This window comes from Cantharellus anzutake (assembly GCF_015039405.1).
Source record: "Cantharellus anzutake strain C23 chromosome Unknown EI90scaffold_88, whole genome shotgun sequence".
NCBI classification, from domain to species: domain Eukaryota; kingdom Fungi; phylum Basidiomycota; class Agaricomycetes; order Cantharellales; family Hydnaceae; genus Cantharellus; species Cantharellus anzutake.
In genome coordinates, this window is record NW_024067038.1 from 183492 (window position 1) to 319752 (window position 136261).

At 50.4% G+C, this 136261-nt stretch overlaps 17 protein-coding genes and 3 non-coding genes across 20 annotated transcripts; 12 read left to right on the top strand and 8 right to left on the bottom strand.

Moving 5' to 3' along the window:
• Positions 1–28917: 28917 nt before the first annotated feature.
• Positions 28918–28991, bottom strand: EI90DRAFT_t242. Its single transcript has one exon. It is a non-coding gene; the product is annotated as a tRNA-Ala (tRNA).
• Positions 28992–29550: 559 nt separating this feature from the next.
• Positions 29551–29624, top strand: EI90DRAFT_t240. The gene has a single exon. It is a non-coding gene; the product is annotated as a tRNA-Val (tRNA).
• Positions 29625–48240: 18616 nt separating this feature from the next.
• Positions 48241–48313, top strand: EI90DRAFT_t241. Its single transcript has one exon. It is a non-coding gene; the product is annotated as a tRNA-Thr (tRNA).
• Positions 48314–50212: 1899 nt separating this feature from the next.
• On the bottom strand, positions 50213–54810 carry EI90DRAFT_3081841 (uncharacterized protein). The gene is made up of 14 exons (XM_039061966.1): positions 54539–54810; positions 53797–54450; positions 53513–53738; positions 52994–53461; positions 52747–52944; positions 52422–52687; positions 51610–52366; positions 51306–51500; positions 51152–51232; positions 50873–51091; positions 50787–50848; positions 50528–50740; positions 50295–50476; positions 50213–50237 (listed from the first exon to the last, which is right to left on the bottom strand). The coding sequence occupies exons 1-12, from the start codon at positions 54631–54633 to the stop codon at positions 50668–50670; spliced, it is 3294 nt and encodes a 1097-aa protein (XP_038910124.1). The 5' UTR covers positions 54634–54810; the 3' UTR covers positions 50213–50237; positions 50295–50476; positions 50528–50667.
• Positions 54811–55446: 636 nt separating this feature from the next.
• Positions 55447–56664, top strand: EI90DRAFT_2893211 (uncharacterized protein; the record flags this gene model as incomplete). Its single annotated transcript, XM_039054002.1, has 5 exons — positions 55447–55756; positions 55889–56141; positions 56259–56307; positions 56372–56512; positions 56581–56664. Coding segments are annotated over 5 exons (837 nt in total), but the record flags the coding sequence as incomplete, so codon positions are not given.
• A 506-nt stretch (positions 56665–57170) lies between these two features.
• EI90DRAFT_3081853 (uncharacterized protein) lies at positions 57171–57825 on the bottom strand. The gene is made up of 5 exons (XM_039061967.1): positions 57662–57825; positions 57566–57600; positions 57468–57507; positions 57295–57413; positions 57171–57227 (listed from the first exon to the last, which is right to left on the bottom strand). Exons 1-5 carry the CDS (start codon positions 57816–57818, stop codon positions 57210–57212), a joined length of 369 nt encoding a protein of 122 aa, XP_038910126.1. The 5' UTR covers positions 57819–57825; the 3' UTR covers positions 57171–57209.
• A 1164-nt stretch (positions 57826–58989) lies between these two features.
• EI90DRAFT_3132465 (uncharacterized protein) lies at positions 58990–60543 on the top strand (the record flags this gene model as incomplete). Its single annotated transcript, XM_039064478.1, has 3 exons — positions 58990–59087; positions 59141–59429; positions 59482–60543. The coding sequence occupies 3 exons, from the start codon at positions 58990–58992 to the stop codon at positions 60541–60543; spliced, it is 1449 nt and encodes a 482-aa protein (XP_038910127.1).
• A 1070-nt stretch (positions 60544–61613) lies between these two features.
• EI90DRAFT_2940221 (uracil-DNA glycosylase) lies at positions 61614–63016 on the bottom strand (the record flags this gene model as incomplete). Its single annotated transcript, XM_039055239.1, has 9 exons — positions 61614–61736; positions 61793–61910; positions 61957–62073; positions 62130–62174; positions 62232–62284; positions 62342–62493; positions 62545–62668; positions 62728–62778; positions 62843–63016. The coding sequence occupies 9 exons, from the start codon at positions 63014–63016 to the stop codon at positions 61614–61616; spliced, it is 957 nt and encodes a 318-aa protein (XP_038910128.1).
• A 330-nt stretch (positions 63017–63346) lies between these two features.
• Positions 63347–64250, top strand: EI90DRAFT_3081865 (transcriptional Coactivator p15-domain-containing protein). Its single transcript, XM_039061968.1, has 5 exons — positions 63347–63563; positions 63624–63756; positions 63815–63840; positions 63904–63961; positions 64017–64250. Exons 1-5 carry the CDS (start codon positions 63432–63434, stop codon positions 64082–64084), a joined length of 417 nt encoding a protein of 138 aa, XP_038910129.1. The 5' UTR covers positions 63347–63431; the 3' UTR covers positions 64085–64250.
• On the top strand, positions 64168–67032 carry EI90DRAFT_3081866 (cytochrome-450 hydroxylase). The gene is made up of 15 exons (XM_039061969.1): positions 64168–64675; positions 64751–64829; positions 64882–64999; positions 65059–65076; positions 65130–65149; positions 65201–65278; positions 65329–65434; positions 65492–65558; positions 65606–65684; positions 65739–65871; positions 65923–66430; positions 66486–66573; positions 66626–66657; positions 66713–66787; positions 66837–67032. Exons 1-15 carry the CDS (start codon positions 64518–64520, stop codon positions 66940–66942), a joined length of 1665 nt encoding a protein of 554 aa, XP_038910130.1. The 5' UTR covers positions 64168–64517; the 3' UTR covers positions 66943–67032.
• A 91-nt stretch (positions 67033–67123) lies between these two features.
• EI90DRAFT_2940289 (ABC1 family-domain-containing protein) lies at positions 67124–69473 on the bottom strand (the record flags this gene model as incomplete). The annotated part of the gene is made up of 11 exons (XM_039055241.1): positions 67124–67403; positions 67458–67702; positions 67756–67881; positions 67940–68031; positions 68092–68203; positions 68259–68502; positions 68557–68588; positions 68639–68812; positions 68868–68894; positions 68950–69009; positions 69123–69473. The coding sequence occupies 11 exons, from the start codon at positions 69471–69473 to the stop codon at positions 67124–67126; spliced, it is 1743 nt and encodes a 580-aa protein (XP_038910131.1).
• A 172-nt stretch (positions 69474–69645) lies between these two features.
• Positions 69646–70918, top strand: EI90DRAFT_3282361 (uncharacterized protein; the record flags this gene model as incomplete). Its single annotated transcript, XM_039066897.1, has 9 exons — positions 69646–69761; positions 69843–69961; positions 70021–70091; positions 70146–70326; positions 70388–70418; positions 70473–70540; positions 70599–70649; positions 70711–70774; positions 70828–70918. 9 exons carry the CDS (start codon positions 69646–69648, stop codon positions 70904–70906), a joined length of 780 nt encoding a protein of 259 aa, XP_038910132.1. The 3' UTR covers positions 70907–70918.
• Positions 70919–85909: 14991 nt separating this feature from the next.
• EI90DRAFT_3081879 (uncharacterized protein) lies at positions 85910–86414 on the bottom strand (the record flags this gene model as incomplete). Its single annotated transcript, XM_039061970.1, has 3 exons — positions 85910–86128; positions 86222–86285; positions 86370–86414. Coding segments are annotated over 3 exons (234 nt in total), but the record flags the coding sequence as incomplete, so codon positions are not given.
• A 27912-nt stretch (positions 86415–114326) lies between these two features.
• EI90DRAFT_3158301 (uncharacterized protein) lies at positions 114327–116001 on the top strand. Its single transcript, XM_039066167.1, has 7 exons — positions 114327–114410; positions 114471–114691; positions 114752–114826; positions 114883–115202; positions 115257–115321; positions 115384–115718; positions 115772–116001. Exons 1-7 carry the CDS (start codon positions 114368–114370, stop codon positions 115835–115837), a joined length of 1125 nt encoding a protein of 374 aa, XP_038910134.1. The 5' UTR covers positions 114327–114367; the 3' UTR covers positions 115838–116001.
• On the bottom strand, positions 115774–117341 carry EI90DRAFT_3081889 (Gcp-like domain-containing protein). Its single transcript, XM_039061971.1, has 7 exons — positions 117271–117341; positions 117150–117214; positions 116926–117096; positions 116716–116870; positions 116257–116661; positions 116146–116210; positions 115774–116088 (listed from the first exon to the last, which is right to left on the bottom strand). The coding sequence occupies exons 1-7, from the start codon at positions 117293–117295 to the stop codon at positions 115970–115972; spliced, it is 1005 nt and encodes a 334-aa protein (XP_038910135.1). The 5' UTR covers positions 117296–117341; the 3' UTR covers positions 115774–115969.
• Positions 117342–117765: 424 nt separating this feature from the next.
• Positions 117766–119551, top strand: EI90DRAFT_2940358 (uncharacterized protein; the record flags this gene model as incomplete). Its single annotated transcript, XM_039055244.1, has 12 exons — positions 117766–117932; positions 117993–118006; positions 118058–118092; positions 118150–118262; positions 118315–118381; positions 118440–118527; positions 118560–118696; positions 118748–118909; positions 119011–119084; positions 119142–119247; positions 119296–119363; positions 119416–119551. 12 exons carry the CDS (start codon positions 117766–117768, stop codon positions 119549–119551), a joined length of 1167 nt encoding a protein of 388 aa, XP_038910136.1.
• A 133-nt stretch (positions 119552–119684) lies between these two features.
• On the bottom strand, positions 119685–121358 carry EI90DRAFT_2978501 (HbrB-like-domain-containing protein). The gene is made up of 4 exons (XM_039055936.1): positions 121030–121358; positions 120808–120978; positions 120480–120754; positions 119685–120426 (listed from the first exon to the last, which is right to left on the bottom strand). The coding sequence occupies exons 1-4, from the start codon at positions 121306–121308 to the stop codon at positions 119799–119801; spliced, it is 1353 nt and encodes a 450-aa protein (XP_038910137.1). The 5' UTR covers positions 121309–121358; the 3' UTR covers positions 119685–119798.
• A 3136-nt stretch (positions 121359–124494) lies between these two features.
• EI90DRAFT_3158305 (TPR-like protein) lies at positions 124495–129949 on the top strand. The gene is made up of 16 exons (XM_039066168.1): positions 124495–124755; positions 124810–124867; positions 124924–124974; positions 125030–125115; positions 125165–125240; positions 125290–125574; positions 125628–125871; positions 125925–126109; positions 126160–126317; positions 126377–126786; positions 126848–127233; positions 127288–128214; positions 128265–128471; positions 128522–129153; positions 129203–129389; positions 129441–129949. The coding sequence occupies exons 1-16, from the start codon at positions 124634–124636 to the stop codon at positions 129792–129794; spliced, it is 4368 nt and encodes a 1455-aa protein (XP_038910138.1). The 5' UTR covers positions 124495–124633; the 3' UTR covers positions 129795–129949.
• An 887-nt stretch (positions 129950–130836) lies between these two features.
• Positions 130837–135166, top strand: EI90DRAFT_2633244 (uncharacterized protein). The gene is made up of 9 exons (XM_039053365.1): positions 130837–131677; positions 131737–132633; positions 132691–132758; positions 132812–132950; positions 133010–133995; positions 134046–134333; positions 134391–134537; positions 134588–134713; positions 134764–135166. The coding sequence occupies exons 1-9, from the start codon at positions 131308–131310 to the stop codon at positions 134839–134841; spliced, it is 3099 nt and encodes a 1032-aa protein (XP_038910139.1). The 5' UTR covers positions 130837–131307; the 3' UTR covers positions 134842–135166.
• An 82-nt stretch (positions 135167–135248) lies between these two features.
• On the top strand, positions 135249–136160 carry EI90DRAFT_3147232 (40S ribosomal protein S8; the record flags this gene model as incomplete). The annotated part of the gene is made up of 5 exons (XM_039065510.1): positions 135249–135252; positions 135353–135591; positions 135656–135760; positions 135815–136069; positions 136125–136160. 5 exons carry the CDS (start codon positions 135249–135251, stop codon positions 136158–136160), a joined length of 639 nt encoding a protein of 212 aa, XP_038910140.1.
• Positions 136161–136261: the final 101 nt, after the last annotated feature.

Genomic DNA, 136261 nt, shown 5'->3' on the forward strand with positions numbered 1-136261 from the left:
GCAGGGTTCTTTTGTTCTTGCCGGTTTGGGGGCTTCCGGGTGGGTCTGGTGGAATTCCTCTATGAGGTCTGGGGAGTTCTCCAGGTTTTCTCTGGGGAGCCATTCATTTTCCGAGTTTCGCCAGCCCGAGAATTTGACAAAGTACCAGAGCCGTCCATATCAGTACCTGGAGTCCATGATTTTCTCCACCTCATACTCCTCTTCCCCATTTACGATGTCCGGGCCCGGGGGTGGGTCTGTCTGGCGTTCAGCAATCCTGTCGGGGGCATAGGGACTGGGTGGATTCCCCTCTGCCGGGCTGTGAGCTGTAGCTTTACCGCTGCCGGGGATACTACCTTAACAATCTGGAAGGGGCCAATCCACTTGTGGTCAAGTTTCTTGGTTGGCTGGTCTGTTGTGTAGTTCTGGGTGTTGAGCCAGACCTTGTCCCTGACTTGGTACGCTGGTGCTGCTCTCCGGTTCCTATCGTAATACCATGCCATTTCATCCGCTGCATGCCCCAGTGCTGCTTTTGCCTCCTCCTGCATTTTCATCATCCGAGAGGCAAAGTCATTAGCCCCTTCAACTTCGGATGTGCGGGTCGGCTCAGTTCCCATGTGTGGATGCTGCCCGGAGTCAAGCTCAAAGGGGGTACAATGGGTGGAGGAATGGATGCGGTTGTTGTAGGCGAACTCAGCAAGTGGCAGCCAGTCAGCCCAGTCATCCTGTCTGTGGTTGATGAAGACCCGGAGGTAGGTTTCTATCTCCTGCTTGACTCGCTCGGTCTGGCCATCAGTTTGCGGGTGGTAGGCTGTTGAGGGGGCGAGTTTGATTCCTAGGAGGGCCGCCAGCTCTCTGGAGAAGTGGGAGACAAATGCACTGCCTCGGTCACTGAGCACCTCTTCTGGAAGGCCATGGTGTCTCCAGACGTGCTCGAGGAAGAGCCGGGCTATGCCTGCTGAGTCTGCTGTGGTAACGGTAGGGATTGCGTGGATGCGCTTGGAGAGCCGGTCCACCACCACCAGGATTGCGTTGTACCCCTTGGAGTCTGGGAGCTCGCCAATCGTGTCTACTGAGATCACTTGCCACCTGTGGGATGGGACTTTGTTTGGGATGAGCTTCCCGACCTTTTGGGAGGGGAATGTCTTCACCCGGTTACAGGTGTCGCATCCTGAGACGTACTGGGCTATGTATCGGGGCATCTTGGGCCACCAGTAGTTGCGGGAGACGAGCTCTAGGGTCTTCCAGCGCCCTGGGTGTCCCGTTGTTGCTGAGTCATGGTGGAGTCGAACCAGGTCATAGCGGAGTTTCGGGTCCCTTGGGATGTACACCCGTCCTCGGTAGAGGATCAACTCTCCCTCCTTTCCCCACTCGTCTGAGCGTAGGGTCCCCTTCTCTAGCTCCCTCAGTGCCTTCACCACCCCCTTGTCATGGTCCCTCCCTCTGCGTATTCTGTCAAGGATGTCTGCTTCCTCTCCCTCCACCATAACCCCTTCTGTAGCTCTTACCTCGAACCAGTCCGGGCGCAGGAGGGTCATGTCCATATTGTCCTCCTTTCCCTTCAGGTGGTCCGGGCGGCGGGACAGTGCATCCGGCTTCCCCATGAGCCTTCCCGGTCTATGAACCAACAAGAAGTGGAAGCGGGAGAGGTAGAGGGACCACCGGGCCTGGCATCGGTTCAACCTCTGGGCTGAGCGGAAGTAGGAGAGGTTCCTATGGTCAGTGAATATGTCAAAGGTCTCTGGGGTGCCTTCGAGGAAGTGGTGCCACTCCTCTAGGGCCCGGACTATGGCCAGCATCTCTTTGTCGTAAATCTCATAGTTTCTCTCTGTCAGGGTCGCGTCCGCGGTCGAGGCGGTCCGGGCGTAGCGTCCGGTGCTGAGGACCTCACGGGGGATGGATCGGGCGTGCATACTGGCAGCCCCGATGCGGGACGGCGATCCCTGGCCACTTAGACTGAAGTGGGAATGTTGAGTTATTATTAAAAGGAGAACTATGCTACTTACCTGAAGTGGGAATGTTGAGAAGAAGGTTACTTCTTCGGTTCCCACCCCAGGTGTGTTTATATACATGCGGCTTGGGTCACATGAGGTCCGCCACGTCACCCCGCATACAGCCGCAGTCACCCGGGTGTCCCCGTGGGGGATCCCGAGGGTGTATGCTGCACGCGCGTGCACTAGGTTGCACCCTAGAGCCGTCCGGGGTCGTCCGGGGCTAGGCACGTTGTGTGTGCGTCGCGGGTGGGTCAATAATACATGGATATAAGGGAAAGGTCGTCCGTGTGAAGTAGAAATAGAAATAGAAATAGAAATGGAAATAGAAGGGGAAGTGGGGGAGGGATAGAGGGGGAAGGGGTATGAAGGAGGGGTGCAGGGTGGGAGAAGGGGAACCGGGTGAGGTGGGCCCGGGTGGAGGCAGGTCAGGCGGGTGTGCCCTGACACATCCTCACCTGACTCCGCACAGCCAAGTGGTTCTCAGCCCTCGATCTGAGATGGGGATTCAACAACGTCCGCATCAAAGAAGGGGACGAGTGGAAAGCTGCCTTTGCCACCAACTGAGGGTTGTTCAAGCCGATGGTAATGTTCTTTGGACTGTGCAACTCCCCCGCCACCTTCCAAACGATGATGAATGACATTCTCCGAGACTTCATAGACCGAGGGGTTGTCATCTGCTACATGGATGACATCCTAGTGTTCACGTCTACCCTGGAAGAGCACCGGAGGGTCGTCCGAGAAGTCCTTACCACCCTGAGGAACCGGAGACTGTTCCTCAAACCGGAAAAGTGCAAGTTTGAACAGCAGAAGATCAACTATCTGGGGCTAGTCATCTCGGAGAACCACGTTGCCATGGACCCAGTGAAGGTGCGAGGAGTGACTGATTGGCCAGTGCCCACCAAGGTCAAGGAAGTCCAATCCTTCCTTGGGTTTGTAAACTTCTATCGCCGGTTCATCCGGGACTTCTCTGAGAAAGCCTGACCTCTCCACGCACTCACCAGGAAGTCCAAGCAGTGGACCTGGGGCAGAGAGGAACAAAGGGCGTTTGATGGACTGAAGGAAGCCGTCACCTCAGCGCCAGTCCTCACCTTCCCCTCCGACTTGTCAGGGCACACCCGCCTGACCCGGGTCCACCCGGACCCACCCGGCCACACCACACCCGCTCCCCGCTGTCCAACCCTCTCCCTCCTCCTTCCTCTGTCTCTCCTCCCCTTTTCCTTTTCTCTCTTTCTTCCCCTTTTCTTTATCTCATTCCTCTCATCTTCCTTTTCTTGTTTATTTCCTTCTATCTACACGGACCACCTTCCTCTGTATCAATGTACTATTGACCCGTCCGGCCCACACACCCCGGACGGCTCCCCGCTGTGCCCAACACGTGCGCATGCAGCGGACGCTCTCGGGATCCCCCACGGGGATACCCGGATGCCTGCGGCTGCCTCCGAGGGTGATGTGGCACTCGTCATGTGACTCAAGCCGCATGTACATAAATGTACCTGAAGTGGGAACCGAAGAAGTAACCTTCTTCTCACATTCTCCACTTCAGGTAAGTAGTATAGTTTTCCCTTTTAATAACAATAACACATTCTCCACTTCAGTCTAAGTGGCCAGGGACTGCTGTCCCTCCCCGGACCCGCCAGCACGCGCGCCCGGTTTGCACCCCGTGAGGGCCCTTCTGCCGGGCGATACATCCGGACCCCCTCTACCCCGGACGTGTCCCTGACACGACTCTGGCCGCTTCAGGCTAGAATGTGACGCCTCGAACTTTGCCACAGGAGCAGTACTCTCTCAGCTCCAAGAGGATGGAGAGTTCCACCCAGTGGCCTTCATGTCCAAAGGCTTCTCGGATGCAGAGAGTGTCAGGGCACACCCGCCTGACCTGCCTCCACCCGGGCCCACCTCACCCGGTTCCCCTTCTCCCACCCTGCACCCCTCCTTCATACCCCTTCCCCCTCTATCCCTCCCCCACTTCCCCTTCTATTTCCATTTCTATTTCTATTTCTATTTCTACTTCACATGGACGACCTTTCCCTTATATCCATGTATTATTGACCCGCCCGCGACGCACACACAACGTGCCTAGCCCCGGACGACCCCGGACGGCTCTAGGGTGCAACCTAGTGCATGCGCGTGCAGCATACACCCTCGGGATCCCCCACGGGGACACCCAGGTGACTGCGGCTGTATGCGGGGTGACGTGGCGGACCTCATGTGACCCAAGCCGCATGTATATAAACACACCTGGGGTGGGAACCGAAGAAGTAACCTTCTTCTCAACATTCCCACTTCAGGTAAGTAGCATAGTTCTCCTTTTAATAATAACTCAACATTCCCACTTCAGTCTAAGTGGCCAGGGATCGCCGTCCCGCATCGGGGCTGCCAGTACGCACGCCCGATCCATCCCCCGTGAGGTCCTCAGCACCGGACGCTACGCCCGGACCGCCTCAACCGCGGATGCGACCCTGACAGGATGTCGGAGACGAGGGGGAGAGGGTAGGAGTTCTTGACCGTAATTTCATTCAGTTTCCCGTAGTCCTGGACCAGCCTCAGGGAGCCATCCTTCTTTTTTACAAAGAACACCGGAGCCCCCATGGGGGACTTAGATGGGCGGATCCGTCCGTTGGCCAGATTTTCCCTAAGGAAGTCATCGAGTTCTCTCTGCTCTGTGGGCGACAATGGGAACGTCTTTCCCTGTGGTAGCTTGGCCTCAGGGATAAGGTCAATGGCGTGGTCCCAGGGTTTCCGAAGGGGCAGTTCGTCAAAGGCCTCCTTTGAGAACACATCTTTGAAGTCTCAGTAGTGTTGCAGTACCATTTCTTCGAAGGGTTGTTCCCCTGAGGTGGCATCCTGAGCCTCCTGGGCTAGCCGCTGCGATGGGGTGGTAGTCGCTCTCAGGTCATGCCCCCATCTGGGGGAATTACTGCAGCGTTGTTGTGGGGACAACTCCGTGTACCGCAAAAAGTCGGATTCTGCAGAATTTGGTCACTAACATGCAGTACATATCCGCTGACGCTCCCGATACTCATTCTATCACTATCCAACACTCCATACACTCACTCCATATTTTTCCTTATTTTCCCCATCATTCCCGACAGCCCCAAGCCAAATTCCCACGCCCAACCACGCCGCCAATTTCACCCCCTCTCCACATCTCAAGAACCACTGCACCAAATGGGATGAATAAGGGCTCGTTGGAATGCTGGAGACGAGGAGGTTGCTGACGGGAGGATAGGCGGGCGCTGTGGCGAAGTGTTGCGGAGTTAACCTTCACAATTTCCATTCCGGACCCGTTATCACATATTCCCCATTCATTCATATTTCTTTTATTGTTTCTTTGTTCCCAATTGGACATTCTTTATTTACGGTTGCCTAACGGCCCATTTACATTCCCCCATTCCATTCATTCCATTTCAAACATATATAAACTAGATAACAGCTTGTACATAACAAGTTAGTATTGAATAGACCCGTGAAGGGACAAGCAGAAGTTGCATCCAAGTGGCAAAGACGCCATCCACGACCCTAACCCCCCCTTGAGATTGTTGCTCACATCTAAGACCCCTCTCATCATAATACTCAGCCTTGACGTCCAAGAGAGACGTAGGTGAGTGTTTGTTTGAGGTTTTTGCAGACTCGGTAGCGCCCAGGACCAAAACCCGGCTCCACGAACCACACCCACGCACACTACCACCCTCCCCCTTCTCTCTGTCTCGAGTCTAGGCGATAGACCCGTTACAGCGTACACCCCGTCCCCAGGTTCCAGTGCGAGGTTGGGGTCCTTTGGGGTCACCCGCTGTGGCTTGAGGCCTCAGCAGGCAGGTGGGCATCGGGACATGGTGACTCTCTGCCGGGCCCAGTCCACTTCCGGGTTGTGGTGCAGGAGCCACGAGTGACCAATGATGACTGACTGATGGCCTAGGTTGGTTACTGCGAATCGGGCCCGCTCTGTGTGCCGACCGAAGCTAAGGAGCGCTTCCACCTCTTCCGTGATGGACCCGTTCTCATTCAGGGTGCCGTCCACATTGTGGACTGGGACCGGCTGGGGGAGGGGGATGGTCTCCAGGTTGTGTTTTCGGACAAAGTCACGACTTATGAACATCCCTGTAGCCCCCGAGTCTAGTAGGGCAGAGGTGGTGACTGAGGCCAGGGACGTGGTGGCAGTCAGCTTCACCAGGAGGTTAAGGGATCGGGGGGGGCGCTTGGACAGTACGTAGATCGCAGGTGGGGGGATGGCCACTTCAGCTACTGCGTCCGGGGAGCTGTTCTTTGTGGGGTTAGTGGGTGTGGCTTTTCTTTTCTTAGCAATCACTCGGTGTAGTTTAGGTCACACAGTAGTTCTGGGATTACCATGGTATCTACATGTGGATACAGTGATGCTGGGGGGTGGCCGGGGCACATCCTTCACCGGTCGCCTTCTCAAAAATCCTCAGCTGGTTCCTCCCCCGCTTCCTCCACTTTTGCCTGATCCGGTCCTTGAGGGTGGTCCCTTAGTAGATCTGCAATTGCCCAGAGGTCTTCCAGGGCTAGGCGGGCTCGCTGAGGTCTCGGTCTTGGGCAGTGTCGTGCCACATGCCCTGGTTGGTTGCAGTTGAAGCAGAGACCTGCTCGTCTCTGCTCCTCCTGGGGAGGGCGTGTTGGAGGAACCGTGTGCTATGGGAGTTTTCGTACAGCCACATTCCCACATCCGAGCGAGGAACTCGCCCGGACAGCCACATTCCCGCGGTAGCATGACTACTTGGTCACAACACCTTTTTCTTCTTATTTTGGTCACTTCGGACTTATCCGCGAAGACCACAAACTATATTCAATCTTTTGAATTAGTTTCCTTTTCCCTCAGTTCTCGCGCATATTGCTTGAGACTGAGGTTAGTTACTTTCCTTCATTTCTTATATCTTGTAACTTATTGTATATTACCTTACAGCTATTGGCACTAGGTAATACATTAGTTCTCGCGCATATTGCTTGAGACTGAGCTATTGGCACTAGAGCAAGCGGTTATTCCGTTAGGGCGCATGCGGTCCAGGTCCATAGGCTGGGGGCCTGGCTTTGGGGTCGGGGTCGGGATGGTGGCTGGGGTGGTGGGGCACACGGGTGCTGGAGCAGGTTGGGAGAGGAAGGGGGATGGCTTGGTGGCCAGGAGGCGAGGTTGGGTGGCTTGGAATCACCGCCATTGGTTATCGAGAACTGAGGCCTCACGCTTCCACTCAGCCCAAGTTGTGGGCATGGGCCGGAGGCGGTAGATGCTCTCACGGAGCCGGGGGTGGAGGGCGTGCTCAAAGCGGTCCACCAGGGCAACATCTCCCATCCGCGAGACAGGGCCATACAGCTCAAACTGCTGGATCAGTTTGTCCACTGGTTCGTTCCCCTGTCGGAGCGAGACGAGTTTCTGGCGGGCAGTTGCTTGGCAGTTGGGGTCAGCAAACATAGAGTCCAGCTCCGCAGCGAAGTCATCGAAGGTAGTGGCTGGGGCCCCTGGGGCCAGGAGGGTGTTGATTCGTTGAGTAGCCCATGGCCCTGCCGTGCCTCCTTTCATGTAGGAGAGGACGAATAGGACTTGGCTGCATTCGTCTGGGAACTCCGTGTGCCACATGCTCATGTAGAGCCCGCACTCGGCCTTGAAATGGTCTAGGTCATCTTGGGATCTGGAGAATGGGGTGGGGGCGGCCACTTTAGGCGGTTTTGGGACTGGGGCATGATGGAGGGGTGGAGGGGCTATGGCTGCAGGTTGCCCTTGAGTGGTCAGCTGGGCCTGGAGGTCCCGGAGCTGGCATGTCAGCTCTGCAATCTGTTCCTCTAATGACATCGGGGTGGGGGGTGCAACTAGGTTTAACCCTTCTTCTGCTGTCAGGGCCCAGCCCTCATTCCGTGACGGCCCCAGGGGGGTCCTCCTAGTCACTGGGGTATCTAGTCCCAGTCCAAGATCCTCGAACTCACTGAGGGGGCTAGCCCCGGCCTTCACAGGAAATGAGTTGAGAAGAAGGGTAACCTTCTCAACCTCCTGTGAAGCCGCTACAAATGGGAGTTGGGAACTATACAGTTTTCGGCTCTTTGCCGACTTTCCATAATTGGCACCCCCCCCTGTGGGAAGATTCTGGGCGAGCTGCTCGCCCAGAAAGTTCCCACGGTTGTGGCTGTGATGGTTTCTGGGCGAGTAACTTGCCCAGAACGTTCCCACAGGTCTGCATGCATGCGGGATTGTGGAACAGTGAAGGGAAAAATAGGAGAAAATGGGGGAAGGGTACCTGAGGGTGTGTGGAGTCAGGGGCTGTGCCCTGACAATGAGCAAAGTCCATGCACTTGACCACAACCATGAGAACAAGGTCAAAAGCTGATGGAAGAGGACGATATTGGGGGTCATTAGATCGAGAAAAATGCTCAAATACTCAGTGTTGAATTTCACCCTAATTGGTTCAGTGGTTGTGGAGATATTCTGATTATCAGGCATGATGGGAGTCATGGGACAATATGAACTATGTGGAAGCTCACATGCGAGCTAGTCTCAGTGAAATTCCAGGAGAATATGGGCTAGTTAAATCATACAAATGCTAAAGAAGACATTGGAGGAGTCTTGGAATTGTGGCATATTATTTGGCCCAAGTTTCCCTGTGCACAGATAATCAAGATATATATTCCATTTCTGAGAATTCCTGTTCTCAGTCAAATCTCCACCAGACTTCACAAAATCGGTATTGATAGAAAGCTATGGATGAGGAGAGTCGAGTGGGATAAAGGGACGGAGATTTGATGCGGTGTTTGGAGTGGTATGAGGAAGTTTGTGTTTTTCTTTTCAGTTTCCTTTGTTGTTTGGAATTTTATTCTAAGCCAACAGCAGCTGAACCTTACCGCCGTTGTTGGTGGAGGCTTAGCTCAGCCAAACCCATATATTTCGGACTCTTTTCACAGATTGTATGTTTGCTGTATGGGTATATGTACATAGCGATTGAAACGGACCAGAGATTTTCCCCCTCCCGCTACTTTTGAAGTCCGTGTACTTGGGTGCTGTAAGTGGCCACACAATTGGTAAAGGGCGGTCGTGACCTTTAGGAAAATCCACCATGGAAAGAAGATAAGCAAGAGTTACCAGAGTTATATATATTTCCCCGAAATCCCCCCCCCCTCCCTCCTGTTGATTATATGGACCTGTTCTTACCGCAACACCCCTTTCAGCCCCCTTTCTCTTTCTTCCCTAGCTTTTGGGGAGTGAGTTGGAGTGCTACCTTCCATTTTCTGGAGACTGTAGCCGATTCCCACTTGCAATGCCCACTTCGCACCCTGAGAGGGTCCCTCTGCCAGGCATTACATCCAGACCCCCTCTACCCCGGACGCATCCCTGACAGTCACAACACCTTTTTCTTCTTGCTTATTTTGGTCACTTCAGACTTATCTGCGAAGGCCACAAACTACATTTAATCTTTTGAATTAGTTTCCTTTTTCCTCAGTTCTCACACATATTGCTTGAGACTGAAGTTAGTTACAGTTCTCTCATTTCTATATGTTGTAACTTATTGTATATTACCTTACAGCTATTGGCACTAGGTAATATATTAGTTCTCACACATATTGCTTGAGACTGAGCTATTGGCACTAGCATTAGTGCTTACTCCATTATATTCCCCCTGTCATATCCCGGAATCCCGACCCCGCGCACTCCCACCACACCACACCTTCCTAACAACCTCACCATCCCCTACACCATGCCTCCCCACCCCCCAAGTCACCTTCCCTCCTGACTGTCTGAGCTCCGTTCTGGTTGCGGCACACCGAACCTTGGCTACTCCCATCCTGGAACCTCGATCCCGAGTCGGGACATTCAGAGACCCTGGATTTGCTCCGATATCCCAACGGACCTCCGACATCCCATGACATGCCCTTAAACCATTCCTCCACCCATTTCAGTTATTTGAGTCACCTAACATCCTTCGGATACCCAACTCCGCTTTCGGAGCTACCCACATCCTTCGGTGATCTCCCTCACGTTATCGCTTATTAGTCACCTTCCATTTCTTAGCATGACTACCTTCTTCCTACCATTCAGTCGGCTAACCCCCTTTGCCCATTTTGTCTTCCCCATTCATTTTCCGGCCTCCAACTCCACCCTCCTTGGCCCAACACCTCGGTTCCCCGTTTATGATATCGTTTGGAACCTTTCGGTACCTCTCGGTATCATTCGGCACCTTTCAGTGTTGCCCCATTGTCATTCGGACTTTGACTAAGTCCTTCCCATTCCCCTTTATAAATACCCGTAGATTAGAACCTGTAGTTCCTCAGTTCTAATCTCGACTAAAATGCCACCCAAAGTCCCTCTGAGTGAATCCCGTTCCTGTTCTACAAGATACCTCAGACATAAGAAATACCAGGACTAACTGAGACGTAACGGAGGCACAGCGCTCCATCCGAGTCGCTGAGGCCGCGTCCTTCTTAGAGCCTCTTGTACCACCCAGCAGAACCAGGCTCCCTGAGAAGCTTCGGTTCACTACCGGAGTCCTCGGACCCCCCTCTAGTTGAGCCCCGCCTGCATTCAGACTCACGCATTTACCCCCTTTCGATCATGGGTTTTTGACACCCCCCTCATTTCCCCCCTCATTCTCCCCCATTTCCCCCTCCTCCATATTCTGCAAGCCTGAAAGTGATTAAGTTGCCAGGTTAATCATATATCAGGCTATAAATTTTGATTGTATTCCTATACACTTTGAAGCATTTAAATTGTATTTACTGGATATGTTTGTGCACAAAGCAATGCTCCATGCCCTCCTGGGAGTGCCCTGGAGTACCTGGCCAACTCTGGAGGAAATAAGCTGTTCCTGGACCAGCCAATCTCCTCCTGATTCTCCCAGTGCTCTCCATACTCCGGAGCACTCAGGAGCATAACAATTTTTTGCCAATGCCAGCAAGGATCAATGTATGAAAAATGTTATTTCTCCTACAGCATGTGGGTGATCATCCCACCTACAGCACTGTCGAAAAAAACCACCTCTTCCAAGAGATGGGCTCCTATGTCCAATGATGACAAGATGGAAGGTGAATGGGTTGTTGACCCTGATGCCCCATTTGAAGAATTTGTTGCAAATCATCCACCTGGTTACCACTACTACAAATACTACAACACCAAGCTCACCAAAGTGGGAACCTCTACCCACACCGACATATTGTTGATTGGTGGTCATTCCTACCTGCTTCTACAACATTGACCATGTCAATAGAATCAAATTCCCAGATGTGGCTGCGCTCCTCTGCAACCAAGAACCTAAGTGGTTCAAATTGGTTTGTAACTACATGTTACAAAAATGGGGCCAGAGGCACCGATTTTCATCCATTCTGGCACAGGAATAGGGAAGGGGGTCAGACATAAGGGTTTACAGGTGGTTTCACAGATGTTGTTGAACAGGTAGTGTGGCAGCAGGTTTTTGTCGATGATTGATTGGTTCAAACTAATTATTTTACAAATCATGTGATATAGCTGTGCACAGAGCCCATAAGAGTCTAAAATGGGAAATTCCCATTTCCATAACACTACATACACACCGAAGAAGGTGTGAGATTCTATGCCATGATGTATCATCTTGCTGTCAGGGACAGCTCCGAAAGCAGTGAGGTCCCAGCATGAGGGACTTGATGGGACAGGTGTCAGCTATGCATAGTGGTGGCCCTGTCGCAGGGTGAGCATCCCTGACCACTTAGTCTGAAATGGGAAGTTGAGAAGAAGGCGGCTTCTTCTGTTCTGTCAGGGCCCGGCCTGGAACCCGGAAGTACTCTTATGCTATGTGGGCACTAAGTTGTATGACATTGTAAAAGGTAAGTACAACTTGCCTATGCAGGCACTAAGTTGAGAAGAAGGGTAACCTTCTCAACTCCCCACATGGCACCCATAAAAGGAAAGACTGTACAGTTCCCCAGTTGAGTGGTGTGACTATGGGGAGGGTCTGGGTGGCAGTACTCAGAGGGCGTGGGAACATTCTGGGCGAGTTGCTCACCCAGAATTGTGGCTGTGACCCGTGGGAACGTTCTGGGCAAGCAGCTTGCCCAGAACTGTGGCAGTGTCTGGAGGTCTTCTCACACTTCCGTGCTCACACAAGTGTACAGGTGAAACAACAACTGGTAGAGAAGGAGAGGAGGTGGTGTGGGGTCAGGGCTTGGGTGCTGGGCCCTGACATCACCCCCCCTCTATGCCGCTTCGCCTTGAAGTGGCTGAGGTTCTCGGTTGTGGGGGCCTTCTGGTTTCCCTTTGCCTGGGGGCCCTGGGGTGGGTCCGGTGGAACTCTTCTACGAGGTGTGGGGCATGCTCAAGGTTTTCTCTGGGGAGCCATTGGTTCTCTGAGTTTGGCCATCCCAGGAATTTGATGAAGTACCAGAGCCGTCCATACCTGTGCCAGGAGTTCAGGATCATCATACTCTTCTTGTCCATCTACTATTTCCGGGCCTGGGTGTGGGTCTGTTGGGCGTTCAGGGATCTCGTCTGGGAGGTAGGGACGGATGTTTGTGACTGAGACCACTGGGTGGACTCCTTTCTGCTGGGCTGTGAGTCGTAGCTTCACCACTGCTGGAGATACTATTTTGACAATTGGGAAGGGGCCAACCCACTTGTGGTTGAGCTTCTTGGTTGGTTGGTCCATTGTATAATTTTGGGTGTTGAGCCAGACCTTGTCCCCTGCTGGAGCTGCTCTCCAGTTCCTATCATAGTACCATGCCATCTCATCTGCCGCATGATCTAGTGCCGCTTTTGCTTCCTCCTGCATCCTCATCATCTAAGAGGTGAAGTCGTTGGCCCCTTCAACTTCTGATGTGTGGGTCAGCTCAGTCCCCATGCATGGGTGTTGCCCAGAGTCAAGCTCGAAAGGGGTGTGGCGAGTGGAGGAGTGGATGCAGTTATTGTAAGCGAACTCGGCAAGCGGTAACCAGTCGGCCCAGTCATCCTCCCTGTGGTTGACAAATATGCGGAGATAGGCCTCTATCTCCTGGTTGACTCGTTCTGTCTGGCCATCGGTTTGTGGGTGGTAGGCTGTTGAGGGGGTGAGCTTGATTCCCAGGAGGTCTGCTAACTCCCTGGAGAAGTGGGAAATGAAGGTGCTGCCTCAGCCACTAAGCACCTCTTCTGGGAGACTGTGGTGTCTCCAGATGTGCTCAAGGAAGAGTCAAGCTATGCCTGCCAAGTCTGCTGTGGTGACAGTAGGGATTGTGTGGATGCATTTGGAGAGCCGGTCCACTACCACGAGGATTGCATTGTACCCTTTGGATTCTGGGAGTTTGCCGATGGTGTCTACTGAGATTACTTGCCATCTGCAGGAGGGGATCTTGTTTGGAGTGAGTTTCCTGACCTTTTGAGATGGGAAGGCCTTCACCCGGTTGCAGGTGTCGCATCCGTGGGTGTACTTGGCAATGTAATCTTTCATCTTGGGCCACCAGTAGTTACATGAGATGAGTTCTAGGGTCTTCCATTGCCCTGGGTGGCGTGTTACTACCGAGTCATGGTGGAGTCACACCAGGTCATGGTGGAGCTGGGGGTCTTTGTCAGAGACGGGCCAGACCAGGACCACACTGGAGCCCCTTTGCCAAAAGGCTGATGTTGACTGACCACTCAGTCAACTTGGATCCTGGTATTTATACAGGTGCTAAGATGCCACTTTTGCACTACTGTTAGACACTGATCCGGAGTCGGCACCAAAGGTCGCCAATGCGGGCCACTATTGGCCACGATGGCTGTGATACCTCAGACAAGGCCCGAGGGTAGGGCATTTGGCCTCAGCGACTCTAAAGGAGCGCTGTGCCCCCTAGCTGTCTCTTGGCCCTCATTTCAGACTTACTGGGGTTGCCTTGGTGGGGTCAGGACTTAGGGGTCATGGTCAAATTGGTATTAGAGCTAAGGTACTATAATGTAGTATACAGGATATATATATGAAGGTAGAATGAATAGAAGCGGACCCGGGCCGAAGGGTCCAGAAGCAGATAGGAACAAAGAGCGGGGTTGGCCACACAGCGGCCAGCAATGACTGAGGGTCAAAACAAACAATAACAGATAAATAAATGAAGGAGTGTAGGGCCGCGATAGCAGCGATGGTATTGTAGCAGAGTAGGTGATGTCGTGGAGTCACGCTAGGTCGGTGCCAGAGGCGGACTTGGGGCAGGGAGGTCGGTGTGGCTGTGGGGGAGTTGGCCAAGTGTAGGGGAGCCTAGGGGCAAGTGGGGGAGTGAGCAGGGAGCCCTCAGGGAGGATAGGGCTGAGGTCAGGGCTCACGCTCACACTCACACAGCAGGAATAGGCTCGGGCGGCATCGGGATGGGCAGTGTAATGGGTCTATCACCACTAGACTCGAGACAGAAGAGAGGGAGAGTGGTTGCATGCACAGGTTCGTTAACTGGGAGTAGGGCTCCTAGCGGATCGGATCAGTCCGGATCCGGATCAGAATCCGCGGATTTTTAGAGGTTTGAAACAAAAACCGTATCCGGCGGTTAGAAATCCGCGGATTATAAATAATACGTTCCAAAATTATATTTCATTAGAACACCCCTGATGAGAGCTTTCTAACAATACCAAATATGTCCATATTGGTGGAGAACTGACAGAGATATGGGGAAAATGGCACAAAAGATGGGTGTCAGATGCCAAATTTGGAAATAACGGGCCTGGGTGGTTAGATAGGACTTGAAAAAATTGGGAGAAAATATGGAAACATAGGAGGGGTATCTAGGAAAGTGGGATATATTTAATCCACGGATAATCCGCCTATCTGCGGACTAGAAACCACGGATATTATCCTCTCACAAGCCACAGTAGTAGGAGTTACAGTAAATATGGGGAATTTCACCCTTATTTGCCTCAGATCTCCTGCATATCTGCAAGCAATAAATCATGTGATAAAACTGCGGATAATCCGCAAATCTGCGGATTAAAAACTGCAGATATTTTCCTCTGAAAATCCAAAACCGGATCCGTGAATTTCCGGATGCGGTTGCGGATATCCGCAGATCATCTGATCCGCTAGGAGCCCTAACTGGGAGTGGATTCCGCTACTCCTCACTGTCTAGCTAACTATACAGCTGGTCACAGTATCACGGAAGAGTCCGGTAATGACAAATAAGGAAAGAACAATAAGAAGGGGAAACATCAGGCAGAAATGGAGTCAGAAAAATCAGGAAAAATAAGAAATGTGTAGGAGGGAACATTGGCTAAGGGTGGTAGAATCGTGGGATTTGGCTTGTTTATGGTACACCAGCAAATCCCCGTTACAGCAGCTAACGGGCCAGGATGCATGGTCGTGACAGTAGTGCAAAAGTGGCATCTTAGCACCTGTATAAATACCAGGATCCAAGTTGACTGAGTGGTCAGTCAATGTCAGCCTTTTGGCAAAGGGGCTCCAGTGTGGTCCTGGTCTGGCCCATCTCTGACAGTCTTTTGGGACATAGACCTGGCCCCGGTGGAGGATCAGTTCTCCTCCCCTTTCCCACTCAACTGAGTGCAGGACACCCTTTCCTAACTCCTTCAGTGCTTTTACCACCCCTTCATCCTGATCCCTCCCTCTTCAGATCCTTTCCAAGATGTCTGCTTCTTCACCCTCTACCACAATGCCCTCCATTGCCCTGACTTCAAACCATCCCGGGTGCAAGAGAGTCATGTCCATGTTATCATCTCCTCCTTTTGGGTGATCGGGTTGGCAGGACAGAGCATCTGGCTTCCCCATGAGCTTCCCGGGTTTATGGATCAGGGTGAAGTGGAAGCGGGAGAGGTAGAGGGACCAGCATGCCTGGCATCTGTTCAACCTCTGGGTGGAGCGGAAGTAGGAGAGATTCTTGTGGTCAGTGTGTATGTCAAACTTCTCCGGTGTCCCCTCTAGGAAGTGGCGCCACTCCTCTAGTGCTCTGATTATGGCAAGCATCTCCTTGTCATATATCTCGTAATTCCTTTCTACCTCTGAGAAGCTCCTGGACATGAACGCCACTGGGTGGAACTCTCCATCTTCTTGCAGCTGGGACAGCACTGCTCCCATTGCGAAGTTGGATGCATCACACTCAAGCCGGAATTGGCCTGAGTCTGAGGGGAATGTGAGGATCGGTGCAGAGGTGATGGCCTTTTTCAGGGCATTGAATGCTCCCTGCTCTGGTGGGCCCCAGGTCCATTCCTTAGACTTCCAGGTGAGTGCATGGAGGGGCCAAGCCTTCTAAATCCCGGATGAAGTGGCGGTAGAAGCTGACAAATCCAAGGAAGGACTGGACTTCCTTGACCTTGGTGGGGGTTGGCCAGTCAGTCACCCCTCGGATTTTCACTGGGTCCATCGCAACGTGGTTCTCAGAGATGACAAGGCCTAGGTAATCGATCTTCCTCTGCTCAAACTTGCACTTCTCTGCTTTGAGGAACAGCCTCTGATTCCTCAGTTCAGTCAAGACCTCCCTGACAACCCTCTGGTGCTCCTCCAGGGTGGATGTGAAGACCAGTATGTCATCCATGTAGCATATGATGACACCTCGGTTGATGAAGTCTCAGAGGATGTCATTCATCATAGTTTGGAAGGTGGCAGGGGAGTTGCACAACCTGAAGAACATTACCATTGGTTCAAACAACCCTCTGTTGGTTGCAAAGGCTGCCTTCCATTCATCTCCTTCCTTGATGTGGACATTGTTGAACCCCCACCACAGGTCAAGGGTGGAGAACCACTTGGCACTGCAGAGGTGGGTGAGGATGTCAGAGACAAGGGGGAGGGGGTAGGAGTTCTTAACCATGATCTCGTTGACAGTAGTCTTGGACAAGCCGGAGGGATCCATCCTTCTTTTTTACAAAGAACACTGGGGCTCCCAAGATGGGTGGATCCACCCATTTGCCAGGTTCTCTGAGGAACTCATCGAGCTCTCTCTGTTCAGCTGGGGACAGTGGGAATGTCTTCCCCCATGGTAGTTTGGCATCTGGGGCAAGGTCGATAGCGTGATCCCATGGCTTCTGGGGGGGTAGTTCATTGAAAGCCTCCTTTGAGAAGACTTCCTCAAAGTCTCTGTAGTGTGCTGGTACCATTTCTTCAAAGGACTGGCTTTTTGCACTACCTTCCTGTGCTTCCTGGGCCAGCCGCTGTGATGGGGTTGTGGTTACTCTTAGGTTGTGTCCTGTCAGGGAGGCATCCGGGGTGGAGGGCGCCCGGATGTAACGCCCAGCAGAGGGACCCTCTCGGGGTGCAAAGCGAGCGTGTGTGCTGGCAGGCCTGATGCAGGACAGCAGTCCCTGGCCACTTATACTGAAGTGGAAAAGGTGAATTATTATTGAAAGGGAAAACTATGCTAGCTTACCTGAAGTGGAAAAGGGTTACTTCTTCGGTTCCCACTTCAGGTACATTTATGTACATGTGGCTTGAGTCACATGATGGGTGCCATGTCATCCTCGGAGACAGCCGCAGCCATCTGGGTGTTCCCATGGGGGATCCCGAGGGGATCCAGTGCAGGCACACGTGCTGGGCACAGTGGGGAGCCATCTGGGGTGTCTGGGCCAGGTGGGTCAATAGTACATTGATGCAAGGGAAAGTGGTCCATGTAAATAGGAGGAATAAACAGGAAGAGAATGGTGGGAAGAGTGAAATAAAGAGAAGGGAAGAAAGAGAGAAAGAGAGGGAGAGAGAAAGAGGGGGAAGGAGGAAAGAGAAGGATGGGCAGTGGGGTAGCAGGTGAGGTGTGGCCAGGTGGACCAGGTGGACCTGGGTCAGGCGGGTGTGCCCTGACATGTCCCCACTCTGGTGGGATTATAACTGCGTAGATTCCGTCCCCCAGTTCTAGGGCCAGCTCCAGTTCTCTTTGGGGCAGTGGCATCAGTTTGGGGCTCTGGCAGGCTGGTGGGCAGCGAGCTGGGGGTGCTCTGGTGGGTGCTCTATTATTTTGGCTCGTTCTGCCGGGGTCAGTCCTCTCAGGAGTGCAGTCCTTTACCAGGCCTAGGATCTCCCAGAGGTTCTCTGAGGTTGGGCAGCATGGTGTCAAGTCCATGGGAAGGGGGTCAGGGTTGTGGGTTTCTGGGACCATCTCAGAGGTCTGTGTCATCCGGTAGTGTCTCCACTGGTTGTCTAGGAGGGATGCATCACACTTCCAGTCTGCCCAGGTGGTGGGCATCGGGCGGAGGCCATACAGGCCCTCTCGGAGGTGTGGACTCAGCGCTTGCTGGAAACAGTCAACAAGGGCAACCTCACAGAGCCCAGAGGGCGGTCCGAGCAGTCCAAACAGCTGGATGAGTCGATCTACTGAGTCTCCTCCCTGGGACAGGGAGGCTAGCTTGCATCGGGTGGTGGCTGCTTGGTTTGGGCCTCCAAACATAGCGTCAAGTTCTCCTAGGAACTCGGTAAATGTGAAGATGGGGGCGCCTGGCCCTAGGAGGGAGTTGATTTTCTGGGTGGCCCATTGCCCTGCCATCCCACCTTTCATGTAAGACAGTGCAAAGAGGACCTTGGCCTCCTCATCTCGGAACTCCACATGCTGCATGTGGATATACAGCCTGCACTCAGCCTTGAAGCATTCCAGGTCATCCTGGCCTCCGTCAAAAGGGGTGGGGGTGGCGACTTTAGGGGGTTTTGGGGGTGGGACCCATAGCTGGGGGGTAGCTGGCCCTTGTACAGCCAGTTGGGCCCGGAGCTCCCGGATTCGGCTAGTCAGCTGCTCAATCTGTGGTTGCAGGGACATGGAAGGAATGGCTGGTGGAGGCAGAAGGTTGAACCCTTCTTCTACTGTCAGGGCCCAGCCTGGGACCTGGAAGTACCCTTATGCTATGTGGGCACTAAGTTGAGAAGAAGGGTAACCTTCTCAACTTCCCACATGGCACCCATAAAAGGAAAGACTGTACAGTTCCCCAGTTGAGTGGTGTGACTATGGGGAGGGTCCAGGTGGCAGTACTCAGAGGGCATGGGAACATTCTGGGCGAGTTGCTTGCCTGAATTGTGGCAGTGTCTGGAGGTCTTCTCACACTTCCGTGCTCACACAAGTGTACAGGTGAAACAACAACTGGTAGAGAAGGAGAGGAGGTGGTGTGGGGTCAGGGCTTGGGTGCTGGGCCCTGACATGTTCCCACCCCAGGCACTATTATATACATGCAGTTGGGGTCACATGGGAGGTGCCATGTCATCTCCACACACAGCTGCACCTCCCTGGGTATCTCTGCAGGAGATCCCAGAGGTATGCCACTCTGTAGGTGGGAATGTGTGCAGTGGGTGTGGCAATCAGGGGGGCGGGGTTAGGTGTGTGGTGATACATAGAGAAAGGGAAGTCAACTGTGGAGTGGAAATAGAAAGAAAGAAGAAAAGGGAAAAGGAGAAACAGGGAGTGATAGTGGGGGGAGTGGAGTAGTGTGGTCCAGGGTGGGGTCAGGTGGGGTGTGCCCTGACATCACCCTCCCTTTAAGCCACTTTGCCTCGAAGCGGCTGGATGGTTCTCTTTCTCTCTCCCTGGGGCATGAGGGTGTGTCTGATGGAACTCCTCAACTAGGTCAGAGGCATGGGTTAGGTGGTCGCACGTGAGCCATTGGTTTTCCGAGTGTGGCCAGCCTGTATACTTTACCAGGTACCGGAGTTTTTGGTGTAGCCACTTAGAGTCCAGGATTTTCTCGACTTCGTACTCCTCTTCTCCATCTACGAGGTCTGGGCCTGGGCAGGAGTCGGCAGGGCATTCTGCGATCTCATCAGGGCAGTGTGGTCTGATGTTCGTCACAGATATGACTGGGTGGATCCCTCTTTGTTGGGCAATGAGCTGGAGTTTGATGGTGGTGGGGGAGACAACTTTAATAATCATGAAGGGGATGGTCCATTTATGGTCCAGCTTCTTGGTTGGGCAGTCTGTCGTGTACTTCTGGGTGCTGAGCCAGACCTGGTCGCCTTCTTGGTACATAGGGGCTGCCTTGCAGTTCTGGTTGTAGTAGTGGGCCATCTTGTCCACCGTGTGCTCTAGCGCTGCCTTCACCTTTTCTTGCATCCTCATCATCCTCGATGAGAAGGCATCGGCGGCTTCTATCTCAGATGTGCATGTGGGCTCTGTCCCCATCCTGGGGTGTTGGCCAGTGTCAAGCTCAAAAGGGGTTCGGCAGGTGGAGGAGTGGACATGGTTGTTATACACAAACTCCGCTAGCAGGAGCCAGTCCACCCAGTTGTCTTGGTGGTGGTTGATGAATACCCGGAGGTAAGCCTCTACCTCTTGGTTCACTCTCTCCATCTGCCTGTCTGTCTGGGGGTGGTAGGGTGTCGAAGGGGTGAGCCTGACACCAAGGAGGTCTGTGAGTTCTTTCGAGAATTGCAAGACAAAGGTGCTCCCTCTGTTGCTGAGGATCTCTTCAGGGAGGCCGTGGTGCTTCCAGACGTGTTTGAGGAAAAGCTGCGCAATCCCTGCTGAGTCCACTGTTGTCACCATTGGAATTGCATGGATGCGTTTGGATAGGTGGTCCACTACAACCAGGATGGCATTGTAGCCCTTTGACTCGGGGAGTTCTCCGATCATGTCCACTGAGATCACTTGCCAGTGGCAGGTGGGGATCTTGTTTGGAATGAGCTTCCCCACTTTGCAAGAGGGGAAAGATTTGATGCGGTTGCAGGTGTTGCATCCGCATACATACTACCTGACATACTCTGCCATCTGTGGCCACCAGTAGTTGCAGGAGATGAGTTCTAGGGTCTTCCACCGCCCTGGGTGCCCCATTGCATGCACCTCAGGGTACAGGCGCACTATGTGGGTCTTTCAGGATGTATACTTTTCCTCTGTACAGAACCAGCTCTCCTTGTTTTCTCCCACTTGTCCGACCTCAGCATCCCCTCTCCCAGTTCCCGCATTGCCTTTACCACCTTCTCATCCAGGTCTTTGCCTTGCTGATCCTCTCAAGGATAGTCATCCCTTTGCCTTCCACCAAGACCGCCTCCACCCCACAGGTCTCGAACCAGGTGGGTTGGAGGAGAGTCAGCCTGTTGTTGTTGTCCTTGCTTTTGGGTGGTCAGTGCGGTGTGAGAGTGCATTGGGTTTCCCCATGAGTTTCCCTGGGCAGTGAATGAGGGTGAAGTGAAATTGGGAGAGGAAGAGTGACCACCATGCTTGGCGTCAGTTCAGCCATTGCATGGTGTGGAAATGCCCTAGGTTGCAGTGGTCGGAGTAGACGTCGACACTCTCCTCCACTCCTTGTAGGAAATGCTGCCACTCCTCAAGGGCATGTATAATTGCGAGCATTTCCTTGTCATACACCTCGTAGTTACGCTCTATGTCCATGAAACTCCTGGACATGAAGGCTACAGGGTGGAACTCTCCATCTGTCTGGAGCTGGGATAGGACTGCGCCAGTTGCAAAGTTAGAGGCATTGCACTCAAGTTTGAAATGACCTGTGTCAGCAGGGAAGGCGAGGACCAGGGCAGAGGTGACAGCATCTTTGAGGGCCTGGAAAGCATGGTCTTCATCTGGTCCCCAGGTCCATGCCTTGGTCTTGCAGGTTAGTGCATGGAGGGGGCAGGCTGTCTTGGAAAAGTCTTTGATGAACTGGCGGTAGGAGTTGACAAACTCCAGGAAGGACTGTACTTCTTTGACCTTGGTTGGGGTTGGCCAGTCAAGAACTCTGCAGACTTTCACAGGGTCCATTGTGATGCTTCCCTCAGAGATGATGAGGCTGAGGTACTCGATCCGCTTCTGCTCGAACTTACACTTTTCCGGCTTCAGGAAGAGTCTTCGCTTCCGCAGCATCTCCAGGACCTCTCAGACAACCCTCTGGTGTTCCTCCAGGGTGGCAGTGAAGATCAAGATGTCGTCCATGTAGCAGATAATGACCTCTCAGTTGATGAAGTCTCGGAGAATGTCGTTCATTATTGTTTGGAATGTCACCGGGGAGTTACACAGGCTGAAGAACATACATAATGGTAGGCTCAAATAATGCCCGGTTGGCCAAGAACACCACCTTCCACTCATCACCATCCTTGATACGGACGTTGTTAAATCCCCAGTGCAGGTCTAGCACCGAGAAATACTTAGCATTTCGGAGGCATGCAAGGATGTCCAAAATGAGTGGGAGGGGGTATGAGTTTTTGACCATGATCTTGTTGAGCTTCTGGTAGTCCTGGACTAGGTGCAGTGATCCATCCTTCTTCTTGACAAAGAAGACTGGGGCTCCCATCGGGGATTTGGATGCCTGTATGCACCCATTCTGCAGGTTCTCACACAGGAACTCATCCAGTTCCTTCTGTTCTGGTAGTGACAGGGTGTCAGGGCACAGCCTAACCGGCTACCCTGACTCCCTATGCCGGAAGGGAGTTGCCGTAAGACGATCCGGAGAGATCCGAAGAACGCAGGTAATCTCGCTTAGCTCTCGCTTAGCATCCCGCTTTTATCTTCTGTCCACATGTCGCCCCTTTCCCACACCTCGCTTACGATTATCCGAATGAATAGCTATCTTTTCATGTCATCATTCTATCGGTTATCTCTTATCTCGTTGTAGCCACACTCTAGTGGGTAGCTGTCAGGGGACAACTCCCACGTCCCCATGACCCTCCCCTATGGTCCACAGCCTGTGGTGTAACCAGCCCTGTCCAGGGCACAACTCTACTGTGGGTAAGGAGATGAATAGATAAAGGCAATGTAGAATACACTTGCCTACTGTGGGTAAGGAGATGAGAAGGAAGCTAACTTCTCATCTTCCCACAGTGGCCACAATATCAGCAAAACTTCTGGGGTAGGAACCGGGCCCGGAGCATGCAGCGCGTGGAGTGTGTGGGAGGCGTGGCGGGTGGAAGCGGGTCCGGATGCGGGTCCGGGTCCGGGCTAGTCAGGGTGTGCCCTGACAGTAGCGGTACCCATGTATATAACTCCTATCTCCACTGAGGATGGCACCTCAGCGTTAACAATGACTTGGATTCTCGGGAACACCCTCTTCGTCATGAACTGACATGCAGTCCCTGACACAGGGGGAAGGTCCTCCCTCTCAGGAGTTTGGCATCTGGAACCAGGTCTATTGCATGGTCCCAGGGCTTCCAGGGGGGCAGCTGGTCGAAGGCCTCTTTCGAGAACATGTCCCGGAAGTTCTGGTACTGTTCTGGGACTAGCGCCTCAAATGGCACAGGATCCACTTCTGGTTGGTGGGCTTCCTGGGCCATCTGCTGAGATGGCATCATGGTCGCTCTTAGTTTGTGTCCCCACCCTGGGGAAATGATAGTGGTGTAGATCCCATCACAGGTTCCACCATGGGATCTGGGTTGGCATGTCCTCGTGCCGACTGGCAGGAGGATGGGCAGCAGGACATACTGACCTTTTGTCACATCCAGTTCGCCTCTGGGTTGTGGTGCAGCAACCACAAGTGTCCTATGATGAGGGACTGCCACCCAAGGTGTGCAACGGTGAAGCAGGCCCACTCTGTGTGCCATCCAAATGTCAGGAGGGCCTCTAGTTCCTCAGTTATGGCCCTGTTCTCGTTTGGGGTCCCACCAACATTGCAGACAGGAATGGGTTGGGGGAGTGGGGCCATCTCAAGCTGGTGTTTTCTGACAAACTCAGGGCTTACAAAGTTCCCAGTAGCTCCCGAGTCCAGGAGGGCCAACACAGAGACAGTGGCGAGGGAGGTCAAGGCAGTCAGCTTTACAGCTAGGTTGAGGGATCTGGGGGGTTGCTTGGACAGGACATAGATGGTGGGTGGCAGGACCATTACTTCTGGCACCGTGCTTGGTGTTTCTCTGTACTTACTGATTGAGGACACAATTTTCCTCTTTTTCTTGGCAATGACTTGGTGGAATTTGGACATCAGTGCTGGTGTCAGGGTCCGGCCCTGACAGTCTCCGAAAGTATTTTCCATTTTTCTCCATCATTTCTTCCTCAATTTTGAAAATAATTATATGTCCTGAAAGCACTTTAAAGGCACTATAGTTCCTGATTTTTCCCTAAATTCTTTTTCCACTTTTTAGAGACCAAAATCTTCCTCCCACTGCTCCTGGCACATTGCATACTCCTCACCACTCCCAGCTGCTCCTGAACCCCCTCCCAGGAGAACACTATTGGCTCCAGGAGTGCCCAATCTGCTGTTTTGTCTCCCACATGCTCCAGCCACTCTTGATGCTCCAGAGCATAACGGACTTTTGCTGATGACTGACCTGGGGTTGAGAGCACCTGGGTGTATCACCTGGTCCCTGGCCACTTAGACTGAAGTGGGAAGTGTGAATCATTAGCAGAAAAAGAGATAAGCTACTTGCCTGAAGTGGGAAGTGTGAGAAGAAGGCTACTTCCCAGTTCCCACTTAGGCTATGTTTATATACATGTGGCTAAGGCCATGTGGGAGATGCCACATCATCTACAGACACAGCCACACCCATCCAGGTATCTCCACAAGAGGTTCCAGGAGCGTCTGGTGGTGCACCCAGGTTCGGGCATGTTGCATTGCAGTCAGGTGAATGGTACATTGATATGAGGAAAGTCATCCATGCAATGAAAGAAGAGAAGAAAGAAAGAAAAGGAAGAGAGAAGAGGGAAAGGGAGGAGGGAGAAAGAAGGGCAGGGGAAGTGTAGAGGGTAGGAGTACCAGGTGGAGGATGGTGGGATCAGGTGGGTCCGGACCAGGTGGAGCAGGGTCAGGCAGGTGTGCCCTGACAATATGTCTGAAATCAAGGACCAGCAGGACAAACAGCAATGGCACAGTGCTCTGCATTGCTGAGGCCAAGGTCCCTCCTGGATAAGTCTCTGTTTCCACTCTGGAACTGGCAGAGACCCCTGTCTCTAACAGGCCCAGAGCATGCGGCATTGTAGGAGTGCATAACAGGTGTGCTCAAATTCATGGGACCTTATACAGCAAAAATGTCAAAATTGGGCTCCCACCCTTGTACATTATTATGAAAAAGGAATTGTAGGAGGGGGTAATAAGAAAAAAGAAAGAGGGTTTTCGTACAAACCAAAAGAACCTTTTCGCAAAGGAATTGGTTGAGGTTTGGTGGAGAAATTCAACCCGAGATGTCCTCATGTGTGAAGTCCATGCACTTGACTGCGACCATGGGAACAAGGTCGAAGGTTGATGGAAGAGGACGATCTTGGAGTCATTAAATGCCCCCAAAGACTCAGTGTTGAATTCCACCCTATTCGGTTCAGTGGTTGTGGAGAAATTCTGATTGTTGGGCATGACAGGAGTCATGGGACAATAAGAACAGTTTGGATGCTCACATGCAAGCTAGTCTCAATGAAAATATGGGCTAGTTTCCCCATGCATGGATAATCAAGATATGTATACTGCATCTGAGAATTCCCATTCTCAGTCAAATCTCCACCAAATTTCACAAAATCAGTATCGTTAGAAAGTGTCACGACCCGACATATCCATCACTTCCGTCAACACGTCCTAGTGCCACTTGGCCCGTCCTGCCCGCTATCATCATCATCCGTCCATCCATCTGTCCACCCATCACCCTCATCCACACTTCCTCCCCCACGTGCGTACCTTCCAACCTAGGTTGCCTGAGGACCCCGGCATACTCCATTAGAGGTCTGATCGGAAGACCCCCATTTCGGCCCTCAAATTTTGAGTCCCCCAGCCTCATTTAGGCCCTCAGACAAGTCAGACCTGCAGAAAAACGCCAGTTCAGCCCTCAAACGGATCAGACATTAAATTTTTTTTTTCACTTGGGTGGCATGAAGCGTTACCACAATTGAGCTAGCATTAATGATATTCATGCAAGAATTATTAATCTACCGTAATCCAACACACCCTCCCACAGACCCTCCTGCAGCTTTCGGATCGCAACTTTGATTGTACCAACATTCATCTTGAGTTTCTCATACACAATGTCACAGTGGAAAATATATACCATTTTTCGTCTGGTACAATACGAGCTCAAACACCACCGGAGCAGTGGTAATGTACCAATTTGTAAGTAGTAATGGACCAGAAATGGATACCAGACCAGACATGGTGAATGACATCGATTTTTCTGGTGATGTACGATGTTTTTTGTGGTAAACGGCCATTTTTACCAGATTGGTAATTGGTCATTTATTGATTCATTGTTGGTACTTTACAATCTTTGGCATGGTACAATATGGGTCAGAGAATACTTATTTACGATGTTTTGAACGGTAGGTAATACATGCATATACATGAAGCGTGGTCATCAGAAGTGTGATGCTACAAGTGAATATGTGTAAATGGCAAGGTACAAGCAGTACAGTACCAAGAGAGATCGAATGGGAGCAGCAAAGTCGAAGCACTCTATGCGAAAGAGCATGTAGCAAGTCGGGTAAAGTTGAATGAGTTGGCAATAACAGTGTAAGTAAGAGTGAAATGAGAACGAATGCAAGCAACCAGAGAGAAGTTCTGTAAAAAAGCAACAGTAGTTAGTGTGTGGATTATGACTTTTGGGAGTGGTAAGCGACAGACAACATAGCTAGGTTAAATCTTTGAACCCCTGAGTGTCGGCATTGCTCTGCCTTTCCCCTTTAGGACTTCAGCGATCCACGAGTTTTCGTAGTCAGTCTAGGCTTGGGGTTGGTTAACATACTTGTTTCATTCCATGCCAAGGGTCTCTTCTATGGAGTACTTTTTACAGTTTCCTCGGCCTCGCGGATCAGGGATCTTGATTTTCTGTGCAACAGAGAGATCCGCGGATTGGGTGAGTCCCATGAGTGTATGCTACACTTACCATAGCAACTGGAGGCATAATAAGATGGGGAATGTATCGATAGTCTGATGAGGGACAAAAAGACACGTGAAAAGACATGCAAAAGATGTATGATAGGATGTGTGGTACAGCACGTCAGATGAGGCTAGTGACATTGGAATTCTGATGTTCATAGTTCATTTTCCATAAAAAGTGTGTTGTCTCACCAGTAGAGCAATATCACAAGCTAAGAGGCCTTAATGAAGCGTGTTTTTGTGCAAAGTACACAACAGTGTTTAAAGTGCGGAGGATAGATGGCAAGAGGTTAGGTGCTCAGGAGTTGCCAAATTTAACTTAGGCGCCACAACTATCAACACGTCAGACCAGTGCTGCACTGTCCTAGAATGTCAAAAGCTCTGAAGTATTCTATCTATCACTCATGGACCCCAAACATCCTCCGGAGCCTGTGCAAGAAGGATTATGTCCCTGATGCCTCACTTCGACGTAAAATCTCACTATTGTGTATCTCAAACCGTTTCACGAGATTATTAGATGGCTGCCGGAAGTCATGCCATGATGGGGGAATGTCAGGGGACGACTCCCAGGTCCCCATGACCCTCCCCTATGGTCCACAGCCTCTGGTCTGGCCAGCCCTATCCAGGGCACAATCCTACTGTGGGTAAGGAGATGAGAAGGAAGCTAACTTCTCATCTTCCCACAGTGGCCACAATATCAGCAAAACTTCCAGGGATACCCAGAAGTCACATGAAGGGGTGGAAACCGGGTCCGGAGCATGCGGCGTGCGGAGCGTGCGTGCATGTGGGAAGCGCAGCAGGTGGAAGCGGGTCCGGACGCGGGTCCGGGTCCGGGCTAGTCAGGGTGTGTGCCCTGACAGGGAAGTCACGTATTGCAGGTGGAGGTGATAAAGTGCCTCTTGGGCACAAAGTCGACGGAAGAACTATCTTTTGTTAGGGTGAGTTGTCTGATTGCTCTCTAATCAGACATTTTACTGAGTGCAACTCAGTATGAGGTTACTGTAGATTCAAATCCCCGTGTCCGTCGAAAGACCCGCTTATCAAGCAAATTTGCTACGGCATACTGTATGAGATACTAGTATGCACTCTCCCGACTTCAAATTTCCTGGGCATCGATGTGCCAACGACTCATGTACTCGCTCTTGTTTCTGATTGCGGAGCTTATGACAATGCTGCACTCACTCCAGTATCCTTCACCTCTCTCTCAGAGATGACACAGATTATCGCGTTAGCATTGGTATCATCAGTATGTGGTCGGTTTTGTTATGGAACCACATCGCTGCGATGGGCGATTGTAGACCCTAGTATTGAGCTTGCATGGCCCATTTTTGACGTCGATGATGATTAATTACATTGCATTTTACTGTAATACAGGTGTATGTAACATGAAATCCTACTTATGTATCACATTGCTGAATACCATAAGATATCTGGTAAAATACGGAGTGCAAAACTTAGTAACTCGACTCACCAACCCTCGTCAGGCATGTTGGTACATTACCATTCCTCAATTACCACCCGAAACTTAGTAAATGGTCCTTTACCTTCGAAAACTTGGTAATTTACCAAGGTTTACTTCCCACAGTGATGTGTATTGTCTTGGGAATAATTAACGTGTCAATCCGCAGTGAGTGGAGTATTGATGGAATTGCATTGTGTTTCCACTCAACTTTGCCACATTGATTGAGGGATAGAAGAACATATTCGGGCTTCAAATGAGCAAATGCTGTGGTTGGGGCGCCATTCTGGTTGGGTACAAAGTTGGAAAAGCAACCAACATCCTGTGACGACAAAGAAAATGGCGAAAATAGTCGTATGTGTTGATGAGTGACTGATGATCTCGGAGCTGGACTAGAAGCGTGAAGCTCAGTCTCAGCTAATATGTGTGAAGAACTAAATTGTATTACCTATAAGCGGGAAGCTGAAGGTAATGTACATATTGTAAGTTACAATAGTAAAGGAAATAGTAATAAAGGAATGTAACTAACTAACCTCAGTCTCAGCTAATATGCGTGAAGAACTGAGGGAAAAGAAATGGATTCAAAATGAATGGATATATCCATGGCCTGGCACGGGTTAGTCCAAAATAGGCAAAAGAAGGTGTTGTGACTAAGTAGTCACATGGTGGATTCTGGGCAAGTTGCTCTCCCAGAATATTCTCACACTAACGCAGGAACGTGGCTGTTCAGGTTAACTCCGCTGGAGTACCCTCATAGCACACAGTTCCTCCAACAGTATGCTGAGATAGGATGGGGCCCCAATTGAGGTGACACTTTCAGTATAAATGTAGAAGGCTTCGGCCATTATTTCAATAAATTATCATGACTTGGTTGATTTCTGTTGGAATTTGCATGTGGTCTTTTAGGGAAACCTAAAAGTTGGACATACTGGGAATCGAACTCCAGTCTTCTGGATCGCAAACTCAGCATGCACAGCCATTACACCATATGCCCTGTTAGGCTGAGGTGGTTATTTCAACAATTTCTTATCAGAGAGTCGCACGATGAAGGAAAGCATGGGGAACTAACCTTGTGCAAGGAAAATTGTTTAAAGATGTCGGGAGGATTATTGCTGAGGCAAAGGACAACATTCAGGTTCGGCACACCAAGATGATGTTGGAAATCATTGTGGTTAACAACGATCTATTTACTTTATTAGTTTTTCTGACATGGTGTTGATGGGATCACCACTGATACCCGTTTCTGCCTACTCTTTCTGTTCTATGCATTAACCCTTGCTGATGACCATGTGTCGCGATTGCAAGCGATATTAGTACTCGTTGTATAAATGGCACGGGGCGCTAGGTTTTTTCTTTTCCCTCAGTTCTCAAGTTAGAGACTGAGGTGATATCCCTTTTGTTGTTTTTAACTTTTGTATAACTGACTGTACTCTCCGTGTTATAGTCCGTGCATACAGGTAAAGAGTTACAATGTTATTAGTTCTCAAGTTAGAGACTGAGTCTGTGCATACAGCTCCATTGATTATTGTTGAAATAACCACCTCAGCCTAATAGGGCATATGGTGTAATGGCTGTGCACACTGAGTTCACGATCCAGAGGACTGGAGTTCGATTCCCAGTATGTCCAACTTTTAGGTTTCCCTAAAAGACCACATGCAAATTCCAACAATTATTTCAGATGAGGTACAGGTGGAAGTGCAGAGACAGATGTCAATGAACCTAGTCCATAGATTTTCTTTTGTAGTCCTGATGGCACTAGTGGACCAGGATACATCTTGTGTGCAAAACAAGGTTGAAGCTGGTTGAGGACAGCTGAGTTTTTTTCGACAAGCCTTGTCACCTTCATTGATTTATGCATGGCCATCAAGTTTCGGCAGGTTTCGGCCCTCTACCAGATCAAGGCTTGATCCCAGCCTGCCCAAAAGGCCCTCAACCAGATATAACATTTTTCCGCCCAAAGCCAATTTCGGCCCTCCTCCAGGTCAGACCTCTCATCCTGCAGACCGATTTTCGGCCCTCTCCTGGATCAGAGCTCCCTCGGTGTATGCTGGGGTCCTGTTGCCTGCTTCATTGTTGTCTGCCCGCCAGCCGGACAGCTCGCTAGATGGCCGGATGGCCTTTTCTCTTTTGTCTGCTTGCGGACTATTGTTCCTCCTTTTGTTTCTTGCTTGCCTTTTGTTGACCAAGTTTGCCGATATTAACTATTTGTTTCTTTCTTCATTCATTAATATTGCGCTTGATCCGCCACTCCTTCCGGGCTGGTCCTATTTAGTTACTTGTGTTTATAACGCATGTAGGTTACACTGGATGTACCTCAGTTCATATATCGACTTGGATTCCCCCTCTAGACTCTACTCCTCATTGTAAGGCTTCTGTCTGAAATTGGGACACCAATGTAAGAATGAAGCATAGTGCTCCACCCGAGTCGCTGAAGCTAAAGTCCTGCCCCTCCGACCTTACGAGCCTGGATGACTTTGCACGCCTTGCAGGTCACCCAGATACGTGTCTGACACGTTCCTGACAGTATATACGAACTCAAATCGCTCTTACGTTCTTTCCTTACTCTATCATTGTTTCACTGAACTATGTCTAGAGCTTATCAGACCCGTTCACAGACGCGCACTGAACCTGGTTCTTCTAGGCTTCCAGGTCTCGGTATGCTTGAAGAACTTCTGCGCAGACACGATCTAGACCCTTCTGAACATCCGCCATTCCAAAGCTTTATGGCCAACCGTGACGACCCTACCTCCTCCTCCACTCCTGCACCCTCCTGTCGATTTCATCGTTCCACATTCCAAGACCATGATGAGGCGGCTGCTGTTGAGAGAGATGTCGATCCGGACAGCCAAGCTGATGACTATGACCCCAAAGCTTCTCGTAACCCTACTCCACATCCTGATCCTGCTAAGCCTCTGGACCTGCCAGACGCCCCACCCAACTGTGGTGACAGTGATGGTGGTGGTGGTGATGACAGTGGTGATGATCCGCCTGAGGATCAGCTGCCAGATGACCCGGGTAGCCATGTGTTGGCCCAGTTGACGGACACTATTGCCACCCTGGCCCATTCAACCACTGCCACTCACCAACCCCCAGACCCCAGCTGTAGGATGAAGCTTCGTGAGCCTGACCAATTTGACGGTACTGACCCTCAGAAACTCTGTACCTTCCTTGTTCAGTGCGAACTCAACTTCCAGAACTGCCCCCAAGTGTTTGTCAACAAGCGTACCAAAGTCATCTATGCCACATCATTCCTCAAGGGGATTGCTCTGAGTTGGTTCGAGCCTGAACTTCTTCATGGTAACCCGCATCGCCGTCCACATTGGATGGACAACTATGAACTCTTCATCCAAGAACTCAAAGAGAACTTCGGCCCGCACGACCCCTTTGGTGATGCTGAGCATTGTCTGAGTACTCTGACTATGTCGGATAATCACAGGATCACCAACTACATCATCGAGTTTAATTGCAATGCTTCACAGTTACCCAGATATGGTGAGGTTGCCTTTAGGCCACCATTTCTATAATGGGTTGCCGGATAGGATCAAGGATGAGATCACTCGTTATGGTAAGCCATGCTCATTGCATGACATGCGCTCTCTTGCCCAAGATATCGATGGACGATATTGGGAGCGCAAGGGCGAGTTGTTGCACTGTCCGAGAGATCAAGCTACCTCACCTGACTCCTCCAAGCAGAATGTGAAATCGGGCAAGAACCCGAAGTACTCTAAGTCCTCCAACGCTCCTGACTCCACATCCGACTCCTCCACCTCTGCTGATCACTCTACCAAGGACCCTAAAAAGTCTAAGGGAAAGCAACCCGACTCTGATCTGTCCTCGAAGCTTGACAAGAGTGGCAAGCTCACCAAAGAAGAACGCCAGTGTCACTTCGAGAACAACCTCTGCCTCTTCTGTGGGCACTCTGGGCATGTGGCCAACGAGTGTCCTAAGTCCTCCTCCTGTGTGGCCAAAGCTAGGGCAGCCCAGGCTGAGGATATTGCGGATTCTGTGGTGGATTTGGATGAGGAAAAAAACTAGATAGTGACCCTCCAGGCCCTGTACAACCAGTTGGTCATGCTGACCCTCCTCGTACGTCTAGAGTCCTGTGCTTGAATGCATCTGGACTATCTGCTCCTCATTCTCTTTCTGTTCCGATCTCTTTTTCTCCTTGTTCTGATGATGGTCGATTTCCAACTTCAAGGGAGTGTGCTCCTGGCTCTGCTTTGTCTTCTTCTTCCGGGGGTCTGAACCCCGTAAAAATCTGTCTTTTCCTTCTCTTCCATCTGGAAACTTTTCCGCTCTTATTGACTCAGGATCTTCTGACACCTTTGTAGATACGCCCTTCATCAATAAACATCACATCTCCATGTACCCTGTCGCGCCTCTGCAGCTCCAACTATTTGATGGCTCCATGAACTCCATGATCACCCAAGCCATCAATCTGCCCATCCGATTCGCCACTGGTGAGGTTACTCCGACGACATGTTATGTCACATCGTTGGATGGCTCTTGCGCTATCATCCTAGGACATGACTGGCTCACCCAACACAATCCATTGATTGACTGGGTCTCAAGCAGTATAACTTTCTGGACGTCTGAGCAATCCAGTCCAACCGCCCTGAGCTCTCCTCCCATAGTTGTGGACCCAGTCCCAACGCAAGGGAATCCGACCTCTGACCCACAGTGTGCATCTGTGCATCAGGCAATCACCATCGAGATCGTCAGTCTGGCTGTGTTTGCCCAGACCGCCCGACTCGATGGGTCCATCACTTTCTGCCTGGAAAATCTGTCCACTATAGCAGAGTTGTGCTCGACTTCTATTCCATCTGATCCTGTCGACCTCTCAACTGTTCCTAAGGCTTATCACGAGTTTGTGGATGTCTTCAGTAAGAGTAAAGCCAACACTCTCGTGCCACACCATGAATACAACCTGAAGATCGAGTTGGAGGAAGGCTCCCATCCTCCCCTTGGCACCCTAGATTCCCTGTCCCAGTCTGAGCTTGAGGCTCTCCATACATTCCTTGACAAGCACCTGGCATCCGGTTTCATCTGTCCTTCGTCTTCAACCCATGCCGCACCAGTGCTCTTCGTCCACAAGAAAGATGGTTCTCTACGTCTTTGTGTGGACTTCAGGGGCCTCAACAAGATCACAAAGAAAGATCAGTATCCGCTGCCACGCATCTCTGACCTCCTAGACATTCCTAGCCATGCGAAGATCTACACCAAGCTCGACCTCCACCATGCGTACCATTTGGTACGGATAGCAGCGGGCGATGAGTGGAAGACTTTGTTCTGCACGCGCTATGGATCCTACAAGTGGCTTGTCATGCCATTCGGTTTGACCAACGCACCCGCAGCCTTTCAACGCTTTGTCAATACCATCTTTGCTGACCTTCTCGACACCCGCATGGTAGTCTAATATCCTGGTTTATTCAGAAGATGAGACTCAGCATGAGGATCATGTCCAGGAAGTCCTAAGTAGGCTACACAAGCATGGGTTATTTGCCAATCCGCAGAAGTGTGAATTCTCAACTGACACTACAGAGCATTTGGGCTACATCCTTTCGCTGACTGGTTTGTCCATGTTGCCCGAAAAGATTCAATCCATTCAGGATTGGCCTGAGCCCCGTAAGGTCAAGGACATCCAGTCCTTTTTGGGATTTGCAAACTTCTATCGCCATTTCATCCATGATTATTCCAGTATAGTTCTTCCGCTGACCAGACTCGCCTGTAAAAATGTGGCTTGGTCTTTCTCTGATGAGTGTCGCTCCACCTTCCTTCATCTCAAAGAAGCCTTCACATCCACCCCCATCCTTACTCACTGGGTACCCGATCGTCCGCTAATAGTTGAAACTGATGCATCCGACTATGCAATCTCAGGTATTCTCTCCATCCATTGTGAGGATGACGAGATTCGCCTGGTTGTTTTTCGCTCAAGAACACTGACAGTGCCCGAACTCAATTACGATACCCATGATAAGGAGCTCCTGGCTATCTTTGAAGCTTTCCGCTCTTGGAGACACTATCTTGAAGGCTCTGGCACTCCTATTGACATTGTCACAGATCATAAGAACTTGGAATATTTCACCACTACCAATCTCTTGACCTGCAGGCAGGTGCGCTGGTCAGAGTTTCTCTCGCAGTTTAACATGGTTGTCCATTTCCGTCCGGGAAGACTTGGTGCGAAACCTGATGCGTTGACTAGACGCTGGGATGTCTACCCCAAAGAAAGGGATAGGGACTATGCCCACGTCAATCCGCAGAATTTTTGCCCTGTCTTCACCACAGAACAGCTCTTGGCCTCCCTACGAGCCACTTGTCTAGCCACTCCAGTCCTCCGGGCCAGCTCTATGGTTGATGTCGAAGCTATCCACAAGGACATCATTACCACCCTGCCATCCGACTCCTCTGTTGCTGAATATCTCTCTGGTCCTATTCCTGCAGACTCTTGTTGGTCCCTAGATGTGGATGGCCTGTTAAGGCTCGACAAGCGTATCTATGTACCGGACGCAAATGACCTCTGTCTCAGGATCTTGAGATACAAGCACAACCATCCACTCTCCGGACACTTTGGTCAGAACCGCACATTGGATCTGGTCCGTCGAGAGTATACTTGGCCAGGTATCCGTTCATTCGTTAAGGACTACATCTCGTCCTGTACTACCTGCACCCATACCAAGGTTCCTCATCACAAGCCCTATGGTTTGCTGAAACAACTCCCTGTCCCCAGTCGCCCATGGAACTCAATATCCATGGACTTCATTGAACAGCTTCCTCCATCCTCTGGCTTCATGGCCATCTTGGTAGTCGTTGATCATCTTTCAAAGCAATGTGTCTTTATTCCTACGCATGATACCATTGATGTGCCCGGTCTCGCCAAGCTGTTCCTCCTCCATGTATTCTCGAAACACAGCGTACCCTCTCACATCACTTCGGATCGAGGATCCGAGTTTGTATCCTGTTTCTTCCGCTCTCTAGGTAAGTGTCAGAGACCAGATTCAAGATGAGGGAGAGTCTCCGTGGCAGAGGGCTTTGGCCTCAGCGACTTATGCCAAGAGCGCTGTGCCTAGTGACACGTCCGTGCCCTAACTTACTGACTGGCAATCAGAACTGAAGGGGGGTAACTCTAATCGATTTTATTACTGAAGTGCAACCTATGTACAAGTTGGATATATATGTATATGGTTACAGCGAAGACGGGTCCGCAAATGGCGGAGCCGAACGGAGCGGAGCTAATGGGGTTAAACATTAGCCGACTGAATATTACCGACGAGTCAGGTCACGGGGTTAGCGGAAAGGCAGGCAATAACCCAGAAACGAAAAGGAGGGATAGGCCCGAAGGTGGGCTCTGCAGGGCAGGCGAGTGTATTGCCCAGCGGAGGTGGGAGTGTGCTAGCAGACGTCGGAGCTGTCCGGAAGTCTTCGGGGCTCCGTACTTAGGGAGGCGTAGGTAATAAATTGAAAGGAGGGGGTGGTGACCATCGAGGGGTACCGAGAGGATTGCGGAATACGGGGGCTCCGAGGCTAGTGAGGAAGGAGCGGAGGTAGACCGGAGTGATCGGAGGGAACGGAAGTCGATGGCCGGGGATGGATATGACAGTAAGGCTCTTGACATCTGCCTTCACTTTACTTCGGGTTATCACCCAGAAGGGGATGGTCAGACCGAGTGGATGAACCAGACATTAGAACAGTATCTTTGGGTGTATTGCAACTACCAGCAGGACAATTGGGCTGAGTTATTGCCCCTGGCTGAGTTTGCGCACAACAATGCCCCCAATGCTACTACTGGCACCTCTCCGTTCTTTGCCTACAAGGGATACCATCCGACCCTCTCCATCCATCCGGAACGAGATTTGACTTCAGTACGCACCCAAGAGTACTCAGTTGATCTCGATTCCTTACATCAGTTCCTACGTGAGGAAATGTCCTCAATGCAACAGCGTTATCAGGGCCCTGCGGATGCTAGACATTCACCCGCACCCGACTTTGAGGTTGGTACTATGGTCTTTGTTAAGGCTAAGTATTTAGATCCACTCGACCCTCGAAGAAACTCTCAGAAAAGAACCTCGGGCCCTTTGAAATCATTGCTGTGCCAGGAACCCACTCCCGCACCATCTGCCTTCCTGAGACTATGAGAGCCATGCACCCGGTCCTTCATGTGTCCCAACTCAAACCGGCCGTCCCCAACACCATTCCCAACCACATACAACCTCCGCTTCTGCCCGTTGAGATCGACGGTGAAACTGAGTATGAGATTGCTGAAATACTAGGATCATAGGCATCGTAACTGTAAGTTACTGTACCTGGTACATTGGCTCGGGTATGATGGGACGGACAAGGAGACTTCTTGGTTGCCGGCCACAGAGCTTGGCCATGCCTCTGACTTGGTTTCTGACTTCCATGCGCTGTATCCTGACAAACCGGGCCCTCACTTTTCTTAGAGTGCTCACGCGTCAACTGGCCATGTTGATTAGGGTATGGCACATTGGAGGTATATACAAAAAAAAATGAAAAAAGAGAGAGATTTCAGGGCAACACGCCCACACCACAGGAAGTATATGTGGGTGGGTCACCCACTCCCCCACCATCCGATTTCTCCTCGACCTTTCCTCCCATGTAATCTTGGCAACCTCGCTGGGCAACTGCTTCACAGCGTCGGTCAGCTCCCTGAGGGCATCAACGATCGCCTCACCCCACTCCTCCATGTCACCCCCATCCTCGTCCCAATCATCCTCCTCGTCTTCCGTATCCTCTCCCTCATCTTCAGACACTTGTGCTGGCACCTTGGGTGAGATCACCCGTGGTTTCTTCTGCTGTGAGGGCATCGCAGTCCCCACCCGAATCGTAACCAGGTCGCATTTGGCCCTGGCACATGTGCAGTTCATGCATGCCTGGTACCTGCCCTGCTTGCAGACCAGCTGGGACTTGATGCAACGACCACAGGGGGGCTTCTCCCTTGTGGCCTGTGGAGGGTCGACTGAGGCCTTGCGCTGAAAAAACAAAAACAAAAAATATATATACTTGTGTTAGCCTCAGGGATCGCATGGCAGTAAGTGTTTAAAGATGCTGGCTACTCACCTTGCCTTTGGATGACCCAGCCGCCTGCACCTGCTGGCACTTCGCCTCTGCCTCCTGCTCCCTGGCCTCCTCTTCCTCACACCTTTTCTTTTCTTCAGCCACCCGCCTAGCTGCCTCAGCCGCTTTCTTGACTGCCTTGCACCTCACCCGCTCATTCAGCTTCGCCTGCATCATGGCAGGCTCGTCATCTGTCGCCTCCTGGATGTCCTCCTCCTCCCAGGATGCGATGTTGTGGAGCTCAAGAGTCTTGGACATGAGGGTGGGGTATTGAGTAAGTTTGTTGGGTAATGACTGGACTTGATCAAAGGATGTCTGATTTCACACATGGATTCAAAATTCGGAATTGGCCGAACGATTCCCACATGCACCAATTGGGCCTCCAGGGGCATCGGCCCTAAGAAGGGGATACTGTCACGACCTGACATATCCATCACTTCTGTCAACACATCCTAGTGCCACTTGGCCCGTCCTGCCCGCTATCATCATCATCCGTCCATCCATCCATCCACCCATCACCCTCATCTGCACTTCCTCCCCCGCACACGTACCTTCCAACCTAGGTTGCCCGCTTCATTGTTGTCCGCCCGCCAGCCGGACGGCTTGCTAGATGGCCGGATGGCCTTTTCTCTTTTGTCCGCTTGCGGACTATTGTTCCTCCTTTTGTTTCTTGCTTGCCTTTTGTTGACCAAGTTTGCCAATATTAACTATTTGTTTCTTTCTCCATTCATTAATATTGCGCTTGATCCGCCACTCCTTCCGGACCGGTCCTATTTAGTTACTTGTGTTTATAACGCATGTAGGTTACACCAGATGTACCTCAGTTCGTATATCGACTTGGATTCCCCCTCTAGACTCTACTCCTCATCGTAAGGCTTCTGTCTGAAATTGGGACACCAACGTAAGAACAAAGTGCAGCACTCCACCCAAGTTGCTGAAGCTAAAGTCCCGCCCCTCCGACCTTACGAGCCTGGACGACTTCATGCACCTTGTGGGTCACCTGGATATGCGTCTGACACGTTCCTGACAGAAAGCTATGGATGAGGAGAGTCAAATGAAATAAAGGGATGGAGGTTTGACACAGTGTTAGGAGTTGTCAGAAACTGTGTTCGAGGTAATCGCAGGAAGCGGAGCAGAGTACGGTGGCATGAGTGGTCACTCAGCTAATGAGCTACAGCAATGCAATAGTTGCAAGGTCCAAAGTAACTCCAGAAAGTCTGAACTCAGAAGTTAAACTCCGGAAAATTGGCAAAGGTAATTAAATGGAATGAGCTAACCAATACAATGGGTATAAGCGGAGGTGGGGTCAAAGTCCGAGGTCAGAGCTAAGACCGGAGGTTCCGGAGATGGAGATGCAAATGGGATTCCGGAGCAGAGGTCCGGAGTCAGGAGCATAGGTGTTGCATGCTCGTCTGGAAGGTGTCAAGGTTGAGGTCGGACATGGAATGTTCTGGAGTCGGACCAAAGGTGGTGTCAGAGCCGGAGGTGTGCCTGGAAGTTTTGCTTGAAGTTTGCTGTAAGTTCAATCTGTAAATAAGGGATCTCCTCCAGACATCAAGCTCAGGGCACAGTGCTCCCCTTGAGTCACTGAGGCTGTGATCCCACTCTGCTAACCCTGAACAGCGCTTCCGGACATGCCGCATATTTCTGCCCACACATCCACGTGTGCACACTCCAACAGACCTCTGCCAATACCTCCAACCCCGACTCTGACAGAAATCCACCTGTCTCTGACACCACCCTCACATGCCTTTTGACATTGTGCAGAACCTTTCAGTAAGGTAAGAAATTGTCACCACTGTTACTCCTCAACAGCTGGGTCAATCTTGGATGAAACTTGGGGAATCCATATTTATTGTTTTTCTCTATTTTCTGAGCCCTTGCTCCTCTCTCGGTGACCAGTAGTGCCAAATGTAATTTTTGGGCTGGAGCAATTCAGTACTAACACCTTATGCAGAATTGTACTCCAGAGAAAATGAAATAAAATGCATTTATGCTCCATGAGCATTGGCAGATGGTCCTCACATGTTGGGAACCTGTAAGGAATGTATAATGCAAAATATATTCTGGTAGTGAAGGGTATAGTAGGTTATCCTGCCTACATTGCTTACATGGACTACCAAAGTCCATAGTGTCTGACAGTGTCAGGGCATGCCCCGACATGCCCCACCCAACCCCCGCTCCGCTTCTCCCTCCTCTGCCTCTTCCTTTCTCCTTTCTTCCTTTCTTTCTTTCTCTCTCTCTTACATGGACCACCTTTCCCGCTGTTCAATGTATCACCGGCATGCATGCCCATTTCCCCTCCTGTATCTTACCATCCCTATATCGCCGCCACCGCCGCTGCACTCACCCTGCACCCACAGCGAGCCCTCTCGGGATCTCCCACGGAGGCGCCTGGAGAGCTGTGGCTGTGTGCGAGGGTGACATGGCGTGCCCCACATGATCAATCCCGCATGTATATAATAACAGCTGGAGTGGGAACTGAAGAAGTAGCCTTCTTCTCACATTCCCACTTCAGACTAAGTGGTCGGGGATGCTCACCCCACGATGGGATCGCCGCTATGCACAGCCACTATTCGTCCCACCGAGTCCCACATGCTGGGACCTCGCCACTTTCGGAGCTGTCCCTGACAGACAGAGACGCTAACTTCACATCTAAATTTTGGATGGAACTGCACTGACTTCTGGGAATTCACCTAAAAATGACCACTGCCTTTCACCCTGAAGGCAATGGTCAAGCCAAGCAGATGATCCAGAGCATAGTCCAAATCATCTGTGCCACAGTAAGACCTGATTAGCATGATTGGGAACTGCCTCTCACAGAGTTTGCAATTAACTCAAGTGTTAGTGGAAATTGCTTCCAAGGGTTCATTAATATTTCCACAGATGAAACTTGCTCCTTCTCTCTGTCAGGGTACAACTGGGTCTGGACTGTTTACTCATGACTGATGACACATCAACCCCAGACTGGCACTGCCCGATCACTATCCCCAGACTGACACAGACATGTAATATATTCTCTCTTGTAAAGCAGCCCCACATTGCCGAGTACCCCGACCTTATCATTTCCTGAGTAGCAAGCGGGGAGGGTAACTTTCTTCTCTCATTTTCCCCCTTGCTGCTCAGCTGGAATCTCCATCACAACCCGCTCTATCGGGTTCCCCCATTGAAACCGACCCTCTCCCTTTTGGTCTCAGCTCCAGCAAGAGCTCCAGATTCCTTGACTTAGAGACCGAGCAGCTCAGTACTCTGACATCAGAAGAAAGTTTCAACCTACTTCCTGAGTCCGCATCAGACACCACTATGTCTACTCAGGAACAAATCCAACAGCTCACCCAGTTGGTCCAAGCACTGCTCACTGCCCAGGCCACCCAAGCAGGCCAAGCGCTCCCCCCTGCTCCAAGACCTCCCAAAGTCGCCACCCTGTCACTGTTCAATGGTGACAGGGAAAGGCTAGACAACTTTCTAGCACAGTGCTGCCTGTATCTATCTCTCCACCATACTGAGTATCCCGATGACCAACAACGGATCCTGTTCGTACTATTGCACATGAAGGAAGGGACAGCAGCCCCTTGGGCCTCCCAGAAAATCAATGCTTACCTCTCCCCCAATGCTGCCGTCCCTACACTCAACAATTTCCTCCAAGAGCTGAAAGATATGTTCACCAATCCAAATTGAGCAGTGACCGCAATGCAGAAACTATCAGATGCTAGGCAAGGAATCAGCCCAGTAGAGACAGTCATTCAGCTCTTTGAGCTCCATGGACCACCCTCAGGGCTAGGAGAGACCGGGTTGATCGATAAGTTCCAGCAAGCGATCACCCACCACCTCCGAGAGTCCATCTACAGGTCTCACCCATTCCCAACGACTTGGGAAGACTGGAAGCAGCGCACGTTGCTGCTAGACAACCAGCACAGAAGGTTCAATCACATCCAGGCGCAGACGTGGCAAGGACGGACCTCCCTCATCAGACACGCAGCCAGTTTCAACAAAATAACGCCACAATCACTCACCAGAATGCGACGCACTCACCCAACATGCAGACGCTGAGCCCATCTTCCTCGTCGACTAGTCCTCAGCCCATGGAACTCAACCAAGCCTGACAACCTTGTCGAAACCCATGAAACGACCTCTGCTACAGCTGTAGGCAACCAGGCCATATCGCACGTAACTGCCCCTTGGCGGCTGGACAGAGGATTCGTGTAGCTGACGAACCCACAGCAGTAAAAGAACCAGAGGACCCACAACCCTCATCCTTATCCCCAGAAGACCTTCACATGATAACCCAGCTGATCAAAAGCCAGCTTGTTGAGAACGGGAGTGCCGTGGAAAGGGAGGAACCCCATGAAGAGGGTTTTTGAAGTGCCAGTCAGTGAAAGCTGCACCCCAACTGGGTGACTTGCCTGTTAACACCTTGAAAGATTGTAAATATCCATGTACAAAGGTCGAAATCGAACCTGTAAATGAGGCAAAGGCGAGAAAGATTACGGAAGTCACACAAAGAAAGAGGAACACGAAAGTAAGAGAGGCCGACGCACGAAAGATGACTGGAAAAACCCCATGCTCGATGAATATTCTGATCTCACTCAGGTCTACTACATCGCTTGCCGCTGTGTTGATGTCTGCGCTACTCGATTCAGGGGCCACAGGAATGTTCATCAGCAAGGAATTCATCCATAAACACCAGTTTCCAATGACCTCCCTAGTTTCACCCATCCCAGTCACAACGTCAATGGAACTCAGAACGAGAATGGTCCCATCTGTCAGAGTCCGCATGTCAGTTCGCGCGTAAAGATCTCCCCAGGAAACTAGTCATTGTAAAAGCTGGGGAGCCAACCCAGCTGGCAATAAGGCCTTATATACATAAGTCCCGCAACTCATAAGAGCGCGGCTACATTGGGAATACATGGTAGCCGATAGAGAAGCGACATGAGATAGGGGAATAGGTCATGCGGATAAGGGGGCGATAACGGGTAAGGGATGACGTGATAGTGGAAATAGCGCATTGAATACAATCTGCATTCTAACTACGGCAAATCACACACAGATATCGACTTATGGGTACTCAACCTATCCGGATAGGGGTCCAGGCTGGCCGGATAACCGTCCATGCCCTGACACCATCACAGAGGAAGTCGACATCATCCTCGGTTTTGGGGACCACTCTGAGCATTGTAAGCTCGCTGTTGCAAACCTTGGCCAACAGACGGTTATTGTTGGCCACCCATGGCTTCTCCTCCATAACCCCAAGGTAGATTGGGTTCAACAGAAAGTGACAATGACACAGTGTCTACCTGAGTGTCAGAGAGCCATACCCGCAGGAATAGAATCGATAGAACCCGGAGATGAAGTCTTCATGGTTCACGTGATGTTGACGCACGACATGCCGGAGATTCGAGCCACCACTACCCCTTCTCAACAATTTGCAGAGAAGGCCTGGAAGAATGAGCCATCCCCAGAGGGGGGGGATCCCTGAGGCCTATCGCCTCTATGAAGATGTCTTCTCAAAGGAAGTATCAGAGTCTGGAATATTGTCAGAGTCTGGAATATTGTCAGAGTCTGCAAATATTGTCAGAGACTGGAATACTGTCAGAGTCGGGGAATAATGTCAGAGTCAGACAGTTGAGGTCGGAGGTGGTTGCAGAGGTCTGTTGGAGCACGCGTGCGGATATGCAGGCGGAATTATGTGGCACATCCGGAAGCGCTGTTCAGAGTTAGCAGAATGGGATCGCGGCCTCAGTGACTCAAGTGGAGCGCTGTGCCCTGAGCTTGACGTTTGGGGGAGATCCCTTATTTACAGACTCACATTTACAGTGGACTTCAAACAAGACTTGCAGGCAGAGTGGACCTGTAGGAGGAGCACAGACTCCGCGAGCACGGACTCAGAGGGGGGGAAGCCCCCTTTGCAGAAGGAGACTCAGACCAGACAGGGGGGGTACTCTAGTTGATTTCAGACTGAGGTCCCCAAAAGTATTTACAAGGTATATAAATAGGCAAGAGGGAATATAGAAAGGCCGGTCAGTCCGGTGCAGTCCGGTGCGGAGATAAGTGGGGATTGTCAAACTAAATAAGGACAAGAGCCCGGGAACTGGAAATGAGGAACAGATCAATAAACAATAAGTGGCAAGGGTTATTGATGAATAACTGAATGAGATCAATAACCTAGTGCCAATAAAGAGGGGATCAAAATGCCGATATTGGCAGGGAAGCAAACAATAAATGGCACTCAGCAAGGAATGAATGTTAAGCTGCCAAGTGACAAATGGCCAGAGGAAAAGCGGAGGTCAGCGCGCAGCACTGATACAAGTCCACAAATCAGGATGCAGGGTCGGTGCGATGCCGACACAAGTCCGTGGAATGGGATGCGGGAATCAGTGTGGCACTGATAAGTCCGCAACAGAGGGTGGTCTGCCAGTGCTGTCACAAATGAGGACAGCATGATGACCAGCAAAGGTGTGGGGGGAGTGTTGACCTGACTGCAGGGTGTGGAGGTCAACCAGGAGCAGCAGAGGTGGGCAGAGGTCCGGATGTGGAAGATGCGCAAAGTCTCGCTCAATAGGGCAGGGGGCCAGACATCGGATTGAGGGCTGGTTGGATCGGGTTTTGGGTCGGCAGATTCGCCTATCGGCTTTGATTCACCACTGATGGAGCCCCAGGATTTGTCGGTCATGACAGGAAGCATTTAATGCATTACCTCCGCAGAAGCCATGGGATCATGCAATAGATATCCTGCCTGGGGCTGATCTCCCATGGTCATGCACCTTCCCTTTGTCCTGAAACGAACAAAAGGAACTTGATGAGTTTCTGCGGGAAAATCTGGCCAATGGCCGCATCAGGCCATCTAAGTCCCCAATGGGGGCCCCAGTATTTTTCATTAAAAAGAAGGATGGGTCACTCCAACTTGTTCAAGACTACCAAAAGCTGAATGAGATCACAGTGAAGAACTCATACCCACTCCCACTTGTGTCAGATGTGCTCAACCGTCTTCGAGGCTCGAGGTACTTCTCTGTCTTAGACCTCAGATGGGGTTTCAACAATGTCCAGATTAAAGAAGGGCATGAATGGAAGGCCACCTTCCACACCAACCGAGGATTGTTTGAACCTTTGGTTATGTTCTTTGGTCTCTGCAACTCCCCCGCGACCTTCCAGACGATGATGAATGACATTCTCCGAGAGTTTATTGACAGAGGTGTTGCCATCTGTTATATGGATGACATCCTACTTTTCACATCGACTCTTGAAGAACATTGTCAGGTCACCCTGGAGGTATGTACTAGCCACCCTGTGAAGGACACAAACTCTTCCTCAAACCAGAGAAATGCAAGTTCGAGCAAACCCAGATAGAGTATCTAGGGCTGGTGATATCAGAGAATCAGGTAGAGATGGACCCAGTAAAGATCAGAGGTGTCATGGACTGGCCAGTCCCAAAATGAGTCAAAGACATGCAATCCTTCCTTGGATTTGTGAACTTCTACCAGAAGTTCATCCATGACTTCTCTGAAATTGCCAGACCCCTGAACACACTGACACGGAAGTCCAGACCTTGGAGATGGGGCAGAGAGGAACAAGAAGGGTTCGACACCTTGAAAAAGGCTGTCACCTCAGCCCCTGTCCTTGTCTTCCCTTCAGACGAGGGGCATTTCCGACTAGAGTGTGATGCCTCTAACTTTGCGACTGGAGCTGTTCTCTCTCAGCTCCAAGAAGATCGGCAGTACCACCCGGTAGGGTTTATGTCCCGAAGTCTGAATGACGTTGAGTGGAACTATCAGATCCATGACAAAGAGATGCTTGCAATAGTCCGTGCTTTGGACAAGTGGAGGCATTTCCTGGAAGGAGCAGCAGAACCTTTTGAAGTCTTCACTGACCATCGAAACCTCTCCTACTTCCGGTCAGCCCAGAAACTCAACCGATGCCAAGCCTGATGGTCCCTGCATCTCTCTCGCTTCGACTTCACGCTCACACACAGACCAGGAAGACTCATGCAGAAAGCAGATGCCCTGTCATGACAAGCAGACCACCCACAAGGAGAAGAGGACAACTCCAAGGTCACACTGCTACGCCCAGACCTTTTCCGCATCGAGCTGCAGTGGCTGTCTCTCTCCCAGCAGAAGAGGAGGGATTCCTGCAGCGGATCAGAAGGTGCAAAAGGATCGAGGGCTGCATTGCAAGCATAACCCATGAGTTAGAATCTGGACCTGAGGTGCCTCTAGGGTGGGAGCTACACGAAGGGCTTATGCTCTATCAAGGAAGGGTCTATGTTCCCCAGGACCCCCTTCTCTGCCATGACATAGTCCATGCCCATCACAACACTCCAATGGCTGGACACCCTGGTCGGTGGAAGACATTAGAACTCATGTCTCAGAACTACTGGTGGCCAGGGCTCTCTCGCTACATTGCCAAATATGTATCTGGATGTGACACCTGCCAACGGGTGAAATCCTTCCCTACTCAAAAGACTGGGAAGCTCATGCCAAACAAAGTCCCAGACCAATGCTGGCAGATTATCTCAGTCAACGTCATAGGAGAGCTCCCCCTATCCCGAGGGTTTGATGCAATTATTGTTGGAGGAAGCGCCCTCAGCGCATGTATTTACACATGTTTATATTACTATATACAATCCAAGAGTTAACCGCCATGTTGTCCAACCGCCGTTGACCTGGTCCTTTCAACAGGTTATGAGCCCAGGCGGCTCGCCTGGACACCTGAGGTATCAATCAAATCCGCCTGACTCTCGCGGTACCCCGGCCTGTTTTCCTTAGCCATCTGAGAAAGTCCTCAGGCTTGAGGCAGGAATCTGCGATAAGTCCCGCTGGGCCCGCATCTATTTGGAAAGCCCTCAGTTTGAGGCAAGAATTTGCGATAAGTCCCACTGGGCACGCGCTTATTGTGAAAGTCCTCGAGTTTGAGGCAAGAATTTGCGATAAGTCCCGCTGGGCATGCACTTATTGAGAAAGCCCTCGGGTTTGAGGCAGGGATTTTGTGATAAGTCCTGCTGGGCACACATTAATCAAGAAAGTCCTCAGGCTTGAGGCAGGAACCTGCGATAAGTCCCGCTGGGCCCGCGTCGATTTTGGAAAGTCCTATTTATTAGGCACCGGTAATCTCAAAGCCCATGGGACATGGCACTTTATTGCTGTAAGCCCTTAGACAGGCATGCAATTTTTACCTCACATTTTCCTCACCCCCTCCTTGCCACGTCATCACCTCTCTTTAATTTTTCTCACGCCTCATCGCACCACTGTTATTCAGAGGGTGAAAAATTTACACTCCTTCCTCATTCAATCATCATGCCAGCCACCACCCCATTCGACAAACTAAGTGACGACAATTATACAGCCTGGTCCCAGTACATGAAGGCTGACTTAGTCCGGAAGAAACTCTGGGGCTATGTTTCTGGAGATATACCCCGACCACTTGGAAGTGCGCATCACAGGACTGTTCAGGCCTGGCAAGAAAAGCACGATATTGCCGCAGCTGAGATTCTACTCAATGTCTCTCCGAAATATATCGGTCATTGTGATGACACTGATGCACCTGGAACCTGGAACAAACTCAGAACAATATTCCGCACAGAGGGCAGTAGTTCTATTGCTGCACTCCGTTATCAATTCAATTCTATGCGCTACAACGGGACCACAATGCGAGAATGGATTACCAAAGTTGAAGATGCCGCGCGTCATCTTGAAGATGTCAAGTCCCCCATGATCCCAATTGACATCATCAACATCCTAATTCACAATCTCCCAGAATCATACTCCCCCCTAATCGTCGTCGTTGATACTCTGTTGGATGACCCCCTCCGACCCGTGGACTCTACAACCATTCAAGATGTCATCAGGCGACTTCTAAATGAGGAAATTCGCCTCGCTAACACTACACACGATGGAGAACCCTGGGCTGCCAAAGTTGCCAAGGAAAGTAGGAACACAGACAGGTGTTATAACTGCGGGCAACCAGGACATATCAAATTCGAATGCAAACTTAGCCCATATGAAGTTCAGACATGCCGCAAGCGCAGGAACAAGTTCAAGAACATAAATGTGGATGAAGCAAAAATGGCAGAGCAAGATGAGCCTAATTATGAATCTCATGCCATTTATTAATTACATGCTCCTTCGTTTGAGAGGGTGTGTTGGAGGAAGCGCCCTCAGCGCATGTATTTACACATGTTTATATTACTATATACAATCCAAGAGTTAACCGCCATGTTGTCCAACCGCCGTTGACCTGGTCCTTTCAACAATTATGATAGTGGTTGATCGCCTGTCGAAGAGAATGCATGCCATACCCACCACCACTCAGATGGACTCTGCAGGTGTAGCCCACCTCTTCCTTGAACATGTGTGGTGACACCATGGTCTCCCAGATGAGGTTATCAGTGATAGAGGAACCACTTTCATCTCCAAATTCTCTCAAGAACTAAGTAAACTCTTAGGTATCAAGCCTACTCTGTCCACCGCCTATCACCCTCAGACAGATGGGCAAACTGAACGAGTCAATCAGGAGATTGAAACATATCTTCAGATCTTTGTAAACCACCAGCAAGATGACTGGGCAGACTGGCTACATTTAGCTATAACAATCATATCCACTCAGCTACTCATCACACCCCATTCGAACTTGACACAGGCCAACACCCTCATATGGGGGTAGAACCCCCCAAGTCTACAATGGTAGAAGCAGCTGGAGACTTTGCATCATGGATGGCACAAATGCAAGAGGAGGCGAAAGCAGCCCTATGTCAGGGACCAGTCCGGGGTCGAGAGCGTCCGGGTATATCGCCCGGCGCTGAGGGCCCGGTGGGGTATGAAGTGGGCGTGTACAGCAATGGGTCCGGCGCAGGCAGATGTCCCTGAAGTGGGAATGGTGTTAAATATCATTAGAAGGAAGACTAAGCCACTTACCTGAAGTGGGAATGGTGAGAAGAAGACTGCTTCTCTGGTTCCCACCCCAGGTATGTTTATATACATGGTGCTCAGGTCACATGAGAGTTGCCATGTCGTCCCCATGCACAGCCCCAGCCACCCGGGTATCCCCATGGGGGGTCCCGAAGGGATCTGCTGCATGCTGGGTGTACCTGGGGGTCATCTGGGGCATCCGGGGCTGGGTGCGTTGTGCATGGGTCATGGGCAGGTTAGTAGTACATGTTAGAAACCACCTCCGCCTAATGCGGGCATTTAGTGTAATGGTAACACACTCTTGGTATCTATGCAGGGTTCTGCGGTTCAACTCCCAGAATGTCCATATTTTAGCATTTAGGTTCCCAAGACCACGTGTACAAATTCCAACAGTACATTGATCAAGGAAAGTCGTCTGTGTAAATAGAAATAGAAAGAATAGAGAATGAGACAAAGAAGAAATAGGAAGAGGGGGAAGTGGAGGGAGGAGGAGATAGGAAGGGGGAGAAGGGGGTAGCAGGTGGAGTGGAGCCAGGTGGAGCCGGGTGAGGCGGGTGTGCCCTGACACCCTAACACATGCAGCTGAGGAGATGTCGAAGTACTATGATAGGAAATGGGACGAAGCATGGGAATACCATGAAGGAGAGAAAGTGTGGCTCAGTGCATGTAACTACCCAACCGGTCGGCCAACCAAGAAACTAGAACACAAATGGTTAGGTCCCTTTAAAATCCTCAAGATAGTCTCACAAGCTGTGCTGAAACTCCAGCTCCCCAAGGGATACCAGATGCACCCTGTTGTGTCAGTCTCAGATGTTCGTAAGTACCAACCAGCTGAGATAGCAGGACGCCCTATGCACTCGGAACCAGGGCCCACTATCATCAATGGGGGCGAAGAGTATGAAGTGGAGAAAATCCTTGACTCCAAGCACATTCATCATCGACTCCACTACCTTGTCCAGTGGAAGGGCTACCCCAACTCTGAAAACAGCTGGATACCTGATCGTGACATTTGAAATGCCCCAGACCTCATCACAGAATTCCATCAGCAGCACCCTTCTGCTCCTGCTCCACATGCAACCTCAACCACTCCAAGACGTAGTGGCATAAGGAGGGGGTGATGTCAGGGCACAACCGGGTCTGGACTGTTTACTCATGACTGATGACACATCAACCCCAGACCGGCACTGCCCGATCACAATCCCCAGACTGACACAGACATGTAATATATTTTCTCTTGTAAAGCGGCCCTGCATTGCTGAGTACCCTGACCTTATCATTTCCTGAGTAGCAAGTGGGGAGGGTAACTTTCTTCTCTCATTCTCCCCCTTGCTGCTCAGCTGGAATCTCCATCACAACCCGCTCTATCGGGTTCCCCCATTGAAACCGACCCTCTCCCTTTCGGTCTCAGCTCCAGCAAGAGCTCCAGATTCCTTGACTTAGAGACCGAGCAGCTCAGTACTCTGACACTCTCCCACCATCATGTCTGATCCAACAAAAACTGCTGACACCAGTCATGGGCTAAGTCTACACCCATCTAATGATGCCATGGACACTGATGGGTCCATGCCACCAGTTGACTCACCTCATCAGCCATTAATGCCTGGCATTAACAAGCTAGACTCAGTACTCCTACTGATTTGCGACCTGCAGACCCAGTGCCTATTTCTGCCATGGCCAGTTGTCTCCAGTTACAGGTGAGTTTACCCAATCCCAAGCCGACTATTCATCAGATGAGCCCCAATACCTGGGGCAAAGTTATGCACCTGAAATGATGGCACCTATACAGGTGCCACCATATCCAATGTTTGCCCCAGGCATGTGGACAACACAGATCAACATGTTCATATATTGATGATAACTCAGGTGATATGACTGCAATCTCAGAAATCATACCACCCAGCTCCCATGAGGTCAACAAGCCCTTGTACTTGTCTATAAGAATGGGACAGAGTGGGTTTCCCAAAGCCCAACTCTGTAACAGCCAACAATGTTGTGTAGCTGAGCAGGATGGTTTTCCAGGCAAGGATATTTCTTTCTTTCTCAGACATCTCCCCTCATTTGCCAACCCCCAACAGGAGTATTAAGTCAGGAAGGATGCTGGAGTAGCCAGAAAGGGAGTGGGATGAGTGGAGGCTAGGATGAGGATTCCAGGATATGACATGAGGGCAGCAACTGACTGCAACTTCAAAGGTGAATTGATGGAAGCATCTTCAAGCTATAATACAGACAAGAACTGTTCAAACATGAACAATCTGTGGCCTCACACCTGCCTGTTTCCACAAATCATTAACAGCATGCCCCAACAGCAATTCAAGGGATCTACTCACCTTAAATGCAAACAAAGCTCATGAATCCTTGGTCGCTTGTCTGGTTCACGTTCAAAACAAAGGGAGAGAAGCATCCCAAAACTACTTAAAACCACCCCATCATATGGAAGTTGCCCATCAATAACAGAGGGTATTCGGATATCTTGCTCTATCCAATTAAAGGGAGGTTGATTGGTGAGGATCTGCTCTCTACGTGAGTGGAATTGCTCTGTGTCAATATTTAAAACAATCACCTCAGTTGCCGTACATCCAAATGCCCAGATATCACTCGGTTCATTCCGTTGGATGGAAATGCCGCTAAATAATTCAGGTGATGTGTATCGAAGAGTGCCACAGATGGTTGATGCCTGTGCACGTGTTGTCACAGTGTCGTTCAGAATTGAGGATAAGCCAAAATCACACAGACGTGCAATGGCATTGGCTTCCGTTGATACAACAATATTTGCCTGTGATAGTGTAGAAGACTTGTGAATAAAGATAAATCTAACTCACGGGTTTGATATCGCCGTGGATGACACGCCGGGAGTGCAAGTAGACCAATCCCTGACCAACATCGTGAACCTATGCCAGGGTTGGGTGCTTTCAAACATATCCCTGAGAGCCATCAAACTCACCAAGCCTTGACGATCCGCTTCTGGGTGTTTCGCAAGATATTCTTTGACATTCCCATCACTACACCAAGTCGATATCAAGCACACAGTCAGAGTGTCTTCGAAGGCCCTCGATGTCCAACCAATAAACTTGACCACGTTTCGGTGTTCCAGACCATGCCATATCTTTACCTCGCGCTTCAGCAACTACTCAAAGTAATAAACAAGTGATCAGTCGATCGGCCAATGGAGACACTATTGACGCACTCTAAGAAACCTTTCCCATGGACCTAACTCCACCAGATTCACTGCTGTGCTAAGCTCTTTCACGCAGACAACATCGGCAGCCTGCACACATCAAGTTTGAAAAGTCAGAAGAACCCTTCCCCAGAAGCATGGATAAAACGACATGTCAACATACAGTCCCTACATATTTCCCCATGTAGACATCCCCAAAGCTACCTCGACCCTTGCGCCGCCTATGATCGTAATCGATTTTTCCCTCAAGATTAGGTGATTGTATCTTCGCAAGCTCTGCGCAGAGCAACTTGTGCGCAGTCATTGCGTTCATCTCCTGCGTCGCATTAGGTGCATGTTGGCCCAGGGACGGCCAGTCCTGCGATTGAAGTGGTCCGTGACGGTTTATAAAGTTCATGGAAGGCATACTCAACAAATCAGTACAACCGAAGTAGATCTGTCACCTCTGTCACCTCAACATCACTTACTTGAGTGTGTGCCTGTGTTTGCGCCTGCCTCATCGGCTCCATATGACGAGCCTGAGCATGCTGCTCCGCCATCCCGCTCCTAGATAGGTCCTCCATACCCTCCAATGGCTCCACATAAGCCTTTTCGCCTGTATTATTGCTCACTTCCCCAGACCCAATTTTAGCGATAGTAAAAGCATGACGTACTCTTTCAGCTATCGCTGGGCTAGTCAATTGAAAGTGAGGTATCTGGAGAAGTGCATTGCAAAGAGGGGGCCATTCAGGTAATCTGGACTCGAAGCGAATAAGGGCTTCGATGCCAAACATGAAGAGATTGAAGCCGGGCGGGCTCCGGACTGCATCAAGAACATATCTCAATGCGATGCCGAGAGGGATGGAATCAATGAGACGGAATTGAATAATCGACCCGAAGAGATGCCCAGTCAGTACGAGCTCCTGGGCAGGATAAGACGATCGGAAGAACTTGTACTCGTCAAATAACGAATGAAGCGTACAGGCAAAAATCTCGTTTTCCCTTGGATTAGTAGAATTTTTTGACTCGCGCAGCATGTCAATGACCACACCGACGGAGATGTTACCATCATACATTCTCCGATAGATCGTCTCAACTTCAGTTTCAATCTCCGGAGAAAAAGTGACAAAGGTGAGCCCAGGCTCCCCATCAGAACCTGGGTTCAAGTTCATAAGTCTGGGATGAAGCCGGTAGCTGAGATTTTGAATATCAGTAAAGTATATTGCATCGGTCGGAGACATGTTGCTGTGAACAGATGAATTGTAAGAGCTTTGGTATGTGTTTGTTGGACGTAACCAACCTGTTACGCAGCATACAGATAAATATAGTGATAGTCTGGGGGTTGAGGGGCACGGTTTGGTGTTTAACTCCAGGGTCCTGCCGTTCAAGTTCGCTGTTGATTTTGACGTCCAAAAACTCCAGCACTGCGTGGATGAACATTTCACCATATGTAGTAGCATGATCAGACAGCCACTTGTCAAGATTGAGATACCCCCGTCGAGATGCAAGGGCAGCAACATCCAGGGCAAAGACGAAAGTGGAGACGTCCAGTAGAGAATCGAGGATCTAACAAGAAGTGAGATAATTGGCATCCGGACCTGATCATGTTTACATAGACATCGCACCTTCGAATCCTGCGCCACATCTAGTATCCGGGTGATGTTCGCCGGGCTTTCTGCATAGGAACAACTGAATGCCCAAGTCAAATACGCGGAGTCAATTTGCCAGATGCGCATGAAGACGAGCTGATGATTCGGGTGCCCAGCCAAAAACATGTTAAGCAGCTTGGTGGAATACTCTTGCTGCGTTGGGCCCCAGGGTCTCTGCTTGTGGTTCGTTAATGAGAGTACGATCCTATGCGAAGGGACGTACCGCAACTTGTAGGAGGCCCATGTAAACCAGCTCTGCACTGATCTTAACTGCGTTGTTAAGCATTTTTCCGACGTATTGAACCACATTTGGGGCATCGGAATCTCCGAGTCTCACCAAAGTTTCGATAAGATCTAAGGAGTTCCAGGTATGGCCTTGCACATTCGCAACAAGAGCTTTGATGGTGGAACTTGCTCCAGCAACATCATCGACAGTGACAATACGCCTTCCAGGCAAACTGACTAAATTGAATGTATCATTTGGGAGTGAAAGGAGAGCATCAAGGAGGCGAAGCTGGTAAAGAGTGTTTCTCCAAGCCTTCCAAAATGCGCAAATGGAATGCGTGGCACTGTCCCTAGGAGTGTTTCGGAAGATTGCAGCGAGAAGCTTCAAAGTGGCAGTATCGATTCTCGGCCGTCCTGGGTGGTCAAAGGCATATAAAAGAACGTTACACCAGTCTATGGAGCCCGACTACTCAAGTTGTAAATGCCAGTGTTACCGAACAATGCATTTGACACCCACCATGCTGCAAATCGCCATTATGAGAGATGCAACATCACACAATGGTGTGCCTTCAGCAGAATAACGGGCCAGTGTCGACAAGATTTGAACTACCTGATTTTCATGAGGAGGAGATGACGCTGACAATCCAAAACGCTGTAGAAGCGCCAACACAGTGTCAGGATCACTTGTCAGTCCTGGACCTAGTTGACAAAGTGCCTCTACGAGTGAGGTACCGGGCGAAAGGCTGGATGAAGCATTAGGGAGAACAAGAGAACACCTCGATGGAGAGGGGAACGACGAACCTTAACTTTGGAAAGATGCTTCGTAGGATGGGCCCTATTGTTTCCTGGCCGAATTTCACCTGCGCTGCCGAAATGAGCTTGACTCGCTGTACGGGGTCCAATATGGGACTGTCAGGGGGTGGATCGCTCAGCAAATGACTCAACAGCCTGGCAAGTTGCTGAGGAGTCAAATCATCCGCGGAGCCCGAAGCGCTGGACGTAACAGATGATCCCGGAACAGGCTCAAAACTGGGGCGGGCTACCAATGCCCGAGCAGCATCTTCGAGGTTAACACGAACCATCAGGGCAGCTTGGGCAGTAAGTTCTCGACGATTGCTGCCGCTCACGACGGAACTCGCCAAGATGAGCTGCTCAAGTGGCTTAAGTTCTACCCGCTCTACGAAACGCGCCAGGTCAAAATGCCGAAAAATATCCCCTTCGCCAGTGTTCACTGCATCATGGAAACAGTCCGCAAGGAATGGGTCCCTTGCTAGCCTCTGGGTTTCTTGAACGAGGAGACGGAATGTGAGTGCGGATGAAGTGTCATATTGCTGTGAGGTACTGCTGGAGGATGACTGAAGTCGAGAGGCTGACGCTACTATAAGTCGTCGAATGAAATAGAGATATGCCTCTACCCCATGCTGCTCGCAAAGTGATCGTATTTCAGCCTGATTGCTATGGACCAGTAAGGGTACATGATTTCGGGTAAGGATTAGTTCAATCAGGTCATTCAATGAGGAGGATGCGCAAGGTGGAAACCCGCCTTCCATATCTATCTTCGCTAAGAGTAGAGAGGAGATAGACGATCTTGACAATAATTAACCCATAACTTTCCCTTGAAGAGGAGAAAGACGACATGGATTATCTTCGCAGACCGCTCACTCCCGTTCTCCCCTCCTTAAATCGATTGTTGCGACCGTCAGCCCTGCAGATTTACTCGTCTCTTTGAACGATGGCGCGGCCAGAAACCCCGTACAAGTCGTATGCCAAGGTGTGCCCGCAAAGGTTTATTCGGAAGCAAAACCAACAGGGGTTCCAGGCTCCTAAGTTGGGATTTTGTAGGTTTTCTCAAGCACCTGCTAGGGCAAGTTCGGCAGCAGCAGCAGCAGCAGCCATTTCTACCCTGAATGACTGGATTTACTCTTCTCAGAACACCGCTTAGCGGATTGGTCCCCCTTTCCCCTCCTCTTTCCCCAACGTGGCTCGCCTTCAACCCATCCTGGAGGGCTGAGGAAATGCAAACCCTTACCCCTAAGTAAACACGACCTATTCTGACTATAAACAGCCTTCGTTTCAGTCAATCATCGAGACCTTCCTTTGACCCTCAAGCACTCTTTAAAATAATCACCCAAACGCCAAACCATGTTTGCATCTTCAGTCGATCCCGGTCCGAATGTCAAAGATACCTCTCCCCCGTCTCACAGACCGCCACGGATCCTCTCCGGCTTCTCTCCTAATAAACTCATGAAACGTAGAGATTGCACCCGTCCCTCCCAGCCGGAAGTCCACCCCACTGCTCTTTCGATCAAAGTGGTCCTTTCTGGCTCCAAACCCGCGATCCATTCGTCCTCGTCCCAAGACTCTTCCAGAAATCGAAAAGTATGGCGCTATTTATACCGTCCAAAACCCAAGCAGTCGGATTCGTCGAAGTCTCGGGCGACGCTATACAGAGAATTACTCGACGAGACAGCTGCCAACACTGTTATCGCTAGTCTGAAATCACTTCCACCACCTATTCATCACCGTATCACTCCTAAGCCTGCAAGCACAACTGGGGACACTACGACTCCTTTCTCCGCTTCTCCAGTCAATCTTGTTTCTAAACCCCCTAATCCTCAGCCTGCAGCGATCACCTCGACAGCTGTGCATGCCGTTTGCCTCGAGTACAACGATGAAGATGCGAATAATAAGATCTTCTCGTTGTGGAAACCCTCAGATGACGGGGCGGCCGTCAATTCGTCATCCACTCCACCAAGCTCAGGTTCCATACTATCTTCGCTCAGTCGTATCCGTCTGGTCAATCCACTTTCGCGTGGCAGCGTCCCCACTCCTCCCATCGTCCCATTATCTCGGATAGCGATTCCCGGTTTCGGACCACGCGCTTCAGTGAAAGAATATGTCGAACCCCATATAATTTCTCCGCAATCTATACTATTCAACAATGTGGGCCTTGACGCGACGCTGATGGGAGCCATACCATCCCCTAAAACGATAGTGGATGGTATGAACGACGTATCGGCTCAACTCCTGGCAATGGGCTTGGGTGGACCGTTGGAGTCTCCGGGGGATGCGGCTCTCCAAGGATTATTGCCCAATCATAAAGGAATCTATCCTCCAACTGACAGGTTGTCGGTAATCACTTGTGAGTCCCCCCACCCAAAAGTTCCGCGATAATTGATACTCATCGAACTTCTTTTGGACAGATTGGTACGTCGATCTTTTACAGACTATTTTTTTTCTGCATGACTCAAGTCCCAATCCAGGTGGGGATATGAACTGGTGCTACCAGAGCCCACGATTCAATATTTATCAGTTGCGTTTAATGGGCGCCGGCCTGTTCCCGTGTAACTAACAACTTTCCTTTCCTTTTCACAAGCGCGCCGAATCTATTGCAAACGTCATCATCTACATCCTCACATGTCTCGCTTTCGCTGTTGGAGGTGTCCGAGAGATTTTACCGTTCATCAAGTACATCGCGCAATTTGTTGACTCGGAATGGGATTTCATCAAGTCCAAGGTGCGTCGTTTTGCGGTATATTTTCGACGCCTAACAGCCGTTTCATTAAACCCCCGTCCCTACTTTAGGATCAGGGTAAGGGGGTCGTCTGCGCTGCAACATGGGTGGTGCCTATAGCATTGGTTCCACGCCCTTGGGACTTTCCGGACCCCCCTAATCCTTCTAAGCCACCAGCGGCTTCTGCCGGCCCCTCTTCATCGAATGATCAACCCCTTCCCCCTATTCCCGATAAAACCCAAGGGCTAGTTCGTGGAACCTAGTCTATCGGTTTGGGGAATCACAAGCACCTCCTGCACTCGGTTTTAATAATACAAGCTACGCCACTTCGGCAGTTGAACACTGGAGCATGGACCGAACTAATACTCCTTATCTAACGATCGAGCCTCGCTTTTCTAATTGTCTTGATTCACGACCATTCACGAGATTCACGACCCAATTCATGCATGCCATTGCAATTATCTCCTGCCTGTTGTATCGCTTATTTTCTTTCGACGTGACCATCATCATCCTGTCGCGCCGACTGACTAGTACGATGTGGCTTCCACGCTATATATTGTTGTTTTATAACTTCCGCAGAACTACCACGCTTTCTCTTCACCAGCTTACCCACCTTATAATCACAACGATACATTGGATTGAAAGCTGACTGACAGTGGTAGATTACAAAGATCGCCGAAGCCGTACATGATGGACGTTATCACTGGGTAGTTACAATCTACCATAAATAACATCAGTAAGTCATGGTTCACACCAGCCATTAATGTTTGGAGGAAAACACCCACTCCGTCTGGTTCGATATAGTCAATGATACTGTCACCCTGAAAGCTGCTGGCCAGCTGCGGGGTGAGTTTGGCAGCAAAGCCGTCCAAAACGCCATCGTATCTGTTTGTGACTTCGCCGCCTGGAATAGATAATGAATTTCATCAGAACCGATTTGAAATCATGACGCACATACCATTGTTGTTGACTTTTTCGGCGTATTGTTCAATCTCTTCCTATGAAATCGGCGTAGTGTGAAGATCGAGTTAACGGATAGTAGATGCGTGAACCAACTTTGGTGGCAGAGTCCTTGAAGACGACGATAAATTCTGTATATGCAGAGATCGAATTTGATTCCCTCGTTCTTGAAACCGAACAACGAACACTTACTTCCAGTCTGCTCAGACATGCTGGTATTAGACAAATTAGCTTTGATGGAAGGAGATGTCGTCTTTGGTGGACGCGAGGGACTTATATGGGGTTGGAGGAGCTGCGGACAAGGAGATGCCCAACGAACGCCACAGGAGTAAATGACGCATTTCCACATGATGCCATCGGGCATTGCCTCAATTCAAATCATTACAAATCTCCAACTTCATAGCTTCCGTCCAACGTTAGTTCCGATGTGTCGTCGGTGACCTCCAATGGTTTGACCCGCAAGGATCTCTCCCTGAGGTGACAAGCGCCCAGCCGCAGCCTTATGGACATTGGGATTTAACCTCCGAGGGTTTAGCCGCCGGGTAGCCATCTCATTGCCACATCCGAGGTATTCCGACACACCTGACATTGAACCTGAAAGTCCTCAACCACCCCGCACGGATCCAGGTTTCGGCTCAGCTCAGAAGAATTCCCGGCTGACAAACGGGCAAACGCCTCACCAGCCTCCATTACTGTAGAGCAAACCCCCCGGAAGTAGCCGGAACCTCACCATTTCCAGCAAATGACATGACAACGATACGGACTTGTAATTCCTCACCGTACCGTCGCCATCAATACCGCTAATACGTTTTGATGCAAGTAATGGCTCTCTGAGTTGCATACCTGCAAGGTTTGGTTCGAGACCGACTCAAATTCGTCGTAACTTACAAATCTGTTAATTGATGATCCAAGGTTCCTCCAACTGTCAGCCGAGCCGTTCATGATCAACAAGTCATGCAGTGGCATTTCTAGAGGTTACCTGTAACGCAGACTAGAGTGAAATAATACCCAGTCTCGCGAGTGTGAACGCAAAGAGAACTGAGGGCGTCAGGAAGTAAACATCGAGCTTTTAAGCGTCGATTAAGTACTCGAATGTAACCTGAGGAGTCAGAGCCATCAGGCGACTAACAGATTGGAATAAACATACCTCAGTCTGAGTTGCACTTTAGTGTTATTACAATAGTAAGAACAATAAAGAGCAACTTGGCAAGTAGAAATGAAACCCAACATCAATCATCGGACGTCTCACCGACATAATGTAGGGTCGGGTATCCTTGTGCGGAAACCCCGAGTCAACCGTTGTTGTCTCACATCAGCCGCCCGGCCACCTTACATAAGCACTTTGACGGTGTTAAATTAAAGCTGGCCAATGCATCCCCTCCCTCGCATCTATCTGGCTAGTGGCACTGTTGTGTGAGACCTGGTGAGTTTCTAGCGTTGAGCTTGATTATCAACATCTACCCATTCTGACCCAGGTGACCGATCAGCGGTTAGGGACTCAGCGAAGCTGGCCATTGCTCATGGATACTGAGCTGGAAAGAAGCACCAAGGCGCTTATAAATTCTCTCCAGAGCCGTCTTTTGAAGCCTAATGATGAGGAGATCTCCAGGTTAGGGCGGTGAGTGATGAGAAAGTTCATGGCGGTGACTCTCCCACTGAGGAAGACTTTAGCAGCAAAATTTTTGCGCTTCCCGAAGTAATCTCCAAGAAGTATGTTGTCGAGAAAGAATTGGCTCTTCTCCAGCAGGTTTCATCTGCAGCCAGCAAGGAACTTGACAAATTGGTGATACTGGAGAAGCGACTCCAAAATCGCCAGACAGGGATAGGAAAACTGCCAGATGAAAATTTGGAATTAATATTTGCGCTTGGCGTCCGAACGAGAGAATCCTCTCTCCCAGTCTTGGTATATGCTTCAACGTGTTTTAGATGGAGAGAGGTTGCAATCGGTAAACCTAGTCTTGTGGGTATATTCTCACGCTCGTCATGTTCACTTCTTAATACTTGGTTTATAGTGGGGGACGCTCTCAAGGTTCTTCCCGGAGAAGTTGACGCAATTATTCCTGGACCGATCCCAGCAAGCGCCTCTTGCGGTTACTTTTGGCAAACATATCTGTCTCGCCGCCAACAGCCTGCACCACCATCGGATCCAGCGCTTGACACTTGCGGATCGGATCCCCGAGTTTTCAGTCTTAACCTCCTTGCAGGAGGTGTCAGTTCGTTATCCGAGCTCTACAGATGGTCTGGATGCTCTTTTTCATCTTCTCTCTGATGCTCCAATCCGCCGCTTACGATTTCAATCACGTTCAATCCCTTCATTCTCTACCGTCAATGCAATTAATCTGACTCATGTTACATTGTATGCCTATCATCCATCAATCCCAAGTGCCATCAGCGCTGCTGTCAATCTTGTATACCTCCTCGTGCAGATTGACAATCCTGAAGATGTGGTGAGTCCCGTAACCGGATTCACAGCACTGCCGTATTTGCGATCCCTCACCCTCCGAGGCGTCTCCGAGCACCACGGACTCTTCCCACAAAGCGCAGACCGGCTGGAGTACATTCAATTGGATAATTCAAAAACCCCTCCACCAGTACTCCATTCCTCCCAATTTCCCTGCTTGCGTGCTGCTGAGATCGACTCAGGCAACATCGATGTTAGCCACCTGACGGATTTCTTTTTTCATCACTCTGGGCTTGACTGTTTTTGCATCTCGGGATTGGATAGTGCCCACAACCCGCTTTGGCTGGAACGTCTGTGCGTCGACCCAGGGTCATCCTCCAATATCGTCATCAATGGCTCAGTTTTGTGTCCCTCGCTACGCTTACTGCAGCTCGAATTTCAGCTTTCAGGGATGGCTTACAAGTGGGATCATGCATTGGCGTGCTATCTTCTCCGCTTGCCCTATGTCAGGGACCTTCAGACTTCCACCCCCCTCCGCATCGAGCTTAAGGGAATAACGACAGATACTGCACCTTACACGTTCCAGTTAGCAAGGTCTAAGTCCGAGTCAAATATCGTTCTATATGAGTACCTTTCCGATTTGCCGGATCCCTTCGAACCAGATTGGCTCTGATCTTCGAGCGAGTATAACATTGCGGATGCTACCTTCCTTGATGCTAGCTTGGCCCACAAGTTCTTACTAGGGCGGCGAAGGGGTCGAAGTACTTATTATTCCAATATCTCCGTCTCACCAAACCAATTCTTGTGCGATCCAAGTTATGTTATCCTTCTACAAATGAATGAGATGTCCTGCTTGGCCTTTCATCAAGCGACATTGCCCCCGGCGTCACTGTATCCGGTTAGCTGTGATCTAGCCAGAACGCACATGGTGAAAACATGAATTCTGTATTTATCTACTGATCTTGATCACGCCAGTACGGCCGACAAAAATCGAGAATCCCAATTTTTTTTTGTTGGCCGCTGTAATTTAGTCATCACTCTGGCTTGATGTCTTCCTAAGACGATGTAACGCCAATCCCCGCTGTTAACAATGCTAGCTCTTGGGTCCTTAGAACATTGTAGTTTCCCCAATCCTAGCAATTCAGCGTTATTTTGCTTTGCCCCTTTCAGAACCTCGCGAACGGTTTCACCCAAGCTTGTCCCATAATTCGGGCCAAAATTCGTGGCTGCTTGTTGAGCACAGCCGTAGTGCGGCTTAAGATTCGTCCAATCATAAGCCAGAACCTCATCTAGAAATCCATGCCCATGCAAGCACTATTCGACACGAAACACGATTGCAGAAGCAGAAACAAATCCATGCCTTCTGTTAGAAACCGACTACTCAAATGCTCCAGGATCACATCGCAAATCAAATATCACCCCTCATGCCAACTACCATCTTTTTAACAATGGTCTCAATTATGAGGCATCGGTGGCCAAAATTATCTACTTCAGGCTGAGATAAGCTGAATGTCGAATAGATATCAAACGTTTCCTGTCCAAATGCCAAGTCAACCGGACAACACGGCACAAAAGTATTTTGGAACTGACCATGATTCTATGGTACACATGGTGCGCTAAGACTTAGACAATTGTTGTATGGTACAAGCGAGCCGTAGTTTCTGGTGGATCCAGTTTAGTTGCGATACGTGCCTGTTGACAACAAACCACACTTACGGTACTGCGATATGATTGTTGTTGCATCTAATCTAATTTGCACCAGTCAATAACAGATTCAACGCCATATTTAGACTGAAGCCAGTCATTGGCCTTTTTGAAATGCCCGTTTCCGAAGAATCCTCTATGCACGCTAAGAGGGGATGGATGCTGTCCCAAAGCTCAGGGTCAGCAAGCTTCCAAACTTGAATCCGATTATCACTGACAGCGCTGGTTAGGATGAGATGTTTTTTCTTGTCGAGCTTAGCAACACGCTTCCCAGCGGGGGCACCCCACGCCAGGAAGACGACCCCTCTTCCAATGCCGCCGTTCGTCTTCGAAAGACTAGCGCCTAGGTGATGCAGAGGCTGGATTGGAGTTCAAACACGACGAACCAAGGCCTTGCCTACCTCCATACTTATCAATGAGGCTGATAACGGTATCAGTGAATAACTCCCATCCTTTGTTAGCATGGCTGGCAGGAGCTCCTGCGCGCACGGTCAAAGACCTTCAGAGAGGAGACGATTCGACATTGAGCACTCGATAATTGTTCCATGGACTCACGAATTAATTAGCAGCACACCCTGTTGAGCCCAGCTCGTCAGATCCCTGTCAATGGGTAAGTCAGTTCGACGACTCTAAGAAAATTCGTCGATGAATACAAACCCGTGCTTCGGTGGCTCGAAACCAGGATAGTTCGAGGCTATTTCTTGGTACATCTAGGCACCACGATCCATCAACGATACATTGCAAGGACTGGAACGCGCGAAACTAACATTTCTAAGCGATGGAGGGACCTGGACGCCTTTCCTGACGGAAAAGCACAGGCCATGAGCTTGGCCAGGTCCGTGATATGGGTCTTGCCCAATGATGACGACCTTTAACTTTCCCAGCTCAGTGGCACGAGACCAGTTGTAAATGTCTTTCGCTGGACAAATCCTCAACGTCAGATCCTCCAAATATTGACCTGTTGACTTACGCGGAGGAAATATTTTAGGCGACTTTTTTGACTGATCAGATGAGCCTTCAACCCCTTCAGACCAAAGAAAGCGCTTAAGCTGAATGAAATACGGCTTCCGAATCTCGGACGTTAGGACTTTGAGCTATTATTATGAGGTATTCAGATAAAACTCGTAAACGCGAATAATATTCGAAGGCATACCCAAGTCCGCCCCATGGTCGCACACTCAAGGGAAAGTAGACGTTTTTCTTCCTGTATCGCGTCCTCACGTTAGCATAACGCATGACTACTTGAAACCCAATTTTGACGCATTTACCTCGTCGAGAGAAGTGGTGAACGTGTCCAAATTGAGAGGGATTGCATTAAAAGGCGTTACTCCCCCAATTTTGCGTGCTACGGGCTTGGGAGATACGGAGTCCGAGCTCTCAGACGTGCTAGTGACGACCGCTCCGGCATTCGTCTTTGCTTTCTTATTTGCAGACCCGAACATCTCAGTCAAAGCCATTTGGCGCTTAACAGAAGTCATCTTCGTAGTGACCTCCTCTGCCACGCTCTTCTCAGGGCGAGTGGTGGAGGTGCTTTGCGATTCTTGCGAGGACGTGACGACCGCCTGCGAACTTGGCGCGGGGTCTTCCACATAAGTCGCGTCCGCGGAGTCAAGAAGGTCCTTCGCGCTTTTGGTGGAGAATGACATGCTTTGGCAGCTGTAAATTGTTCGATATACGAATCGCAGCGTAAGTCGTCGCGTTCTGATGCTGAAGTTTGAAGGGGGGAGTTTCGAATGATTCGAATGGAAGCCAGGGAATTATAGGGACGGGACCGGCACCGTCAATTCAATTCTTCACATTCGGACTTCATTCTGAATGCAATTGTTCACTTCACATTTCCGTCCCAACTGACAAAATATGCCACCCTCAGCAGCTAGGGGAAAGAAACAAGCTTCTAACACAAAGACACAGGACGTCGCTGGGAAGAAACGAAAGGCTAAATCTGAGGACATTGTGAATACTTCTGACCCAAGCACCGGAGATGAACAAGTCTGTACCGTTCCTCGGGGTCTATGAAGTGACGTTGACCTGGAGTCGCGCAATTTCTAGGAGAGCCCTCAGCCTAAGAAATTGAAACCTGACACAGTAGCTACTTCCGGCTCTAAAGTGTTGGTGGACGCGGAAGGGCATAGCTATGTGCCAATTGGTTCGAATCGTCGCGCAACTGTTAGCGCCTTCAGAGGTGAGTTTTATCTACCGTTCCACTCAGAGTCTACGCACTGGATTCATGATTTCTCGAGGCAAAACGTATGTGCACATTCGTGAGGTAGGCGAGATTGCGTTGAATACCAGTACAGCGCGCGTGGTGTGTCTAACCGTTTTTACCTAGTTCTACACAGACGCGAGTGGAGAAGAGAAACCATCAAAGAAAGGGATAAGCCTTACAGGTCAGTCTTCCAGTGCGTCCCGCTACTGCACTGATGCGACCGTGTATTTTTGTAGTCGAAAATTGGGGCGCGCTGAAAGAAAGCACCGGGCTAATCGACGAGCTCATCGCCAACCACTCATAAGTCAGGTCTTGGTTTCTTTCTTGTCACGCCATCCCTTCTTTTTTTTGAGCATCATTGATTTACGCGTGTAACAGAGCCATGAGGGCTCTTCTATCAAGATAAGTGGACCAGATAATTCAAGTCCCAAAGCTGGTAGGTGACCAGCCTCTGGTGCATATGAGCTGTGGCATTGCGAGAGAGACAATATTGTCAGCTGCTCCCGGGCACTGTTTACTCCTTTCTGTCTCGCCGCCATCTGGGGGGTTGATCTCCCTACACCAACTCTCAGTCCGTCCTCTGAGATGGCTGATCGAAAGTCATCCTGGCGCTTACACTTAATTACCAAATTGGTAGATGCCAAATAATAATGCACAATAAAGTAGCAAACAATGCACAATAGAGCAACACCTATGACCGCAGCATTGGCACTCTATCTCCATCATCTCTTAGCCTCATGGGTCCCGTTTTTCAGTCGGTCGTAGTCCTGTTGGCTAGCGCGCTTGCATGGTTACTTTATGAGTATGTGGTGAAAGCAATCCGTTCACCACTGCGACGGCTCCCCGGACCAATTAGTCGGGGAATCTTTGCAAACCACCTCACGTTTGCGATGGAGTACGTATGTCGGGAGTGTCCCAGTGTTGTATGCAAAATCGCAAAGCTCGTTGCTCATTATCCACCCATTCATAGCCCTATCTGGTCAGCTGCTGCACAAGACCAGTGGTCCAAGCGCTTTGGCTTGAATTTGCGCATCAAGGGCTTCAATTGGGTGTGTGATCTTCATTTTTTTCCTATTGCTCTACGCTCATGGGTGGGTTCAGTTCGACAACAGACTCCTGACGCTAGACCCCCGCGCCGTGCATTACATCCTTCACAACCCTCAACTCTATGAAAAACCAACCATTTCAAGACGCTACCTAGCTCACCTTATTGGTGAAGGTATGAATTCCAAATTTAGGTTTTTTTTTTTTCTGAGATATTCCTAATGGGATTACCAGGTCTTCTCGCTACTGAAGGTTGTCATTCTTTTGTGTTATGATGATTATGTTGAAATTTATCGCGATCCAAGGTCCTCAACACAGGCAACAGGTGAATGTCGTAACATTGGTTCCTAACAGCCTTCTGACAGAATGTAAATAGCGTAAAGTGATGAATCCCGCATTCTCGCCATCGAATCTTCGTGCCCTCACCCCTGTATTCTTCACGAAGGCATTCCAAGTATGTAAAATCACACATACTGCGTTTTCCAGAGCGTTGAGAATTGCTAGCTGCGAGACAAATGGCTGTCATTGATGGAGGTCCCCCGAGATGGCTCGATTCTCAACGTGTCGCGATGGATTAGCCGTGCTACCTTCGATGTGATAGGTGTGGCAGGCATGTCCATACCATATTTTTCGTTGGATCTATGCTTAGTTCGGCATTCCGTCATAGGATTTGGCTATGAATTCAATGCTATTGAGGAAGAGAACGAGGCCGTGTATTTAGCGTACAAAGTCATGTATGTTGCACTTGTCTATCAAAGCGCCTTGGCTAACAGTTTGGCAGGTTCGATGAGACCGTGAATCAGGGCCAATCCATGTTTAACCTTGCCTCCATGTACTTTCCATTCATACGACGCGTCTTCGTACGTTGATGTGTTCCAAGCATTCCAGCCGAATATTGATTATTGCATGGGCAGCGTACAAGAGAGGTCAGGATTAATGAAGCAAGCCAAGCCACTATTGCCGAGGCTGGAAAGACACTTGTAGAGAAAAAGAAACGCGAGTTTCAAGAGGGGAACAAAGAGAGTCGTGACTTATTGTCCCTTCTTGGTGCGAACGAGCTCTCTTCTTGAGACTTGAGACTCAGACATATTCTCCTAGTTCGATCGAATCTGGCCCCAGAAACCGATCCTTCCCAAAGGATAACGGACGTCAGTATAGCGAATCAGATCAATACATTCTTATTCGCTGGGTCGGACACGACTTCGTTAGCAATATCATGGTGTATCCTTCTTCTCGCCCAACACCAGGATATCCAACAGCGACTTCGTAATGAGCTGGTGGATGAGGAGGGTGGCATGTCTGCAGACAATGAATTTGCCACAGCCGACTTCTTCGTTCAGCTAGACAAACTTCCTTATCTTGATAATGTCTGCAAGGAAATTCTTCGGTCCATCCCACCTGTCCACTCGTCCATCAGAATGGCACTTAAGGATGATATTATACCTATATCCAGTCCAATGCGCTGGGAGGACAGGAAAGGGAAGACTATCAAGGTGGAAGCGCACCCAAGTGGAATTAAGATAGCAAAAGGAGAATACATCCATATCCCTTTCGAAGGGTTGAACTTGGCTAAGCATGTTTGGGGTGAAGACGCGCATGAATTCAAGTACGTAACCCGCACTGGATCCCACACGTAACCTGATCATCTCCCAACATTACAGACCTGATCGTTGGGATCACCTTCCAGACGCAGCCCGGTCGGCGCCCGGATTATATTCAAATATCATGACTTTCGGTTATGGGCCCAGAGTTTGTGCATTCCCTCTACTAATGGATGACGTACCCATGCCCTTTTTTCCAGTCTTGTATAGGAATGCGTTTTTCGTTAATGGAGTAAGTCTGACTTACTGAAATGCGCATTGAAATGCCTTCATGACTTTCACCACAGGATGAAAACTTTCTTATTTGTACTCCTTCGATCTTTCCGATTTGACGATCCTCCCAGAGTGCGGAAAGTCAATGTGTGAGTACTGCGAGCCTGGTGTCGCCCCTTTACTAACGCCGGCCATCAGGATCGTCACACGACCATATGTGAAAGGGTCGCTGAAGGAAGGCACCCAGATGCCAATCAGGGTGACCTCGATCGGTGTTCACGGAAAGGATCCAAGCTTAACATGATATCATTAGTATATTAAATAACGTTTCTGTTTCCTTTGGGTTGAATTACTTTGGATCTATAATGGATTTCTATGCGGTAGTAAATTCGACAATCCTCTAACCTAAGCCCGCCGCTGCCGCATTTGCAGATGGAAGACCACCACGAAGTCCCCGGAACCAGTGTTTCCACCTGACCACTCTGCTAAACACTTGAGTATAGGTATCGCGCCAACATAAACACACTGTACCGGGCGACAAAATCCATTTCCCATTCTATTATTCGTAGCCCGTCATATATAAGATGGTAGGCAAACCACCTTCTGACCAAGCCAGTGAATAGCGAGATGGAGGCCCCTAAATCTCTCCAGCGAGTGAAGAAGCCACGACAATCATCACGCCAAACTGCTGAACTGCAATATCTCGCAACTATCAAAAAGACTCGGGTTGAGTCATGAGTTGTCTTGAGCTCGGCGTCCAAATTTCTATCAAGTAAGACTTAATCAGTACAAACAACAGTAAACCTAACCCAAACGGACCTCAGGAGGTCATTCATCTTGAATAGCATCAATACTGCTCGGGGGACGACTCGAAGCATTGAAAACACTGACACGAGCAATCCTTCTCTCTCAAGGACAGCACCGCGCATCCGCTCCAACTCCTCTTCAGATTGTGTTGATAACTCAAGCATACTCCTGGGTCTTGCAGATACTCCCTCCGGGGCATCCTCCCATGTGCCTTCCAGCCCCGGCCTCCCGGTTATAGAGCTTTCGAATATCGGATACTGATAAAAAGTCAGATTTCGTCCAGAAACAGCGGGACTGACGTGCTGCATACGAGATCGGGGCCTATGTTTGCAACAAGTTGTGCGTATTTCCTTCGATCTTCCTTCCCTCCTGGTGTGATTAGTGACAGCCAAAGTTTCGCATAATTTATCCGCAGTTCATCATCAACATCAAAATACTTCGGTAGGTGAGACATCAGAGAAAGATCATTCGAGTGCATCAAATGCTAGCCTCACTAATCCATGATCTAGGAGAGCAATCTCAAAATTATATGGGCTCCGAGAACGGACAGGCTTGGGCCGAATTAAGAGGTTCCCGGCATGCGGATCTAGTGATGGAAAGCATGGGACACAGCACGGCCACAATGCTGAAGCAATAGCCAACTGACCGGCATGAAAGAAACCATGAAGGTAAACCATAGTTGAAAATATCCTTGATAGTTCCTGTGAAACTTGATTTCTATCGATTTTATGGCGAGCAAGATAGTCTAAATCGTCGACCTATGAATCACTATCAGTTATCTAGGAGTCGAGTGCAACAGTTGGTCGTCCCTACGCGCGCGCCGGATATAAACTCCATCACTAGAGTTCTCTTGGTTGCAGAGAGTACCTCCGGGATGTACAGTGAGGTATGCTTTACATCAGCGAAGTTGGCCTTGACCCGGGAAGTGTTGTCAGCTTCCTGGAGAAAGTTGAGCTCCAAAGGAAGGTTCGTTCGAACCTCCTCTCCAAGCCAACTAAACTCGAATTCAGGAAATACGCGCTTTACCCATGCCAGAGCGACAGTAGTTGCGGCCATGCTAAGAGAATCGAGTTCGTGCACGGATTACCTCAACGGTTGGAGAGTGGCTCACTCGATATGTGCCCATTCTTCTAGTCGAGGGTGCTTAATGCATCATAAGTCGTCGCGGACCATTGTCACCCGATCGGGCCCACCTGGATCTTGACAGCAACTTTACGGCCAGTGTTTCGATCAATGGCAGTATGAACCTGAGCTAAAGACGCCACCCCGATGGGTTCTCGAGAGAACCATGAAAATACTTCCTCCAATTCTTGCCCGGTCTCCTCCTTGAATAAGGCGGCGACATCTTCGTATGGAGTTGGGAAGCACTAGCAATATAATACGGCATTGGCGATTATTCCGAGGGATAATGGTGAGTCACACCTGATCTTGTAGCGGTTTCATGGTAGACTGAGGAAATGCAGGTCAGCTAGGGCAACATATTTCCTGAAAGACGGGCTCTTACAGTCCATTCTATTGGTAGTAAATTAACAGAAGAAATATGCTGGCCCTGGACAATCCCATGCTGCATCAGCTTGAGAATCCCTCTGAAGAACAGAAGATGCACCAGCTTGATATAAAGTCCTTCAATGTAAGTTAGCGACCCCAGACACAGGATTGTATCACAAACTAGTACACGCCTCCGTTAATCTTGAGGGCTTCCAATATCCTCTCGGCGCTTCTCTTGTGACAACGAGATTGTGCATTCAGCTTTTCTTCCTCCGTGGCAAAGTCTGCTTGAAGAGTATGCTTGTAGTCAATTACATCACAGATAACTGCTTCCCCAATAATACTGCAACGCCGTACGGCGTGCACGAAATGCTGGAACGAATCGGAGGTCTCGAATGCCGTCCATCCTCCAAGGCCGAGAAAAGCTAAAGTCACGCTCGTCCGGGTCAACCCTCGATGCAAACGAGCGATTGTCCGTTGTGTTAGCGGACGTTGAATTGGTGACTGTGAACGAAAACTTCTTCCACGCAGTAGAAGCATGTATCCCCGCCTGCAGACGAGGAAAACATCACCCACCGGCTTCGGGATCATGGGTAGGAGACGGTCATGAAATTGTCATGAAATCTAACCGAAAGTACCCGTGATCAGATGACATAAGTAACCATCTCATCCCTCTTGTTACAATTCCCAGCCTATTTACATCCGCAGGATAATGCCATCGAGATTCCGTCCATGTATAGACCTCCACGCCGGCCTAGTTAAGCAAATAGTCGGTGGCACTCTGTCGGACTCATCGCCCGAATCACTTCGTACAAACTTTGTGGCCAAGTGAGGCGTTTATTTTATCTGGGTGAGCTTGATCTTTAATCGTGACTCTTTTCTGTCCGAACATTGACCCTCCCAATCAAGAGAGACGCCCGTTGAATTTGCATTGCTTTATAAGACTTACAGCCTTCGAGGAGGACATGTTATAAAGCTAGGCCTAGGGAACGATGACGCTGCGCGATCGGCCCTTGGCGCATGGCCGGGTAGGCGTAAATCACCTAACTTTCTATGTGCGCTTTCTTACAGAACTATACTACTGTAGATGGTTTGCAATTAGGAGGAGGTATAACCTTAGCTAACGCCCAAGAGTGGATCCAAGCCGGTGCAGCGAAAGTATATCGAAAGAAATTCCCTCTATGTTTCATCTCTGACTCTACGTAATCACAGGTTATCGTGACGTCGTACCTGTTTCCAGACGGAAAATTCTCCTTGAAGAGATTGGAAAAGTTATCGGAAAAAGTTTCGAAAGAACGGTTAGTCGTGGACGTTAGTTGTCGGAGGACGAAAGATGGTTGGACGGTCGCTATGAATAAGTGGCAAGATTTGACTGATATGCAAGTGACCAAGGGTCGGATATTGTTTTGTCCTACCACATCTACTTTTCAGCTCAGCCATCTCCATATTGTCAGAGTCACTTGATCTTCTCTCTGAGTATTGCAGGCGAGTTCTCGCCACCCCCAAATAGCATCGAATTTCTCACGCAAACACCTCTAGTGAATTCCTCGTTCACGCGGCGGACGTCGAGGGCCTGTGTCAGGGGATTGACGAGGACTTGGTAAAATGTGCGTTTTTCTCTATTGGATTTTCATCCCTCCGATGACGCGATCCTTTCTTGCATAGTTCTCGGCCAATACGCAACTATCCCGACAACGTATGCCGGAGGTGCAAAATGTGAGTACAAATCCGTCCTCCTAATCTTTTGTAGCTTGAGGATTTTTCCACATGGTTATAGCAATCCAAGACCTTGACCTGGTCGACCGACTATCAAATGGAAAAGTCGACCTGACATATGGAAGGTGCGTCTTTGGAATGTCTCTTGGTCGAAATGATTGTAAACATGTACGGTCAGCTCCCTGGATATATTTGGTGGATCCCTAGTTTCGTTCGAGGAACTGGTCACACACAGCCTGAACCCAAGTCGGACTTAGTTCATGCTTGCGATGAACCTAGTGATTCGGGTGCTCGGGGTACAATGTATATTTTACAACAATCGATATAAGAGTCATGCTTAGCAGAGCACTGAGGAAAATGGATCGGTCATCGGACGATTTTCTAAATGAGAACAATTTGCCTGACTCTGGGTCAGGCCAACCGCCAGGAAATATGACAGGGACGTCCAAAGCACCCCCCATAGTAAACAGCGCACTATGGGGCTCAGGCTCCTCCCTAAAGGAGCGATTGGGCGGCAGAGTCTCCTCCGCCTTACCGAGTCACCTTTGCGTGCTTGGTGCTATAAGACGAAATGTTGGACTAGCGATGTTGTCGCTCAGTCCGCTATGCGTGAACTGAAGAGAAGTCGTAAGGTCCAAAAATTGGTGTTTTATAGTCAGGCGCTATCAAGGCGCACTGACTTTAGTAACAACTGATCCAAAAAAGGGAAACAAAGTGAATCTTAGCGCCGCAAGACTCAACATCAACAACGTGAGTTGGCCTCAGTGTACGCTTGTATCCCAAGAAATTTAACAGGTGCAACAGTCATTCGACTGTTAGCAGCACCTTGGACAACCGATATCTAGGCCCATAGAGGGGGGTTCTCAGGACGTTTGAAGAGGGCCTAGAGGCCTCTTTTGTATGGGAACATCCTAGGATGTCCTGAGATGTCCTGACAATTCACTTTCAATTCAAATGTTCAAGCAACAACGTCCTTAATTCAAACTGAAGTCACATGTCTGTTGCAATCCACTTCTGGAGCTGTGTGCATCCTAGAAATTGCAGAATAAAGACTGTGTCGTGTTAGACTCAGACTCAGATAAGAGTTCTGTATGGTAAATACCTGTGTCGCGTTAGACTGTGACAAGAGTTATACATGAGTTATAAAGTAAAACACTGAGAAATAGTTCTCACCTCAGACTCAAATAAGAGTTCTGAGGGAGAAAAGTCTAAGAATTCCTCCCTTATATATGCAACATTCCTGTCATATCCCGGAATCCCGACCCCGCACACTCCCACCACACCACACCTTCCTAACAACTTCACCATCCCCTACACCAAGCCTCCCCACTCCCCAAGTCACCTTCCCTCCCGACTGCCTCAGCTCCGGTCTGGTTGCAGCACACCGAACCTTGGCCACTCCCATCCCGGAAACTCGGTCCCGAGTCGGAACATTCGGAGACCCCGGATTTGCTCCGATATCCTGACGGACCTCCGACATCCCGTGACATGCCCTTAAACCATTCCTCCACCCACTTCATTTATTGGAGTCACCTAACATCCTTTGGATATGCAACTCCGCTTTCAGAGCTACCCGCATCCTTCGGTGATCTCCCTCACGTTATCACTTATTAGTCACCTTCCATTTTTAGCACGACTACCTTCTTCCTACCATTCAGTCGGCTAACCCCCTTTACCCATTTGTCTTCCCCATTCATTTTCCGGCCTCCAACTCCGCCCTCCTTGGCCCGACACCTCAGTTCCCCGTTTAAGATATCGTTCGGGACCTTTCGGTACCTCTCGGTATCATTCGGCACCTTTCGGTGTTGTCCCATTTGCCATTTCGGACTTTGACTAAGTCCTCCCCATTCTCCTTTATAAATACCCGTAGATTAGAACCTGTAGTTCCTTAGTTCTAATCTCGACTAAAATGCCACCCAAAGTCCCTCTGAGTGATTCCCGTTCCTGTTCTACAAGACACCTCAGACATAAGAAATACAAGGACTAACTGAGACGTAATGGAGGCACAGCGCTCCCTCCGAGTCGCTGAGGCCGCGTCCTTCTTAGAGCCTCTTGTACCATCCAGCAGAACCGGGCTCCCTGAGAAGCTTCGGTTCACTACCGGAGCCCTCGGACCCCCCTCTAGTTGAGCCCCACCTGCATTCGGACTCACGCATTTACCCCCCCCCTTCCAACCCGGGTTTTTGACAATTCCTGAGTGGCAGTGTCATCATACAAAGGGAGTTTTAAGTTGAATAAGAAAGGGCAAAATGCCCCCAATGCCTCATAGTGCCCCAGAATAACTGCTATGAATAACCACCACACAACTTCCCGATGTGAACAAAGTTGGTGTTCTAATAGAATCATGAGTTGGAGTAATAATACAAAATAAAGAGGCGATTGAGAGGAATTTACCGCAAAAGACCTGATGGCAAATGGTTGAGAACTGATGGAGAAATGCGTGATTCTCGGTTCACTCAACACTGCATGGGTGTGGCATGTGTGGGAAATGACATGCAAGGTCAAAGCTCAGTGCCTCTCAGTGCCTCTCAGATGTCGAAAAAATACAAGAAAATATGTCAAGTTTACTTTGAGGACATGTATTGTAGTGCACAAACTTATGGGGCATTTGGACTACAATTCAGTGAGATTGTCAGAAACGGTATTCGAGGTGATTGCGGGAAGTGGAGCGGAGTGCAGCGGTGTGAGTGGTCACTTAGCTAATGTGCAGCTCCGTTGCAAGGCATCTTGGGAGATGGGACTTTGGCTTCAACGACTCAGCTGGAGCATTGCACACACGTTCTAGGCTGTCCCATATTTCAGGGTAGCAGGAGGACCTTGCAGCAACGTTACTCAGGTGGAGATGAAACTTAGAGTTGAACTTGGAGGCAAGAAGACTTGGGGGGATTTCTAGTCGATATTCGAACTGAGGTACATTGACAGTAAACTACAAGTATAAGTATGAAAGGAGAACAGAGAAGGGGCCAGTCGGTCTGGCATGGGACAGGAGCGGAATGGTACTGTAAGTGCAACAAAACTAAAAGAGTGATGAGGACCGGGGAAATGGAACAGAAGGAATGAATGGGAGTGAAGAGTGAATGGACAAAGGACAGTGAAGTTGGGAGGCAGACTGAATAGGGCTGACAATCTAGATGCCAATATGGTGGCGGATCAAATGTCAATATAGGAATAAACCAAATGTCAATGTAGGAGTGGATCAGCGGTGACAATATTGACTGCTAGTAAGTTAAGCGAATGAAATAAGAATAGAATGGTATACTCAGCCATAAGTGAATTGGGTGCAGCCGAATGGCTGAGGAACTAAAGTGGTGGCGGGAAAGGAGGAGGTGCCACTATGGGGCTGTAGATGGGAACCACTATTGGCGCTGCTGCATGATGGACAATGGTGCAAATAATGGGAGCAAGAATGGTGGTGGGGTGCAGGTGATAGAAGTGGTAAAGGTGGGGACTTTGCGGGGCCATGACAGTATCCCCCTCTTAGGCCTGAACCCCTGAAGGCCTAAGTTCCATGGCATGAGAGTTTCCCAGCAACTTCTGGGGATTTTGTTTCCGCTGGCTAGAATCAAAATTTTCATTCATCACTCTCGTTCTCACTTCTCATTACTTCCCAATGTCTTTGGTGCATGCTACTACCACTCTTGACTTGTCTCTCTGGGTGGACACAGCACTAGAAGAGCACATGTTGGGCTCTGAGGAGCTGGCAATGGCCAAAGCTTGTGAGCGATGCCTGCATTGATTGCAGGCCCAGAAGGAGGAAGAGGATTGATGGGTGAGGGAGGAGGGAGGAGGAGTGTAAGGTGCATGAGGCGGAAGAATGAGAAAGGAGGGGGGTTGAGAGGGAGAAAAGAGAGCAATGGGCCAGAGCCCAGAAAGAGCTGGCGTGAGCTCAACGAGAGAAGAGGCATGCAGAGGAATCAGGCGAGGGCTCGGCACCTAACAAGGTAAGTAGGCCCATTTTCTTGAGAACTCATCTTTACTTGAACAATACTGATGGTTTCTTTCGTTAGTGCCAAGTTGTTGAGGTTGAGGTACCCAGACAAGAGCGGACCTCTTGTTTGAGGTGTGTCAGACATAAGGTCCGCTGCGTGCATGGTCCTGGCAAGGCCTGCCAGGAATGCTCCCAGGTGAGGCAGAGGTGTGACCTGGTTGAGCATGGTGCAGAAATAGTGCCTAAGCACTGCCAGGTGGGGTCGTCAGACCCTATACAAGGGCTTGAGGGGCTGAGGAAGGATGTCAGGGCTGTCAGGGTCGCGATTGAGCGAGTTGGTGATATCCTGGAAAGGATCACAGGACAGGTTGGTGAAGAGCTGCATGGCAACGTGAAGAGGAAGGGTGTGGTTGAGAGTGAGGCAGATAGTGGGGAGAATTTGAGTGAAGAGGACAAGGGTAAGGACGAACAGAGGACAGAGGAGGAGTTGGAGGGAGTAGCAGACGATAATGGCAGCAATAATGGTGCTGGGAACAAGGCCATGGATGTGGAAGCTTTCACTGTTGGCTCGCCCTCATTGTAATCTAGACCCTTCTTCCCATTTTTTTTTTTAAATTAATTAATTCCTTGCCCACTTCGCGAACTAAGCGTGATCAGGGCCTGGCTTGCCTGGGTAGTGTGAGTGGAAATCAGTAACCAACTCTGAGGCATGTCCCAGCTCAGTAGCCAGTAACCAGGAAGTCTTGTCATCTGTCCCTTCATAACCTAGCCAATGTACCAGATAGAGCAGCTTACAGTTGCAGCGGTGCCGGTTGACCTTGGAGTCTAGAATCTCAGAGATCTCATACTCAGGTTCTCCATCAACCTCGATCGGCAGCGGTGGAGTTTGTACACGGTTGGGGATGGTGTTTGGGGCAGATGGTTCAAGCTGAGAGACATGGAAGATGGGGTGGACAGATTTCTGGGTATCAGGGAGTCAGAGGGTGCAGGAGTGTGTACCAGGTTGCGTGATGATCTTGAAGGGCCCAAGGTTCTTTTCTGAAAGCTTTTTCGAAGGTGGAAGTACTTAGCTTTGACATAAACTGAACTACCGACTTCAAATAGCAGGGTGGTCATTTGGTGAGCATCGGCGGGACCTTGGTAATGTTCTTGAGCCTGACACATTTCCTCACAAAGAAACTGGTGCAGGGAATCAAGATCCATGGAGTACTCCTGGGCATGGGCAGAGGAGAGGTCTCGTTCAGGATGGACAGAGACGGTTGGGTGATAACCTGTCAGAGTACAGCCCGGTTAAGTCCGGACTGCTTACACACAACTGATGACACACTTGCCCCATACCTGCACAGCCTGATCATCATCCCCGGACTGGCACAGACATTTGTTATATTTCCTTCTGTAGAGCGGCCCCGCTTTGCCAGGCATACTGACTTTATCATTCCCTGGGTAGCGAGTGAGGAAGATAACTTTCTTCTCTCACTTCCCCTCGCTGCTCAGCTGGAATCCCTATCGCAATCCGCTTTGCCGGGTTCCCCCATTGAGACTGATCCTGTCCCCCTTGGCCTCAGCTTGTCAGGGGACGACTCCCGGGTCCCCATGACCCTCCCCTATGGTCCACAGCCCTGAGGTGTAACCAGCCCTATCCAGGGCACAACCTACTGTGGGTAAGGAGATGAGAAGGAAGCTAACTTCTCATCTTCCCACAGTGGCCACAATATCAGCAAAACTTCCGGGGATACCCGGAAGTCACATGAAGGGGTAGAAACCGGGTCCGGAGCATGCGGCGCGCGGAGCGTGCGTGCATGCGGGAAGCACAGCGGGTGGAAGCGGGACCGGACGCGGGTCCGGGTCCGGGCTAGTCAGGGTGTGTGCCCTGACACAGCTCCAGCGAAGGCTTGGGATCCCTCGACTTAGAGTCCGAGCAGCTCGGTACCCTGACATAACCCTTGTTGGCAATGAACGGCAATACACCAGTAGTAGCACTTGGCACATTATTGTAGGCGAATTTGGTGAGAGGGAGCAACTCAGACCAGTTGTCCTGTTGATAGTTACAATAAACACATAAGTACTGCTCCAATGTCTGATTCATGCATTCCATCTGACCATCGCCTTCAGGGTGATAGCCGGAGGTGAAGTGGAGTTGCATGTCAAGGGCCTTACCCAAAGAATGACAGAAGTGAGAGACGAACTCGGACCCTCTATCGGAAGTGACATGTGCCAGAACCCCATGTTTAGAGAAAACATGAAGAAGGAACAACTTGTCAGGGGATGTGTGTGCTCATGCAGATTGCTCTGATAACCTAGTTGTGATTAAAGCCGGGGGAAAGGGATGTCCCCATCTTAGGGTCAGCTATATACATGTAGAGTCTGGCAATAAGGAAACCAAATGGATTGCTGATAGAATCACGTGATCATAGAATGTTCCAGAACAATGCCGGAGATGATCCGGGCCACCGGGGCTTAGGTAAGCAGAGTAGACAGGAATTACCAGCATACTTCCCATGTGCATATGCGCAGCTGGCATAGGGTCCAGGGTCATTGCCGATCCCTGACACAACTTAGCTAGTTCAGGTGCTGTGATAGTATCATGGGTCGGGATAAAGATGCATTGCTTGGAGAGGCGATCCACGACTACTAGTATGGCAGTGAAACCAGTGGAAGATGGAAGTTGTTCAATGAAGTCCATGGAGATGGAGTTCCAAGGGTGTTCAGGGATGGGGAGTTGTTTTAACAGACCGTAGGGCTTGTGGTGCGGAACCTTGGCATGGGTACAGGCGGTACAGGAAGAGATGTAATCTTTGACAAACGTGTGGATGCCTGGCCAAGTGTACTCTTGACAGATTAGGTTGAGGGTGCGGCTTTGCCCAAAGTGTCCAGACAGGGGGTGATCATGCTTATACCTCAGAATCCACAGATGGAGATTGTTAGTGTCCGGCACATAGATGTGGTTGTCTAACCTAAGCAAACCATTATTATCTAGTGACCAGCATGAATCTGCGGGAATCGGGCAAGTGAGGTGTTGGGCAACGGCGGGATCAGTGGGAAGGGCAGTGATGATGTCCTGATGGATGGCCTCGATGTCGACCAGTGTGCCTGCGTGGAGAACAGGGGTGGCAAGGCAGTGGCTCGAAGGGACGACACGAGCTGTTCCTGGGTGAAGACCAGGTGGAAGTTTTGCAGATTGACATGGGCATAGTCCCTATCCCCCTCTTTGGGATAGACGTCCCAGCATCTAGTCAACACATCAGGCTTGGCACCGAGTCTACTAGGATGAAAACGGACAATCATGTTGAATTGGGAAAGGAACTCAGACCAGTGGGCTTGCCAGTGAGTGAGGAGTTTCGTGGTGAAGTATTCCATATTCTTGTGATCCGTGACAACGTCGATGGGGTTGGCAGAACCTTCAAGATAGTGATGCCAGGAACAGAAGGCTTTGTAAATGGCTAGGAGCTCCTTGTCATGTGTGTCATAGTTGAGTTCCAGCACCATCAACATCCACGAGCGGAAAGTGACAGGACGTATCTCTTCATCAGTACAATGAATAGAAATAATACCTGATATTGCATAGTCCAAAGCATCAGTTTCAATGATTAGCGGTGCATCGCACTGAACAGAACAGAAGTGCTCACGGCAAACACTACCAAGCCTTCAAGTCGACAGGTGTCAGGGGATGTCTCACGGGTCCCCATGACCCCCCCCCCCCCATGGCCCACAACCTAAAGGGACACAGCCCTGTCCAGGCCACACTGCTGTGGGTAAGAAGGTGAGAAGGAAGCTAACTTCTCACCTTCCCACAGTGGCCCAATATAATCGAACACTTCCGGAGATATCCGGAAGTCACATGAGACCCAAGACCCGGGGCCTGGGGCATCTGGCTGCATGGAGCGTCTGGCACAGGGTGGGTGCAGGAGGTGCAATGGCCAGGTGTGCATGTGGATGCAGGGGCAAGTGCAGGTGCGAGTGCGGGTGTGGGCTAGGTCAGGGTGTATGCCCTGACAACAGGCCTTGGTGAAAACCTCGGCGCTGACAAGCTCGATAGGTGGCGCATGGCTAACGGATGGTCGTGGTGTGTTGACAGACGGAATGCTTACTGACAGATCAGGATCCAGAGGTTCAGTGGAAGTGCTTATAGGCTCTAGGTGGGATTGTGTTGGTGCTTGGAAGGTTATACTACTCGATACCCAGTCAATTGACAGATTGTTGCAGGTGAGCCAGTTATGCCTGAGTACCAGAACACACATGCCATCTAGCGGAGTGACATAGAAAGTCGACAGAATGATGACACCAGACGGAAAGTGGAGCGGAAGGTTGATGGCCTGCATAATAAGGTTATTAGTAGTGCCATCAACCAGGTGGAGTTGAAGCGGGTCAACAGAATAAGTTTTGAGATGGTTCTGATTGACAAAACTACTATCTACGAAACAATCAGATGAGCCGGAGTCTACTAAGGCAGGATAAGTCCCTCCAGGTAGAGTGGTGGCGACATAGGTGGATTCTGATGATGAAGAAACAGAAGAGGAAAGAGGAACAGGGGAAGGAGGAAATATTTTTGAGCCAGGGACATTCCCCCTTGAATCAGGAAACAATTGAGAACCAGGGGCATACCCTGTCATATCTGTACAATCCCGACCTCTGCTCCGGGCTCCCGGAACTCCGAAACCGACTCCAGAGCCCTACTTCCCTTCTGTCACCTTCTCCTTGCTGACTCCCAAGAGGTTATCCCACCTCCAGCTCCAACACCACCTTCGGTCCGACTCCGGAACATTCCGGGTCCGACCCCAACCTTGACACCTTCCAGACGAGTACGCAACACCTATGCTCCTGACTCCGGACCTCCGCTCCGGAATCCCATTTGCATCTCTGTCTCCGGAACCTCCGGTCTTAGCTCCGACCTCAGACTTTGACCCCACCTCTGCTTATACCCATTGTATTGGTTAGCTCATTCCATTTAATTATGTTTGCTAATATTCCGGAGTTTAACTTCCGAGTTCGGACTTTCCGGACTTACCTCGGACCTTGCAACTATTGCATTGTCCCATTCAATTCCGCTATACTCCCTCATTCCTATTTGGGCTGCTGCTTCCTTTCTATTCAGTCAGCTGGCCATTCCCCACTCCCATCCTCCTTCCTTCCTCCTTGGGCCTTGGCCCTTCACTCCTCCTTTGGGAAACACCATTGAGTCAAACACTTGACCCTTGGTGTTGTTCCTCTTTCCATCTCCCTTTGTCTCCTTTCGTCCTACCCTTGTTCCTTTTGATTCCGGACCCCTCCTTATATACAATGTACATAGTAACTTGTAACCTCAGTCCGAAATCGACCTGAATTCCCCCCAAGAGACTTTCCCTCTGCTAGATCTGAAATTAGGGACCCCCAGGACAACCAGCAATGGCACAGCGCTCCACATGAGTCGCTGAGGCCAAGGTCCTTCCACGCTAAGTCTCCGATTCCGCTCCGGAGTTGTCCGAATCCGCAAGTTCTAACATACCCCTTTGAAGATGGAAATCGACCATAATCAGACACAAAAGAAATAGGAACAGAAAGAGAGTTAGAAGCCAGAGTGGATGCGTTAAGGTGAACCACTCGAAGCACACTTTTGTGATTGTTACGACCATTCGAGAGTGCTGGACTCGAAAGATCGATGACTAGTTTTTTGTCTTGTCAGAGACATTGAGTTCAGCGTCAGGCACCTTGGCGATCGCCTGATGGGCCTTAGTCGCGTTGGAAGATGATTTTTGGCAGTCCCTTGCCATGTGGCCAGGCTTACCACAGAAGAGGCAGAGTTTGTTGTTGACTCAGTGTTGACACTCCTCAGGAGTGAGCTTACCATCTTTGCCGAGTTTTGTCAAAAGGTCAGAGTAGACTTAATGCCGGACGGCTTGTCCTTAGGTGCTTTACTACCAGAGGTGACAGCGGAGGAAGCAATGAAGAAGTTGAAGAGTTCTTATTGCCATCAGACTTGGCGGGCTTAGAGGATGACGGAGCAGAGGGAGAGGCAGCGTTGTTGTGGGAAGGTCGTACACTGTCTTGGCAGCGTTCCCAGTAATGGGTGTCAAGCTCTTGCGCTGTAATGGGTCTACCCAACTAGACTCGCAACAGGAAAGAGGGGGGGATAAGGATCTCACTGAGGGTCAGGTCTGAATGGGTATATTGGTCCAGTTGTCAGGGCCCGGCCTCGGACTCGGAGGCTCCCTGACCTCAGCCCCCATCTAACCTGTCCTCACACTATGCGGGGTATGAGATGTATAGTAAAAGGAAAGATAATATATACACTTGCCTATGTGGGGTATGAGATGAGAAGAAGGGTAAAGGTCTCATCTCCCCGCATGGTTGCTATATAAAGGAATGGGTCACATGCCCACAACTATACAGCTCCTAGAGTTGTGTAGTGTGACCCGGAGGGAACATCCAGGTGGCAGTGCCCAGTAAGCGTGGGAACGTTCTGGGCGAGTTGCTCGCCCAGAACTGTGGCTGTGACCCGTGGGAACATTCTGGGCGAGCTGCTCGCTCAGAAAGTTCCCACGCTATCCCGTGCGCGCGCGTGTACACAACACACAAAGGCAACAACAAGGCAACAGTCAAAGAATAAAAGGGGGTAAAGTAGGTGGGGAGTCTGGGGCACCCTAAGGCAGGGTGCTGAACCCTGACACCAGTTGAGTCTGGTGCTGATACTCTCTACCAAACTATACAGCAGGTCCCGGAAGAGTCCAATCAGATAAGGAAAGAACATCACATGACAATAAGAAAATGGAAACATCGGGCTCTAGACACCGGATATGGAATCAGAAAAATAAGGAAAAATAAGGAGTGTGTATGAGAAGTGGGTGAGAGTGTGTGCTATGCGTCTAGGATTGGGGAGCTTGTTGAGCATGGTAGAATCACGGGATTTGGCTCGTTTATGGTACACTGGCAAATCCCCGTTACAGCACCAGATCACGAAGATCCCACAACGAATCAGGCCTACCAGATCAATAGATCTCATCCTTAAGATGATCAGGCAACCCATCCTAAAATAGAGACTGAAGCGTGCCTTCACTGTATCCGTGTAACTGTGAAGTGTGGCGGTTGAACTCAACAATATACTTGCTGATCCTTTGGTTGTCCTTCATAACTAAGGTTTTGAGTCGATGCTCCGTGTTGCAGGCAGGGTTGTGTGAACCAAAGTTCTTGCAGAGTTCCTCAATGAAACATTCCCAGTCATCCTCCCAGGGAGGTGCTCGACCACCAGGCATGTGTAAGAGATCGGGTTCAAACCAATTGAGCACAGAGCCCATTAGGAATAACTGAGTGTAGATAACCTTCTTACGGTCAGAGCTAAATGCCTGGCTTGCGCACCTTCATGCGATAATTGTTGATCGGGGCAGGTGGCGGAGGTGGCGGCTGATGAGGGACGTTGGACTGGGCAAGAGCCACAATGGCTCGAGTTAACTGAATCAGGATGCTTGCCTTGTCTTGCATGTTAGCAGGATCATCAGGATCAGGGTCATTACCAATAGGACCATCAGGAGGTGGAACAACTGGGTCGACTGGTGGTGGTGGCCTTGACAAAGATGGCAAAGGACAAGGTGCGGAAGGTTCAGGGACTGTGGTGGCATTGACATCACCTTCCACTTCAGCCTCGGATTGGGACCTTGGTACAACAGGCATTGTAGGCAGGCAAAGCCGGTACTGCACAAATGAACCGAATATCGCGATTTTCCCATCCCAGCACATCCCCACTTCACAAAACACATCACACATGTCCTCATATACCATTCCTAACCTTCCATGATTTTCCCCCATTTTTCCAGACACATTCCCAGTCCCCACAGACCAAATTCCCACGCCCACCCAGCAGCGCGGCCACACTCAGACTGGATTTCACTTATCTCAGCAACCACTGCACCGATTTGGACGATATTGGTACCATTGAAAATGCGCAATTTAGGAGTATTAGGATCCGTGATTAGCGGGAGTTCATTGGTGATGGATAGAGTTGGATATTTTTTGGCTGGAAATCATTTATTGCTTTATTGTTTTCTTGATTATTGTTTTCCCTCTCATTTTCCGATATTGATTGTTGCCCATATGGTCCACCTAAGCACATGGGACTCATCGGATATTTTTTATCATTTTTATTTGATCATTTCTCATATATACCTGCACATGAGGATGTATCTACCTTTTCCTTTGGATTAGAAACCACCGAGTTTGCCCCTCCCAAGCTAGTAGGGAGTAGTATGACATAGAAGACGACCAAGAAGCCTCTAGATTAGTCCTTGCCTTAGTGTCACCCAGAGAGGTGGGGTAAGAGATTGATTAGAGTACACCACGCACCGTAACACACCGGACCATTACCATTTCCATCCCCTCTTTTCCCTGACCTGTTGGATACCAATCCAGTCCCTGTCCTTTCCTGTTTGCCTGCTGGGCTAGATCCCTAGCCTGCTTACAGCATCGACAATCATTGGCCTCCACGGTCAGCTGTGAAGCTAGCAAAGGGTGTGTCGATGTCAAGGTTGTAGTTGTCAAGAATCCCGAGACCAGATTGGTGTTGCTGTGTGGAGGTGGATGGTTTTCAGGTCTGCGAACGAGTTACATAGTGTCTAGAAGCCATTTGGAATGCACAGTGAGTTTGAATATACTGTCAGAAATGGTATTCGAGGTGATTGCGGGAAGTGGAGCAGAGTGCAGCGGCATGAGTGGTCACTTAGCTAATGTGCAGCTCCATTGCAAGGTGTCTTGGGAGATGGGACTTCGGCTTCAATGACTCAGCTGGAGCATTGCGCCACGTGTTCTAGGCTGTCCCATATTTCAGGGTAGCAGGAGGACCTTGCGGCGATGTTACTCAGGTGGAGATGAAACTTAGAGTTGAACTTGGAGGTGAGAAGACTTGGGGGGATTTCTAGTTGATATTCGAACTGAGGCACATTGACAGTAAACTACAAGTATAAGTACGAAAGGAGAACAGAGAAGGGGCCGGTTGGTCCGGCATGGGACAGGAGCGGAATGGTAAGTGCGACAAAACTAAAAGAGCGATGAGGACTGGGGAAATGGAACAGAAGGAATGAATGGGAGTGAAGAGTGAATGGACAAAGGATGGTGAAGTTGGGAGGCAGACTGAATAGGGCCGACAATCTAGATGCCAATATAGTGGCAGATCAAATGTCAATATAGGAATAAACCAAATGTCAATGTAGGAGTGGATCAGCAGTGACAATATCAACTGCTAGTAAGTTAAGCAAATGAAATAAGAATAGAACAGTATACTCAGCCATAAGTGAATTGGGTGTGGCCAAATGGCTGAGGAACTAAAGTGGTGGCAGGAAAGGAGGAGGTGCCGCTATGGGGCCGTAGATGGGAACCACTATTGGCGCCAGTGCATGATGGACAATGGTGTGAATAATGGGTGCAAGAATGGTGGTGGGGTGCAGGTGATAGAAGTGGTAAAGGCAGGGACTTTGCAGGGTTGTGACAGAGATAGGGGAAATTGTAAGGACTGGCAATGTGTATCCATACATTGTCTGTCCTTCTCTTAGTTTGCCCCAAGCACGACTATAGTTGTGCTGCAGTATATTACCACCCTTGTATTATATTACATCATGTAACTACACATATATAAGATGTGTGGGTAGGAGGAAAGGCAACTTAGCCTTTACTCCCCCGTTAACAATACAGCATATTAAACAAGGGGTCATCAACACAGAAATTCTATACCCAATGTACCATTTCAGGTTTTAGAGGGTATGAGTGGAGACATACATACTAAGTAATTCAATCGGTGATTGCCATACCTTGGCAATTGCTGCATTCCAGATTCCCACCCTCCCAAGCCCCCACCTGGCCTCAGCTTTGCCAACCACCTATTCCAGTGGCTGTCCAATGTGTTGTACCATGAAAGTTACCACAAGTAAATTGATGATGGCACTAATGTTGTTAGGTGTAATGGAATGGGCTGTGAGATGGTTTGAGTATATGCCTTTTACCATACCTTAATACTGTTGCTGTTTTCTGACAGACAAATTAATTCCATCAGGGTTTAGGGTCTTACATTCCACCAAACTGGACATGTGGTGCCCATTGAGAATCTTGCAACAGCAAATGAGCAAGGGAACAAGGCTAACTATTGGCATGGTGGGGGTTTTCAATTTATTTTCAATGATAATATACATTTTCAAATACATTTGAATTAAAATTTTTGACATGTGCAAAATAGGTTTAGTCCCTCTGACCCAGAGACTATCATACTAACATGGGGTTCAGCATTTCCTGAATGCCCCCCCCCCCTTGATATTAAAGCGTACTTGTGAGATGGACTGGGAGTGTGAGGTGTTCTTAACCACATGCTTACTGTCATATCCATCCACGGCCATTGACTTCCACTACCTCCGAACTCTCCAGACTACCTCCGCTCCTTCTTCACTAACCTTGGAGCTCCTGTATTCTGCAATCACCTCCGCTTCCCTTGATGGTCACCACCCCCTCTTTTCAATATATTACCTACACCTCCCTAAGTACGGAGCCCCGAAGGTTTCCAGACAGCTCTGACGTCTGCTAGCGCACTCCTGCCTCCGCTGGGTAATTCACTTGCTTGCCCTGCAAGTCCACCTTCAGGCCTATCCCTCCTTTCCGTTTCTGGGTTATCGCCTACCATTCCGCTAACCCCATAACCCGACTGGTTGGTAATATTCAATTGGCTAATGTTTAACTCCGTTAGCCCCACTCTGCTCAGCCCCGCCATTTACGGGCCTGCCCTCATTGTAACTATATATACTAAACTTGTACATAGGTTACACCCCAGTAATAAAATCGACTAGAGTTGACCCCCTTTAGTTCTCGTTGCCAGTAAGTTAAATTAGGGCACGGATGTGTAACTTGGCACAGTGCTCCTGGCATAAGTCGCTGAGGCCGAAGCCCTCTGCCACGGAGACATTCCTTCATCTCAATCTGGTCTCTGACACTTACACTGTTTTACACTTGGTAAGTGTCAGGGCACACCCCACCTGACCCTGCGCCGTGCTGCCCTACTCTGCTCCCCCCACTATCACTCCCCGTTTCTTCTTTTCCCTTTTCTTCTTTCTTTCTATTTCCATTCCACAGTCGACTTCCCCTTCTCTATGTATCACTACACACCTAACCCCACCCCCCCAATCACCGCACCCACCGTGTGCATTCCCGCTCACAGAGCAGCACACCTCCGGGATCCCCTGCGGAGATACCCAGGGAAGTGCAGCTGTGTGCGGAGATGACATGGCTCCCCCCACATGACCCCAACCGCATGTATATAATAGTGCTTGGGGTGGTGTGAGACCCTGGCCCATGTCTATATTCTGCCCACAACATCAGTTGATGTTGTGTTGTCTACTTGTGTGCACGCCAGAGGAGACGCAACGAGATAGCGTGGCAACAGTCCCGGCTAATGCCAGAACCTCTTGAATTTGAAGACGACCTGGCTAATATACAACAGGCAGGAGACTGGGGATGGAGGAGGGTAACACGAAAAACAAGGATAACGAGGAACAAGAGGGAGAAGAGCAGAGGTTACAAAGAGCAAGGAAACAACCGAAGGTAATGAAACCTAGGGAAAAACACTGAGTAAGCAATCGGGATCCCACCCACCGAGTAACCGAAGGTCACAACACCTTCCCCTCAGCGAGACCGAAAAGCTTACTGGAAACAAGAAGCCAAACAAAAAACTTCAACAAAAAACAGCTTGTAGGCCAAAGGGAATAAGACTTAAGAAATAAAAAACATCTTCAGCAGAGGTCAAGGTAAAGTGGGCTAGAGCCCAGTAGCTTAGGCGGACGAACAACACGTACAGAATTCGTCCGAAGAAATCGATCCAGGAATGCAGCGGCAGTTAACCTGAATCGGCATGACTGCAACCTTGGAAGGCACAGTATGCGTAAGGCCGACAGCGGGTACGGCGCATAAGATGAAACATCACTGGGGATTGTGCCAGATGCGGAAGAAAAACAGAGAGCGCGTTTTTAGACCAACCACACACAAGTCTAATTTAATCTCGTACCTCCATTAAATAACAACTTGTGTGCACGCTGGAGGAGATGCAACGAGATAGCGTGGCATCAGTCCTGGCTAATGCCAGAACCTCTTGAATTTGAAGACGACCTGGTAACCAGGTAGAAGAAAGGAGGTGGGGAGGGATGGTGGTGAAAAGAAAGGGGAGTAAAAGACAAAGAGGTTAAGAAGAATCTAACAGAGACGTAGCATTAGAATCCCGCACACACAAAAGCACTGGGTTCTTCCAAATGTAAGAGCGCCATGCCTCAGACAACCAGCGGCCGTGTCATATCCGTACATACCCGACCCCGACCCGACTTCCGGACCTCCACCCTCTTCACCTCCGGAGTCATAACCTACCGCTGCCGTTCCGATACTCACCTTCGGACCTGGCAACACACCTCCTCCTTACCTCCCCGACCCTATCTCCATCCGCTCCGATACTCATCTCGGACCGAACACCGCCCCTCTCGCCATCCTCCTACGCTTCCCCCGTCCGCTCCGATACTCACCTTCAGACCTGACTACTCTCCTTTCCGCCACTCCTTCTCCCTTACCATTCTCCTCCCTCTGTTACTCCTCCGCCACCCTTCCGCCAAGTTACGACCTTCCACCGCTGTTCCATACTTCGCACTCGGACACCGCTCGTACCTTACTCCGAGCCTCCGTCATAGTCCCTACCTCGGACTTTGACTCCACCTCGGTCTTAGTCCATTGCATTGGTGACCTCATACTACATAAACACCATTGCCAATATCCCTCGGACTTTCAACCCCGCCTCCGTAACCTCCGTAAGCTCCGCAACCCCCGAGCTTCGCAGATTGCCTTTGGCACTCTCGCCGCTTGTAATGTATTTCTCGCGTTTTCCCCTCATCCCTATTTGGACTACTGCTTCTTCCTATTCTAGCCAGTTAGTCATCATCCCCACTTCCCCTCATCCTCCTGCCCCTCTGGGCCTCGCCCTCCCTACCTCTTTTCGGACGTATCACAGGTCCTGCCTTATGACCTTCGGTACCGCTCTGCTCCCTCTACCCTTTGTTCCCTTTCGGACGTCTTCGTTCCGATTCGGTTACCCTTTGTTTTCCTTGTGCTTTTGCCCCTTCCATTATATATATCGGCGCTTGTACATACTCATTTTGGTTTAGTCCGAAATCGACCTGAAATGCCCCCTAGAGACTTCCTGCTCACCTACTGTGAAATTAAGGACCAAATGGACAAACAGCAATGGCACAGCGCTCCGCTTGAGTCGCTGAGGCCAAGGTCCCTCCACGCTAAGTCTCCAATTCCACTCCGGAGTCGTCTGTTTCCGCCCGTTCTAACAGGCCGAGTGCTTGGATTGTAGACTCAGGCACGTGTTGCGAAGCTAAGTGTGTAGCCCCTCCAGAACGGAAAGAATGACCTGAGAAATCCTTGGGAAGAACAGCATGCAGCTTCTGCAAGAACCAGGAGTGGGATGGTAAAGAGCCATCGCCACGAATCCAAAGATGAGGGAAAAAAGGAAAGAGTGCATCACAACTCTGAATGTATTGTTTGAAAAAATAGAGCAGGTCCAGCAGGAACAGTCGAGACTGGATGACTACGAGACTCCTGTGAAAACGAGGATCGGTCTTATGTGTAGGCAGTAAGAATTGGTATGTATTTATGGCGTCACGTCGAATAAACTCCACGGAGCGGCGTAGGGTAAGTTTCCAAAAGTTCAATTTCGAAGTATCGTCCGGGACTACTAACTCCCCAATTCGAAGAAGACCGTGGAAGGCGGTGAAGCTAATCGCCAAGAACAACTGATCGTCAAACTCCAACGAAATGGCGTAACGGTCCACTAGAAGATGGAGATGCTGTGATTCAATCGGTAACTTCCACCTGATTGGTTCCCCCATCTGTCCATTCTGCACCACGAAGGACCCCAACAACGAGCGGGTGCCTCCTGACGGCTCGAGCTCCCGGATAGAAAGGTTGGAGATGATGAACAATACCCGATAGGTATGAGATAATCGTGCAGATGGATATAGGATTACCGGACCTCCCGGTCTGCTTCGCCATGTAACAAATGAAAAAGCTGATCGTTTCGGGAGTTGGATCGATGTCACGGTTATGGATGTTACAAAAGGTGATGTACGAATTAATACCGGATTGATACGCTGATCTTGTCGACACATCCAGAGCATTTGACAAATAAATCGCTTGTTGACTACGAAGACGATCCATTGTCCACGGGGCACGCTTGGGCTGACGTGCCCTAACACTCAAGAGCGAATTCATTCCCAGAGGACCCCCAGCGATTCCCGCTGGGGTTTGAATAGAGCAATGTGGAGCCCAGGACGCAAACATCGGGCAGTATCGAAAAGTTGACGTGATAAAGCATCTGCGATGGTATTTTTGTCACCTTGAATGTGGACCACTCGCACACCTAATCCAAAGTCCATCATAGTCTCGACCACCTTGAAAAGCAATAACACATAGTTCGGTTGTGCCACCAAAGAGTGAAAGATATCCACGGTATTCATCAAATCTGTTCGTAAAAGGATTCGTCGCGGTTTATCAGGTAGGTGAGCAGCCCACTTGATCGCCGAGACTACTGCTAAAGCTTCGTTGAAAAAGGTGTCCCCAAATCGGAGATCCGACTCCTCGATCGATGCGACAAACGCTAGGTCCAGAGTGGGGGACCAAAAGGCCAGGCCAACATTCGAAGCATCGGTCAAGAAGACTAGATCTGCATCTTGTTCTTGCCATGAACGGGCACCCAAAAAGTTGACTCCCGGCGAACTCGCGATCCATTGGATAAACCAAGATAGATCCTGAACGACCGACTTATTCAGCCAAATAGGAGCCAAGGCCAGTTTTTTACCCCATATCTTAGCATACGAAGATTGAAGTGCAGGTCTTAGGAGGGGGTAAGTGTTTAGCACCCAGTTACAATAGCCTAACAGCCGCTGCCATTCTCGCAGTGGATGACAACGAAGTTTCCCAACCAGAAATGATTCCACATCTCCGATCAAAGACCTTCATTTATCGTCGGGCATCGAAATCATCATTGACTCAAGGCAAACATGGAGACCTATTATAGTAAGCTGTTTTCCGAATTCCTGTTTCCTCTTTTCATGCGGTATTCTGAGCTCATCGAAAAGTCTGAGTAGAGCGACCTGCTTCCTCGGGTACTGAGCGTCATAAGGAGCATAGAGCTCAAGACTTTCCTGGGCATCGAAAGAAAAAACGTCATCAACGTAATGTAGAAGGTCAGGAATACTTTTCTCATAAATGGCAATCCAAAGGACAAGCACATAAAATGTGCACCAAATTGCGCCTGAGGCATGGTTCCCAAAAACACAACATCGATCGACATGAAATTCGCCATTGATTAACGTCGCCTGTCTTGTTTGCCATCTAGGATGGCACAGCAAAAGTCTATAAGCCGAACTAGCATCTGACTTAAACAACCATGCCGGCGATCGACCAAAACTTGCGTGAAAGGCAAGCAATTGTTTTCCCAAATCTTGGAGATTGTCAGGCCTGAAAGACCCATCTTCTGGGGCAATCGCTGCATTCAAGGAAAAACTACCAGCGGTGTGATTGTTGACGAGACGAAATTTGGACGATCCCGGCTTAGGAACTGCGAAACAAGGCTGCGCGACCATCCCTGGGAGCAAAGATGAGCCGAACGATGAAGAATAATGGCCTAACGACATCTCGACATCACGTTGAGTCCTCATAAACGTCTTTTTCTCCTTGTCTTTTTCCTCCACTTGACGCAGGTTGTCGTGCCCCCTCTTTGATGAGATCAGTAAACCCGGCTGTGCGCATGGCCAGAAACCTGATCGAAAACCCGACACCACTGACTCTACCAGCTTGCGATTCGGGTGATGCTGCAATAATTTGTCAAGCCTATCCGGTTTCACAGGCGTTACAATCTTGAAAAGATCCGGATTTTCCTCAATCGTTTTGGATACCAAAATGTGAACAAAGTCATCAACAGGAACAGACGGAAGAGGTTCCCAAAAAAGTGTGGACGTTACAGAAGGAGTGATTGGATCTTCCTTTCCCCAAATGAAACCCCTGAGATATCGCGGGTTTCTTATCACGGCCTTCCATTCTTCAATTCTTTTCTGTCTTTTTGACATCTTTCGTAGGGCAAGCGGACCTTCGGTGTTCTCCCTCACACTTGTCGCATACATGTCGGTATCGGCAATTGTAGTGGGGAATGCCTGCATTGAAACGTCTACAAATTTCCCCATCGACTTTACCTTGCTTCCAAAAAGCTCCTTCCGCTCCCTTTCCTCCGCTTCCGCCTCTGTAGAAGAAAGGGTGGCATGACTCAACGTCGTTGAGGGTAAGTCTTGCATCCTCGGCCAGTCTTTTTCGGAACATGACATCGAAGTCGATGACAGATTGTTCTTTGTAGGGTCCCCCGCTCTCGAAAAAGTCACGGATATATTCCTTGTAGGTACGTAATTCCCCTTTCCGGTGCGAGTAGATGTATATGACTGCGTCCGCATATGCATCAAAGGCTGTGATCCATGCCCCTTGTCCATGGATGGCCTTCTTAGATCCGGCTTGGTTGTAAATAAACTTGAAGGGTCCGGATTCGTGTACAACTTCTTCTTCGGGGGCTCTGTCGACTCGGATCGCATGGACCTTATTGAAGTCGACGTATTTGTTGAGCAAGACTGCTTCCCAGAGAGACTCCGGGAATCGGGGCTTCTTAAGTTGTCCTTTGAGCCTTCGTAAGGCCTTTTTCTTATGTTCCAGGAAATATTCCCGAATCTTATTGGTTCGCATCGCCAGGGGAAGGTTTCGGTAATTCCTGTGATGATCTGACCTTTTGGTGCCAGCAAAGGTAACATCTGCGTCATCTGAGGAATCGGAGGAACTCCCAGATGTGCTCCCTCCTGGTTCATCATCGTCAGAGAGGTCGAGACCGGCATCCTGGAAGAAAGTCCGTCGCTTCCGTCTCTTCCCGTCATCCTGACTTGGTCGAATTTCAAGCTTGCGCTTTCTGGGTCTTTCGGCAGGGTCTCGACCTTTTCCTTTTCCTTCGTCATCAATCTTCGCTCCACCTTTCCCTTTCTCGAGTTGTTCAACAAATGAGAAGATAACTTCCCTTTGGTCGTGTAGATTGAACTGTTCAATAAGTTCAAGTACTTCTCATCGCACCTTTCGATAATCTTTGGTTGATGACACCTCTTTCAGAATTTTCTCAAGTCCGTCTTTGGGTTCTTTATCGAAGATCGACATAGTTCCCTCTTGATCTTTCTGTTTCTCTGCACTCGGTCCTGCCGCTGAGACGCTTTTCACAGTAGATTCGTCCGTTACACCTGAAAATCCGAGTGCCTCCATAACAGAAGTCTCCCTGGACATGAATTTTTTCCAGATGATTTTAGATGCGAGAAACCTTGGTTTCGATGAGATGTAACACGAAAAACAAGGATAACGAGGAACAAGAGGGAGAAGAGCAGAGGTTACAAAGAGCAAGGAAACAACCGAAGGTAATGAAACCTAGGAAAAAACACTGAGTAAGCAATCGGGATCCCACCCACCGAGTAACCGAAGGTCACAACACCTTCCCCTCAGCGAGACCGAAAAGCTTACTGGAAACAAGAAGCCAAACAAAAAACTTCAACAAAAAACAGCTTGTAGGCCAAAGGGAATAAGACTTAAGAAATAAAAAACATCTTCAGCAGAGGTCAAGGTAAAGTGGGCTAGAGCCCAGTAGCTTAGGCAGACAAACAACACGTACAGAATCCGTCCAAAGAAATCGATCCAGGAATGCAGTGGCAATTAACCTGAATCGGCATGACTGCAACCTCGGAAGGCACAGTATGCGTAAGGCTGACAGCGGGTATGGTGCATAAGATGAAACATCACTGGGGATTGTGCCAGACATGGAAGAAAAACAGAGAGCGTGTTTTTAGACCGACCACACACAAGTCTAATTTAATCTCGTACCTCCATTAAATAACAAATAATTATGTCGCAACACTAATTTAGCATCGCAGAAGCTTCTCTATTTATTTGTGCCGAGAATGCATTAGATTGTATATAAACCCTCGGGGTGGCTGTAAAAGGCAGATCAGCCTTTACTTCCACCCCGTTAATATACAGCAAATTCAAGCGTATACTTAGACGGACATCTGAGGCCTGAGGCGAACGGGGGAACAGAACGTTACCGTCCCCAAACTAGTAAGATACCTTTCAGGTGGGAACAGAAGAAGCAGCCTTCTTCCCAACTTCCCACTTCAGGTAAGTACTGTAGCTTCTCCCCTTTTAATGATAACCCAACTTCCCACTTCAGACTAAGTGGTCGGGGATGCTCACCCTGTGATGGGACCACCACTACACATAGCCAACACCTGTCCCATCGAGTCCCTCATGCCAGGACCTCGCCACTTTCGGAGCTGTCCCTGACAGTAAGTTAATCCAGTTAACCCTGCACTTGTTTCCAATTTGATTGATGCTGCAAAGCACGTTGATCTAATCTACACCCAGACGGTGTCAGGGCACACACCCTGACTAGCTGTCAGGGCAACCACACCTGACCATACAACCCCAGAACCACCTTCCCTAACCTCCCCCCACTTCCCTCATCCTCCCATCTTTCACAACTACAGCCCGCATGCGAACCCGTGGGAAAAATCACGTGGGTCAAGGCGAGCAACTCGCCTTAACCCATGTGACACCTTTTCCGCATCGCGGGAACATGCTCGGCTTCTACCCAGAGTCACGCTACGAACTGTACAGTACATTTCCTTTTATAGCAGCCAAGCGGGGAATAGGGAAACTTACCCTTCTTCTCAACTCAATCCCCGCTTAGGCAAGTTGTAGCTACCTCCCATAATACATGACAACTCAATCCCCGCTTAGTGAGTTTGAGGAGCTTGGGATAGGATCTGGCACCTGGCTGCCTGGGACACCGCAAGTGTCCAGCTTTGAGGTAGGGCTGCCCCCGGACGGAGGCCGGGCCCTGACAGCAGAAGAAGGGTTCAACCTACTTCCACACCCCCTGATGTCGCTAGAAGAACAGATACTAGAGCTGACCCGCCAGCTCCAAGACCTCCAGACCCAGCTGGCTACCCAAAGGCAGCCTGCCCCCCCCCCTGCTGCTGCTGCTGCTCCGACTCGCAAGCCACCCAAAGTAGCTACCCCCACTCCCTTCTCCGGGTCGCAAGATGACCTGGACCGCTTCAAGGCAGAATGCGGGCTCTACATGAGCATGCGCCATGCCGAGTTCCCAGATGAACACAGCCAAGTTCTGTTCGTCCTGTCGTACATGAAGGGAGGTGCTGCTGGCCCATGGGCTACCCAGCGCATCAACTCCCTCCTTGCCCCCGGTTCCCCAAGGATCGCTTTCGATGACTTCGCCCAAGAACTAGACTCCATGTTTGCTGACCCCAACCGCCAGGCCACAGCTCGGCAGAAGCTGGCCTCACTTCGGCAAGGCAGCGAGTCGGTGGACAAACTGATCCAGCAGTTTGAACTCCACGGACCTGTGTCACGGATGGGAGATGTCGCCCTTGTGGACCGTTTTGAGCAGGCCCTCCACCCACGCCTCCGAGAGAGCATCTACCGCCTCCGCCCGATGCCTGCAACCTGGGCCGAATGGAAGCGTGAGGCCTCCGTCCTCGACAACCAGTGGCGACGTTTCCAAGCCACCCAACCTCGCACCATCGCAGCAAAACCCTCCCCATTCCTCTCTCGCTCCACCCCTCCCCTGGCACCGTCCACCACTGCTCCTGCTGCAACCCCAAAGCCAGACCCTCAGGCAATGGATCTGGACCGCACACGCTCCCCCCGCACTGAGCAGAGACGCAGTGGGCTCTGTTTCAACTGTAACCAACCGGGGCACATAGCCCGCGACTGCCCAAGGCCGAGACCTCGCCAGATCCGTGGGGCCTTCCAAGAAGAAAGCCCCAGAACCCCATCCCGGCTGGCCCCAGAGGACCTTCGAGCGATCATTGACTCGCTGAGAGGCCATCATGCAGTGGAGGCCCCTCCCCCAGAACCAGAGGAAGCGGAAGAAGATCCAACGGGGGATTTTCTAGAGGGCGACCGGTGAAGAGTGTGCCCCGGTTGCGTGATGAGAGCAATGTACCCACCTGTAAATACCGCAGCCGCCCCAGACGGGCCATGCAATCTAAGCTGCTCCAGGTAATTGCAAAAAAGAGAAAAGCCACACCAAGAAAGCCAGAAGGGGGTGAACCCCCATGCAAGGTTGCCGTCCCAGCCCCTGCAATTTACGTCCTGTCTAAGCACTCCCCCCGCTCGCTCAACCTCTCAGTGGAACTGACGTCCACCACTTCACTCCGCTCAGTCACCACCTCTGCTCTACTGGACTCAGGGGCCACTGGAATGTTTATTGGACACGACTTCGTCCAGAAGCACAACCTAGAGACTTCGCCTCTAGTGCAACCGGTCCCCGTCCATAACGTGGACGGAACCCTGAACGAGAACGGATCCATCACAGAGGAGGTAGAAGTGCTCCTCCGATTCGGCCGACACACGGAGCGGGCCCGGTTTGCAGTTGCTAACCTGGGCCGCCAGACAGTGATAATTGGCCATTCATGGCTCCTCCACCACAACCCAGAAGTAGACTGGGTCAAGCAGAGGGTCACCCTGTCCCGGTGTCCACCAGCCTGCTATGGCCGCGACCCAGTGCTGAAGCAGGGAACCCAGGGGGAACCCGACTTCGCCCTCGAACCCGGAGATGGAGTCTATGCGGCCATGATCCCACCAGAGTGGGGCCATGAGCTCCGAGCCACATCCACCCCCTCTCAGCGAATGGCCCAGGATGCACAGGAAGGCCCCCCGGTAGAACGCCCCTTCGAGGAACTGGTGCCAGAGCACTACCGAGACTTCCAGGATGTATTCTCCAAGGAAGCTTTCAACGAACTCCCCCCCCGGAAGCCTTGGGACCATGCCATCGACCTCGCCCCAGACACCAAGCTCCCCCGAGGGAGGACGTTCCCACTCTCACCAGCGGAGCAGAAAGAGCTGGATGCCTTCCTCAGGGAGAACCTCGCAAACGGGCGGATCAGACCATCTAAGTCCCCGACAGGGGCCCCTGTGTTCTTTGTGAAGAAAAAGGATGGGTCCCTGAGGTTAGTCCAAGACTACCGCAAGCTGAACGAGGTCACGGTTAAAAACTCCTACCCACTCCCCCTGATATCCGACGTCCTCACCCGCCTCCGGGGTGCTAAGTGGTTCTCAACCCTAGACCTACGATGGGGGTTTAACAATGTCCGGATCAAGGAGGGGGATGAGTGGAAGGCGGCTTTTGCCACCAACCGAGGGCTGTTTGAGCCTACAGTGATGTTCTTCGGCCTCTGCAACTCCCCTGCCACCTTCCAGACAATGATGAATGACATCCTGCGGGAGTTCATCGACCGAGGGGATGTCATCTGCTACATGGATGACATCCTAGTCTTCTCCCCCACTCTTGAAGAGCACCGGAAGGCCGTGCGAGAGGTTCTGGCCACCCTGAAGAGGCGGAAGCTCTTCCTCAAGCCTGAGAAGTGCAGGTTCGAGAAGAACACCATTGACTACCTGGGCCTTGTCATCTCTGAAGGTCACGTTGCGATGGACCCAGTGAAGGTGAAGGGAGTAACTGACTGGCCAGTCCCCACGAAGGTCAAGGAGGTTCAATCCTTCTTAGGCTTCGTCAACTTCTACCGCCGCTTTATCCGGGACTTCTCAGAAAAGGCAAAGCCCCTTCACCGACTCACCCGGAAGACCCAGCGTTGGGCCTGGGGCCTAGTAGAACAGACTGCCTTTGAGGACCTGAAGCGAGCAGTCACGTCGGCCCCGGTGCTCACCTTCCCCTCCAACACTGCCCCATTCCGCCTAGAGTGTGACGCCTCCAACTTTGCGACGGGGGCAGTCCTCTCACAGCTTCAGTCGGATGGAGACTACCACCCGGTGGCCTTCATGTCTAAGAGCTTCTCGGAGGTAGAGAGGAACTACGAGATCTATGACAAGGAGATGCTCGCCATAATACGAGCACTTGAGGAATGGCGCCACTTCCTAGAAGGGGCCCCAGAGAAGTTTGCCATCTTCACGGACCACAAAAACCTCTCATACTTCCGAACGGCCCAGAGGTTGAACCGGCGACAAGCACGCTGGTCCCTCTACCTCTCCCGCTTCGACTTCGTGCTAACCCATCGCCCAGGGAAGCTCATGGGGAAGCCGGATGCTCTGTCGCGCAGAGCAGACCACCCCCGAGGAGAAGGGGACAATACAGGTGTAACCCTACTGCACCCGGAGTGGTTTGAAGTCCGGGTGACGGAGGGGGTGTCGATGGGAGGAGAGGAGACGGACATGTTGAAGAGGATCCGAGAAGGGAAGGAACATGATGAGGCAGTGGTGAAGGCCTTAAGAGAACTAGGAAAAGGTTCTCTGCGCCCGGACGAATGGGATAGAGATGGGGACTTGATCCTTTACCGGGGGCGAGTATACGTCCCCAGGGACCCTCAGCTCCGCCACGACCTGGTGAAGTTGCACCATGACTCGGTCCCAGCAGGACACCCAGGCAGATGGAAGACTCTGGAACTGATCTCCCGGAACTACTGGTGGCCGGGACTGTCACGATACATAGCTAGTTATGTCTCAGGCTGCGACACCTGCCAACGGGCAAAATCCTTCCCCTCCCGGAAGGTCGGGAAGCTCATCCCAAACAAAGTGCCCTCCCACCGATGGCAGATAATCTCGGTGGACACCATAGGCGAGCTCCCAGAGTCAAAGGGCTACAATGCGATCCTGGTGGTAGTAGACCGCCTCTCCAAGAGGATCCATGCTGTTCCTACCGTCACCACAGTGGACTCTGCAGGCATAGCCCGGCTGTTCCTGGAACACGTCTGGCGGCACCATGGCCTTCCGGAGGAGATCCTGAGTGACCGAGGCACAGCCTTTGTGTCCAAATTCTCCAGCGAGCTGGCAGCACTCCTAGGGATCAAGCTCACCCCATCCACCCCATACCACCCACAGACGGATGGGCAGACAGAACGCGTGAACCAAGAGATCGAAGCCTACCTCCGCGTCTTTGTCAACCACCGGCAGGATGATTGGACTGACTGGCTCCCACTAGCTGAGTTTGCATACAACAACCGGGTCCACTCAGCCACCCGCCGGACCCCATTTGAGCTTGACTCAGGACAACACCCCCGGATGGGGACTGAGCCAACCCGCTCCTCTGATGTCGAAGCAGCAGATGCCTTTGCCTCCCGGATGATGAAAATGCAGGAAGAGGCAAAGGCAGCACTAGAGCACGCGGCAGACGAGATGGCCCGGTACTATGACAGGAACCGGAAGGCTGCCCCAGAGTACAAAGAAGGGCAGAAGGTCTGGCTCAGCTCCCGAAACTACACAACCGACCGACCAACTAAGAAGCTGGACCACAAATGGATTGGCCCCTTCCGCATCACCAAGGTGGTGTCCCCAGCAGCCGTGAAGCTGCAGCTCCCCACCCAGCTGAAGGGCGTCCACCCTGTAGTCTCGGTCACCAACATCCGCCCCTACCTCCCAGATGAGATCGCCGAGCGCACAGCAGACCCCCACCCCGGCCCAGAAGTTATTGATGGAGAAGAAGAATACGAAGTAGAAAAGATCCTAAACTCCAAGTACAGGTATGGAAAACTCTGGTATTTTGTTAAATTCTCGGGCTGGCCAAACTCGGAAAATGAATGGCTCCCCCACAAAAACTTAGAGCACTCTCAAGAGCTCATAGAAGAGTTCCATCGATCCCACCCCGATGCCCCGAGACAAGAAAGATCCAATAGAACCCGCCAGCCAAGACACCCAGCCGCTCCGAGGCGAAGCGGCATAGAGGGGGGGTGATGTCAGGGCAACCACACCTGACCATACAACCCCAGAACCACCTTCCCTAACCTCCCCCCACTTCCCTCATCCTCCCATCTTTCACAACTACAGCCCGCATGCGAACCCGTGGGAAAAATCACGTGGGTCAAGGCGAGCAACTCGCCTTAACCCATGTGACACCTTTTCCGCATCGCGGGAACATGCTCGGCTTCTACCCAGAGTCACGCTACGAACTGTACAGTACATTTCCTTTTATAGCAGCCAAGCGGGGAATAGGGAAACTTACCCTTCTTCTCAACTCAATCCCCGCTTAGGCAAGTTGTAGCTACCTCCCATAATACATGACAACTCAATCCCCGCTTAGTGAGTTTGAGGAGCTTGGGATAGGATCTGGCACCTGGCTGCCTGGGACACCGCAAGTGTCCAGCTTTGAGGTAGGGCTGCCCCCGGACGGAGGCCGGGCCCTGACACTAGCCCGGACCTGGACCCGTGTCCGGACCCGCTACACTTCCCGCGCACATTCCCACGCCGCATGCTCCGTGCGCCGCATGGTCCGGCCCCGGATCCTGCCTTCATGTGACCTCCGGGTATCCCCGGAAGTTTTCCTGATATGGTGGCCACTGTGGGAAGATGAGAAGTTAGCTTCCTTCTCATCTCCTTACCCACAGTAGGGCTGGTTACACCACAGGCTGTGGACCATAGGGGAGGGTCATGGGGACCCAGGAGTCGTCCCCTGACAGATGGCCATCAGCAAAAAATTGTTATGCTCCTGAGTGCTCTGGAGTATGGAGAGCACTGGGAGAATCAGGAGGAGATTGGCTGGTCCAGGAACAGCTCATTTCCTCTGGAGTTGGCCAGGTACTCCAGGGCACTCCCAGGAGGGCATGGAGCATTGCTTTGTGCACAAACATATCCAGTAAATACAATTTAAATGCTTCAAAGTGTATAGGGGTGAGAAGCTTCTGGGAGCTTGTCAGAGACCAGGTTGAGACGAGGGAGTGTCTCCGTGACGGAGGGCTTCGGCCTCAGTGACTTATGCCAGGAGCGCTGTGCCAAGTAACATGTCCGTGCCCTAACTTACTAAACTGGCAACCAGAACTGAAGGGGGTAAACTCTAGTTGATTTTATTACTGAGGTGTAACCTATGTACAAGTTGAGTATATATATGGTTACAACGAGAGCGGGCCCGCAAATGGCAGAGCTGAGCTAACGGGGTTAGACATTAGCCGATTGAATATTACTGACGAGTCAGGTTATGGGGTTAGCGGAATGGTAGGTGATAACCCAGAAACAGAAAGGAGGGATTGGCCCGAAGGTAGGCTTGCAGGGCAAGCGAGTGTATTGCCCTGTGGAGGCGGGAGTGCACTAGCGGACGTCGGAGCTGTCCGGAAGCCTTTGGGGCTCCGTACTTAGGAAGGTGTAGGTAATAAATTGAAAAGAGGGGGTGGTGACCATCGAGGGGTACCGAGGTGATTGCGGAATATGGGAGCTCCGAGGTTAGTGCAGAAGGAGCAGAGGTAGACCAGAGGGATCGGAGGGAGTTGTCAGGGACAGCTCCGAAAGCGGTGAGGTCCCTGCATGCGGGACTCAGTGGGACGGATAGCAGCTGTGCATAGCGGCGATCCCGTCGCGGGGTGAGCGTCCCCGACCACTTAGGCTGAAGTGGGAAGTTGAGAAGAAGGCTGCTTCTTCTGTTCCCACCCCAGGCGCTATTATATACATGCGGTCAGGGTCACGTGGAGGAGGCCACGTCATCTCCGCGCACAGCCACACCTCCCCGGGTGTCTCCGCGGGAGATCCCGGAGGCGGCCATTCAGTAGGCAGGAGTGTGCGCGGCGCGTGCAGCGATCAGGGAAGCGGGGTTAGGTATGTAGTGGTACATGGAGAAAAGGGAAATCGACCGTAGAATAGAAATGGAGAGAAAAGGGGAAAAGTGAGGAAGGAGGGATGGGGCTGATAGCGGGGGTCGCGGAGTAGAACAGTACGGCGTGGGGTCAGGCAGGTGTGCCCTGACATCACCCCCCCCTTAAGCCGCTTCGCCTCGAAGCGGCTGGGCGGTTCTCCTTCTCTCTCCCCGGGGCGTGGGGGTGCGTTCGATGGAACTCCTCAACTAGGTCGGAGGCGTGGGTCAGGTGGTCGCACATGAGCCATTGGTTTTCCGAGTGTGGCCAGCCTGTATACTTTACCAGGTATCGGAGTTTTCGGCGTAGCCACTTAGAGTCCAGGATTTTCTCGACCTCATACTCCTCTTCTCCATCTACGAGGTCTGGGCCCGGGCGGGGGTCAGCGGGGCGTTCCGTGATTTCATCAGGGCGGTGTGGTCTGATGTTCATCACGGATACAACTGGGTGGATCCCCCTTTGTCGGGCAGTGAGCCGGAGTTTGACGGCAGCGGGGGAGACGACTTTAACGATCATGAAGGGGCCAGTCCATTTATGGTCTAGCTTCTTGGTTGGGCGATCGGTTGTGTAATTCTGGGTGCTGAGCCAGACCCGGTCGCCTTCTTGGTACGTAGGGGCCACCTCGCAGTTCCGGTCATAGTAGCGGGCCATCTCGTCCGCCGTGTGCTCCAGCGCCGCTTTCGCCTCTTCCTGCATCTTCATCATCCTTGACGAGAAGGTGTCAGCAGCTTCCACCTCAGATGTGCGTGTGGGCTCTGTCCCCATCCTGGGGTGTTGGCCGGTGTCGAGCTCAAAAGGGGTACGGCAGGTGGAGGAGTGGACGTGGTTGTTATAGGCGAACTCCGCTAGCGGGAGCCAGTCCGCCCAATCATCTTGGGGGTGGTTGACAAATACCCGAAGGTAGGCTTCCACTTCTTGGTTTACTTGTTCCGTCTGCCCGTCCGTTTGGGGGTGATAAGGGGTCGAAGGGGTGAGCTTGACGCCGAGGAGGTCCGCAAGTTCTTTCGAGAAGCGTGAGACGAAGGCGCTCCCTCTGTCACTGAGGATTTCCTTGGGGAAGCCGTGGTGCTTCCAGACGTGTTCAAGGAAAAGCCGTGCGATTCCCGCTGAGTCCACCATCGTCACTGTTGGGATTGCGTGGATGCGTTTGGACAGGCGATCCACTACGACCAGCATGGCATTGTAACCCTTTGACTTGGGGAGTTCTTGTCACGGCTGTGCATTCCGGCCCGTTAGCCGCCCGTCCCGATGCCGCCCGAGCCCGTTACCGCTATGCGAGCGTGAGCGCGAGCCCCGACCTCAGCCCTATCCTCCCTGAGGACCCCCTGCTCACTTCCCCGCTTGCCCCTAGGCTCCCCTGCACCTGGCCGACTCCCCCACAGCCACACCAACCTCCCTGCCCCGAGTCCGCCTCTGGTACCGACCTAGCGTGACTCCGCGACATCGCCTACTCCGCTATGATACCATCGCTGCTATCGCAGCCCTACACCCCTTCGTTTATTTATCTGTTATTGTTTGTTTTGACCCTTGGTCATTGCCGGCCGCTGTGCGGCCAACCCCGCTCTTTGTTCCTATTTGCTTCCGGACCCTTCGGCCTTCGGCCCGGGTCCGCTTCTATTCATTCTATCTTCATATATATATCCTGTATGCTACATTATAGTACCTCAGCTCTAATATCAACTTGACCACGACCCCAAGCCCTGACCCCAACAAGGCAGCCCCAGTAAGTTCGAAATGAGGGCCAAGAGACAACTAGGGGGCACAGCACTCCCTTTAGAGTTGCTGAGGCCAAATGCCCTACCCTCGGGCCTTGTCTGAGGCATCGCGGCCATCGCGGCCCTTAGCGGTCCGCATCGGCGACCTTCGGTGCCTGACCCCGGATCAGTATCTAACAGTTCTCCGATCATGTCCACCGAGATCACTTGCCAGCGGCGAGCGGGGATCTTGTTCGGGATGAGCTTCCCCACTTTACAGGAGGGGAAGGATTTGACACGGTTACAGGTGTCACATCTGCATACGTACCGCCCGACATACTCCACCATCCGTGGCCACCAGTAGTCGCGGGAGACGAGTTCCAGGGTTTTCCACCGCCCCGGGTGCCCCATCGCCCACGTGTCATGGTGCAATCGCACCAAGTCATGGCGGAGTTGTGGGTCTTTCGGCACGTATACTTTTCCTCTATACAGAACCAGCTCTCCTTGCTTCTCCCACTCGTCTGATCTCAGCGTGCCTTCCCCAAGTTCCCGCATCGCCTTCACCACCTTTTCATCCAGGTCCTTTGCCCTGCTAATCCTCTCAAGGATAGTCGTCTCCTCACCCTCCACCAAGACCGCCTCCGCTGCATGGGCTTCAAACCAAGCAGGTTGGAGGAGGGTCAGCCCATCATTGTCGTCCTTGCCTTTCGGGTGGTCCGCGCAGCGAGAGAGCGTGTCCGGCTTTCCCATGAGTCTCCCGGGGCGGTGGATGAGGGTGAAGTGGAATTGGGAGAGGAAAAGGGACCACCATGCTTGGCGTCGGTTCAGCCATTGCGCGGTGCAGAAATATCCTAAGTTGCAGTGGTCGGTGTAGACCTCGACTTTCTCCTCCGCTCCTTGTAGGAAATGCCACCACTCCTCGAGGGCACGCACTATTGCGAGCATCTCCTTGTTGTACACTTCGTAGTTATGCTCCACATCCATGAAACCTTTGGACATGAAGGCTACGGGGTGGAACTCTCCATCCATCTGGAGCTGGGACAGTACTGCTCCAGTGGCGAAGTTGGAGGCGTCGCACTCGAGTTTGAAACGACCTGTATCGGCAGGGAAGGCAAGGACCGGGGCGGAGGTAACGGCGTCTTTAAGGGCGTGGAAAGTGTGGTCCTCGTCTGGTCCCCAGGCCCATGCCTTGGTTTTTCAAGTCAGCGCGTGGAGGGGGCGGGTGGTCTCGGAGAAGTCTTTAATAAACCGGCGGTAAAAGTTGACAAACCCCAAGAAGGACTGTACTTCTTTGACCTTGGTTGGGGTTGGCCAGTCGAGAACTTTGCGGACTTTCACGGGATCCATCGCAATGCTTCCCTTGGCGATAATGAGGCCAAGGTACTCGATCCGTTTCCGCTCAAACTTACACTTCTCTGGTTTTAAGAAGAGTCTCCGCTTCCGCAGCGTCTCCAGAACTTCTTGGACGACCCTCCGGTGCTCTTCCAGGGTGGCAGTGAAGATCAAAATGTCATCCATGTAGCAGATGACGACCTCCCGGTCGATGAAGTCCCGGAGGATGTCGTTCATCATTGTTTGGAAGGTCGCTGGGGAGTTACACAGGCCAAAGAACATGACAGTGGGCTTGAATAGCCCGCGGTTGGTCGAAAACGCTGCCTTCCACTCATCGCCGTCCTTGATGCGGACGTTGTTAAATCCCCAACGCAGATCTAGCACCGAGAAGTATTTGGCATTTCGGAGGCGTGTGAGGACGTCCGAAATGAGAGGGAGGGGGTACGAGTTTTTGACCGTGATCTCGTTGAGCTTCCGGTAATCCTGGACTAGGCACAACGTTCCATCCTTCTTCTTGGCAAAGAAGACTGGGGCTCCCATCGGGGATTTGGACGCCCGTATGCGCCCGTTCCGCAGGTTCTCATGCAGGAACTCGTCTAGTTCCTTCTGCTCTGGTTGCGACAGGGGGGAGGTTCTCCCTCTCGGGAGCTTGGCATCTGGTGCCAGGTCTATTGCGTGGTCCCAGGGCTTCTGTGGGGGCAGCTGGTCGAAGGCCTCTTTCGAGAATACATCCCGGAAGTCCTGGTACTGCTCTGGGACCAGCGCCTCGAATGGCGCAGGCTCTGCTTCCGGTTCATGGGCTTCCTGGGCCATCTGCTGAGACGGAGTCGTGGTCACTCTCAGTTCGTGTCCCCACCCCGGAGGGATGATAGCGGCGTAAATCCCGTCCCCTGGTTCCACTACGGGGTCCTGGTCGGCATGTCCTCGTGTCGACCGACAGGAGGATGGGCAGCAAGACATACTGACCTTTTGCCACGTTGTAACGGGTCTATCACCACTAGACTCGAGACAGAAGAGAGGGGGAGGGTTGGAGTGGTTGCTTGCACAGGTTTGTTAACTTGGTGTGGATTCCGCTACTCCTCACTGTCTAGCTAACTATACAGCTGGTCACGGTATCACGGAAGAGTCCGGTAATGACAAATAAGGAAAGAACAATAAGAAGGGGAAACATCAGGTGGAAATGGAGTCAGAAAAATCAGGAAAAATAAGAAATGTGTAGGAGGGAACATTGGCTAAGGGTGGTAGAATCGCGGGATTTGGCTTGTTTATGGTACACCAGCAAATCCCCGTTACAACGTCCAGTCTACCTCTGGGTTGTGGTGCAGCAACCACGAATGGCCTATGATGAGGGACTGCCACCCCAGGCTTGCGATGGTGAAGCGGGCCCGCTCTATGTGCCGTCCGAATGTCAGGAGGGCCTCTGGCTCCTCAGTTATGGCCCCGTTCTCGTTTGGGGTCCCATCAACGTTGCGGACAGGGATGGGTTGGGGGAGTGGGGTTGTCTCGAGCCCGTGCTTTCTGACGAACTCGGGGCTCACGAAGTTCCCAGTGGCTCCTGAGTCTAAGAGGGCTGATACAGAGACAGTAGCGAGGGAGGTCAAGGTGGTTAGCTTTACGGCTAGGTTGAGGGATCTGGGGGGTTGCTTCGACAGCACGTAGATAGCGGGTGGCGGGACCGCTACCTCCGGCGCTGCGCTTGGTATCTCTTTGTTCGAGGATGCGGTTTTCCTCTTTTTCTTGGCGATGACTCAGTGGAATTTAGACGTCAGCGCCAGCTTAGGTGCCTCACGGTATCTACACGAGTTGGTACTATCGCCTGCAGGTGGCCGGGACGCGTCCCTCACTGGTCGCCTTCCTGAAAATCCTCTTGGGCCTCCGCTTCCTGCCCTTCTCCCTCTGCCTCTGGTCCGTCTACCAACTGTCTCCTCAGCCCCTCCATGAGCGCTCTGAGATCTTCAGGGTGCATCCGTCTGGCTCAGCGGGTTTTCAGTTGCGGCAATCCCACGCGATGTGCCCTGGTGTGTTGCAATTGTAACACAGCCCGTTTCGCCTCTGGTCGATCCTCGAGCAGTCGAGGTCCATGGGTTGTGGCCCTGCTCCTGCCGCGGGGTGGGGTGCGGGGGCTGAGGTGCGGCGGCAGTGGGTACGGGGTGTGGCTGTGGGAGAGTGGCAGGGAGTCGGGGTCTTGGGGGCAAGAGTGGGGGCCTGGTGGGGGCTAAGCGGGGTTGCGTTGCCTGGAAACGCCGCCACTGGTTGTCAAGGAGGCTGGCCTCACGTTTCCACTCGGCCCAGGTGGTTGGCATGGGGCAGAGCCGGTAAATGCTTTTGCGGAGCCGGGAGTTGATCGCCTGTTCGAAGCGATCCACTAGCCCCACATCCCCTAGCCGTGAGGCGGGTCCGAGGATCTCAAACTCCTGGATGATCTTATCCACGGAGTCGCTGCCCTGCCGCAGAGTGGCCAGCTTCTGTCTGGCTGTGGCCTCGCGGTTCGGGTCTTGGAACATGGCATCGAGTTCCATGTTGAACTCGTCCATGGTGAGTCGGGGGGAGCCCGTCGTCAGTAGCGCGATGGTGCGCTGCGTCGCCCACGCCCCTGTGTCAGGGCACATACCCTGACTTAGCCCGGACCCGGACCCGCGTCCGGACCCGCTCCACTTCCCGCGCACTTCCTGCGCCGCACGCTCCGCGCGCCGCATGATCCGACCCCGGATCCCACCTCATGTGACTTCCGGGTATCCCCGGAAGTTTTCGCCATATTGGGGCCACTGTGGGAAAGTGAGAAGTTAACCTTCTTCTCACTTTCTTACCCACAGTAGGCAAGTGTAGCCTACTCTTCATTTATCTATACACTTTCTTACCCACAGTAGTTATGCCCTGAGATGGGCTGTGTTTACAGGCTAGACTGTGGACTGTAGAGAGGGGTCATGGGGACCCGGGGTCCGTCCCCTGACACCCTGCAGTCCCTCCCTTCATATAGGACAGGACAAAGAGGATCTGGGAAAGGGGGTTGGGGAATTCCGCTGCTCAGACATGGAAGTATATGCCGCATTCGGCCTTGAAGCAGTCAAGGTCTTCGGCTGCTCCAGAGAAGGCAGTGGGGGGGGCGACTTTAGGCAGTTTGGGTCTAGGGGCAGGTGCAGGTGTTGGTGCGGGGACCGGCGCCGGTGCAGGCGCGGCTGGGGGCTGGTTCTGAGCTTGGCTCTCTACGATGGCCTGGAGCTCATGGAATCGGGACAGCAGTTCATCGTACTGCTCTTCGGTCACCATAGCAGGGGAGGTGGGGGAGATGAGGTTGAAGCCTTCTTCTGCTGTCAGGGACAGCTCCGAAAGCGGCGAGGTCCCTGCGCGCGGGACTCGGTGGGATGGATAGCGGCTGTGCATAGCGGCGATCCCGTCGTGGGGTGAGCGTCCCCAACCACTTAGGCTGAAGTGGGAAGTTGAGAAGAAAGCTGCTTCTTCTGTTCCCACCTGTCATATCCATACAATCCCGACCTCCACTCCGGGCTCCCGGAACTCCGAACTCCGACTTCCGGAGCCCTACTTCCCTTCCGTCACCTTCTCCTTGCCGACTCCCAAGAGGTTATCCCACCTCCGGCTCAGACACCACCTTCGGTCCGACTCCGGAACATTCCGGGTCCGACCCCAACCTCGACACCTTCCAGACGAGTACGCAAACCCTATGCTCCCGACTCCGGACCTCCGCTCCGGTATCCCGTTCACGTCTCGTCTCCGGAACCTCCGGTCTTAGCTCCGACCTCGGACTTTGACCCCACCTCCGCTTATACCCATTGTATTGGTTAGCTCATTCCATTTAATTACCTTTGCCAATATTCCGGAGTTTAACCTCCGAGTTCGGACTTTCCGGACTTACTCTGGACCTTGCAACTATTGCATTGTCCATTTCAATTCCGCTATTCTCCCTCATTCCTATTTGGGCTGCTGCTTCCTTTCTATTCAGTCAGCTAGCCATTCCCGACTCCCATCCTCCTTCCTTCCTTCTTGGGCCTTGGCCCTTCATTCCTCCCTTGGGAAACACCATTGAGTCAAACACTTGACCCTTGGTGCTGTTCCTCTTTCCATCTCCCTTTGTCTCCTTTTGTCCTACCCTTGTTCCTTTTGATTCCGGACCCCTCCTTATATACAATGTACCTAGTAACTTGTAACCTCAGTCCGAAATCGACTGGAATTCCCCCCAAGAGACTTTCCCTCTGCTAGATCCGAAATTAGGGACCCCTAGGACAACCAGCAATGGCACAGCGCTCCGCCTGAGTCGCTGAGGCCGAGGTCCTTCCATGCTAAGTCTCCGATTCCATTCCGGAGTCGTCCGAATCTCCGCATTCTAACACCACCCCAGGCACTATTATATACATGCGGTCAGGGTCACGTGGAGGAGGCCACATCATCTCCATGCACAGCCGCACCTCCCCGGGTGTCTCCGCGGGAGATCCCGGAGGCGGCCGTTCAGTAGGCAGGAGTGTGCGCAGCGCGTGCGGCGATCAGGGAAGCGGGGTTAGGTATGTAGTGGTACATGGAGAAAAGGGAAATCGACCATAGAATAGAAATGGAGAGAAAAGGGGAAGGAGGGACGGGGCTGATAGCGGGGGTCGCGGAGTAGAACAGTACGGCGTGGGGCGCGGCGCGGGGTCAGGTGGGTGTGCCCTGACAGGAGTAGAAGTCGATGGCCAGGGATGGATATGACAGAGCTCCTGGAGCATTTGGAAATGGGAAGGAAAAAAGAGGGAAGATTCCCCATGAATACCTCCTACCACAAGACTAACACAACAAGACACTGCTTAACATTTAGATCAAACACTATACTATATATCAAGGACACTGAGACTCACTAATACACAATCAAAATTTATGGCCTGATATACAGTATGATTAATCTGGCAACTTAATCACTTTCAGGCTTGCACAATATGGAGGAGGGGAGAATGAGGGGGAAATGAGGGGGGAATGAGGGGGGAATGAGGGGGGAATGAGGAAAATTTGAAAAATAGGGACTTCTAAAAAGTTGAAAAAAATAATTAGGGAAAAAATCAAAAAAAAAATCAGGAACTGTAGTGCCTTTGAAGTGCTTTCAGGATATATAATTATTTGAAAAATTGAGGAAGAAGTGATGGAGAAAAATGGAAAATACTTTCGGAGACCTGAGAAATAATGAGAACTGAATTGATGGGAAAGTCTGAAAATTGAATTGGAAAGTGAGGGGAAGCCTTGTAGCATTGTTATTTTCTGCTGTTCTAATTTTTCCTGATTCTTCTTGGTCTCACTCCCAGCTGCTCCTGGATACTCCTGGAAGCTCCTAGGGTCCAGGAGCAGCTAATGGAAAATACTTTCGGAGACCCAAGAAATAATGAGAACTGAATTGATGGGAAAGTCTGAAAATTGAATAGGAAAGTGAGGGGAACCCTTGTAGCATTGTTATTTTCTGCTGTTCTGATTTTTCCCGATTCTTCTTGGTCTCATTCCCAGCTGCTCCTCAATACTCCTGAAAGCTCCTGGGAAGGTCCAGGAGCAGCTGGGAGTGAGACCAAGAACAATCAGGAAAAATCAGAACAGCAGAAAATAACAATGCTACAAGGCTTCCCCTCACTTTCCTACTCAATTTTCAGACTTTCCCATCAATTCAGTTCTCATTATTTCTCAGGTCTCTGAAAGTATTTTCCATTTTTCTCCATCATTTCTTCCTCAATTTTGCAAATAATTATATGTCCTGAAAGCACTTTAAAGGCACTATAGTTCCTGATTTTCTTTTTGATTTTTTTCCCTAAATTTTTTATCAACTTTTTAGAGACCAAAATTTTCCTCCCACTGCTCCTGGCACATTGCATACTCCTCACCACTCCCAGCTGCTCCTGAACCCCTCCCAGGAGAACACAATTGGCTCCAGGAGTGCCCAATCTGCTGTTTTGTCTCCCACATGCTCCAGCCACTCCTGACACTCTGGAGCATAACGGACTTTTGCTGATGCAGCGCTCCTGGTCTAAGTCGCTGAGGCCAAAGCCTTCCACCATGGGGACATCTCCCTCGTCCCACATCCAGTCTCTGACACTGAGGACTTAGAGCAAGGAGAGAGGGGGTGCCAATTACTGCCTTCCAGGACTTTGAAGGGGTGCCAAGTCCGACCTTAAAGATGGGCACCAGACTGGACTTGCATGCCCAACACAAAACTTGAATGCCACACACCAGCCTTAACAGTGGGCACCAGGTTGGGCTTTCATGCCCCAACAAACTTGAATAATTGCCACACACCGGCCTTAATAGTGGGCGCTGTAGGCAGGATAACCTACTATACTCTACCCTGCCAGTATTTTCGTGGTTTACGTTCCTTAAGGGTTCCTTGCATGCAAAGATCACCTACCAATGCCCATGGTGCATAAAAACATTTTATTTCATTTTATAACAGAGTACAATTGCACATAATGCACTGGTACTGAATTGATCCAGTGTTAGAACGGGGCAGAAACGGACGACTCCGGAGTGGAATCGGAGACTTAGCGTGGAGGGACCTTGGCCTCAGCAACTCAAGCGGAGCGCTGTGCCATTGCTGTTTGTCCATTTGGTCCTTAATTTCACAGTAGGTGAGCAGGAAGTCTCTTGGGGGCATTTCAGGTCGATTTCGGACTGAAACCAAGACGAGTATGTACAAGCGCCGATATATATATAATGGAAGGGGCAAAAGCACAAAGAGAACAAAGGGTGACCGAATCGGAACGAAGACGTCCGAACGGGAACAAAGGGTAGAGGGAGCGGAGCGGTACCGAAGGTCATAGGGCAAGACCTGTGATACGTCCGAAAGGAGGTAGGGAGGGCGAGGCCCAGAGGGGCAGGAGGATGAGGGAAGTGGGGATGATGACTAACTGGCTAGAATAGAAAGAAGCAGTAGTCCAAATAGGGATGGAGGGAAAACGTGAGAAATACATTACAGGCGGCGAGAGTGCCGAAGGCGGTCCGTGAAGCTCGGGGGTTGCGGAGCTTACGGAGGTTACGGAGGTGGGGTTGGAAGTCCGAGGAATATTGGCAATGGTGTTTACGTAGTATGAGGTCACCAATGCAATGGACTAAGGCCGAGGTGGAGTCAAAGTCCGAGGTAGGGACTATGACGGAGGCTCGGTGTAAGGTACGAGCGGTGTCCGAGTGCGAAGTACGGAACAGCAGTGGAAGGTCGTAACTTGGCGGAAGGGTGGCGGAGGAGTAGCGGAGGGAGGAGAGAGGAGACAGGTAAGGGGAGAAGGAGTGGCGGAAAGGAGAGTAGTCAGGTCCGAAGGTGAGTATCGGAGCGGACGGGGGAAGCGTAGGAGGATAACGGGAGGGTGGAGGTGTTGTGAAGGGGAGCGGAGTAGTAGGAGGGTGGCGAGTGGGGCGATGTTCGGTCCGGGATGAGTATCGGAGCGGACGGAGATAGGGTCAGAGAGGTAAGGGGGAGGTGTGTTTGCCAGGAACGAAGGTGAGTATTGGCACGGCAACGGTAGGTTATGACTCCGGAGGTGAAGAGGGTGGAGGTCCGGAAGTCGGGTTGGGGTCGGGTATGCACGGATATGACATCCAGCCCAAAAACTACGCTTGGCGCTACTGGCCGCCAAGAGACGATCAAGGGCTCAAAAAATAGAGAAAAATCATAAACATGGATTCCCCAAATTTCATCCAGATCGACTCAGCTGTTGTGGAACAACGGTGGTGACAATTTCTCATCTTACCGCAAGGTTCCGCACAATGTCGAAAGGCATGTGAGGGTGGCAGTGTCGAAAGTCCCATGCAGTGGAGCCAAGATCCATACTTCAGGAGATTGTGAAACTGGTTTTTGGCCCAAAATGGAAATCACAAGCCATACCAAAGTAAACAAACAACCAAAATGCACTCCGGAGTGCTCAGAAAAATCACAAAGGATGTGTATGAAGATTCAATTGACATGGCGACCCTTGCAGACACTTTCCAGGACATCTAACCCTGCACACAGGCCAATTTCATGATTCTCATGCCCACCACTCAGTCAAATCTCAACCATTTGGGACAAATTTGGTATTGGGAGAAAGCTACAAACCCGGTGAATTGAATGGAGAGGTCAGGAAGGGATGCTACAGGTAGGAAGAGATGGATGAGTGTGGTGTGATGGTGGAAATTGGTGGAGGACAGCAATTATTAGTGGATATGGCCCACTTATCACTCCTGTTTTTCTTTTATTGAACTTCCACATCAGCTGTTGGACTTATTGGCCATACTTAATGGTCCACATGGTGCCTGTAACAACAATCTTTTGTTTTATATTTTCTTTTCATTTGTTTTTCCACATTATTGCTGTTCCATGTGTTTAAAAGCCCTGTACACATAGGAATGGAAAAGAGACTGTAGTGCTGAGAGATCCTAGTAGAAAAAGAAACCTAAGCTTGACTCCTTGAGTATTATAAGGAATCCCTGATGATTGTCCAAGATGGACCAGGGGTACATAATTCTTAAAGAATTTCTGTGATTGTTTTTGTTTTGTTAGCACCTGGACCAAACCTAGGACGAGCTGAGGACATCCTAGACTCCCTCCCCACAAATTTGCTTGCATTTAGGGGGTTAGATCTCTAGCCCGCTTGCAGTGCCAGGCTGTGTCAGAGACCAGATGCAGGACAAGGGAGACGTCCCCATGGCAGAGGGCTTCGGCCTCAGCAACTTAGACCAGGAGTGCTGTGCCCAGTTACACGTCCATGCCCTAACTTACTAACTGGCAACGAGAACTAAAAGAGGGAAACTCTAGTCAATTTTATCACTAGGGTGTAACCTATCTACAAGTTATGTATATATAGTTACATAGAGGGCGGGCCCATGAATTGCAGGGCCAAGCGGAGCAGAGTGTCATATCCATCCACGGCCATCGACTTCCACTACCTCCGATCTTTCTGGACTACCTCTGCTCCTTCTTCACTAACCTCGGAGCTCCTGTATTCTGCAATCACCTCCGCTTCCCTCGATGGTCACCACCCCCTCTTTTCAATATATTACCTATGCCTCCTTAAGTACGGAGCCCCGAAGGCTTCCAGACAGCTCCGACATCCGCTAGTGCACTCCTGCCTCTGCTGGGCAATTCACTCGCTTGCCCTGCAAGCCCACCTTTGGGCCTATCCCTCCTTTCCGTTTCTGGGTTATTGCCTGCCATTCCGCTCACCCTGTAACCTGACTTGTCGGTAATATTCAATCAGCTAATGTTTAACTCCGTTAGCTCCACTCCGCTCCGCCCCACCATTCACAGGCCCACCCTCGCTGTAACTATATATACTTAACTTGTACATAGGTTACACCTCAGTAATAAAATCGACTAGAGTTGATCCCCCTTTAGTTCTTGTTGCCAGTAAGTAAATTAGGGCACAGACGTGTAACTTGGCACAGCGCTCCTGGCTTGAGTCACTGAGGCCAAAGCCCTCTGCCATGGAGACAAATCCTTCGTCTCGAGCTGGTCTCTGACACAGAGCTAACAGAGTTACATGTTAGCTGACTGAATATTACTGACAAGTCAGGTTACAGGGTTAGCGGAGTGGTGGGCTATAACCCAGAAATGGAAAGGAGGGATTGGCCCGAAGGTAGGCTTGCAGGGAAAGCAACTAAGTTGCCCAGTGGAGGCGGGAGTGTGCTAGCAGACATCAGAGCTGTCCAGAGGCCTTTGGGGTTCTGTACTTAGGGAGGCATAGGTAATATATTGAATTGAGGGGGTGGTGACCATCAGGGGAGTCGGAGGTAGTTGCAGAATCCAGAGGCTCCGAGGTTAGTGATGAAGGAGCGGAGGTGATCCGGAAGGACTGGAGGTAGTGGGAGGTGATGGCCATGGATGGATATGACAGGCTGGACTTCTGTGCCCAAAGACAAACTTGAAGGATGCCACACACCAGCCTTAACAGTGGGCGCTGGGCTGGACTTTAGTGCCCCAAAACAATGCCATGTAGGACTTAAAAGGATGCCTGGTGTACAGGACTTAACAAATGCTGCATGGGACTTAAGATATGGGGGATTGCCCCTGCCTCTGCTGAGGACTTATGAAGGTGGTCAACTGCACTTTGACCAACTGCCATGAGAGTCAGGCAGACTCCCTTGATACCTAAGCTTGTCCAGGCAAGCTGCCTGGGCTCATAACCTGTAGAGGAAACCAAATTGAGGGCGGCTGGATGAGAATATGGTGGACTCTTGATTAGGAAGGATTATCACAAAACAATAGTAAATACATGCTTCGAGGTTGTTTTTGTGCATTCTCATCATCCTCTCATCTTCTCTTTCCAACATGCCACATGGAGTGGTTGTGAATAGAGTGCAAGCGTTATTGAAGTCCCATAACAATTGCAACCTCCACAATGTCATGTATGTGTTGAACGGTGTGAGTGGACCTTTCAGCGGCGTTCCAATATCTGTGTAAGGGATTAACCTTACTTCACTATAATTCCGATTATAGTGATATCATTATGTTGCATCGCTATAATTCCCATTATAGTGATGCTATTATTTCTTTATTTATTTGCGCCGAGATATGTAAATTACATATATATACCTCGGAGTAGTTGTAAAGGCCCGGTAGCCTTTTACCTCTACCCCGTTGAATATACAGCTCATTAAAGCTTATGTTTAGACGGACCTACTGAGGCCTGAGGCGAACGGGGGAACGGAACGTTACCGTCCCCAAAATAGTAAGCAACCTTTCAATCTGCCCATAGGTATTTAATAGTCCGTAAAGGCATATGCTCCATCTAAAGTGACTTGCTGCCGATCCACTTGCATTTCTTGCACTGAACCTTCATCGTTGGGACATCTATGGGGAACTTCAGCACCCATTACATTGAACAATACAATTGACTGCGTGCGAAGACACGCACTCTAGTGTATCTATACCTTTGCACATAATATTGCAATATTACAAGAATTCCGAAAAATACACACACTTGGTTGAAACCGAGCCGATGCACTGATCCTGTTGATTAAGCAAATCGGGTGATCTCAATCACGAGGATCGACCTCGGAGGATTCCTGATGTTCCCACCTTGTCATCTCCAGCCAACAACCGCAATCTCAGGGCGTCTTCTTCAACTGTAATTGAGAATGAGTCCTCCGAGAGGTCGTGTTACAGTGGTCGGAGCCGGAGGTAGGCACCTCGTAGGGAATTAACATGAATCATCACATTGGTCATGAACATACATCACAGTTATAGGGTTGACCTGTGCTCTGCGATTGGCAGAAAATGGCTTCAACGTGGACATCATCGCGCGAGACCTTCCATCAGATGAGGACTCTCAGCAGTTTGCCAGTCCTTGGGCTGGGGCCAACTGGCATTCTTTCCCAACAGGAGAGGACGAAAGGCAGTGTCGCTGGGAAACACATGCGTACAAGAAAATATGGTCACTCATACCGAGTGGAGTAGCCATGGTACGACTGTCTTCTATGACAAATGAAAATCCACGTATCCCCGTTGAATCATAACCGCAGAAACTAGATGCGGAGGAGTACTTCAGGTCTGAAACTCCACCACCTCCCCTTTGGTCCAAGGACCTTACTCCAAACGTGTGTTCGTCTGTTTTCGACAGTACCCAAACTTCCTGATGCTCAGAGGCCAATAGTATAGGGAGATGTTTCCAAATGAGCTCCCACCTGGAGTTACTCATGGCATCGCGTACACGACCTGGTCTATTGATGCACCCAAATATATCAAATGGCTGCAATCCCGACTCGAGTCATTGGGAGTGAATTTGACCCGCGCCACGATTCAGTCCATTGAGGAGCCATTCCTTCACCCATACACTGATAAAGGGCTGGCAAGTATAGTAGTGAATGCCACCGGTCTAGGGGCAAGGACTTTACGTGGTGTTGAGGATGAAGCCGCGTTCCCAATTAGAGGCCAAACGGTCCTTATATGGGCACCTCACTATAAGAAAACACTGTGAGTGAAGAATCACCTCGCACATTTGAATCACAACCAACAGTTTCACACCAGGAGCACCAACTGGGAGGGGAACGTGTCATATATAATACCTCGTCCAGGTGGGCAAGTCATTCTAGGTCAGTTATTGGAGCCAGGCTTAGGAGCCGAACGTGTCTCAGTCAGCTGAACATGTGGGCAGGTGGTACATACGGAAAAGACGATTGGAACGTGTCTTCCTCCCAATCTGATACAGAGCGTATCGTTAAAGATTGTCTCGCTCTAGACCCGTTTCTTGCACATACTCATAGCTCAAACTCAATATCTCCCCCGGATCCTGCATCGATCCCGATTGTCAAGGTGAACGTTGGGCTCCGACCCGCACGTAAGGGCGGAGCCCGACTAGAGTTGGAGACAATCCAGGTTCCACTCCAGCCGCAACCATTCAAACCTCGAGGAAACAACCTCAACGAGTTTGCTGCCTCAAGAGAAGTGAATATTATTCATGCCTATGGAATCGGGCCCGCAGGGTTCCAGGTGAGTTGTCTTACTGCTCAGACAGGGTAGAGTCCTGAGTCTCGAAAATCAAGGCGAGTTGGGGGATCGCGGAAGACGTGTTGAAGCTGGCGGAGGAATGTGCATCAGGCTGCCAATGAAGCGGCATGCGTTTGAAATGCCAGTCCAATGATTGTGCATCTCCTTCAATCCTTCAAACCATCTCTAGAAGTGAAAAATATTTACAATATGACTTGCTTCCGTGCGTCTGAGTGATCCACCGAACTATCTATTCAATGCGATCCCTGGAGCTCCGTGATGGGCCAAGCTGGTTTTAACCGAATGGTGTAGGGATCACAGTCCCCAAGAAGAAACCTCTGCATGCTGGCCCACCCTATCATTGCTGCATTATCTGAATTTAAGTAAGAACGTGAAGATCTGAGGGTGCCCAATGGCCGATCGTACTGACCTGTGCATAAGGAAGGCGGCGGATAATGCACAGCAAGCTGCTGGTGTCCCAAAAAGTTTTCAAGTCTGGACACACATTAGCTCCGCCCAAACAATATAAGTAGGAACTGACCGCGATCGAAGATACTTGTTACTGGCGACACCACCACTGATCACAACGGTCGTTATTGTAGTACTTCGTCGACGACAAAGATCAAGGGCAAGTGAGAGCTTCTCCCTCAACTGGTCTATTGCCGCTACCTGAAACGAGTACGCAATTGATGATTGTGTATCACGTCTTAATGGTCCATTACCCTTCAGGTTGGCAACGTGTCTTTGGACGGAAGACATCAAGCCCCCATATGAGAACGCGAGTCGTCCACGCATTGGGACAGGAAATGCGGGAGTATCGCAAGACGAAATGGATGCGTGCTCTTCGGCCACTTTTTCCAGCATTGGACCAGCACCAACAACATTGCGATGTGCTGCATCGGTCCACGGGAGGCCGAGCTCGCGCGAGACCTTGTCGAAAGCGTTTCTTGGATGGTCAAATGAGAAGATCCCCGAGTATTACCGAACCGAAATGCCATACCCAATGCTCACATCAACCGTATTTGCCAGTAGCTCAAATGAAGTCTCCGAAGACGCGAGCAATATCATGGTATGTCCGCCACTGATCATTAGAGCCAAGAATGGAAATTCTGGGGCTTGGCTTGACGTGAGCATTGGTGTCAAGGCGTGAGCTTGCTTTGGTTTGTGGATAGCGTCGCACAGCTTTAACGTGGGATTGAATATATCTCACCATATGATGCACACCGACAAGCGGCTTATTCAGCGACGATGCCAATGTCTTTGCGGCGTTCATTCCAACGCCCAAGCATCCAGGCATCCCGGGCCCGCGGGTAAATGCAACCCCATCTATTGAAGTCATGGTGACCTTCGCTTCTTTGAGGGCGTCCTTCACGGCGAGAGGCTATCAAGCTTCCCAAATTAACTCCAATACATACGGGGGAATGTTGAGCATACTGGCCATATTGTCTTGATGGTGAAGAATTGCCTTGGCAGGATGAATGCCCCCCCACTGCTCATGGCTAAGTGGATCGTATCAGTGCAAAGACACTTTCATCTAATCCCACATGACGCCTACACCGAATGCTGGCGCATAACCACATTCGAAAGTATCCGACGATCGGAGGTCACAACAGCAGCACATGTGTCATCTGCAGAGCTCTCTAGCGCCAGAACTGTGAAACCACGTGAATGTTGCACCGTGTGAGAGAAAGAGACTTTCTTCTTGGGACGCCAACGTTGCAGCGATGTTAATGAGGCACACAAATGAACGCGACTTAGTTCCATCCCAAGTGGTGCAATGGAACGCAGCCGGCCGCTCGCTGAGACAATGACCGTCAATCCGGCCAACAAGTTTTGAGTTCACATCACATGTCTACCCATGACGGTCCAAGGCAGCTGAGCCCTCAAGCAATCTCAGGACATCTCAATCCTCGCCATGATAGCGCGGAAGGCATTAATGCGTGGGACCAATCGCTCTTGTAGCAAGCTGTGCAAAACCACGCCTTCTGCTCCACTGAGCTTGGTATCGCGGAGTTTCCATCCTTGGAACTTAAAGCCATCCAGCAACCGAATGTCGGTTTTGAATCGTCCAGCATCCGCGGCCCACTTTAGGCGCCCTTTCTTTTCATCTCCTTCCCAGAGGGACGTCTTCTTCGTCGCTTTCCCTGCACTCAAGGCACAACTGTTGAACTTGACACGAATATGCCTAATCGTCCTCCCCTTTGTGTATCGCTACAGGTCAGCATGACTTTTGGCTGAAAATATACATCCTACACTCAGCCAAGCTTTCTATTTTAGGCTGCATAAGAAATGTTTGTCCTCAAGCCTCCGCTTGCCACCTTCGTCTGATGTAATATCCCCAGACCCTCGAACGAGCCTTACATTGCTGCAAATACCAGTAAAATAAGGGTTTATGACGAATCCGGGATGGACGCTAAAGGAGTATTTGTTCTAGATTTTTGCTATATGCATCGTTGTCGCCCTTGCCCTTGACCAGTCCCCGCATACACAACGATGGAGATTGCTTTTGATGACACATCGCGAGGAGATAGAGTGGGCTCGTCATCGGTCTGTACCACTAGGCACAAGCGCCAATCGACCGCTTATTTCTCTTCATCAGCTTTGAAGAGTTTCTTAGGGCGGATGGTCCTCTACTGTTGGGAGAAGACGACCCAAGAGTCCAACAGGTGAACACTCATGGGCCATCTGAAGAATTCCTTTCTCCTATTTTCTAACATGTTCTAGATAAAGCGAATAACAGAACGGATCGTGACAGCTCTGGAAGAACCGGATCCAGCAAGTCGCATCGTTACTGCAGCAGATCGCTACACCAGTAGCCCCTTACAGGCATCCGCCGCCTATGAGATGAATCTTCGATTGCATACAGAGTATCCCCTAGTGCAAAGGCTGTGTGCAGTGCCTCGTTACCCTTCTTGCCTGAAAGTTCCAATCCTGCGAAGGTTTTCGATTCCTCAGAGTGGAAGATATATGTCGTGGATCTGGTAATTAGGTCTGGTAATTTGGTGGATTCGATGATGACTATATGTCGGTAGCCCAGAATCAATGCTTTCGCGCTTCCTACCAGGGAGCTTGTCGTCTACACCGGACTCATAGATCTTCTCGAGGACGATACGCTGATATCTGCTGTGTTGGCGCACGAGGTGAGCCACGTGGTTCAGCGCCATGCCGTTGAGAATGTACGTCCCTTACGCTCCGTTTCTTGACTGTTATTCATACGTTTCTCATTCTAGGCTGGAGTGAGCAGGAAACATCATGAAATGATTAAATAGATCATTTACATAATCATTCGAGTCAGTTTATCAACGTAGCTACGATCGTATTCGACATTTTACGAGGGATCTCCTATGTATTCACCATGTCCTTCCCCATGTGAGTGTTTCTGGCCTGATACCGACTCATCCCTTCCAATAACCGGATAATTTTCAGGATCAATGATGCAGCAGCTTCAATTTTTAACATAATGAATGATTACTTAGCTGAACGCGCGTACTCACGGAAACTGGAAGAGGAGGCAGATTCTTTAGGTCTCGAAGTGGGTTTGGTTTCAAAGTTGACTGTTCCTTGCCTGACTTCTGTATAGTTCATGGCCAATGCAGGCTACGATCCAAGAGGTGCGCTTGATCTGTGGGAGGTCATGGCTGCGGTAGAGTTGGTGCAAATCAGAACGCTGCTTGATCTTTCGTACCGATGATTTTCTTAGGGAAGATGCGGCTGCTGCTGGAGAATCGATATCAATACAGGACCGAATGACGTTGCTTCGGACCCATCCCACTTCCCTGCAACGACAGAAGGTGTTTCTATCAGTTTCACAAACTATGTTTGGTGTGCTCATTTGACACATTCAGAATATACAAAGGCTTCTACCCAAGGCATTAGAGCTATACAAGAAGTCTCCTTACAGGAAACACACGATCAAGTCAACCCCACAAGCTGTCATAGAGACACGGACCACCGACTAGCGTTATAGTCCATGTATCCGTTCCATTGACTCGTTAAAGAGAGGCTGGTCACCTGCCTACCATTGACTATCTCATATGTACCGACATTTGTAGTGATAAATATTCCAGCGTGGATCCAAGCCCGTCATAGATGTCGCTGGAATAGAGTGTCAGTTGCGCAAGATGACGATCCTTTAAGTAAACGATGAATTACCACGACTTGCCCATAATCTTCGTCCTCATCAGAATCATCCACCCCTCGTGGTTTGTCCGCTTCTTTTCCGGTGCTTTTCTGCTGGTGATTGACATGGCCAGGCTCTGCCCGCTCAGGAGAGGATGTGTAGAGCCTCTGCGGAGAATAGCGATTCACATAGTTTCTTGAGCTGGTCAGTGTGGGAGTTGCACTGCCGAGAGGGACGCCAAGATCACTGTCATCGTCATCCGAATTGGACGTCTGCATCCGTCTATGAGGTGCCCATTGATGGGTACCACCTTGACTGATTTCGGGGTAGTTTGCCGTAGGCGACCCGCGCTTGTTTCCCCTGAGTGAGCTGAAATCAATTCGCCCCCGTCTATCGCCAGCAGCACCTAAAAAGCCGGTAGGCCGCTCCGGGAACCTGTTCTTCGTCCCAATGAAGCCATCAGAATTTTTGTCTCGGAGGTGGCATGGGGGTAGTGAACGACGGAAGAAGACCAAAAGCTGATTCGTAGCCTGTTCCCCACGAGGAAGATCGCCACTTGAGGTCCTAGAATTTGACCCTAAGACTAGTAACCTTTCATGATAACGGAAATTCAGTATTGGCACCATTCAATGAGTAACACTGACATTTGCTGGATACGGGCCCACTGCCAGTTCTCCCCGGGGTCACCCTCTGTGTCATTTGTCCTACTTAACCCTTCAGAAAGCAATAACGTCAATTTCTCGTAACGTGGCAATATGATTGCGTCGCGGAAAGCAATTAGGCATAGCTGTCGTGCGTCTATTCGGTAGTCAGAGAGTGGCAGATCTATTCCAGAGGACGATGAGCCTCTGCGATGCCCAGCTTTCACACTGCGACTAAGCGAAATTAACAAAGCCTCCGTTTGCAACGGCAAAAATACCTGCAATTGGTTTGTCAAACTACGTGCTACTCAGTTACAAATAATGAACATACCCCTTCAATATATGGAAGTACATTGACCCAGAAGAAATTCCAGATCTCGACCAATCGTGTTATAAGCTTTTCATCATCGATTCCAGAAAGCTTCGCATTCAGGTTTTGCATTCCTCTGCTGATTAAGTCCACCAGAGATGACTCCAAGCTAGCCAGCGCCTTCGAGGGGGACTTGGACTCACTCTCAGATGAATGAAAATAGAGAATTACCGGAACGCCTACCGAGACGACAGTCTGAATATGCTCCCGTACGTGGGCATTCAAGTCCTCGATAGGTATTTTGAGAGGTTCTCCATTAAATAGGGGAAGCACATGCACGTGTAGGATGGCCCATGGAGTATCAACGGGAACATTCGTGCTGGAGCTCAAAGAAGGCGATGGTTTTAGTTCCGGTATGGTTGGAGTCAGAGTAGTGCCAGAAGCAGATGCCGATGTCGCCGAGGCAGATGCGGAAGTCGATGGGTGGTGGTGCACGCCGAGACGATCAAGTTCTCTTGTCATGATTTTGCTATCATATGTTCTGTGTGCCTTTTGGGGAGAAGGGCGCGACCCTGAATGGAATCAATAATTCTGGATAATGACACAAGGTGTGGCGAGAAACCCACCAGGTATCGGAGAAGGTGCTCCTTCACGGGAAGGATGGACACTTTCCCCTCGAGATTCACTTCTATAGGGGTGTAACCCAGACCCTGCATGACTAGTCAGGAATAGCTGCAGCTGGTAGGAAACAGCCCCTTACTAGCTAATTCGCCGTATATTGGTGCTCTTGATATCTGACGCGGAGTGGCTTCGCTCGATGGACGCGGCAAATACTCATCGCCCGATGATAATGGAGATGTTGGTCGACCGTCCGCGTCGTATGATCTCCGGGGGGCAGATAAAGTTGTAGCTGGAACGGACGGTCGTCGACCGCTAACTTCAGACATCCGCCTGCAACACCATGAGTCTTGAGATACTTACGGTTGCCGAGCAGGGCCAGGTCTAAGTTTGCATCCGACTCAAGCGCCGCGCGTCACGACCTCATCGCTACGCGTCTATACATAGGTCAATTTGCGTTTTAACGGCTCCAGCGCTGTTGTGGACATACTAGGCACCACACCAACACTTTTTCTCGCTTTTTCCGAGCGAAATTCATGCCTTACATACCTGCGCTTTGAACTCACCGCTACGCGTCTCTACATAAGTTAACTGCGTTTTAAGCGACTCTGGCGCTGTTGTGGACATACTAGGCACCACACAATCACTTTTTTTTGGCTTCTCTTCTCTGGTTAAAATTTGGACATTCTTCGAGTCTCTTTGGTCCGCAAACCGCTGATTGATCAAGCTATGTGTCACATAGGTTATGTATTACATAGTTTTGTATGTATACTGGTAACATCCCTGACTACTATCACCCACTTACGGTTGCCCAGCAGGCCAGGTTGAACGTTAACGTTCGCATCATGGTCACAAGTCACGTGATTTTTTTTTTTTTTTTGATTTTTTTTTTTTCTGTTGAGCTCACCGCTACGTGTGTTTACACTGCTACAAAAACCACATCAGACTCGTACCCAGTTGTTTTCACTCTGTGGACGTGCGCGCGACACTGCAATGTGGAAATGCGACTAAGTAGTTTTGTATTCAATGTAAAGTCACGTTCTGCTTTCAATACAAAGAGTCACATGCTACTCCGCGCGGCAACACCTCACACCATTAGCAGTGGCAGTCCACTTACGCATTTGCCAAATTCGACGCGATCCTCTCAGAAAACAATTCTGGAACACATGCAGACTCGTACCCAGTCGGAGGAGCTCCGTGGACGCGCAAAATAATAGCTTTTTTACGCAATGTAAATAAATGTTCTCACACTAGACCTGCTTCCGATTAAAGTCACGTTCTGTATTCAATACAACAGATCACATGGTACGGAGTTAAACACATAGCCGATCACCTACTCCGAAACTTGCCCGCGACACTTCGCTCCTCCGACTGGGGCAAATTGTAGATGGCTGTGCTACGGCACTTTCCGGCCTCTGTCCTCCCACGGTAAACAATGCTCGCTTCAAGGCTCTAATCACCACACCCCTCCCCAACCTAACACAGAAAAAATCCGAAACAAATGTAGTAGTTAACCCCACCCCAAATTGACCCAGCCCAACCCAGCCCAACCTGATTCATGAGCTTTTTGTCCTTATGTGCTCAAATTATGTTGGAGTTTTGTATCGCGCGCTCAAAATAATATTCTTTTTCACCTCATCGGCTAATTTCTTGGGTGGGGATACTGTAGTGATCAACACATGACCATATTGATTATCTTCTATATATCTTTTGGAATGGACCTCACGAAAATCATTGTGTATTGTTTGGGATTTGTGTACCACTTCGAGTCAATTTTGCAAAACAGGCTATGATTAGGTAGGTCTACCATGTATTTCCCTTGACTGGGCTCAATAATGACAAAGTGCTGAGCGCGCGATACAAAACTCCAACATAATTTGAGCACATAAGGACAAAAAGCTCATGAATCAGGTTGGGCTGGGTTGGGCTGGGTCAATTTGGGGTGGGGTTAACTACTACATTTGTTTCGGATTTTTTCTGTGTTAGGTTGGGGAGGGGTGTGGTGATTAGAGCCTTGAAGCGAGCATTGTTTACCGTGGGAGGACAGAGGCCGGAAAGTGCCGTAGCACAGCCATCTACAATTTGCCCCAGTCGGAGGAGCGAAGTGTCGCGGGCAAGTTTCGGAGTAGGTGATCGGCTATGTGTTTAACTCCGTACCATGTGATCTGTTGTATTGAATACAGAACGTGACTTTAATCGGAAGCAGGTCTAGTGTGAGAACATTTATTTACATTGCGTAAAAAAGCTATTATTTTGCGCGTCCACGGAGCTCCTCCGACTGGGTACGAGTCTGCATGTGTTCCAGAATTGTTTTCTGAGAGGATCGCGTCGAATTTGGCAAATGCGTAAGTGGACTGCCACTGCTAATGGTGTGAGGTGTTGCCGCGCGGAGTAGCATGTGACTCTTTGTATTGAAAGCAGAACGTGACTTTACATTGAATACAAAACTACTTAGTCGCATTTCCACATTGCAGTGTCGCGCGCATGTCCACAGAGTGAAAACAACTGGGTACGAGTCTGATGTGGTTTTTGTAGCAGTGTAAACACACGTAGCGGTGAGCTCAACAGAAAAAAAAAAAAATCAAAAAAATAAAAATCACGTGACTTGTGACCATGATGCGAACGTTAACGTTCAACCTGGCCTGCTGGGCAACCGTAAGTGGGTGATAGTAGTCAGGGATGTTACCAGTATACATACAAAACTATGTAATACATAACCTATGTGACACATAGCTTGATCAATCAGCGGTTTGCGGACCAAAGAGACTTGAAGAATGTCCAGAGAAGAGAAGCCAAAAAAAAGTGATTGTGTGGTGCCTAGTATGTCCACAACAGCGCCAGAGTCGCTTAAAACGCAGTTAACTTATGTAGAGACGCGTAGCGGTGAGTTCAAAGCGCAGGTATGTAAGGCATGAATTTCGCTCGGAAAAAGCGAGAAAAAGTGTTGGTGTGGTGCCTAGTATGTCCACAACAGCGCTGGAGCCGGTAAAACGCAAATTGACTTATGTATAGACGCGTAGCGATGAGGTCGTGACGCGCGGCACTTGAGTCGGATGCAAACTTAGACCTGGCCCTGCTCGGCAACCGTAGATACTGGTGGCGATGCAGCCAAATCACAACACTACACACTATATTTGTTAGCTCTGTCTCAGTGTCTGGGGTCGAAAGATTGATTATATCATCATATCACGACAGTTATCGCACACCTGACTTCCACTCATCTCTCTTGATGGCTGCCTTCGTCAAAGCAAAGATCAAGGCTGCCCGAGATGCGATAGGCAAGAAGGATTTCAGAACTGCTCAATCGGCTGCCGAAGAGGCCTTGCATCATGAGGCAGATAATTACAATGCGTAGGAGGAGAGGACTTAGATCCATGAGACCTTCGTCTCACTCAAACTTCGCAGTCTAGTGTTCTTAGGCTACGCTTCACTCGAGCTGCAAGAAGTGGATAAGAGTGAACAGGTTTTTGTCTGTGCAACAGGTCTTGTCACAGTCGTTGATTTGATGATCATGCGCAGGCATACTTAAAAGCTAGAAATTCTGGCCCTGAACAAGCGCTAGCTTGGCAGGTATGACATAATAGGCCTGCTGTGTCATTGCCTATTGTCTTATTGTCTATTGAAGGGACTTGAGAGGGTATATACCCGCGCTGATATGCCTCAGAAACTCCTCGACGTGTTGAACAATCTAGTCGACATATTCATGAAAATGTGTGATCACTGTTTCTCCCTTTCTCGCGCGGGGTCTGACAAAAAACAGTGAAGACGTTTCAAAATGTGCAGAAACTGTTCAAAAAATCATTGAACTCAGAAAGAAAAGTGGGACACGGGCTGAGGTATGTGCAATACCCAAGCTGAGTATGACATCTTGACGGTCGTTGAAAGATCATCGGTGCCTTGAGCCTCCTGCTTCCCTCCTCGCCATTGTATCCATTTTTAAGTGCCCTTCCACCACCTGACTATACACAACCCACATCCACGACTACGTTCCCGATTCAAGATGCAATTTATAACTCCCTCCCCCTACTAGAGGAGATAATGACCCTGTCCGAGCAAGAAGAAAAGTTAGTTGTAGATAAAGAAGTCCAGAAGCGGCGCCAGCGCATCGATGCTGGAACACCGCAGGAGATTAGGAATGCTGTTGTCCTCGAGATTGCGAAGTCATCAAATGTGAGGTCATGTCTCCCCTACGTCAGTTTAAACCGTGCTAATTTGTATCTCAGTTACTTTCCTTGTATTCCGAGATAGTGAACCACCCCAACACACCTGACCAATTGAGACGGTCAACGGAAGGGAAGATTTTGCGACACAAACTTCAATTGTTATATGCATTACCGCCGGCCGATCACGCAAAGACTCAACTGCGACAGGAAATCGATGACATCGTACAGGGAACTGTTCTGATCGAAGTGCCTGATCAACTGGCATGGACTATTGCAATTGAAAGCAAAAATGCTCGCACCGTGGGTCAGTATTCATATCGGGACGCGCTCTCAAATCTTCACGTAATCATGGCGCAGAAATGTACGACATCAGTTTATTGAGGAGCTATGTTCGGCTATTTCCTGCGTCACCTCTTTCTAACGTAATTTCGGGGTGCATGTATTGTCTTGGGATCCCTCTTTTTGGAGAGACTGAAGCAGACGCGGAAGAGGCGAAGAGGTTCCGAGACATGGATTACGAAGTAGCATTTCAGCTTGCATCGGTAGGCTATTCTACTCGAACAAGTGAATATCTCACCTAAACCCCTTGCAGGACGGCCTGGCTGACTGCCAAGACTCGATTTTGGCATACCGCCTTATCACTGCCGTGTACGCTTCGGAGGGTGACTACCCAAGTGTTATCAAGGTCGCAGAAACTGGATTGAAGCTTACTTCCATGGCCGAGCGGCACTCAGGCAGGGATCTTGCATGGTGAGCATACTTTCACATCGATTTGTCTGCTTGTTTATTGCAATCCATCCTTCTAAAAGGGTCAAGCACGCTCTTAACTCCTTCATAGCTACGGCTCTAACACATCATTACCCGCCCAAGTACCATCAAAGAGCGTTGGGGATTCTCGAACAACTCCTTTCCATGAGCCCTGACGACGCAATGTGTCTCCTGGAGCGGGGGTATATTCTGCGTCATGCGGGTCGTTATGAAGATGCACGAGATGCATTTCTTGCTGCACACGGTATATTTGAAGCTGACAATGCTCAGATGCCGCGAATTCTAGAGGCAAGGGAGGAAGCTGCATGGTGCCTCACGCTCTCTGGGCAATATGATCAAGCTCTTGTTGAAATCAGCAACGTCATTTCCAGCTTGGACGACACGGAAAATACACCTGAACGGAAGGCCCAAGCATGGTGGCGGCTTGGTCGCACGCTATGGGACAAGAGAGGTAAGGCCAGTCCGCCTTCAGGAAAAGATTCAGTAACCCTCAGTCTCGTCGTAATCATTAGATCACAGTTCTAGGAAAGAATCGTACTCCCATTTCATTGCTTCCCTCAAATATCACTCAGCCTTTGCGCCTGCGTACACTTCCCTGGGAGTATGGTACTCTGAGTTTTCGAACCCACCTGATCTTTCTCGCGCTACAAAATGCTTCCAAAAAGCTGTTGAACTAGATTTGCGCGAAGCAGATGCTGCGCGTCGTCTCGCTGAAGGCTTTGCTGATGAGAGTGACTGGGATTTGGTCGAGGTGGTTGCACGGCGGACCATTGAGGGGGAAGGTGGTGCGGAAGATCAAAGCGGGATAAAAGCGTTGGCAACAGGCAATATCGCTGCCGCTGCTCGGTACAAACCCCTTCATGCATGGGCATGGAAAGCTGTGGGAGTGGTTGAAATGGTGAGGCATGTGTCAGTGTTCATTCATGAAGGCTGATGCCCCGCTGGCTTCTAGAGCCGGGGCAACCATGAATCTGCAATCATCGCACTCCAGATCGCGTTAAGGGCCAATCAGTCTGATCATCGAGCCTGGACAAGACTTGGAGAGGCGTACGCCAAATCGGGTCGTCCTGCTGCTGCATTGAAGGCTCTTTCTCGTTCCAGAGAGATCTCTCAGGATGATTGGACCGCAGTGTACTTTATCGGAGAAGTTTACCGCCAGATGGGCCAGTTTGACTTAGCAATCGCCACATTCGAACCACTCCTCGTAGATAGACCTGACGAAGTTGGTGTCCTTTTGGCCATGGCAGAAAGTCATTTCTCCCGTGCCCGGCAGGAATTTGCTGCTGGCTACCACACACGCTTCGAGGAATCTCTTGCAATTTGTATGGAGTTGTCCATGAAGCTAGTAAACTTGGCCCCTGGATTCCGCCGAATAATATGGAAGACAATCGCGGATGCCATTTTCGAATTGTCCAAAATCACTCTTTTTGTCAATCCCACATTGGTCCTAAGCGCCGTACGTCCGGTCTGCGAGGCACTTCCCGAAAGAAGTGAAATAGCGGTTATCGTCGAGTCCTTATCTGCAACGGAATTAAGTGGGAAATTCGGAGATAATAGGGACAGATTAGAAGGGCTAGACTTGCATTGGCTTGCCATCGCATGCTACAGCACCCGAGTTGAGTTGTGCAAAAATGATCAAATGACGGAAGGAAGCGCGCTATTCGATCTTTCCATTGCGATCCACTCAATCATTCCTAAACTGGTGGGACACCAGAGTGAAAAGGCGTTATCCGATGCAGCCAATAGCGCTATACTGGACGCGCTCAAGCATTCACCTGGGAATGAATGGTACTGGAACGCCTTGGGTAATATTAAATTTCTGCGAGAGCCTAAACTGGCTCAGCATGCATATATCAAGGCATTAGAAATTGACTCTAAAGTGAGGGGCGGTTTTCTCAGAATGATATCATCCCTAACATTCTCCTTCAGAACCCCACAATTTGGACCAATCTGGGCGTGTTTTATCTCCACCACGGAGATACAGACTTGGCAAACCAATCATTCTATAAAGCACAAGTTTCAGATCCAGATTATGGACCAGCTTGGATCGGCCAGGCGATGGTCGCCACGATAAACCAGCATCTTCCAGAAGCAAGAGCGCTTTTTGAACATGCTCTGACCTTATCCACACCTACTGTACGAATATCTAGCCCGTTCATTGTGCGCAAACACTCATCATCTCATAGCCTTGGTCGGGATATGAGTATTCATACCGCGTTTTCACGGATCCACAGTTGTCAAATGTCCCATATGAAGTCCAGAATTCTTTCCTCATTGCTCCTTACTTTGCCATGAGACAGCATTGTGCCAAACATGGTGACGATCCAGGGGGGATGGAGCTCTTTGCGCTTATTTGCGAGAGACTGCATCAATATGACCTCGCTCTGGAACTGCTCGAACGTAGCATCAAATTCCTAGAGGCGGCATATGAAAAAACTGAAGACGCTGGGGTTGAATATCGGTACGCCGTCGCGAACGTCAACATTGGGCGAGTACGCTTGGCAATCGGAGACTACGCTAGTGCCAAAGCGTCCTTCGAAATAGTTATCAATCTTCTTGAAGGAAATGCGACTGATATCCAGGAGTCATCAATTTCTCCTTCTATAGTGTTGGCCCAAGCGCGTTTTGGGTTGGGTCTATCATGTCATAAGTTGGGGGAATTGGAAAATGCCCTTGCGGCGTTCGAAGCAGGGCTGGAGGAGACATCAGTCGAGTTAGCAGATGTTCGAAGTCATATCGCCATTCTTCTGGCACAAACTTTGTGGGCGATGCGTAGCGATGAGACTCGCGAAGCCGGGAAAGACCAATTGTTGCAGCTGTATGTGACCCGCTTAAACTCGCGAGACTGGAGACTCATACACTTCCAGCATTGCAGATGACCCAAACAACCTCAGGGCTATCACCTCCTTGGCAGCAATGGGAATCGTGTCACACAACAACGAGCTCACTCATGCAGCACTGACAGAGATACTTAACGTGTCGGGCGAGCGCCGGCTAGAACTTGATCCTAGAGGAGAAGTGAACCGCCTGCTCTTCCTTGACCATTCAAAAGCGGTGGGTCGGTCTCGGCACTGATCTGTGTTCTTGCCAATAATTCCCTTTCAGGGCCGAGATTTGCAGGCCGAGAAAATCCTGAAGGACGTCCTCGATGCTGACCCAATGTCACTTGCAGCACGGCTAGATTTGGTCGAGCACCTGCTATGTAAACGGCATGTGGCGGATGCCTGTGACCTCCTTGCCGAGGATGTTCAGCCTATTCCGACACCCTCAGACAGGAAATTTCGACTGCTGGCGATACTTCGGACTATGGAACGGGGGAATAATGGACGGGAATCCCTCAATGGATCACCAGTTTCACAAGGAAAACCGATACGTCTGGCGGAAAGGGCGACACTGTTGGCACCATGGAATCGAACTAATTGGCATGTGCTTGCTTACGTGCAATGTGCTAATCGCTAAGCCCTGTGATTCGGCTTAATTTCCGAGAATGTCAAATATGTCAATCCATTGGTTTATTTCCATGAGACTCAAAGCCACCTGCTAGGTGTGCAGAATCATCTCTCAAGGCCATCCGGTAGTGTATGATAAGGCCACCAACGCTGTGCGGATTTCCGAGTTCCCAAACAGGCTTCACGTGCCCTGCCTACGACACCGAAGACAATATTATTAATGGTTATCCTCACCAGGTTTAAATCAGCTGTCTGAGCAGGTCTTGACGTTATCGTACCAATTCTGGGCGGGTCAATCAAGCATCGACCCCGAATCCCATCCACTGAAAGTCTAGCAATATTGAAACGCGAACTCCATACCAAAATCTCCACACGGAACTCTGACATCATACCCTCCGGACCGCCAGCGTAGCTCCGTGAGGGCCATTTAGTTCCAACCGAGGCCAATCTCATCTTGTTCATCAGGTACAGACGGGACCCCGTTAAAGAGTATCATCAACAAGCTGACCACGGGTTGAGGAAAGTTGTGAATAATGAATTGATGATAACACGCGAAGTCAACTAGCTGATTATTTAGCATTCCTGACTAGCGCATTTTAACGAGCGGGGCCGGAAGCCTTCAACACAGTATTAGGGCCATCATGCAATGCAGAGAGGATCGGAGACGCTCCAAGCGACCCAGAAGAACACTTCGAGTCTCGCTACTGCCTCAGGTGCTTTCGTTGAGGCTATATTTACGAATCTTCCCAGCATCACGATTACCTACGTGGGTGGGCCAAGCGCGAGTAAGAGTCTTTACGTAACGCGCAGCAGGATACAGAAATACTTGTCCAAATTCTGCGCGACAACATCCAACCCCCTCTCAATGCGACTCGGTAAGGCAGAATCCTCACGAATCGTTGAATCTCCGCCGTGTTAGAAAACCGGCCTAGTGGCGCAGTTTAGTCCGGACGGCGCTGACTCCTCGATAAGCCGTCAAGTTGGGAACAGGGAGAGGCGCCTTTTTTATGGGCCAGAGCTAGAGCCGTTCTCTAGATTCACGCGGTCAGGGACCGGAAACGCTCAGGATTTACTGGAGGCACGAGGTTAAATGAAATTCGTGGCCCCTGGATCCTGGTACTCTACATCCATTCCCTCGCGTGCGCCATACCCACCGATAGCCCTTCATATACTGATCATCCGCGTATACCCAGTTTGTGGTCTAGGGGTCTCAAGTTGTTCCTAGGCTAATCTCACTCTACCGTTTTCGGTACGTTGTCTCTTTTTCCTTTTCCTCGCGTCCGTTGCACGCATCCGCGCTTCCTTTATTTACTTCGCATCCACTGTACGCACCGGCCTCCGTGCCTACTGTCAATCTTGCCTGGCGGCCGCCGTATGGCCTCGGCCGCGCCTATATTCTTTTCGATGTATCTTCGCGATCTGATTCTCGGTTCTTTATTGCTAGCTTGATCTTTTTGCTGATTGTAAGTATTCGGTTTTGCTGAGGGTAAAGGTATTGCGACCTTTGACAGGTAGGATCCCGTATGCACTGCTTGTCGTCGCCGCGCCACTTTTTTGGTGCCTGTTCGGTCGCACAAAAACATGATTTGAAGCACAGCCACTCACAGTTCTTTCCCCAGCATTCGCACAAGCAGGGGCTTCACCGACTGTATCCTGGGGAAGGCATGGCTAAGAGATTTGCCTCCGCCGATAACATTGGTAAACCCAATTCTAGTCTCGCAGAATGGACGTCCAAGATCAGAACCCTCCAGAACATGGTTGACGAAGATGCTGCCAAGGAAAGGACACAACTAGAACTTGAGATCGAGAAAAGCAGAGAAGAGCGATCCCATAAAAAGGCACAACCAGGACAAGGGAATTTCGCTTTCCGCCACGCGACAGAGGTGGACTCGGGTATGCGTTCCGAAGTTTGCTACTAATGCTATTGCTGAGTCTGGCATCTGATGTTTGAGAGGGGAACTTGGTACACGTTCCGTCCCACCGCTCGCCTCCAACTTCTTTGGCAGAGTTTATAGGCGGTCGGGCACCTGGCCCACGTCTGAACAAGCACAAACCTCAGCAGAATGTCGATGACCCCGCCGCCTTCGATCTCAGACCGTATGCTGATGGCGGATCGCCTTTATTCCAAGTAGCCCTGGGTATGATAAAAGAGAGAAACACCCATGGGCCACCGGGAGGAGTGCGATTGCCTGGCATGACACCAGAGTTCCAAGCTGGCCAGAATGGCGAAGCATCACCTCCTGACCGAGCGGACCTTTCCGGCCTTAATCCCCCAGCCCATAAGGAGGATGAACATAGTGCCTCCATGTCATCCCTCAGGGAATTGTCCGTCACTGCAAATCCTTTGCCAGTGCATGATTCGTTACCTCCAGCTCCAATGCAAAATACCAACCTGAATCTTTTATCCCCTACTTCCGGATATGAGGGGTTGGAAAAGGCTCTAACATCCAATCCGACAAGATTGCAAGGCCGCGGATTTGTAGGGGAAAGAGTTAAAGTTTCTAATACCTCAAGCATTGCCATCCCAGTGTCTCCAGCGCTTCCAACGGAATGCGGCCTTGCTTCTCCTCGGTCGCCTCCAGGTTCCCTGGTACGCGATAAATCAGTCCTTAACCGTTGGCCGCCTGCCGCCAATATATCTGGCGAACGCGGTCTTGTTGAACACTGTCCACAATCCTCAAGGGGTCACGAACTTTCTGATCAGTCTCATTCTAGTAATAATAGCGATCGTTCGAGGGCTTCGGGTATCATATCAATGGGGGCCACACAAGAGCCTGGTTTGCCGCTGAATGATGACGACCGCCCAACGCTCGTATATAAGGGGATGGAAACTTCGAGGCCAAGTTCAGGTGTCCATTCTACTGTTACGTCCTCCAATTCGGAAGTTCCTAATACACAATTTTCAGTCGGTCCTTCTGCAGATAAAGCATTTAGTGGGTCACGATTTCCCCGGGGGTCATCTTCGCTCACGCACGTAAGCGCCAATGTCCATAATATGAGAAAATTTGTTACAGGAAACACTTTTAGGTTACTAAGAATAGAGCACGCAAGCCTCCCAGCAAATCAGGTGCCTCGGCGACTGATGATTCAGAAGTTGCGGGTACAACATATCTCAGCCCTGTGACCGCCCCAGAGGCTCCAATGCATTCCAAGCCTCTCGTCGAGGGTAAGCCTACGGAGTCTGGATTGTCGGGTTCTTTAATAGCTCAATACGTGCGTGAACAGAGTCCATCATTGGATCAACAGGGCGCGTCGTGGATACACGGGACGGTCAGGTTATCACCATGAAAGAAACATCGGCTTCGGCAAGTGTTCCGCGGGACAGGGACGCTGATTCTGACGGGAACAAATCACATCCTCCCGTTTCTTCTGGTACGCGTGCCCTCCCGGGCCTGGTACAATCCTCAACAACGAAGTTGGTCAGACTCGGAATGTCACAGGAGTCAGCTGTGGCACCCCGTGCATCAGGCCCGAGAGCGTCAGTTAGAGAGTCATGGGGTGGACAGCTCCAATCCGAATCCGAGCTCAAATCAGTCGTGTCCATCAGCCCCCAAGAGTTGACTGCAGTCACAATTAGAAAAGAGGTCGCCACACCAACCATCCTGAGGAGTGCTGAGGCCCAGTCCCCTCCTCCCAACCCACCCTCTCCACCCACAACAATCTCCAGGAAAGGAAGAGCAGTCATTTCGGAGAAAACCAAATCTGACCCGGTTCCCCAAGTTGACGAGTCCCTCCCCGTAGTCGACGTGAGATCCATCCTACAGTCTGCTGCCGTGAAGCCACCCCTTTCGTTCGACTTGGCTTATACCCCAATCTCTACCGAGGTTTTTGTCATCAGAGGTCGAAATGCAGACTCGGTGTCGTCATACCCTCATATATTCTACGACACGGAACTTCGGGTTATCTTGTACAGATGCAAGGAACCTCGCAGTAGCGAACTTGCATCGACAGTTATATGGGTATGGCGAGGGAGGAATGCAGCAATGGGAGGAGAAGAAGAGTGGAAGATTCGAGATTTGGAATCGCGATTCGGCACGAAAGCTATACGGTGCAATCAAGGAGGAGAGCCATACGACTTGGTTGGGTTGCTCGGAGGGGTTGTAGCAATTCGTCGTGGAACTCAAGGCAATTGGACAAATGTAAATGCAACAATGCACTGTGTCCGTGAGCTGTCCTTTGGAATCGGGATTGTCATCGACGAGGTCGACCTCGTGAGTCCCTACCCGGCAGCATATGGGCTGGTCAACTCACCAATACGTAGAATATTTCAAACCTTTGCTCTGCATTCTCCTATGTCATCGGGGCCCTTGGTCAAATATATGTTTGGCATGGGCGGGGTAGTCTCCCCACCGAGCAGTCTCAAGCAGTCTCTTATGCAGCGCTTATGAGCAGGGACAATCTTCCCGTAAAGGAATTTAATGAAGGGAGGGAAGACTCAAAGTTTTGGACGTATCTCGGTAATGGCAGTTGGGCGAACGCAAGATTTTGGAGCGAGCGGCGGGAATTACAGAAAAGAACACCCAGTGCGTGGAGTGTGGCTTTCCCCAGGGTAATTGTTATTACTTCTATATTGTCAGCTCCACTACTTAGTAATATGTTTCTGCAGATTCACTTTGTCCCATTTTTTGGCAATCAGCACTTAGATCATGGTACGGTGTACGTTGTGGACGGCATACTAGAGCTATTTGTTATTGTTGGAAAGGACGCTCGGTCTCAGCGGAATGATATCCGCCTTGCTCTAGCACTGGCCGAAGTGGGTACAGTTCCAGTCTCAAGATAGTCCAGAATCTCAAGCTTTTTCAGGGAATCTCCTCAGTCACAGCTTCTGAACGCCCGTTTGAAGCCCCTGTGCATGTCGTGATATTACCTAGCCAATTGCCGCTTGACCTGCGCGTAGGTCATACTAGGTTTTTGGATGAAACTTTAGTCGTACGTCAGAATCTGATTGATATTATATAAAACTTATCAAGCCTCTGCAGAATGGCGGGGCCAGTCCCGGTCATCTGAATTTGCTTCATCTTAAATCAGCTAAAGCCCAGGTAAGTGGTAGTCACTAGTCGACTGATCCGGTTGGTAACTGTGTTGCTGGAAGCTGGTCAAGTCATCTATTGGCGAGGCGGAGGACACATCGTTGCTACCACCTGGTACAGCGCCCTAATTGGACTTGAGACCAATGCGTACGCTGTTCGTGATAATGGAACGTGCCTAAATATTTTGAGGTGGCGGTAAAGGGCGTAAATGTGGTTCCCAATTACCAATGCCTAGAACAACCACGGGTGTTCATATGGGAATAGAAATCAGATTTCTCTTCCACAGGGAAAGAAGCATAAGCTAATCGCAGACATTGCAACAAACATGAGCAAGCCATAAGATGATGGTTAAGGGCACTGCCGCAAACACGTGACGACTTTCTCAGAAAACTGTACAGCGGTGCATTCCTTTCCGTTCGTTCCTCAAGACCACTATGGGTCAGTCAGCGCTGCCTGTTCCACCGCTTCAATGTTGTAGCTAATCAGGGCCTTTTATTTCCCCACCGCATCCTTCCTCCACCCCGCATTTCAAACATAGGTATCACAAGATCGGCTCGGCATAAGAGGACAAAGACAGGTGGCAAAAGGTCTATTATTCGAAAGAAGAGAAAGTTCGAGCTCGGCCGCCAACCCGCCAACACCAGGCTTGGCCCCAGACGTGTTCATTTTATCCGCACTCTAGGTGGAAATTCTAAGGCTCGCGCTTTACGCCTGGATGCAGGTAATTTCTCTTGGGGTTCAGAACATGTAACTCGGAAGACTCGAATCATTGGAGTTGTGCGTTGATTTCAACTAATGAGAACGGTTTCAGCATCAACTTAGATGGTGTTGCCGACCCCAGGTTTATAGCGCTCCTAACAATGAATATATCCGAACCAATACGCTTGTCAAAAGTGTCATTGTCCAGATTGATTCCAGTCCGTTCAGGCAATGGTACGAGGCGCACGTAAGTCCTTTTGTTGTACGAGCTGCCCAAATCGTTGACGCCCAGTTACTGTAGTACGGGAAGCCTATAACTGAGAAGAGAGCAGCAAGGGCAGCAAAAGCAGCAGCGGCAGCAAAGGCTACTGCTGCCGTCCCGGAGGAAGTCAGCCCTCGCCTTGCGGAGAAATTTGCGGAGCGCGAGGCATTGTCCAAGATTGATCCTTTGCTCGAAGCGCAGTTCAATGCAGGTCGGTTGTATGCTGCTATATCCAGCCGACCTGGGCAGTGTGGCCGCGCTGATGGCTATATTGTGGAGGGGAAGGAGCTCGAGGTTAGTGCATCGCTGACAACGGTGCTTGTTTCCTGATTTTTTCCTTTCTTCGCAGTTCTACTTGAGGAAATTGAAGGCCAAGAAGCATTAAGGCGCGCCAAAGGGGGAAGTGACTCAGTTTGGTTTGGTGTCAATGTGATGCGTTGTCTGCGTGCATTCGTGCCATATGCTCCTCTGTTTTTAACTACGGTT

Excerpts from the sequence above, each read along its gene's own strand:
- EI90DRAFT_3158305 (XM_039066168.1), top strand. The coding sequence starts at position 124,634 with ATGGCTGCCTTCGTCAAAGCAAAGATCAAGGCTGCCCGAGATGCGATA. Across the intron at positions 124,975-125,029 it reads AACAAGCGCTAGCTTGGCAG|GGACTTGAGAGGGTATATAC; the intron begins GTATGACATAAT and ends TGTCTATTGAAG. Across the intron at positions 128,472-128,521 it reads TGACCTTATCCACACCTACT|CCTTGGTCGGGATATGAGTA; the intron begins GTACGAATATCT and ends ATCATCTCATAG.
- EI90DRAFT_2978501 (XM_039055936.1), bottom strand. The coding sequence starts at position 121,308 with ATGACAAGAGAACTTGATCGTCTCGGCGTGCACCACCACCCATCGACT. Across the intron at positions 120,755-120,807 it reads TACTTCCATATATTGAAGGG|GTATTTTTGCCGTTGCAAAC; the intron begins GTATGTTCATTA and ends AACCAATTGCAG. Across the intron at positions 120,427-120,479 it reads TGGGCCCGTATCCAGCAAAT|GTTACTAGTCTTAGGGTCAA; the intron begins GTCAGTGTTACT and ends TTATCATGAAAG.
- EI90DRAFT_3081889 (XM_039061971.1), bottom strand. The coding sequence starts at position 117,295 with ATGTGGTTATGCGCCAGCATTCGGT. Across the intron at positions 117,097-117,149 it reads CCATCAAGACAATATGGCCA|CCTCTCGCCGTGAAGGACGC; the intron begins GTATGCTCAACA and ends GAAGCTTGATAG. Across the intron at positions 116,089-116,145 it reads GCCGCCTTCCTTATGCACAG|ATAATGCAGCAATGATAGGG; the intron begins GTCAGTACGATC and ends ACTTAAATTCAG.
- EI90DRAFT_3081841 (XM_039061966.1), bottom strand. The coding sequence starts at position 54,633 with ATGTCGTCTTTCTCCTCTTCAAGGGAAAGTTATGGGTTAATTATTGTC. Across the intron at positions 51,501-51,609 it reads AAACACAGGCACACACTCAA|GACTGGCCGTCCCTGGGCCA; the intron begins GTAAGTGATGTT and ends CTTCAATCGCAG. Across the intron at positions 50,741-50,786 it reads TCCACGGCGATATCAAACCC|GCAAATATTGTTGTATCAAC; the intron begins GTGAGTTAGATT and ends ACACTATCACAG.
- EI90DRAFT_2633244 (XM_039053365.1), top strand. The coding sequence starts at position 131,308 with ATGCACTGCTTGTCGTCGCCGCGCCACTTTTTTGGTGCCTGTTCGGTC. Across the intron at positions 132,759-132,811 it reads GGTCATCTTCGCTCACGCAC|GTTACTAAGAATAGAGCACG; the intron begins GTAAGCGCCAAT and ends AAACACTTTTAG. Across the intron at positions 132,951-133,009 it reads TTCCAAGCCTCTCGTCGAGG|AGTCCATCATTGGATCAACA; the intron begins GTAAGCCTACGG and ends GTGCGTGAACAG.
- EI90DRAFT_3081865 (XM_039061968.1), top strand. The coding sequence starts at position 63,432 with ATGCCACCCTCAGCAGCTAGGGGAAAGAAACAAGCTTCTAACACAAAG. Across the intron at positions 63,564-63,623 it reads CAAGCACCGGAGATGAACAA|GAGAGCCCTCAGCCTAAGAA; the intron begins GTCTGTACCGTT and ends CGCAATTTCTAG. Across the intron at positions 63,757-63,814 it reads AACTGTTAGCGCCTTCAGAG|GCAAAACGTATGTGCACATT; the intron begins GTGAGTTTTATC and ends TGATTTCTCGAG.
- EI90DRAFT_3081853 (XM_039061967.1), bottom strand. The coding sequence starts at position 57,818 with ATGTGGAAATGCGTCATTTACTCCTGTGGCGTTCGTTGGGCATCTCCT. Across the intron at positions 57,508-57,565 it reads TCAAGGACTCTGCCACCAAA|GAAGAGATTGAACAATACGC; the intron begins GTTGGTTCACGC and ends CCGATTTCATAG. Across the intron at positions 57,414-57,467 it reads CGAAAAAGTCAACAACAATG|GCGGCGAAGTCACAAACAGA; the intron begins GTATGTGCGTCA and ends TATCTATTCCAG.
- EI90DRAFT_3081866 (XM_039061969.1), top strand. The coding sequence starts at position 64,518 with ATGGGTCCCGTTTTTCAGTCGGTCGTAGTCCTGTTGGCTAGCGCGCTT. Across the intron at positions 64,830-64,881 it reads GCATCAAGGGCTTCAATTGG|TTCGACAACAGACTCCTGAC; the intron begins GTGTGTGATCTT and ends GGGTGGGTTCAG. Across the intron at positions 66,574-66,625 it reads CTTTCGGTTATGGGCCCAGA|TCTTGTATAGGAATGCGTTT; the intron begins GTTTGTGCATTC and ends CCTTTTTTCCAG.
- EI90DRAFT_3158301 (XM_039066167.1), top strand. The coding sequence starts at position 114,368 with ATGAGTCCTCCGAGAGGTCGTGTTACAGTGGTCGGAGCCGGAG. Across the intron at positions 114,692-114,751 it reads TACCGAGTGGAGTAGCCATG|AAACTAGATGCGGAGGAGTA; the intron begins GTACGACTGTCT and ends TCATAACCGCAG. Across the intron at positions 114,827-114,882 it reads CCAAGGACCTTACTCCAAAC|TATAGGGAGATGTTTCCAAA; the intron begins GTGTGTTCGTCT and ends AGAGGCCAATAG.